This window comes from Alnus glutinosa, chromosome 9 (assembly GCF_958979055.1).
Source record: "Alnus glutinosa chromosome 9, dhAlnGlut1.1, whole genome shotgun sequence".
Taxonomy (NCBI): domain Eukaryota; kingdom Viridiplantae; phylum Streptophyta; class Magnoliopsida; order Fagales; family Betulaceae; genus Alnus; species Alnus glutinosa.
This window is the reverse complement of record NC_084894.1, coordinates 8,162,238-8,306,416: the sequence shown is the minus strand read 5'-3', so window position 1 is coordinate 8,306,416 and position 144,179 is coordinate 8,162,238. Positions and strand designations below refer to the sequence as shown.

At 37.0% G+C, this 144,179-nt stretch overlaps 9 protein-coding genes, 1 long non-coding RNA gene and 2 pseudogenes across 12 annotated transcripts; 9 read left to right on the top strand and 3 right to left on the bottom strand.

Annotated features, from left to right (window-relative positions):
- Positions 1-8,612: 8,612 nt before the first annotated feature.
- On the top strand, positions 8,613-13,008 carry LOC133877148 (uncharacterized; annotated as a pseudogene).
- A 4,835-nt stretch (positions 13,009-17,843) lies between these two features.
- LOC133876726 (uncharacterized) lies at positions 17,844-18,977 on the top strand. Its single transcript, XM_062314978.1, has one exon. The coding sequence runs from the start codon at positions 17,844-17,846 to the stop codon at positions 18,975-18,977; it is 1,134 nt and encodes a 377-aa protein (XP_062170962.1).
- A 5,778-nt stretch (positions 18,978-24,755) lies between these two features.
- Positions 24,756-29,640, bottom strand: LOC133876725 (proline-rich receptor-like protein kinase PERK1). Its single transcript, XM_062314977.1, has 2 exons — positions 29,576-29,640; positions 24,756-25,242 (listed from the first exon to the last, which is right to left on the bottom strand). The coding sequence occupies exons 1-2, from the start codon at positions 29,638-29,640 to the stop codon at positions 24,756-24,758; spliced, it is 552 nt and encodes a 183-aa protein (XP_062170961.1).
- LOC133878351 (AT-hook motif nuclear-localized protein 1-like) lies at positions 25,072-33,100 on the top strand. The gene is made up of 5 exons (XM_062316875.1): positions 25,072-25,306; positions 30,107-30,174; positions 30,292-30,417; positions 31,682-31,843; positions 32,513-33,100. Exons 1-5 carry the CDS (start codon positions 25,144-25,146, stop codon positions 32,816-32,818), a joined length of 825 nt encoding a protein of 274 aa, XP_062172859.1. The 5' UTR covers positions 25,072-25,143; the 3' UTR covers positions 32,819-33,100.
- LOC133878352 (DNA repair protein RAD5A-like) lies at positions 32,816-39,134 on the top strand. The gene is made up of 10 exons (XM_062316876.1): positions 32,816-32,826; positions 34,955-35,022; positions 35,667-35,789; positions 35,855-35,954; positions 36,245-36,357; positions 36,802-37,079; positions 37,225-37,425; positions 38,007-38,100; positions 38,200-38,271; positions 38,773-39,134. Exons 3-6 carry the CDS (start codon positions 35,749-35,751, stop codon positions 36,995-36,997), a joined length of 450 nt encoding a protein of 149 aa, XP_062172860.1. The 5' UTR covers positions 32,816-32,826; positions 34,955-35,022; positions 35,667-35,748; the 3' UTR covers positions 36,998-37,079; positions 37,225-37,425; positions 38,007-38,100; positions 38,200-38,271; positions 38,773-39,134.
- Positions 39,135-41,746: 2,612 nt separating this feature from the next.
- On the bottom strand, positions 41,747-43,478 carry LOC133876724 (uncharacterized). Its single transcript, XM_062314976.1, has 4 exons — positions 43,216-43,478; positions 43,060-43,142; positions 42,793-42,957; positions 41,747-42,405 (listed from the first exon to the last, which is right to left on the bottom strand). Exons 1-4 carry the CDS (start codon positions 43,476-43,478, stop codon positions 41,747-41,749), a joined length of 1,170 nt encoding a protein of 389 aa, XP_062170960.1.
- A 31,946-nt stretch (positions 43,479-75,424) lies between these two features.
- On the top strand, positions 75,425-79,643 carry LOC133877139 (uncharacterized protein C227.17c-like; annotated as a pseudogene).
- Positions 79,644-87,229: 7,586 nt separating this feature from the next.
- Positions 87,230-95,367, top strand: LOC133878535 (AT-hook motif nuclear-localized protein 9-like). The gene is made up of 5 exons (XM_062317095.1): positions 87,230-87,760; positions 92,281-92,348; positions 92,466-92,594; positions 93,890-94,051; positions 94,721-95,367. The coding sequence occupies exons 1-5, from the start codon at positions 87,409-87,411 to the stop codon at positions 95,024-95,026; spliced, it is 1,017 nt and encodes a 338-aa protein (XP_062173079.1). The 5' UTR covers positions 87,230-87,408; the 3' UTR covers positions 95,027-95,367.
- A 1,761-nt stretch (positions 95,368-97,128) lies between these two features.
- On the top strand, positions 97,129-100,724 carry LOC133877900 (uncharacterized). The gene is made up of 8 exons (XR_009901799.1): positions 97,129-97,242; positions 97,889-98,011; positions 98,077-98,176; positions 98,467-98,579; positions 99,025-99,304; positions 99,448-99,648; positions 100,228-100,321; positions 100,435-100,724. It is a non-coding gene; the product is annotated as an uncharacterized LOC133877900 (long non-coding RNA).
- A 7,521-nt stretch (positions 100,725-108,245) lies between these two features.
- On the top strand, positions 108,246-109,199 carry LOC133876723 (protein FAR-RED IMPAIRED RESPONSE 1-like). The gene has a single exon (XM_062314975.1). It carries the CDS (start codon positions 108,246-108,248, stop codon positions 109,197-109,199), a length of 954 nt encoding a protein of 317 aa, XP_062170959.1.
- Positions 109,200-111,716: 2,517 nt separating this feature from the next.
- LOC133876722 (uncharacterized) lies at positions 111,717-112,239 on the bottom strand. Its single transcript, XM_062314973.1, has 2 exons — positions 112,117-112,239; positions 111,717-112,043 (listed from the first exon to the last, which is right to left on the bottom strand). Exons 1-2 carry the CDS (start codon positions 112,237-112,239, stop codon positions 111,717-111,719), a joined length of 450 nt encoding a protein of 149 aa, XP_062170957.1.
- Positions 112,240-126,863: 14,624 nt separating this feature from the next.
- Positions 126,864-134,083, top strand: LOC133877852 (uncharacterized). Of its 3 annotated transcripts, none has more exons than XM_062316290.1 (4): positions 126,864-127,081; positions 129,264-129,353; positions 130,975-131,093; positions 133,955-134,083. In XM_062316290.1, exons 2-4 carry the CDS (start codon positions 129,266-129,268, stop codon positions 134,048-134,050), a joined length of 303 nt encoding a protein of 100 aa, XP_062172274.1. In that variant the 5' UTR covers positions 126,864-127,081; positions 129,264-129,265; the 3' UTR covers positions 134,051-134,083. The 3 variants fall into 3 exon arrangements, with proteins under 3 accessions (XP_062172274.1, XP_062172272.1, XP_062172273.1); XM_062316288.1 differs by lacking the exon at positions 133,955-134,083 and adding an exon at positions 133,351-133,734; XM_062316289.1 differs by lacking the exons at positions 126,864-127,081; positions 133,955-134,083 and adding exons at positions 127,120-129,080; positions 133,351-133,734.
- Positions 134,084-144,179: the final 10,096 nt, after the last annotated feature.

The following is a 144,179-nucleotide window of genomic DNA, read 5'->3' as shown; positions in this document are numbered from 1 at the left end:
GATGCGGATGTCACTATCCACAAGTGCGGATAGCAGTTTTAGGGTATGCGGTTGCGGTAAAATTCATGTTTTTTATATTCTGAATTTGTAATATTATTTATTTATTTATTTTTATGTTGGAAATTTAATTTATGTTTTTTGATGTTTGTTGGCTTGATTGTTATGCTCATTGAATCATGGATAAAAAAACATAAGGGTGTTTCTTTTGAGCATTAATTACCATGAATATTTTGAGGTCGTATCCATCATCCTCTTTTTTTTCTTGGTTCTACATATTTTTCGTGTTGCATTATATTTTCAAAACAAGCCCAAAAGACTAAAAATCCGTCAAAATTATTTTTAAATGCGTTTAAAATAGGCCCATTATCTATTTACTGATAGCGGATACTAACTACACACAATAACCACAATAATCGCACAGATGCAGTTAGTAAAAAAATGATGCGAATATCTTTTAGATATTGGCATTTTGGGGATGCGGGTACGAATATTGCAAATAACCGCATGGAAATTCACATGTACATGCCTACTTGTGTCTGATCTTTCGAGTTCTAAAATGTTTGTCATCTCAATATCATATTAATGTTGATGTTTCTTGGAATGCTTCATGCCATCTTGCAAGGGCCCAAGAGAGCATGATAAAATGGTTAGAACTTAGAAGTTAGGTTTTGAGAGAGAGAAACAAAGATGGCCCGCAGAATTTAAATAAGCAAAGATTTAACATACGGCATTGAAACTTCTGTCTTGTTGGCTTCTCTGGCCAATGCACTAATAAAAGCTAAAACCCAATGCTAAAAAAAAAAAAAAAAACTATGAAAGATGGAGAAGAGAAGATAACGGAAAGGGAAAGTTACAGGGAAATAAATTAGTAGTCGAGTGGTTACCCAATATTTATAGACTTTGAGTAATAACTTGTAATACTTAAATGACAATTGTCTCTTCATAATTCCAAATACTACTTTGCAATTCATGATAACTATCTTGTTATGTTAAAGCTAATCTTTTGAATAAATTATAATTTACTTGACTATTAGGTTGTCTTTCAGAGTTGTAAACTATTAAATGTATTACATAGTCCTTATGTACTGGAGAGCCCAGATACTGGCTAGCCCTAAAAAAACATGCTAATGAGCCCAAAGCAATCATTTCAAATCCCATGTTTTGATTAACACACCAATCAACCAAGGAAATTGGAGGGGCTACTATAGGGCTTGGATACCGACAGGCCTTGGATCGGAACGCCCATCTAACGTCTAGCAGTATAAAGGTTCACAGGCCATTGAGGGTCCCACCTGACCTTAGTGTATGTCGGCGATACCCGTGGGTGGAAGAAATACTTCTTTCAAGCTTTTGACGTTGCCGAAGCAGTAGTCTAAAAGTCCGACGACCCATAGGCCTAGCTGGCTACCAGGATCCGAGTGCACATTCACCAAAGGGATGCCATCAATGAGGTGATTCACCCCCAACTAGCTCAACTAATCGACGCCCATGCCATGCTACCCATCCTAACATATTGAAGGAGGGAATCTCTACACCAAGTAAACGAAATTATGGCGGGAGTCCCTCAAACCCTAGGAGGGCGTCAGCCTAGATAAAGAGTCTAGGTGAACCTAGCTCGTAGGTATGCCTAATTAACACAACTTACTTTGCCAAATTTCCCTCTTATTTCATTAGATTGAAATAACGTCCTCCTTGTTTTATAAATCCTCCAGGCCTCCTCGTGAGTGGTGTGTGGTCACTGTATTAATACATACAAAAAATAAAATCCATTTCATAGTAATCTTGTCTTTCAGCTTCACTTCTCTTTTGTTCTCCACATAAAAGTGTTCTTTGATTCGATCACTTAAATGTGATTACTTGATGATATCTTATCTCTAATTCATGATTGAGGCCAAATTCTTCCCCATTATTGGTTCCCTTTGAAAACCAAATATGACTTAATTAAGCTAAAGCCGCTTGATTTGGTCAAAAGTCACCAACAATATTTGCATAAAGACATTTAGCCAAAAGTTTACATTGGTTATCGTTTAAATCAAGGTTACCACGTACTTCTTTCTCTTTGCTAACCTTTGTTCTCTTCCTCCAAACCGATCTTGTCGTCCCTGCCCATGACTATTTAAGCACTATGAATTTCACTAGTAATGACCCTTATGAAGCAAACTTGAACGAGCTAATGAATTATCTTACCTATGAAACCCCTCCCTCAGGTTTTGGTTTGAGTTCCAGAGGTCATGGCCTACACAGAACATATGGGCTAGCTTAATGTCTTGGGGATGAGCTGTGCATCCAACGCAACAAACAAAATTCACACACTGTGCCCATTCATAGTAAAGGTGCAATCATGATATGACACGTGTTTTGCATGTTGAAATTAATACTTTGACGAGGATTTCTTTGGCATAATTGACACTCATCTTCGCTACATGCTTACGAACTCCCAAAATGCAAGTGAGACTGTAGTTAACTCGCTGAGATGGCCTATACATGTAACCCCAAAGATGTTTGCGAAGAGCACAATAAGGCTTGGAGAGTCAGAGACAATGCAATTAAAGGCTCAGTGTACTAGAGACCTTTCTAGCACCGATTGCAAAAAATGTCTTACATACCGATTCTATTGCGGAGCTTCAAAACCGTTATGCTGGAAAAAATGAGCAATAGTTTATAGTGCAAGTTGTGCCGTGGGATATCTCCCAACCTTATAGCATGTTGATGTTAAAAGTTTGTAATTTTACTATGCTTGCATATATCGTAAAAACTCATAATATATAGTTACATGCATATTTTTTGGCCATACTTGTCTGTTACTGATTAATAAAATTACTTTTTATTCCTCAATTAATGGATTATTGAAGAAACACAACCATTAGTTTAAAGTTTAAACTATTGGTGAAGTATCATGCATTCTTGACCAGCATAGCATATTTGATACACGCTTATATATATATATTGGATTAGTTGTTGTTCATATAACAACAAGAATAAAGATTGTTAGAAAAAATAAAACAACTAAAGAAAATAAATTCGGTACTTCTCATGCACCAAACTTGGATTTGAGTCAAGTTGTTCCAAGTGCTTTCGAATTTTCAAGGTCTTCTTCTCCTGGTAGACTAGGCTACCAGAGCAATACCCATTATCTTCGTAATTTAAGTGCCTCTCCATTTAAGAAAACCAGAGGGAGAGAGAGAGAGATATTTGATGTCTTTGTTCAAACGTATTTTGATAGACTTAGGCGGCCCACTAATGGGCGCCAACATGGAATAGTTACATCTTCGCCTCCCACATAGTGGGCATGAATCAACATTAATGCATCTCTTTATATGTTTTTAATTATGTTCATATGGGAAAATAGACTGTACAATCATCGAGAACACCTGGAAAAAAAAATGGAGCAATTCTATACCAAATTATCACCAAAAAGATCACCATACCAACATCTCGAAAGTGTCTTATTATTTCCTGACTCATTTGGTCACATTAGATTTTAAGCATCTCTAATCCCTGTCAAGTCCAATATCTCATAGCAATTAACTTCTACAAAACATGATGTATCCACATTTATGTTGTAGCATCTAAGTAGCTACACAACCTGCTAACAGTGAGTACAAATACAATACATATGTGTTACCAAATAATCTTCATTTTACCCTCATGTCAGTCATTTTGGGTCTGGTCGCTTTCCCAACATGCCCCTTTAGAGTTTATACTGCATCATATATGGTTGTATGCAACATGCTAAAATAGTAGATACTAAAACCTTAATCTTGTGACATAAATAAGGTCATTAATAATGACCTATGAGACTCACACTATGAGGAAGCATGGGTGATTCACTCACCTTCATTGTCGATCAAATAAGCATATATAATATAAAATACAAGCTTCAGTGGGGTTTTATTTCTAAAAGAGTGTTTGCCTAAACTCAATACATTGTACAAATCTTAGTCTAGACGCTACCTAAGGGTTTAAGAGTACTAGTAGCAAGTTTTCAAAATCTCATTCTGTTCCCTAAAATGTTGGAAAAACTCTTAGAAAACCCATTGAATTAGATTCCTTTATTGTTTTCTAAACTAAGGAAACACCAAGAAAATCAAAAGTTGTATCCTAAATTTATGAAAGTAAAAATAGTTTCCTTAACTTTATTTTAATATTAAAAAACTATATCTTTCCTCTCTTATCTCTTTAGCACAAGAGAGAGAGCCACTTGGGGTTGACGGAAAGTCTCTGATGATTAAGTTAGTAAATGATTCGAGTGAGGAATGAATAATAGTGAATTGGTGATGAAAAGAGTTCTAAATGCCATACCTTTTTTTTTTTTTTTTTTTTTTTTTTTTTTTTTTAACATGAATTAAAAAAAAAACTGAATTAATTCTTTAGTCGGCCATGCATAACAGAATCTCGGGGGTGGGCACACCACCCCTAGAGCTCCTTGTGGTAGGCCCCTGAGAGTGCTCCAAGGGCGGTGTGACCACCCTCGATGAGCATCGGCCAATCCCAAAGGTTTTGGTTATGGGTGGCCGATCACCCCTTGCAAAATTCATTCCTTTTTTTTTTTTTTTATTAAAAAAACAATGTTTATTTCATATACCAAAAGCGCCTAAAAGTTTTTCTTATAAACAAAAATAAATTTCAGAATGAGAATTTATTATATATATATATATATATATATATTTGTTGTATGCACAAGATTTTAAACGGAAGGTTTAGAACATATGTAATGAACTCTTTAAAAAATTTTCAAATTTAGGTCTAAAAAATTATTTTTATTGATTTAGTTAGTCACTTTTTAAATATATTAAATAACAAACTCTCTAAATGTTTCTATACTTTAAGTAAATACTATTTTTTAGTGATAAAAGTTAACTGCCAAAAGCATTTATTAAATTCAATTCAAGCCAAATGCTTGAAGCAATCAATGCAAAAAAATAATATCAAAAATTATAACATTCACTTTTTTGGTTCTTTGAATATAAAGAGGGTCACTTACAAATGTTAAAATTAACATTTGATAAAGAACTTGTTAAATGATAGTTTTCGTGAATTTTGTTGCAAATTTGTGCTCCGTTTGTTTTGGCGTAAAATGATTTTGACATTTTTCGGTATTTGGTAGAGGCGAAAATAATAGTCAACCGTAAATTGATTTCAGTTTGACCAAAATTAGTTAACAAATTTTGAAAAATGATTTACGCTTTTCATTTCTGTAAATCATTTTCCCCAGCTCATTCGACCCTTCTTTCGTTGGATCTAGATCCTCTTCAGTTGAAGAGGACTGGATACAAGCCGGTTAACGGTTATGATCTTTTAAAAGAAATCCAAGGCCTCAAAGTTGCCACGTATTAAATTGTTACTTAACGCATTAGAAAAAGAGGAAACATTAATTTTAACGGAGTCTTACTGTCTTCCATCCCAGAGGAGAGAGACAAGTGAGAAAGAAAAGAAAATGACGAGTTAACAATGGCGGCGAACACAAAGGAGGAGACCGCCGATAGACTTGATTTACATATTTGAAAATACAACAATCGAAATACCTACACATTTGACAAAGTCAAAACTTCATATTATCAGCTCACTAGGTGATTTTGATTCCCGTCCTTATCTCCCTGGTTTTCTTTGGCTTCTTGTACAACATTATCCTCTCTTTCAAATGTGCTCTGTTTTGTTGTTTATGGGCAATTATCTGAATTGTAGCTTGAGTTGTGTTTTATTCAAAGTGTTGCCTGAACAAGTGACTTCAAAGTGTTGTCCCCCTCCCCCTTTTCCATCCCCATGTTTGCAAGAAGAGAAACTTCAAAGTGTTTTTGAGGGGAGACATTTTTGAGTGAGCAAGGTAGGAATGCCCGCACTGGGAGACATTTTGGAAGTTTTGAGGAAGAAGATAACACTGTCAATGAGGGACAAAGAGACATTTTTGAGGTTTTTTCTAGGCTTGGCAATTTTGACACGACCCGCGAATCCGACATGAACACGACACGAATATATAGGGTTTGGGTTTAGGTTATAACCCGTTTATGACTCGTCATCCCGTTTATGACACGTTTATGACCAACCAACCTGTTTATGACCCGTCAACTCATTTATAACATATTTATGACGCGATAATTACACATTTTTTTTTATCAAATTAGTTAAATAAGTTGACACGCTAACCCGATGGGTTGACACGCCAACCAAATGGGTTGACACGGCAACCCGAATTGCCAAGCCTAGTTTTTTCTTTTTCCTTTTTACCCATTAACTTTTTTTCATATGACGTGGCTAATTGTTAACCTTCGATTGTTTCAAAAAAATCCTAGCCGTGAACTGGCTTGTATCCGGTTGATGCCAAATGGAGAGGATCCTTTTCCCTCCTGTAAACCCGACACTCAGCTCTTTTTTATGAGAGTTTCATCTTCTCCTCAAATACAGACGCGCGACACCTTCTCTCATCTTCTCCTTCACGCTCAACCGCACAACTCCTCTCTCTCTTTGTTGCATTTGGTTTCATTTTCGTTTTGGGTTTTTAGCGTTCACTTCCGTTTGGTTTTTGAGAAAACTCAAGGGAAGAACTCGATTGTGCATTTTCTCTCGCTTTCTCTCCCTTGTCTGAATTTATATGGTTTACATGGGATATTTGGGTTTTGGTTGATTTGGATCTGATATGTGGTGACTGTTGGCATGGGGGGTGGGGATATTTGCTATTGGGTGGTCTGATTTCTTTGTATCTTTTCCCCGATGTGATGCTATTGTGCTCTATGTGATATTTGCTGTGTTTACCCTCACTGGTTTTGTACTTCTCCTGCTTGCATTTCTTCGTTGTCATGGGTCACAATTGACAGAGGTTGGGGACCTGTGTGTTTGGCTGTTATATGTACTCAAAGTGTTTGTCAAAATGTCTCTATACAGGTTGCAATTTTTGTAGGGCTATTATGTTTTAAGTGCTACAGATTTTTGTTGGGCTTTGACTAGATTTTCCCTTCCACACTAATTAGTCTTTAGCGACACCATTATCATTGACAACCCAAAATTGATTGTTGGGCTTTGACTAATATCCTTGGGGGCGGGGGGGAGTGGAAAGGTAGCTTAGTGGTCTTTCAATTGAGTTCATTTTGCCGAAAGCTTGCTTTTGGTTTACTGCAACAGAACAGAACCCATTTTTCCATATCAGGAGAATTCATACGTACAAAAAAAAACAGATGTTCTATTTTCACTAGAGCACCACCTGATAAGGTTGCCAGCATCCTATTTAAGCCTCTTCCCAGTGTTGCTCCTTTTTGTTAGCCCCATATATGTCATAAGTTTTCTATTGTAAATTAGTTTTTCTCAAAGTAATTAAATAAATTCATCAATCAAAATTCTTGTAAACAAATTTCAAGCTTACCAACAGAAAACTCGAGGACAAGCTATCATAACAACCCATATTGCATTGTCACCAAAATCATGAGAGAGTGGTCTGACGTAGTTGACTAAGGAAACCAAGCTTGTTTTTTGCCTACTACAGCAGAACATAACCCTTTTTCCATGCTAGGAGAATTCATACGTACAAGTTCACATCCATATTAGTTTTAGATTGAAATATTATTATGTTTAGATGGAATATCATACCTTAATAATTTTTTGTGTTGTTTGTAGATGGATGAAAAAAATTCTTGCAACAGTTATGGCCGCAGTTGCATCTATCCTTGCTATTGGGGCTGAAATCTTAAAAGATATTAGATCTAAGAGATTATTACGTAGAGAACCTCATGTTAATCGAGAGTATGAAAGAGGGATTTATATGGATAGTATTCTTTGTGGAGGCAAGCAAGATTGTATTGATCAAATAAGAATGAGTCCTATAGCTTTCTTTGAATTCTGTAAAATTCTTGTTGACAACAACCTCATACATGAAACCATTAACATGTCTATTAAGGAACAAGTGGTAATATTTATGATTCAACTTTTGTCAGTAATTTAAATTTATTGTTGGATGTTATTTATGACTCTCCCAATTTGAAAATATATGATTATTGTTAGTCAATGTGTATATTTTAGTTAAACATAATTTTTTATTTTATTTTATTTTTTATTTTTATATTATTTTACATTAATTTTTTATGTTGTGGATACAAATTGATTTTTATAAGTTAATATGATTGAATGAAAATATAAAAAATATTTGTGATTTTTCGTATGCGCCAAACACCGAAAAATGCTTTCGACGGAAAACATTTTCCTGAAAAAAGATTTCCCTGAAATCATTTTACAACGGAAACCATTTTACGTCGAAACAAATAGAGCATTAGAGAAAAACCAAATATAAAGAAGAAATTATACAAATCCAGGGTCATTGTGTGTGCTGGTTTTATATAGGAGGTCCAAGAAAAAAATAAAAAGAGAACTTTAAGGGCCAATTAGACTTGTAAACTAGTATTCTCATTGTGAGAGCTTCAATGGCTTGAATCCAATTCTACCAGGTATATAACCTTTATTTGCTTTTATTTCATTTCATTTTTTCTTTTGTCAATGATTCATTTTAGACTGTTTGGTTGCTGGGAATTCTTGGGAAAATAGATTTGAAGGCTTGGAGAAAGTTTAGTTTGCGATGAGATTTTTGATTTTTTCTTGTTGAAACCCTAACCCTAAACCCTGTAACAGACATGTCTTTGGAGATCGAAGCCCCATCGAGTCCTCGGAACCAGCGCTTCTCCTGCACCACCTGCTTCGATGCCCTCTGGTTTTGCTACTGTACGCTCTTTCTATTTGCATTTTCGATTTCAATGTCTCATTCCTATTTTGCATCACGATCCAAATTGCGTGGTCCAAAGAAAACCATACATATCAAACAATATATTAAATCAACCAACTTCGTTTAACCCTGATTCTACCTTGTGCTAGTAATGTAGCAACTCAACTGGTCATTGTTGCCATTGAAGCCCATTATCTTGTTCATATTCCAATAAAAAATTAAATTTCCATGAATCGGCAATTTTGATATCGCTATGATTTGTGATTTTTTGGAATTTGTTGTTATTTTATTTTGGTTATGAGGATGCGCTTTTGTAAGTCTTGAAACTATAAGTATTTGGCTCAAGTGGTAAGGGCTTTGGTTTTTGTGGTAGTCTCATGAGGTCTAAGGTTCGAATTCCCTTAGGTACAAACAATTTTTCCCTTAGGTACAAACAATTCTTTGGGGCCAACCCGCCGGCGAAGCCAGAGTATTACCCGATCCGTGTGGAGGGGGCGTTTTACATGAGTCTGAGGTTTACCTAACAGGGGTGGGTACACGAAGTGGCCCTGCCTTGGAGGAGTTCCTCGTCATAAAAAAGAAAAAAAGTATTGATTAAAAAAGCTATCTATTAAGAGTCTTAATTCTAGAAGAAAGAGAATTGCTGCACCGTGAGCGTGTTATTATGAATTATCCTTTAATTTTTCTTTAAATTTGAAATTGAATTTCCTTGAAACTTTCTATAACGTATGATTCTTCTAGCATTTGTGATTTGCTTGTTATTCAGAGAAAAAACCTTTTGGTTTTCTCTCGTGTACTAGAGGTGTTCATTGTCTTTTGGCACAACTTCTCTGTGTCCTTGCGTACTTAACTTATATATAAAGGTTGTTGTATGCATAACGTTTAGCTCCACTCACCATTTTCTTAAATCTTCTTTGCTGGAGGCTTTTGCTCATGTTTATGGTTCATACTTCACCTTATTCACGGTCATTTCCCTAGCTTTGCGATGGATTTGCTTCTGGATAGCCTTCTGCATGGATTATGGCCCTCTATTTTATTTTTTCCAAGAAACCTTGCCCTACTAAGAAAATTGACCATCTAACATTACTATCTTTAGTTTCTTTAGGATTTTCTTCATGGTACATCTTCAGCATTCTTGTTTCCTCAATGAGTGCTTTTCATTTTATTAAATCACCACTTATCCTAATTAACACATTTTAACAAATTCCACTAAATTTAAGTTTTTCTACACTCCTGATTCCCTTCTTTTGCTATATATAATTTGTTTGTAATTTGCTCATATTAAGAGTTAGTGCCACTAACCTATGCTGTGGGGTTTGGCTCTTTTCTTGGGTAAGGTTCTAGTTCTTGCATGATCTACATGCTGCTTGAATCCAACCTATTTTATTGTTATTTTCTCTTGTGAAGCATGAGTTTACTGTTTCAGAAACATATGTTGTCGTCAATCTTTGTGACCTGCTCTCCAACCTTGTTTCAGTTATTCCCAGCTATTTTATATCCTTTACTGCCATTTTATTGGGCCATCACACAACACATACCAAAATTTTTTCAAATCCTTTATTTTCCTTTTCTCCCTACTGGTTTGGTTGCTCCGTTTGCTTATAGCAATGTATTGTCAATGTGATGGGCATTTATGTTATGGCAGCACCAGTTCATTAGATGCAGCAGTACTATAGGCTTGGTGCTCTTGATAACTGTTCTGAGAAATGGACTGCTCTTGTTGATTGTTTGAGTCTAAAGACAAAACGGTCTACTGAGGTTCAGGTTTGTTTTTCGAACTTTATTCACTTGTGGATTATATTTTTATTTTTTTTATTTTTTATGTGCGTCACTTTTCCTTGTTAAGGCAACATATAACTTCAATATCAGGGTGCTAAATCAAATGCTTCATGGATTAATCTTTACCACTATGTTATTGGTTGCATGTGTTTCGATACATAATGTTTCCCGCTAGTTGTCTTCTATTTTCTTCTTAAATATTTCATTGATTTTTAGTTAGTGTTTATACATTTCCTTTCTTGTTCTATGTGTGAGTACTAACTCTCTACTCTAAGCTATGGCTGAAAGTGGCAGCACAGAGTGCCCGCCAGGAAATGCATCACGGGTGAAGAAGATTGGCACCTCCCTATCACCCCTTACCCCCCCGGCTTCTTCCCCTTTGCCCCTCCTAAATTAGATACATTTTTCTTAGCATTAGTCTATGATGTTTAAGTGTCATTCTAATGTGGTGATAAATTTAAAATTTTGTAATATGCGTGGATGGGAATAATTGGGAGGTTATAGTATAGTTGTACGATTTGCAGAAAGATTAGCAGTAGTAGAGGGGAAAACAATTAGATTTCTTGTCACAATTTTTATAGAATTTGATATGAATTATGAGAAAATTTGGTTATGGTATAGGAGGTAAGAAGCAGTCCATGCATGGAAATGGAAAAATGGGATGGTATTCTAGTATGTGTATATTTTGTATGTTCTAAAGATCCTTCAGAAAAAAGAAAGGTAATAAACATTGCTTCTCCTATGTGGAAGGTCAAACAATTTCATACTCCTCTCACATTGATTGAAAACTTATAAGTTACAGAGATCAATTTCCAAGTTTGTGTGGGAGGCGGGGAGCATCTAAATGTTTATTTGGGATAGGACTTTTTTGTTGATGTGGTTTGAATTGGTGGGTAGGTGAATAGAAGTACCGTGCATCACACTTTAGGGTGGCAATTCGTGTTCGTGTTTCGAGTTCGGGTCGTTTCAAGATATGAGTGTAAGACTATATAGGTCAAACCTAACCGAACCTATTAAGTGGGTCAGACTTCTCCGCTAATTTTGTGTTGGGTTTGTTTCGAGTTTGCGGCTTGTGTAAAAATTGTTAGCCCTGAATGTCACGTGTTGGGTTCAGATTGTGTCGAGATGTGGATATAAGACTTTATAGGATTGACCCATTTAATTAAACATGTTAGACTCCTCAACCCTAACCTGCTAATTTAGTGTAGGGTTCGTGTCAGGTTCACAAGTTATGTTGCAAGCCCTAATCACATCCATATCCCATTCTCGTTTTATTTGGCAAAAGCAAGTAACGCATAGTCCATTGTTGAAAGGCTTTCTTACATGCACACCTTACACATTTTGACCAACCTTTTCTGCAGCTTTCAAAGTCAGCTTTGGTTTGCAGAACATGGGCAGCGGTGGAGCAAGTGCAGATAGCATCTATTGTGTTGTACAGTATAATACATGCACTTAGCTGACTTAGTGGTCATTTACGCACTATTAGCTGACTTGCCAAACCGACTTTGTGAGCCACTCTGTACTTGGCTTTGGATTTCTTTCTTCTATTCAAAATGGCCTTAGAAAAAAAAAAAAAATGAGGAAGGCTTTGGTTTTTTTGGGAACTTAGGTTTTGAGCATTTTGCACTATCAATGCACTCAATCTTTTGTTATTGGAATTTCTCACTGACCATCTTTGCCTATAGATGTAGGTCTTTGTCCCAAACTACGTATATATTGCATCTTCTGCATATGATTGATTTATTTTCTTTTTATCTTTTCTACTTGTTTGCCATTTAAATCCTTAATTTATCATAAAGACTTTAATTTATGTTTGGAGGTATATATTTAGAGACGTGATTAAGTAGCTTATCGCAAGGTGTTTATGCATGGACAAGTATTCTCAAGTATCTTGAAGGAAAAAAGCATGGAATGAAAGATTCTTCATATGCGGCAGTGTTAATTGGCCAATGGATTCTGAGTGACTAACGTAATTGACAGAAGACTGATCAACTGACTTTGAAAATGGCTTGAGAGAGATGGATTGAGGTTCTATTATCAATACAGTAATTTAATTGAACGAATGTGTACAATACATGCTAAGTATAAAGATTTTGTGATGCCTGAAGACTTTTCATTCACAATTTGTTTTCCTCTTCTATTTGTCACTTGAGGTGGTGATTATGAATTTAGTTTGGCCTATAAATATCCTTGTATACATAGGATAACAGGCTAAACACTCTGGATGCAGGAAATTCTAGAAATTCGTGATAAAGCCAAGCCTCTCATCTGGACTTATCGGACCCCAGAAGAAGCTTCATCTCACTGGAAAGAACTATTTGGACATTTAGATGAAATGGACTGACAGAAATGCAACTCCACGAGCACAAAACTTCATTGCTTTTTTTTTTTTTTTTTTTTCCTTCGACTATACACTGAACATCTGGCGATTCGAGAACAAAAGAATTTAGACAAAGAATGTGGAGTAAACTCAATTGATTGAATGTGCCAAGAAAGGGAGACTCATTCATTTTTGTAGTTCCTTTTTTTTTTTTCACTCGTTTCTTTAGAAATGAATTTTGAATTAACAAACAGAAATGATGAATGGAATAAATAATTTCATGCTTGATGTGCTGTTGTTAGATTTATACTTCATATTCTTACTATTTGTCTTTGTTTTCTTCCCCTTTCAAATCATGTAAAGGAAATATTCACTTTTCTCAAAAAAAAAAAAAAAAAAAAAAACAGTTTTATGGTGGATGGTGATATGACGGCTTTAGAGAACTTGCTTATGGAAAAGCTATTTTTCGGAGAGAAATCTATTGCATGAACTGATCTTTTCCTAATCTTCTGCTATTTGCCATGCAGGTACCTAATGAAATTGCTTGCAAGAATTTTTTGTTTTTGGTTCTTTGCTTCCTGTTGGTTATTGAACCAAATTGAAAGTATCAAGAAATGGGCATGTTTGGAAACCCACAAATTCTAACTCATTTCTATATATATATATATATATATATATATATATATATATATATATTTTCTGAAGCAGTTTTTTTTATTTGTCGAATGAGAGACCTGAGATCAAATTTTCCTTATAAACCAAATGAGACTCCAGGAATACAAAGAAAAAAGAAAAAAAAATAAAGAAGAGGTATAAACTACCCATATCAGTCAATGATGCTTCACTGGACGATAAAAACAAACAAATTAAAAAAATAAATTAATAGTCTAAAAGTAGATAAACTGCCCATATTATAAAAATTGTTAAAGATCCATAATGGAGTCAAGTTTTTCTCTCGAGGGGGAGCCGGATTAATAAAATAATACTAATAGAAATAAAAATTCAAAATCCCCAAAATGCGAGAGAAAAGCGTGATATTTAAAATTAAGAAATTTTACAATATGACCGGAGGTTTGAATTTTCTGGTATGATATACATAAATATGTGATTGATGCTAGGATATTAAATGCTTACAACTTTGAGCTTCAATCACATATATGTTGACCCATATCAAAAGTTGTAAAATAATTGTATATGTAGCATTACTCTAATCACCCACACAAGTGAGTTCTCTTACAAATTTTGATGCTAATAACGACACTCAAACTAACTAGACCATTCTTAACCAAAAAAACTCATTTGGTTTTTCCTCTCTTGTTCTTTCTTTTTTATTTTTCAAAACATTATAGGCCCACTTGAGCGGAGGTCGAGTGGCCCTCTTTGTTGTAGGGTCACTAAAGTGGCCGCTGAGTGTCACATTGGTTGGCCTCTCCTATTTAATCACCACATCGACCTTACTTGAATACTAAGTGCACAAGGAGTGAAATATGCTTCAACTAAAACTCACTTCTTAAACATGGCATACAATCTTTTCTCACAAGACTCAAGAGTACTCACAAGAACATCTATAAGTGACCATCGTATTCCTCACGACTCTTAGAGTACACCAAAATACCACCACAAACTAGTCGAGGTACTCCTGAAACACCCGGTTCATCAAGTCCATAAAGCCCGCTGGGGCATTAGCTAACCTAAATGACATGACTAAAAACTCATAGTGGCCATAACGAGTGGTAGATGTCATCTTCTGAACATTCTCACTCCTGATCTTCAGCTAATGTTCTCCCTTGTTTTACTTCTCTCACAAGACTTGCTACCTTCCATTTGCTTCTTTGTTGTGACATCATCGTATCATTCTATATTATTCCCATAAAATATCTTCGGTGATTGAGCCTGAAGCCACACTTTGTACTGCTTGGTTTTCTCCTCACCATGTAGTGCAGTGATTCACAATTAGTAGTCGGGCATGTATCGAGAGAGTATAAGACAAGGAGGAAAGAATGAAGAGATTCAAAATTGAGAAGTATCAGGAGAGTAGAATCGTCGGGCAGATCAGTTAGTCCGACTAGCCACAACACTAAATGCCGACGTGGACAAAGCTGAAAAGGTGTACCTATTGAGTACCTCGACAAGCCCGCAATAGCTTAATTGGAAAATATAATTGTTTTTGGATTAAATGGTTGAGATTTTGCCATATTAACATTTGTAACTTTTAAAATACAAAAAATATGATAAATAGTAAGGTAATAATTGTTGAGTTGTTAGAAGTGATAAATGTTGATATGGTAAAATTCTAACTATTTGATTTGAAAATAATGATGGTATTTTAGAAAATCTACATGATAGATTACCTAAATAATTCTAAAAGATCCCAATTCACCTAAATTATTTCTTGTTCACACAATACTGTATGTCCTAGCTAGTAAAACTTGGCATATATGTATGATAGTAAGTTGAATGTATGGAACAAATGATGAAAATAATTTTTGAATGAAATTGAATATGTTTCAGTTTAGAGTCCTAGTTGATATTGGTACAATATATTCTGTTGCCTGATAAAGTAGTAGTAGCACCACGTGGATATTGTAAATAATATGATTATCCAAATATGGCGTTACGGAGGGTGTAGAGTTTCACCGACTGCCCTTTGCGATGGTGGACAGAATAAAGATCCCCCCCTATAGAGAGTGAGAGGGATGTAGTCCCATACCTCACCATCACCCTCTGCGGAGGTAGACACCAAAGATAGGGAGGGGAGATCCACCTCTAGAAAGGTAGCTTCCACCTTTTTTTTTTCTTAAAAAAAAAAAAAAAAAATTACAAGTAACAAGACTAGTCTCCACATCTGGAAAAGTGAGCACGTCTTTTTAGAACATTCTCATACGAAGATGAGAGATATTTTTTGAAAAACATTTGTGTTTTATTTTTTATTTTTTAAAAGGGGTTAATGGTGAAAGTCACGTTTGAAAACTCATTTGGATTACGATAGAAATTTCCGACAAACTGGTTTGTAAAAAATTTCTTACAACCCACATATAAGATTGATATGTGTCCCTTGACATATGAGAAACACATGTTATTTAAATAGCATGTGCTTCTTACACACTTTTTTAATACCATTAATAAAAAAATATGTGCTTCTCACATGTTTAAATGACACATGTCCTTCTTCTCTCTAGCGCTCTATTCTCAGACCTAGAGTTGAAGCCTTTTCATCTGGCCCCCACTGGGTCTAGAGTTCGTGTCTTCTTTCCAGTAAAGAGTGTCAGGAGTTTTTGACTGCTGTTTCTTCTCTTTCTTTCTTTTCAGGTGAATTCTTTGTGAGTTATGGAGGACTTATCATCTATGTGGGGGAATTTTACCTTATCAGAACGGGAAGATACATAAGTAAAGATTGGGGATGATCGTATTGAGCCCATCTCTGGTAGGGGCCAGTCCTGCCTTGTGGGAAAACTCTTAGCTGACAGAGTGTCCCGAGAGATTACATTAGGGTCCACATGATGCGGGCATGGAAGACTCTCGGGGGGATTGCGTTTAAGATGTTGGGAGATAACTTATTTTTGATGGAGTTTGAAAACTCTTGGGAAAAAATAGATATCCTTGAAAGGCGACCATGGCTCTTTGATGGAAATCTTTTTGCTGTGATGCCTTTTGATGGTTTCACTCCTCCTTCTCAATTAGTTTTTGAAAAAGCAGCTTTTTGGGTAAGGATGTATAACCTTCCCTTGGCATGCATGGGTCTGGATATTGGGGAACAGATTGGGGCAACTGTGGGAGAAGTTGTAGAAGTTGATTAGAACGATGGGGAGGCTGAATGGGGGGAGTATCTACGCGTTTGAATTATCATTGATCTTACAAAACCATTAGACAGGGGTCGGAAAATCAATATTAGGAACAAGTCTACTTGGGTGAAGTTTAAATATGAGAAGCTACCTAATTTCTGTTATAACTGTGGTGTGGTGCGCCATAGTAGGTGGGGCTGTGCTGCAAAAAGCTTGAAGGGTGAGGGAAGCTTATCTGGAGACACCCGTTTTGGCCCTTGGCTCAGAGTTCCTCCCGTTTTTCGCAGATGGAAGGGAGGCTTTGCTTCTTGGGGAAAGGAGAGTTCAAATCTCAGTTCCAAGGCCAAGTTTTCGGATTCAGACGGTGGGCTCATGGCGGCGGAGATGTCCTCTGGCGGTAACGGAGATTCGCAGAATTCAAACCCTTCTCCAGGACAGCATGATCGGCGGGAGACATTGGAGAAACGCCCGGGATCTTCGGGTTCGAGCGTTATGAAGCTTGATCTCCGGGAGATTAATTCCCATTAGAGTTTAATTGACCCAGTAATGGATGGAGCGTTACAGAATAGGAAAGAATTCATGGTGGATTCTGAGGGAGTTGATAAGGAAAAAACGGAGTATAAGGGATGCGGAAGAGAAGAAATTGAGGCTTTAAATGGTCATCTAATGAGGGGAACGGTTATGGAAAATAACCTACCCTCTGACGATATTTCATTTAAAATTCAAGAGAAGGGTCAAGAATTATTAAAAGACCATGGGGGTGGGCCTCCTTCTAGTATGTGGGAAATTGGGATTCAGAATTGGGCCGGATGAAGTGGCAGGCTATAGGTGATGGGCTGCATGAAGTCCAGGTTGAATGGGACCCGAAGGCATCTTCGTATTTTCCTTCCGTTGTCCCTAAAAACTTAAAACAGGATGCCACGCGTAAGCCTTTTAATTCATTATCCAGAACAGGAAAAGTGGAAGGTTTAGGATCTGTTTTCAAGGGCCAGAAAGGAAGTATTCGGAAATCTCTTGGGGGCTTTCCTCATGGGTCAAGCAGAAACAGGCAGCAGAAATGGAAGCAGCGGAATGGAAAGGTGCTGAAGGAGGGTTATCCAGTGGGGACGTCTGATGTGGTGGGAGAAGTTCAGGATGGAAAGCGGAAGTTTGTTGTGGCTAATGAATGTGGAAATTCAAACAAACAAAGAAGTTATGAAAGGTGTAGCAATCTAGGCAGGAGCACTTCGGCGGAGGATGTGGAACAGCCCCGCTGTGAGCAATGATCGTCTACAGCTGGAACTGCCGGGGGCTTGGCAACCCCCAGACAGTTCAATCCTTTTGCCGGATGGTGAAGGACAAGAGGCCCTCTTTGGTTTTTCTAATGAAAACCAAAGTGACTAGTAAGAAGGTACGTTGTCTCCCTTTGAAGCTTAGAATGGAAAACATGTTCGTTGTGGATTGCCGTGGAAAGAGTGGAGGCTTAATTCTCCTATGGAAATCCTCGGCTCTGGTTGAAATTCAGAATTTCAGCTGTGGTCATATCAATGCTGTTGTTAAAGAGCCAAATGGTGGTATTGCATGGAAGCTGTCTTGTTTTTATGGACATCCAGAAGTCCAAATGAGGCCGCAGTCATGGAGTTTGCTTAGGCACTTGGCTACTCTAACCCCGAAACCGTGGCTTTGTTTAGGCGATTTCAATGAGATCGTCTCCTCATCTGAAAAGTCTAGTCACACAGTTCGCCCTCGGGGGCAAATGGCCTCTTTTCAAAAGGTGCTGGATGATTGTTGTTTGCTAGATTTGGGTTTCACAGGCCCAAAATATACTTGGTGTAATGGGAGGCTGGGTAATGGAATTACAAGGGAAAGGCTAGACAGAGCAGTGGCTAACAAAGAATGGAGTGGGTCTTTTGATGTCGTCTCTGTGGAAGTTTTGCCCCGAACTAAGTCTGACCATAATCCCCTCCTAGTGTTTTTTTCTAAAAATAATGAAATGTCTTGGAGAGAAAGGAGGCAATTTAGATATGAGGCAAGCTGGGAGAAACACCAGGAATATTCCCAACTGGTAAAGCAAGTCTGGAGGACCCGAAATAATTGTGAACTGGCTTGGAGAAAAGTTCAAAATAATCTGGAGTATTGTCAACGTGCTTTCCAGAAATGGGTGAGAAAGGAAGGGGGAAAAGTGGAGGATCAAATTGTGAAAAAGGAGAGGGAACTTCAACTCCTTCAAATGCAGGAAGATAATTTTGATATTGACAAGGAGAACCAGATTAAAGATGAGCTGCAAAATCTCCTTCAACAGGAAGATTTAAAATGGAGACAAAGAGCTAAGGAAAACTGGCTACAATCGAGTGATAAGAACACAAAATATTTTCATGCCAGTGCAAGTCAAAAGCACAGGAGAAATGTGGTGTAGAGGATTATGGATCAACATGGGAGACACTGCTCCACTCAGGGGTCAGTTGAAGAGGCTTTTGTGGATTATTTTCAATCTCTATTTACGGCTGGAAGAAACATGGATGTGGAGGCTAGCACCAGATTTGTTGAGTGCAAAGTGACGGGAGCTATGAACAGCAAGCTTTTAGCAGATTTTACAGTTGATGATATTTCTACTGCCCTAAACCAGATGGCTGCCCTAAAAGCCCCGGGTCCTGATGGCTTCTCAGCTGGTTTCTTTCAATAGAATTGGGCAACAATTCATGGGGAGGTTTGCAATGCTATTCTTTATTTCTTTCAAACTGGTGTCTTAGATCCCAAGATTAATGCCACAAATATTGTTTTGATTCCTAAAGTCGATTCTCCTTGTAGTGTCACTGACTTTAGACCAATTAGTTTATGTAATGTTATTTATAAACTAATTTCTAAAGTTTTGGCCAATAGATTAAAAGAGATTTTACCAGAAATTATTTCCCTTTCCCAGAGTGCTTTTATTCCTGGGCGGTTAATCACTGACAATATTATTGTAGCATTTGAGATTATGCATTCGATGCAGACCCATATGTGGAGTAAGGTCAGATTTATTGGGATGAAGCTGGATATGAGCAAGGCTTATGACCGGGTGGAATGGCCTTTTTTGGAAGCTGTGATGTCTAAGCTTGGCTTTGATGATCGGTGGATTCATCTAGTTATGACTTGTGTTCGGTCGGTCTCCTATTCTGTGGTGGTTAATGGCCAATCGGTGGGCAATATAGTTCCTTCGAGGGGAATTTGACAGGGAGATCCAATTTCACCCTATCTTTTTCTCCTTTGTACTGAAGCTTTGAGTTCTTTGTTAAGCCAAGCAGTGGAAGTGAGTGTCATTACAGGGGTCCCTTCTTCGCCTAGAAGTCCCCATATTAGCCATTTGTTATTTGCTGATGATAGCTTGCTCTTCTGCAAAGCTAATTCGGTTGAATGGAGACGCATAATGAGGATTCTAGAAATCTATGAAAATGGGTCCGGGCAGAAACTAAATCTCCAAAAGACTGCGATTCTCTTTAGCCGGAATACTTGTGAATCCAAAAGACAGGAGATCCTTAGTTCCTCGGGCTTTTCTGAGGTTGAACGGATCGATAAATATCTGGGCCTGCCCTATTTTATTGGGAAGTCTAAGATTCAGTCTTTCAATAGTATTAAAGACCGGGTGCAGCAACGACTCAATAATTGGAAGATCAAGTTCCTTTCTCAGGCGGGAAAAGAAATCCTTCTAAAAGCGGTGGTGCAGGCAATCCCTACATACAGTATGAGTGTTTTTCTTATTCCTATCTCTCTTTGCAGGGATCTTGAGGGGATGATGCAGAGGTTTTGGTGGGGGCATATGGCAAATGACGATAGGGTGCATTGGATGAGTTAGGAGAGGATGGGAAGAGCAAAAACTATGGGGGGTCTTGGATTCAGGGACTTGATTATGTTTAACAAGGCACTTCTTGCTAAATAAGGTTGACGCATTTTGAAGTTTCCACGTTCCCTTGTTAGTCAGGTGCTACGGGGCAAATATTTCCCTCATGATTCTTTTTTATCGGCTGAATTAGGAAATAGACCCTCCTATGTGTGGAAAAGTTTGTTATCTTCAAGGGAATTGCTCAAAGATGGTTTGGTGTGGAGAATTGGTGATGGGAGTAATGTGAAAATTTGGAAGGATAGGTGGTTACCAACACCGATTACTCATGCTGTTCAGTCTCCTCCCACGGTCATTCCTGAAGATTCTCTTGTAGCAACCCTTATTGATCAAGAGGCTCACACATGGAACTTGGGGCTTATCAATTCCATTTTCTTACTAGATGAGGCAAAGGTAATTGCTTCTATGCCTTTGTGCCCTTCTCTTCCTCCGGATAAACTTGTTTGGCTGGGCACCACAGATAGGGTTTTCTCAGTAAGGAGTGCATACCATATAGGCATGGAAAATATTTTTAGGGGGAGGGGAAGTGCATCCAGTGATTCCTTTGTTAACAGAATTTGGAAGGTTATTTGGAATTTGGAGGTTCCAAATTCTGTTAAAATGTTCATGTGGCGTGCCTGTAATGATCTTCTCCCTACAAAGTGCAACCTTTTAAAGAGAAAAATGGTGAAAGAGAAAAATGGTGAAAGAGAGTATGTGTCCTTGCTGCTGCAGAGAAGAGGAAACGGTGGTACATGTATTGTGGTCTTGTCCGGCTGCCCAAGATGTGTGGGGAAGTGGATCTACGATTTTTCAAAAATGTGCTTTTAATGGAGACAAGATTATGCAATTTATGGAATTTTGCTTGGACCGGCTGAAGTTGGAAGATCTAAACTTAATGGCGGTTATTGCAAGGCGAATCTGGCTAAGGCGAAATAAGTTCAGTTTTTAGTCATCGTTCTCCCATCCACGAATTATATACTCAGAGGCAGTGGCTCACCTTGAGGAGTATCAAAGATGCAATAAAAAGGGGGGTGATCTCGCTTCTTTGGAAACTTTGCAGACCATTCCTAGTCCCCAAATAGGTTGGTGCCCCCCTCCTAATGGTCTTATTAAAGTCAATTGGAATGCTTCTATTAACATTCCAAAGGAGTGGATTGGCATTGGTGTTGTGGCAAGAGATCATTCTGGAAACGTCCTTGGAGCAAAGTCCCTCACTAAAAAGGTTGTAGCTGCACTAAAGTTAGCAGAGGCTATGACAGCTTACGAGGCAGTGATATTTTGTAAAGATGTGGGATTTTATGAGATTATTTGGGAAGGGGATGCAAAACAAGTTGTAGATGACGTGAACTCAAGATTCCCAAAACATGACGTTTCTGGTCTTTTTGTGGAAGGTATAAACATGGAAATGCAAGGACTAAGAGAAGTTTCTATCTCTCATGTCAGTAGAGAGGCTAACAATGTTGTTCACCTATTAGCAAAAGAGGCCTCTACTAAAGAGATGGACGGTGTTTGGCTTGAAGAATGTCCCACTTTTATTTTGAATGATGTACTTAGGGAGACTTTGTCTCCCTAGATCCCCATTTTTTTGGGATCAATTTGTTTACTTTAATGAAGATTGGCTACTTTGTTCAAAAAAAAAAAAAAAAAAAAATGACACATGTCATTTTTATATATGGTTTGTTGAAAATCTGATTTGTAAGAAATTTGTATCTTTTGAATTATGCTTGATTGGCCATTTAAATGATGTTTTTGCTAAAAAAAAAAAAAATAAAAAAAAAATCCACTTTTCAGATATGATCCCAAATAAAACAATTTTCAGTATTGGTTTTTGAAAACACTTTTCTAAACAAAAAGCGCAAATTAAAAAAAAAAATAAAATCTTTCCACTTCCATAGAAGAATGTTTTCAAAACAAATGCTCAATTTTTTATTTTTATTTATTTATTTTTTTTGATATATATAGATAAATACTCAATTTTTTTAAAACAAAAGAAAAATGCTTTTGAAAACACAATTATTATTATTATAAAATTGATTAGAGTAATAAAAAAAATTAAAAAAAAAAAGAGAGAGAAAAAGAAAAGGGTTGTAGTTGTTGCATGCCCAATGGTTAGGCATGATCCATCTGCGACCATGGCTGGGTTGCCAAGCCGTTGTGGCTGGGTTGCACATCCGTTGCGATTGGGTTATACCTAGCCACTGCAATGGCTAGATTCTCTAGTTTTGGCCATGGCGACGTAAGAGTGTACAAGCGGTTACGATTAACTGTTATTGGCTAAATTCGCTAACATCCTAAGGCGGTTATTTAATTTTAATAATCGCAATCGCAACTGCCTCCGTCTAAGCAATTAGTGGTTATTATGTTTATAACCGGCGGTTTGAAAACTGCTTTTTAATTTGGACTTTGAGCCAATTTTTAGGTAGGTTTTAATTTTTTCAAAAAAATAAAAAATAAAAATTGGACCTTTGGTACAAAATTAACAAATCTAAATATAAATTCAAACAACCAAATACAAACAAATTTTTAATATATTTAATTTTTTCAATATATATATATATATATAAAGGTTGGCGGTTAGTGGTTACTAACTGCCTTCACCTACTCCTAAAACCGCTAACCGCCTAAGCGGTTTACAGTTATAAGCAGTTAGTAACTGTGGAGCAGTTATAACCACTCCGTTTATACAGTCTAGTGCGACCTAGCCACCACCATTGGTAGGTATGACTTAGTCGTTGTGATCGTCAAGTGTAAAATGAAGCTATTACTCGAAACTAAATTTAATGTCATTTATCAAATTCAAACTTAGTAAACTTAACTTAGAAATGTTTGGTTTTATTGTCTTGTTTATCTCTTGTTGATATCTGTACAAGAAATACATAAATTCATCATTAAATCTATGAGACCACATGTGAATTTCACAGATTCAACGGTGAATTTGTAAAAAAGATAGACAAGAGAATGACCCTAAACACATTTCTAAATTTAATTTCATCCATAAGAGAAATGCTTATTTGATTCTGGCGTTTAATTAAAAAAAAAAAAAAAAAACTATAGTGGATGAAACATGCCAACTCAACAAAAATGTACGCAAAATGAGTGCCAAAATTTAATTTTTTATTTTTTATTTATTTTTATACATAATGATTAAAAGTAACACCTTTAACACATAAGTCGAGTAACTATTAAAACTTACCCATAATAGTATGACACACTCAAGCACACCATTGCACTTTATGATAATGCATTTCAAAAGAGTGAATATAGATAAGTTATTATAGTTGATAACAACAAAGATATACTCAGTAAATGACTTAGGAAAATGATACATATATATTTTCTACATATTTTTTATGACAGAAATTTCTTACAAATTATTTTGTAGGAAATTTTATACAATTTATATATAAGATTGACATGTGCCTATTAGCATGTGAGAAACACATGTTGTTTTAATAGTATGTATTTCTTACATACTTTTTAATAGTATTAATAAAAAAATATGTGTTTCTCACATGTTTAAAGGACACATGTCACTCTTATATGTGGGTTGTAGGAAATTTCCTACAAACCGATTTGTAGGAAATTTCTGTCCTATTTTTTATATATCTGGATGCAATCAAGTTTTAAATCTATTATTGAATTTGTGTGACTTAATGTGAGTTCATCAATTCAATAATAGATTTAAAAATGAGATGCATAAAAAATATATTTATATAATTTCTTAGTGGCTTAACAACTATAAAAGAATCATATAATTTAAAAATTCAAAATCAAATCTCAAAATAAGCACTAATTTGTATTAAAAAATACATATATTCCAATATTAAGGTTAATATATTTGGAAATAAAATCCCTTAAATATTAAACCAAATTAAGTCAGTGTTTATTGCCACAATTATATATTTATTAAAATATTACTAAATAAGATCAAATTACGCCTAACACCATAAATCCACCAAAACTAGCAATCAAGAATTATATCGGAAATTTCCGAATTAATAATAAAAAAGAAGTATACTGATTTTATTTCGTCTTTTTTCTTTCTTTTTTCCCCCCCCTCAAATCCCAAGTTAAATTTTAAGAAATTGTCAAAAGGTATTATTATTCTTGGGATTCGAGAAAACAACAGTCCCTGTATAAATACGTGCTGACCGACCAATTGTTTTCTCACCATTGAATCAACAAAAAAAAAAGATTTTTCTCTTCTGGCGCCTTTTTACACTGGGACGTTAGACGTACTTCTTCAAACTCTTTCTTCGTCTTTCTCAGAGCTAAACACGTCACTCTCTCTCTCTCTCTCTCTCTCTCTCTCTGTTAACTTGTTTCTCTTTTTCTTTAAGAATTCTCTTGGTTTTCTTGGTCCATGGAGGACATGACCGACGCGGTGGTGCCTGAGGGAATTGTGGCAGGAGGGCCGGGCTTGGGCGCAGAGAGCGCTGGCCCCGTCGCGGTGGTGGGCTCAGAAGAAGGGTCTTCGGGCCCAATGGGGTTGGAAGGACGGCCTAGGAAGGATGAGGTCGATGGGGACAGAGGGCCGGGCTTGGGCGCAGAGAGCGCTGGGCCCGTCGTGGTGGTGGGCTCAGGAGAAGGGTCTTCGGACCCAATGGGGTTGGAAGGACGGCCTAGGAAGGACGAGGTCGATGGGGACAGAGGGCCGGGCCTGGGCGCAGAGAGCGCTGGGCCCGTCGTGGTAGTGGGCTCGGGAGAAGAGTCTTCGGGCCCAATGGGGTTGGAAGGCGCGGTGAAGAAGAGGAAGGGACGGCCTAGGAAGTTCGAGTTCGATGGGGACAGAGTGGGCCTTTCGTCTTCAATGCCTGAGAGCCTGCCCAAGCGGGGCCCAGGAAGGCCTCGAGGTTCTGGTAGACGGCAGTTCTTGGCTTCTATGGGTGAGTTTCTTGCGCTTCGAGCAATTTTTTTATTTATTTATTTTAACAACAAGTCTTGATATCTAATTTTGCGTTATATTCAATATTTTGTTGCATGGTATTTATCCGTTTTGAGTCTCTTTCTTGAGTTTCTTGACTCTCCTATTTGGGTTATTTTGAGTTTTTTGTATGGTGGGTATGGAAGTTTGATGTTATGGACTTAAGTTTCTAGTTAACGAATAATGTTATATACCACATTTTGAAATAAAACCGAGTGACCCACATAATAAACTGATCCAATACAAAGAAATAACAAACCAAGTGCGGAAGATATCACTGATCAATCATCCATAATCTTTTAAGTTAGAAGTTTGATGATGGACGATTGATTGAGCTACAAGGATGATAATTCAAAGGAAGAAAGAGTGAGACCAGAATTTTGAATTTACTTTCGTAGCTTGGATCAGGTGGCTACATAACCTGGTGCATTATTATGGAAAAAAAAGGCTCAATCTTTTCCATTTAGTCTTTGCCTTTATAGGTCTTTGATGAGGCTGTCTTCTCTCATTATATTTTTAATGAATGGTCGACATGACAACACTCCAACAAATTGCACTAGTGACCCGAATTTTGCAAGATTTTTCCTCGTTCTTGTGTAACAGGGGGTGAAAGTTCAGTTATAACCCAGACCTGCCTTTTCTTGGACCAGTGATTACCCTCCATTTTAGTCAACGTGAACTTTATTAGTTTAATGTCTTCTATGGTTTTTCATTGCTTCACTTAGTAATTGTTGAATCAAGTGAATGGAACAAATTTTGGTTCGTTTGATTTAAGTCTCAAATATTTTATTGATTTTGTTAACTAATATATTGCTTTTCAAGATCTTTTTTGCCTTGTAATTTATTTTTCAATTTCAATAGCATTTGTATGGAATAATGAAAATTTTTTAAACCACTAGCATATGATGGCAATAAGCAATTTAATGCCATTATAATATTTGATATCCATTAAAGGCATTGGAACTCAAAAATCTCCTAAAGAAGGACGTACGGACTGATCATGGCACTGCACTGTATGTGGGAAATCTGGGTTCAAAATTTGGACACAATTGAGTTTCATGAAGTTTTCCACCAAAAAGTATAAATAAAAAGGAAAAAGAGGAAAGCTCACATCTCCAAAGTTTGTGCCTTGCAATTTAAATATACCTTTGGCTTGTAATTATTCCAAAAAAAAAACGAAACTAGACATGCCTTAACTGATGCCACTGTGAGCCTGTGACCAAGATTTAGATGTCTCTTTCTTTAGGGATCACCACTGCTGAATCGGCTGTTGAAATCACATGAACTGCCTGAACCATTGACTGATCCTTTGTTGTCCTGTTAATCGAAAAGGAGAGAAAAAGGTAGCAGTAATTCTGGCTACAACTTCGATTCAAAATATGAAAATTTCAATAAACTGAGTTCCTGGGAACCTTACTAGTGGCTAGAAAAAGATCTGTTGATTGATATTTTGGTGAGCAACAGTGCTTTTGTGTCTAGTTCAAATACAATAATGAAGTAGTTGTTCAATCATGAATAACTGGAGCAATGTTTTATCTTTCCACAAGAAGAGTTCCCTAGTGACGGTTGCCTTTTTACAATTGCCATCACTTTACAACCATAGGATATTGCTTTGAATACATGGGAGTCACTGCATTATTAGAGATATCCTAATGTAAACAATATGATAGAGTTATTCACTGGTTAGCTCAGGAATTCAGAGTCATGCTTTTCATGCAGTGAAGCCTATCTTGGCCTTTATGGCTTTATTTCAAAACTAACATAAAATCTAAGGTCACGTTTGGTAGAGAGGGATAGGTCCAGGAATGGAATTACCATTCACATAGGGACAGAATTAGAATTTTAGGTTTGGGGGGACAAAACTGAAAAAGGAGGGTGGGGGGGTAAAATTTTTATGGGGACCAATTGGAGCTTGTGGGGGAAGTCGTGGTTCTGCCCTTGATTCCACAAGAATGACTCTTATTCATTTTGAGGAATAGCCTTTCCTCGCAAAAAGGATTTTTGGGAGGAATGGCTATTCATGGGGAATAGAATATCCCTAATTTATTAATATTTTTTCCCCATCCAAAAAACCTTCTATCACCACCCCCAGTGCCAACCTCTTATTGGTTATTCTTCATTTTGAGGAAGAGCCATTCCTTGCAAAAATGATTTTTGGGAGGAATGGCTATTCATGGAGAATAGAATTAGCCCTAATTGTTTTTTCCCCTAAACAAACCTTATGTACCAACCCCGATGCAAGTAAGAGGTGGAGCAACCACCCTTGGTGAGCATCGGAGGTGGCCATGACCACCTCCCATGGCGCATTGGGGGTGGCCGCGACCACTCCCCATGATACTGGCGTTGGTCGCACCACCCCCAAAGCTTTTGTTGGGGTAGCCGACCACCAATTTGAACTTTCTTCTTCTTCTTCTTCTTCTTCTTTTTTTTTTTTTTTTTTTTTTTTTTTTTGGCGTAAAAAATAAATAAATACTTTTGTTGGGAATTTTTTTTTTAAAGCTAGGGTATTTTAGGAAATTTAAGCGAAATATGATTCAATTCCAGTTAAAAAATTTGGTCATTCCTATGTTGTCACCAAATAAAAGAATAGGAATGGTTATTCCATTCCAACTTCTTATTCTTAGTAACTTGTTCCTATTCTTAAGGAATCATCATTTCAGTGTACCAAACTTAGTCTAAAGGTTTTTCAGTTTACTAGATCAATGAAACTCAAGTAATCACTTATTAAATCCTTTTAAGACTCTTAATCCTGGGGAACTTTTCCAAGTTGATCAAGGAGATGATACTAATGAAAATTCCCCTCACCATAAGGAGATGGAGTTAGTGTTTAATTAAAGTTTTGAGTTCCATGCCCCCTTGATTCACTGCCTCCTTCAATCAAATTGTCTCAATCCACTGATCTGCTGTGGTCTTCTCAACAAGGTTTCCTTCCGTCAAATTAACTTTTTGCTTTCATTTTTTTTATTCATTGAGTTTTAGGCATCAGCTCTTCAAACCTTGGGGTTAGGTGGGGTTAGCCCTGGTGAGGCACATTCTCAAAACTTGGTATTAGCAGAAGAAATAGAAAAACTTCATTCTGATCTTGAATTGAAAATTAGCTTTGAAAGTCGAGTCAAGTTTCTCATGTGCCATCTCTCCTTCAATTGATGAGATTGAGGTTGCCGAGGTTGTATTCAAAGAAAAACTTCAGCTTAATTTCTCGGATCTGCTAGACCCTCATCACATGCTTTAAATGTTGTCTCCAAATTGACATCCTCAGCTGATTCTCCATCCAGTCAACTTGCTTCTCTTCGTAAGGTCTAAATTTTTGCAGACCCTCTTTAGCTTTTGAAGCATCTAAGCAGCAACTCAAAGAGGCCAAAGTGCCTTTGTTTGAAAGAAATCTGTTCTAATTGAGTTTCTGAGACAGAATAAGGCTGAATATGATTGATCCAAAGCAGGAATTGTGAAAAATGATTCTGAGATTGCTCATCTCCAGCAAGAGGTGAAAAAAAAATTGGTTAAATTACTCTGCTCAAAGGGATTGCTAGTCTTGAAGAGAAATAGCACGTTTGGAGGAAACAATTAAATAGAAATCTTGCAGGAAAACTAATGTCATGACTTTTCCAGTGACGCATGCATATTCCAGTTAAAGAGCAAAGGAAAATTTGAATCTCAACTGAATGAGACTTCATGAGAGCAAAAAAAAAAAAAAAGTGGTGGAACAGTGGTTGCTGAGACTGAATCAAGAGTGGATAAATCTTAAGAAACTTTTTGATTTCTAAAGTGAGTTTCTCAGAAAGAATATGGTTGATCCAGATCAGAAATTGAGATAAATGATTCTGGTGGGAAACTAATATCATAGCTTTTCAAGGGAAGTATGCAATTCCGGTTAATAGAGAGAAGGAAAATGTGCAGCTTATCTGGATGAAACACCCTCATGAGAGTGAAAAAAGAAAGTGATGGAACAACAATCGGCAAGACTGGACCAAGAGTAGATAAAGCTTATGAGCATTTTTCTTAAACAATAACTAAAGGCTTATAACATAAGGTGTTGCAAAATGGCTTTTAGCTTTCTCATTAGTGTTCAATTTTAGAGGCTAGACTCGTAGGATCTGGGACATTATGACTCAATTGAAATTTTTTATGCTTTTGTATCATTGTTTTGTTTATGATGAGCAGGCAATAAATGATTGTCCAATCTAGAAAAGAAGCATATTGATTTTCAGATGGATCTTGGCAATCATCTGACTCTGGGCAAAGTTTGTCCCTTGAATCTTTATCAATTATTGCAGTAATGGCTACTTCTTTTGCCATTTCTACTAGTGGGTCACAGTTTTGGCGTGAATTGTAGATGTACACAAATTTAGAGATCAAGTGAGTGCTTGTCAGAGTCTTGTTGATTTTAGACAAACATTCTATCTGACCATATCTTGCATCTATCTGATCAGAAAACTTTAATCTAATAACACATTGATTATTTAATCGCCCATAAATTCTTAGAAACTGGTTCAGCAGAATTGGGTTTATCCCAGTAAACTATCTTTTAGATAGTTTAAAACAGAACCTACTTAAACCACTTAACAGTTTACGAGTTTAACAAAACAAAGTAAAATTTTTATTTCACAGTAACCAGTTATTTTGCATCTAAAAATAACTTGTAGACAGAGATGAGTTTGATTTTATCTTGATGTTTACTTATCAATTTAGGTATAATTGCTTTGGTAATATACATTTTTATCAAATAGGTTTATTTGTTTATTTCATATGGATTTTTATGCAGGTGACTTTGCTGCAGAAACAGCAGGAGGAGATTTCACCCCTCATCTATTCACTGTACACACTGGCGAGGTAATATTAGATGGATTTGAGAGAATTTACTTGGTCATTTCCTATTATAGTTTCTTACTTGGCATATTGTCTATTCTATTAATGGTACATTAAGACGTTATGTGTTGTAATTTGCAGGATATCGTTAGTAAGATATCGTCATTTTTTCAGGGTCCTCGGCTAGTTTGTATTCTTGCTGCTACTGGTGTGCTCTCCAGTGTTATAATTCACCGTCCTGCTTACGGAGGTCCTACGAAATATGATGTACTTTCGAATCTTCTTTTATCATTCCTTTTTCCTCATTTTTTTCTTTTTCCTGGACTTGTTGGATGGCTAGTTATTTTGGAATTCATGCATTTCATAAAGATGTCTTACCTTTTTTCGTTTTACTAGTTTTATAGACAATATCCTATATCGTAGTCTATTTCTCATGTCGGTAATTTGTTGGTGATGTTGGATAGAAATGGTAAAGTCTGCCCTCACTCTACCCCTTCTTTCTTAAAGAAGGAAAGAAAAGGAAAAAGAAAAAGAACAAGATAATGTTTTGTCTATAAGACCCTGAAATTAACTTTTGCAGAATTTTATAAGCTTTTAAATAGCAGTTAAGGAGTTTGTACACGTGTACGTTTATAAATATGCACACAACCAGCACACATGCAGATACATACATCTCTCCCTCTCTCTCTCTCTCTCTCTCTCTCTCTCTATATATATATATATATACACCCACACACACACACACATTTTGTATGTAGTTATTTCTCTCTCCCTTTCTTTTGGAAGAGTACTTCCGAGATGATACCACCTGCATCTTTGGGTAAACCAGTCTCTGTGGGACATGTTCCTGATAAAAGCCATGATTGGTAAAGTGGGATACCATCAGGACAAAAAGATTGTTAAATAGAATTTGTTACGAACAATATTTTGAATACAGTTAGCACAATTCATTCAACCCCCCGCCCAAGGAAAAAAAGAAAAGGAACAAGTATACAGTCGACAACATGATTACTGCATTCTGCTATCTGATATTTCAGGTTAGACATTTTACCAACATGCTGTGAGAGAACTGTGATATTGGTATGTCTTTGTCAAGTCTTTTGTACATGTTGTCTGAGTTTATTGTTTGTCAGTTGCCGTCTACATTTGTCAAGAACATGGTTACTATAAATTATCAAGACTCCCTAGTCCAATGAAGTTTCAACTTATGGGTTTATCACATTAGTGCTGCTGTTACCTTCAATCATTTTAGTTGTAATAATATTGTGTCACTGTTACCATCTGGATGAAAAGGTCCTTTGTGTTGGTGAAAATGCTCCAACAGGTACGGCTTTGAAGGATGCATGTTATGATTGAAAAACTAAAAATCTGGAAAAGGGAATTGATATTTCATATGTTTAACAACTATCATTTTTGAATATTTGAATCCTTTAGGTCCCACTTTGGTGCCATGCGGAAAATGAATTTGCAGGTTCCAATTCATATATAAGACATTAGAAATTTAAAGGTTTTTGTTTGTTCTTTCTTGCAGGGTCCCTTTGAGATTTTGAGCTTGTCTGGATCATATACATTTTCTGAAACGGGCGGTGTACATGGGAGAAATGGCAGTTTAAGTATCTTAATGTCTAGACCTAATGGCCAGGTTTGTGGTGGTGGTGTCGCAAGTGCACTGATTGCGGGCGGACCCATTGAAGTAATGCCTTGCTTTTCTAATATTTTTAAGATTGGAATTACTGAATATTAATGTTTCCACTTTTAATTACGTATACTGATCTTAATGGTTCACTATTAGTCATTCCTTCAAGTGATTCTTTTAAGTGACCAAAAGGCTACAAAAGTGGATCAGTTAGGTTCACTTTATTAGAGTCAAATGAAAGATCAAAATCCCTTATTGAGTTACCACCAAAATAGATTCCAACAATTTATTTCATTTTTACAGTTGGAACTAAAAGTTTTTACCAAGATAAAAATGGTGCTTGTGGTAATTTCAAGCCCTTATAGTGCCAAGAGGATCTTGCTTCTGTTCTTAAGACTAAAAGAAGTAGAGAGGTTAAGAACTTAGAATGTTCGATTAAATTTAACGTTAGGGGTGTTCGTTCTAGTCGGGGTAAAGGCAAAAGGACTATTGATGTAATGTAGTCTAGAGTGTTTTTGGCGGGTTTAACGATTGGGCTTTAGGTCTTGGTTTCTCGGCCATTTGTGGGTTTTCTCTTTTGTTTTTTTTTGCTTGCTCGTATTTGGTTTCTTTTGTATACTTCTTGTATGCTTAGGGGCACTTTACGCTTTTTTAATATATTTATTTGCTTACCTATCAAAAAAATAATTACTGTCAGACTTATTTTGGGTTCTCTTGATTTATCAGCTCGTTGTTGCTAGTTTTAAGCAATACATCAGTAAGGAACTCAAAAGGAGGCACTCAGCTAAGTCCACCGCGGCTGCCAGTATTCCTAGTGCTTCGGATTTGGTAAGAGCTCCCAGTCATATTTCTAAAATGACTGATGGTGATGATAGTGGCGCTACACCGACATCTACATTCTCGGAACCAGTCCGTGGAGGAGCAGTTGGTTTCTTTGATTTGAATCAAAACATGGACCCACCTCCTCCACGTCCATTGCATCAAATACCAGTCAAAAGACCATTCCCTGACATCAACGCCAGTCTCCCTTAGATACTAAGGTCTCTCTTTCTATCTGTGCGCACGGGGGGCTTGTGCGTGTGCGTGTGGACCAGTGTTAACACGCACACACAAGCATCACATGACGATGACAATTTGTTTGATCTGTTAGGGTCTTAGATTAGTGGTTTACAGAGGCTGACTGGAGAAATTGAAAGCAGCTTACTTACTTTGCATTAGTGGCAGATGAAGATGCACAACTATATTTTCCAATGAGTTACTATATCTGGGATTTACTAATTTTTGTTGTTCATATCAAAGCAGATCCTATTACTTCCTGGCTTAAAGATCTCCAATGGGGGCAATTACCCCACTCAATTTTTTAGAAAATTTTGAAAATTTGGCTATTCGTTTGACGAAATTCCTATGAGAATTAAGATTCCTATGAAAATTTCAATTTTCATTTCTATTTCTATTTTAGGTGGGAACTGTCAATCCTACCATATCTTATCTTCATGAGAATTACAAATATGATGTTTAAATTTGACTTTTTACTAAAAAATAACTTAACAGTTAATTTTAGATGTAAAAATGTTTATATTTCAGCAAAAACTGTTGGGGAAAATTACATTTACACCGAAATTGTAATGTTCCCTTCAAATTTTAAAAGGTTGCACCCCTATCCAGGTCAATTGTTTTATGGAAATTATCATAAACTGAAAAGGGCTCTTCATCTTTGTTGTGAATGAATGTTACTTTTTGTTGGGTGTCCTCTCTCTCTCTAACGTCCCCTAATTATTATGCAATGTATATTAACCTTAGGGCCCTACTATAGGTCTAAGATTCGAATCACCTTGGGTGCAAACAATTCCTTGGTGCCAGCCTACCAGCGAAGTCGGAGTATTATCCGATCCGTGTGGAGGGAGTACTTTGCATGGGTCCGAGGTTTATCCGATGCGGGTGGGTACATGAAGTAGTCTTGCTTTGAAGGGGTTCCTCGTTGTAAAAAAAAAAAATGCAACGGAATTTGCAATAATATTTTTTTGAACTGTCCCTCTACATGACATCACCATAGCACTAAGACATAAATATAATTACATATCTTAAAGTCACATGTTTACAACTTAAATTACACACCAAGTCTTAACCATAATTACAAGTCAAATGCATACACAACCCAATATATATATATACACACCCTCCGACTATACTGGTAGACTAGTTCAAGTTGCAATATTTAGTCAGACAAAAAATTTGCACACCACAAAATGCCCTTACGAAGTGCTTCTACGCTTTACTCTGGCTGCTTGTCCCTAAGTCAGCATCTTCTGTAAAATATTATTTTATAGGTGGAAAGTGAATTCTCGACTCAGTAAGCAAACATCAATTCGTAAGATGCATATGAAATGAGTCGGCATTAAAACATGAAGACAATGTTTTGTTATTTTTTTTTTTTTATAAACATGGTTATCGTTTTACTTAAACACTAAAAGACACTTCGGTGTAAATCACACTTTTGTAATCGCACTTTTCATAAACATAACTTTCATAAACACAACTTTGTAAAATTATCATTTGTCGTAAATGTCCTTTTCATGAAACTATCGTTCGTAAACTTGTCTTTCGCAAAACTATATATATATATATATATCATAAACATACCTTCGTAACCATAAAACATCATATCAAGGGAACATAAATCATAAGAACTCATAACATGAACTATCATCACCCTGTCTCACTCTAACGGAATAATATCCATGTTAGATAAAGTAATGAATTTCTTCTTAATTTTGTATTAGATATTTGAGGCCTATTGCATATTTATATGTTAACTGCTAAATTTTTCACTTCTGATGTCATGCTATTTTATATTTCTCTTGCATGCGCAAGCAATTTATTTGCTGAAGGTATGCCACGGACGTTTATTAACTTTGTTAAGCCTTTTATTTTAGTTACCACTTAGTAAAATCTTCTTTAATATATAATAAGTAATCTAGAGGACATTATATATAAAGCCTGTTGGTGAGTCCATTATTTGTTTTCTGGAGGACATTAATTTCCATGTCTTTTGAAGCTATACCTATGCTGGCTGGATGCTTTTATCTTGCAGATAGTAAACTTTTGTTATTGTGAGGTGGTGTTTTACTTTGTGTTTTGCTTTCTGACATTTAACTTTTTCCATCACAGAACAATCTGGAGGACATTTACAGTCTTCTTAGGTTTTTGAAGGTGGAACCATGGGGAACTTGGGCATGGTAAGTTTTACCTCCATTTTTAGTGTTGAATGAACATATGTGATCTTAGGGTTCCCAAAATTGGTTATACCCGTTTTTAATTTTGTATAATTTCTGTTCCAAGCCTCCATGTGGGATGAATTTTCGGTTTAGAGATTTAGGCACCAGTGCCTGAGGTTCTATATTCAGTTTAAGTGGTTCCATTATGCCTATGATTTTTTTTTTTTTCCTTATTTTTGTTCAAATACTATTTTTATGCAAAGGCAATATTTGGCTATACCAAACTATTATAATGTGCTTTTTTTTTTCTTCATGATTGTGAGATATAAAATAGAAACTAAGCTTTGTAATGAAAAATTTGCAAACATTAAAGGAGGCCTCCGTTGAGTTCTGCTTAACAATTGCACCTTTTGCTGGTTTTATAGTTTATGATACTTCTAGTCATATACAGAAATATGTTCCTGGGTTTTTTTTTTTTTAAAAAAAAATAATTAATTAATTTTTTTTTAATTTTATTTTATTTTATAAGTGCTTGTTCCAGGGATATTATAGTGTGTGTGTATTATATGTTTAAGCAGCTACTCTTTGTAATTTCCTGTTGTCTTTTCTTAGTGAGTTGATGTAGAATAACCATTGTGTGATTTGTTTGATCTTCTGTATTCTAGGTGGAACAAACTCATTCGAAAACCATTTGAGGAGGGTGATGAGAGAGGGTTAAAGTTGGTTCAGTCCATTTTAAAGTGGATCATGTTAAGGAGAACAAAATTTAGCACTGATCGAGAAGGCAGGTGAGTAATATAATTGTATATCCACTTTTTGGATGTGTTGCTCTAAAATTCTTGTTTGTTTGCAGGCCAATTCTCGTTCTTCCTCCAGCTGATATTCAGGTTATCTATTGTGAACTCACAGAAAGTGAAAAAGACTTCTATGAGGCCTTGTTTAAAAGATCCAAGGTATTTTTCATTCGTGGTACTGCTTATAAAGGGTCATTACTGATCGATGTCCCACTTAAGTGGGATCTTGGGGGGGCTGGCTTGACTATGGTTCTATTCTTCAGTATTTTTGCATGGTTGGCTGCTCTCAAGAGTAGAACTTGTGTACTTGGACTTGCACATTTTTGTTTCATTGCTTATATGCTTTGTTAGTGATTTAAGGTTATCTTCGATGATGTGTTTTGAATAAATGTCAATGGCCGAGAGGGGAAAAATCTAAGAGTAATATGTAGATGCTGAAATCTCTTCAGGTGAAATTTGATCAATTTGTTGAGCAAGGGCGGGTTCTTCATAATTATGCTTCCATATTGGAGTTACTTTTACGTCTTCGCCAATGTTGTGATCATCCATTTCTTGTGATGAGGTATGTTAGTTACCTTCCTTCCCTCCCCCTGCTAATGGATCAGTATAATTTAGTGATTAGTTTTAATGATTTTCTTGTACTTTTTTCTTTTTCTATTTAGGCGTTCTTTTGTATACTTTTTGTGTACTAGGGTTGTGCCCCTATGTGCTTTTTGAAATACAGTACAATACTTCTAAAAAAAAAAAAAGAAGCCAAAATATTTAGGTAGAACTCATTTATTACTAGTTTCCTTAAAACTTGTGCATTATGAAGTGGGACTATAATTTAGAGACAGAGGGGCTTGACCAAAAATACAAGAGCTGAGACCAATACATGTAGAAGTATAAGTTCATTCTGATTGTTAACTATTGTACTGTAGATTATAATTGTATATAGGTTTATATACCTTTATTTAAAGAATTTCCCAATAAGTAGGATTTCTTATGTGCGGCTTGATTTTTTCAGTCGAGGTGATACACAAGAATTTTCTGATTTGAATAAGCTAGCTAAACGTTTCCTCAAGGGCAGCCACAAACCCAAGAAGGGGAAGCTAAAGATGAGCCTTCATGAGCTTATATTCAAGAGGTCACGGAAGACCTGCATAAAGGGGAAAAAGGAGAGTGTCCGATATGTCTTGAAGCATTCGAAGATGCAGTATTGACACCTTGTGCTCTCCGCTTAAGCCGGGAATGCTTATTGGCAAGCTGGCGAAATCCTACCTCTGGTTCATGTCCTGTTTGTAGGTAACTTCAAGTTGTTGTCACAATGATTTGATTTTGGATTTCTTTTATTTTATTTTTTCTAGTAATGATGTGGTTTTTCTTCTCTTTGAAGCTTTTGTTATGAAATTACCAGCAATACAATTTCAAAATATTATTCCTTTTACAGGAAAAACATCAGTAGGCAAGATCTTATTACTGCCCCAACTGAGAGTCGCTTCCAGATTGATGTTGAGAAAAATTGGGTGGAGTCATCCAAAGTTGTTGTTCTCTTGCATGAACTTGAAAATCTTCGCATGTCAGGCTCTAAGAGCATTGTCTTCAGCCAGTGGACTGCCTTTCTTGACCTCCTGCAGATTCCTCTTTCCCGGTAGAAATTCCTAACTGCATGGAAGTTGAAGTAACTCATTTGGTTGTGTGAGAGCAGTTGAGCACCATGCTGGTTCACCTATTAGACTCTTAGTATATCTCTGATCGGAAATATGAGTTAGTATACACTCCTTGCAATAGCAGACTAACATGGAGTACTTGCAGGCTTTGAAAGGACTGGGTTTTACCACTAAAAGAATTATCTAGCTATCCATTTGTTAGAATTTAGGAAGCTACAGAGTCTTGGTGTAATGAATTGTCATGTGTGTTTTTTGCATACAATAAGTTGTTAAATTTCCATGCAAGTTGATGGGGTTATGAAGATGTTTTTTTAGGCTACAACCTTACTATTATTTTGTCTTCTATTTTTTTTTTCTTTTCTTTTTTTTAATCTAAAGCAACATGCTTTGTATCTTATCCTTTGTGCTTTCTTCTGTGATGTCCTGGATGAGTGTCTTCGCCTTGCTATTCTTTATCATATGACGTCATTAATTCAAAAAATTATTTTGCTTTTCCACCAGAATCAGTTCTTTGTAATTTGTCACACATCGTCAATATTTTGATAGTTTCCATTTTGTCCAGGAGTAACATTCCCTCTGTTCGTCTGGATGGAACACTAAGTCTGCAGCAGCGGGAAAAAGTATTAAAGCAGTTTTCAGAAGATAGCAACATCCTGGTCTGTGACTAATTTATTCATTAATATAGCTTCTTTTGTTCAGGGGGGTGGAGTTTAGTAGTCTTAACAAATGATCTGGGTTTGATTCTTGTTGCTTAGGTGTTGCTGATGTCTTTGAAGGCCGGTGGAGTTGGAATAAATCTAACGGCAGCTTCCAATGCCTTTGTCTTGGTAATCGTAGAAGATTAAACTTCCTGCTTTTTAATTGTGAAATGGTCTCTCTTGTATGAAATAGCAGAAAGTAGTGACATTAGTATATCTCATTTTATGACCAGTAGCTTGTAGTTTTGGGTTGTGTCAGCAATTTGTTACTGAATTATATAAGATCACCGGGGATTCTGCACCTTCATAATGTACGACTTTGGTGCAAATTTAGCCAGATAATTACTTAGGAGGACCAGCCTTTTTATTCTGAAAAAACTGGCGGTGCTTATGAAATTTTGTAATTAGGCATCTATCATTTTTTGAACCCTTCCTCTGCTTTGACATGTTCATAATTATAGGCAAGGGTAGGAGGACATCGTGCTTCAAATTTTACATGCTTAAAAGCTAGGAGATGGATATGTCGTGACCACTTTGTTTTGGACTCTACAATCCAATTTGTCATTTTTCCCTGCTCTGACTTTGTCTGATCTAACTCTGCCCCTCCATTTAAATGCTCTTGGATGGCAGGGAACTGTTGAGGAAAGAATGGAAGCAGTGCAAGCGCGTAAGCAGCGGATGATTTCTGGTGCTTTGACTGATCAAGAAGTTCGAACTGCACGAATTGAGGAATTGAAGATACTGTTTACTTAGGCCAGTCCAGAAATTAGAGCTCTTCCCTCACTTGTTATCTTTCTATGAGAATTCTCTTTAGCTCTAAGAGCTCTAGAGATCAAGGGGTTTATGACCGCAGCACTGGAACTTGAAGGAAGTTGACTTGAGGCTATTTACAACATATACTTAATTCAGTTCTTGGAGAGGATAATCGGAGGCTGGTTAGAGTTTGTGGCTATGCAATTATCTTGCATGCTCATGTAACACAACTGTGGTTGTTGAAGTGGGGGGGCTAATTTGGGTATTTGCATGTGTACATAATGAGATTTGGCTTCGGTGCTGTAATGTGCTGTGGTTAAAAACTAACGTTCCAGATTTAATTATAAGTTTTTCATAAGAAATAGAGAGAAAGTAAAATTAACTTTAGGCCGGTATGACAGTCATATAACAGTCTACTAAATAACATTACTCTTTAATTATATATTGTCACTAATTCATGGTTGAGGCCAATTTCATCCCCACTATTGGTTCCCTTAGAAAGCCAAATATAACTTAGTCAAAAGTTTACATTGGTTATCGTTTATATCAAGGTTCTTTGATTAAATTAAAAAGGGGGAGGGGAGAATAAACCATCTCAATCTATATAAATGTATGAATAGTCACACTTATGATCACCCACATATTCAACAATGCCTTTCTCAAAATTTACCACCTTTCTCTTTTTGGTAGCCTTTGTTCTCTTCATCCAAAATGTTCTTGTGGTCTCTGACTATGATTGTTTAAGCGCTATAAATTTCACTAGCAATGACTATTATGAAACAAGCCTCAATGATGTGATGGATTACCTTACCTATGAAACTCCTGGATTGAGTTCCAGGGGTCATGGCCTAGGCAGAACATACGGGCGAGCTATATGCGCCGGCGATGCCTTACTCTTAGATTGCACGAGCTGTTTATCCAACGCAACAAACAAAATTCCCACACTTTGGCCATATCGTAAAGCTACAGTCTTATGGCACGACCTTTAATTTACATGTCGAAATACTTTGACGAGGATTTTTTTGGGCCAAGTTGACCCCCAACTCCTTTACTTTCTCATGGACTCCCAAAATGCAAGTGATTCCATTTCGTTTAGCCAAAAGATGAACGATTTGATGAGTAAACTCGCTGAGATTACTTACGTAATCCCAAAGACGTATGCGACGAGCACGGTAATTAAGGCTTGGAGCGTCGGAGATACTACAATTAACGGCTCAGTGTAGTACAAACCTTTCTAGCTCCGATTGCAAAAAATGTCTTGTCAATTCTGTTACGGAGCTTCAAAATTGTTGCGCTAGAAAAAAAGGAGCGACAATTTATAGTGCGAGTTGCGTCGCTGCATACATAACTAGTATCATTGTACGTATAATAGTTACGTGCATGTTTTGGTCGTACGTACTCATCCTTTACTGATTAATAAAATTACGTACTATTTATATATTCCTCAATTGGATTGTTGAAGGAACTCAACCGTTAGCTTAAACTATTGGTGATCAAGTATATATCAAATATTCCCTAGCCAGCATATTTGTTACATGCTTAATTATAGGGTTAAATACAATTCACCCCCCTTCGAAGTTGTCAGCCATTTTCAATTTGGCTACTAAAGTTTAAAAATTTGCAATGGTACCCTTAAAGTTTTAAATTTTTTTAATTCAGGCATTTTGTCTGGATTAATCGTCAAACCAGATGAAATTTTGACCACTTCAAAACGACGTCGTTTTGCCCTTTTGGAGACACCAATTAGGAAGCCGACACTTGTCCATTAAAAATAAAAAATATATAAAATCTAATAAAAATAAATAAAACAAATATATATATATATATATATATATATATATATATATATATAATTAAAAAAAAGGAAAGAAAATACTAAGGGGTGGCTATCGGTTGGGCAGCCACCGCTTTGGGGGTGGCCTCCCCAGCACCTGGGGGTGGGTACGCGCCACCCCTGGCAACTTCTGGGGGTGGCGGTGGCTGCCCAACAAAGGGTTTGTTTGTTTGTTTTTTTTTTTTTTTGTTTTTTTTTTTTTAATTTATATATATAAAAAAAAAAAACAAATATTTTTAAAAATTTGTAATTTACCCCCACAAAGTTTCTAAAATTTTCAATTCACCCCCTAAAGGATAAAATGGCGTCGTTTTGGAGTGAGGGTAAAATAGACAAATTTGCCTAAAAAAAGTCATGTGACACACAGTGGTCAAAATTCCGTCTGGTTTGACGGTCAAACCAGATGGAATGCCTGAATTGAATTTTTTTGAAACTTTGGGGGGGGGGGGGGGGGGGTACATTGCAAATTTTTAAATTTTGGTTACCAAATTAAAAATGGCTGACAACTTCGGGGGGGTGAATTGTATTTAACCCTTAATTATATATATTGGACTAGTTGTTGTCCATATAACAACAAGCAATAACAAATACAAGAACTTGACATATTATAATTGGTTGGTTTTTCTCTCACCACGTCAGCATCCCCTGTCGATGAACTTTGCGCGGGAAAAGATTTTTTTACTCTTATCAGCACATGATGACGCGCAGGAGCGGAACCAGGATTTTTGGTAAGGGGGAACGAACTTATATAAATACGTAACTACGTACATAAGTATATAGATACATGTAGTTTTTCGCTATGTGTGTGTTTGTACTTGTTTATGTAAAATAAAAAATATAAAAGCCTTAAATTTAATTCCATATTGAATTGTAAGTCATGCAAAAGTTACATGTCTATTTCAAAATCATCTAAGAAAACATCAAGGGAACTTTCCTTTGGAATACACAAGTTTCCTATTTCTCTATAGACATGTACAAAAAAAAGATCCCAAAAAAGAATATAACTTCTCCTTCAAATTATGCTCGACGATGATCGCTGATAGAATAAAATTCATCCATTACCATCTCTGAAATGAAATTCTTAGCAATTTCTTTCTCAATATAAACTACCATATGGTATGCAAGAAATTCATCTTCCATTCTACTACGCAATCTAGTTTTTATAAGTTTCATCGCAGAAAAAGCTCGTTCTGTAGTCGCAGTAGAAACAGGGAGAGTCAACACTAGATGAATCAACCTGTCAATCAAAGGATAGATCTTTGACTTTTCCGAATTCGCCAATCCTATGCATAACTCAGATAATGTAGACATATTTTGAAAATTTGAATGTTTTGGCACATCAAGCTTATAATGTTCCAATTGAAACTTCAAACAGAATCTTTCTTGCACGTTGAAATCTTTAGGATAAAACTTCTCAGCTAATTTGCATATATCATCAATCTCAAATGATTTGTATGCATCTTTAGGTCTTAAAGCAACGCTAAGAGTGAGGAGTTCTACAGCTTGCTCACCAAATCTACTTTTCAATTCTTGTAATTGAAAGTCTATTGCAGCAGTAAATATATTAACTCTAAAATGATGCTTGACTGTCGTTAGAGACCCTTCATCTTGACGATGAGATTGACCTGGAGCTCTACTGTAATGAGCATTTCTATCAGGAATATCAATATCATTTTCTTCACAAAATGATTTAACAGTAGCAAGCAAAGGCTCCCACCCATCTTATCTCCTCTCTTGAATGAGTGATTGTGTAGTTGAAACTTGAGTCATGGCATTTAAAATGTTTAGAGATTTTTGTTGCAAAGTTTGACACGACATATTAGTGAGTCCCATAAGATCTTTCATCAAATGCAATATCAAAATAAATTCAAATGATGTTAATATCATGTAAGCCGCTTTAGCATCACCACGTTGAGAATAATTAGCTCTCTCCTTGGAGATATTGTTGAGAACTGAACAAGTTGAACCAAACATTTTTATCAAGCTACAAATAGATCGATAATGAGATGACCATCGAGTATCTCCAGGTCGTTGCAAAGTACCAATTTGGTTTGGCCCCTTACCAGTCTCAATTTTATTAGAAACAATCAAACTTTCAATTTCAGCAACTTGAGCAGCTTGTAATTCATCATGGCGTTTTGAAGAACCACCAACAATATTGATAATAGAAGCCAACTGAATAAAGAACTGATGAATATGCTTGGCTTCTCTAGATGCTGCAACTAAAGCTAATTGTAGTTAATGAGCCATGCAATGCACATAATATGCATAGGGACAATCCCTCAAAAATAAAGCTTGTAACCCATTCTATTCACCACACATATTACTACCTCCATCATATCCTTGATCTCGAATATTCTCAATTTGAAGGTTGTAACGAGAAAGAACAGCACATATATTCTTTTTCAAAGTGCTGTAGTAGTATCATTGACATGCACACAACATGAAAGAATCGCTCTCTTATAAAACCATATTTATCAACAAACCTCAGAATAATAGCCATTTGCTCCCTTTTTGACTCATCCCGAGCTTCATCAACGAGAATGCAAAATTTGGCATCCCCAATTTCTTTTCGAATCATATCCCGCACTTTATTTGCAATGATATGTAGAATTTCCTTTTGAATTTTTGGTGATGTATATTTCGCATTTTCCAAGACAAGTCCAGAAACATCATCATTATAAGTTGCTAGGAGCTTTATCAATTCAATGAAGTTACCTTGATTTTTTTGAGTCAGGCCTTTCATCATGGCCTCTAAAGGCACATGCTTGGAATGCTAGCCATTGAACACTATCTACTGAGGCTTTCAGCCACAACCGATTATTCTTTGTTTCTTGTGATGTTTGTTTTTCAACTAACTTGTCAATATGCCGTGACTGATTCATCAGATCCTCACAACATTTCACAACATTTTTATGTGGTGAATTTGAATCTTTCCCCATGTGTCCCATTAAAGAACTATTCATTTTGTCGCTTGCCTTTTTCCAATTGTTAAAGCCTTTCACAACAAATGCATCTAATCTTGGACGGCTTGTTGATTTCTTAGCAAAAACATAGCATTGAAGAGAAAATATAGCATTCTTTGATTCCGAGTACTCCAACCAAGTTGAGTATGTGTTGAACCAAGAAGCTTGAAATTGGCGACAATTATTACCCTCTCCTGAAAATGGATATTCTGAAAGAATGGGTTGACATGGTCCGGCGTTAATATATGCCCATATTTTTCTTAACTTTAAGAAAAATTTATGGATCAAGAATTAACCTGAAAAATTTCTAGACGTTAAGATTTTTATTAGAATTTTATTACAGTTCTTATTACTACTAACAAGAGATATTTATTATAGTTTTTTATTACCACTAACAATAAAAAAACACACAAACACACAATAGTATAAACTACTAGTAAAATAAACTAAGCACAATTTATAGGGTTCAAGAAAAATTGTACCTTTGAACGTAGACTCTTTCTCTTTACAAGATCTCCCAAAACCCCCCAACAACAACAATGATGAGAGTCAAGTCATAACAATATTGCAGCGTTCAAAGCCTAAAAGAGAAACCTATTTAAAAGTCAAAACATATTTGACCAAATATATAAAAGAGATTTATTTGGACCATTGCTTAATGTGTAATGTCTACAGAGACTTAAAAGAAGCAAAGTAACAAATGGACGAATTGAGCATCAAACAATACACGCTACCAAGTCCCACCATCCCACATTGCACAACAGTGAGATCAGTAATTCAGTATATAAAAATACAAAGGTGAAAGGCCCACATGGCCACACAAATCATAATCACATTCTACATACAGAAAACTCAAAAGAGTAAAGAGCCCTAAAATTATAACTCAGTACATACAGTATATACAGATAATTTTAATTTTTAATTGAAAGCCAGTACCATCCATGATTCATCGACTTAAGAAAGATAAAAACTAAAAAGGAAAAAAAAAAAAAAAAAAAGAAAAGAAAGAAAGAAAAGCTTCTCTCTATTTTTTTCTCTTTTCTGGGTGATTGGGTTCAAACTTCAAACCAAGAAAATAAAAAGGAAAAACAAAATCTGTATTGAAAAAAATGAAGAAAAATGAAAAAGAAGAAGGATTCTTACAGGGTTACAGGTGTGGAACTCGGAAGTGCGGAACGTGTTTTGCTTGCTACTGTTAGTCCATTAGTTTACCATTAGTGATTAGTCCAATAAACAACAAACAGAGTCATAGAGAGACTAAGAGTCACATTGTCACAGGGAGCCAAAGAGAGAGAGAGGGATGAAGGCGCCATGAAGGAATTTGGAAGAGTGACCTTTCACCTTTGAATTAAATGCAGATGTGCTGCACTGCTATAGCCTAGCTAGCTTGTGATATGACTTGGTTTAAGTATCAAGTAAAAAAAAAAAGCTAATTTTGGGTATCTGGTTAAAAAATAATAGTAGAATCAAGAATATTTTTGGTCTTTCAAAATGAATGAGGGGTTAAAAAAAAATTAAGGGAGACAAAAATTATTTTTGGGGGTTAAAATATATAAAAAAAAATTAGGGGGGACAAATTTATAAATTTCCATATTTTTAAGCAAATTTCAAAACTTTTGGGGGGACATTCATCCCCCCAGTGATGAACGTCCTTCCGCCCCTAACGACGCGTGCTGGCTGGAGAGTTGATTGGACAAGTGGTCAGAGTTCGGGAAGGACATCTGCACAGGTTTTTCTTATCCAACGTTCTTCTTTGTTTGAATTTGGATGATTTGTTTTTGTTGGGTAGGGGTTGGTTGTAGGTATGGAGGAAAACTAACCGGGAAGAGGTAGATGGAAGGGTAATTTGGTTGTGACTATTGGTAAAGGGAGTCATCATGGGAGCCTAGTGCCGAAAAGTTCTTTGAATCATGATGTGTTTTCTGATGAAACTTGTGATCAAGAATTTGTCCTGGCAGTGAATGGTAGTGCAGAAATTCCTCATCCTGTTCCTAATTTACAATTGGAGGAAGATTTTCCAGCAATTGTTGATGAAATTGTTGATGAGGAACCTATTGGGAAATTGGGGATTCAAGAAGAGGGTTTTGATTGTCAGAGTGAGTATTCTGAGATTGGAAGTCTAATCCCAGAAGGCCCTGATGTGGAGTTTAACCCAAAGGAAGAATGTTAGGAGGGAAAGGTAGAATGGGGAGGATTGTTTTAGATTGCTAATTCTCTAGGGAAATTGGAATATTTTGCCCCAAGGAAGTTGGGTGAACAAGTCCTTGTTTGATCACCCCTTGAAGAGGCCATTATCGAAGGCATAGATAAATGGAAATCTAGTATTGTTGGGCAATTCCTAGATAAGCCTCTTCCTTTTTACTTGGTGAAAAGATATGTGGCTAATATGTGGAAGCAATATGAGGATATAGAAGTGTTTTCACTGGAAAATGGAATGTTCATTTTTTGTTTTCGAATGGGTTGACTTGTGCTAAGGTGTTGAAAGCCAAAATTTGGCATGTGGCTAACAAGCCTTTGATTCTGCGTAAATGGCTTCCTAGAATGCAAGTTCTTAAACTTACTGAAAAATGGAATTGACTTCTAAAATAAACAACAAGTGCGTGCACAAAGCGTTAACAAAAATAAACAATGCAGAAAATAAACAACACAAGAATTTTTGTTAATGAAGTAGAAACTCAAGATGAGAAAAACCACTCCGGGGCAGCCAAACCCAGGATATCCACTATTCAGAAGACAAGACTAGATACAAGATAGTAGCACTCACATACCCTTGATGCAGTGGCCGTACATTGCTCTCTAACGTGTAACCCAACACGAACGCCTCCCAACCAGGTCTCCTACCTGAATGGGTCTTCAGTGGAATCCTTTACCTTAGGGCCGACTCCTAAGATAGACTTCAGTTATAGCACAGCAACAACACACTTGCAATGGCTTGAGAGAGAACAAATCAGCTCCAAGAATCTCACAAAAATAACTATCTAAGCTCTAGTGGAATTCATTACCGAATTCTTGCAGTTCTCAAGCCCAGGGACCTCTATTTATAGGCTGAGGGTTGAAATGGGCAACTGCTTTGATAAGTACGGACGCCGTCCGGACAGTGGTCATGGGCCGTCCAGACAGACAACTGTACGACAGAAAATTCTGAGATTTTTGTTGAAAATCTTTCCTGTTTCAGAGCCGCGTCCGGACAGTGAGGCACTGACGTCCGGACGGTCGCACGTCCGCTGCAAGTAATTTCCAAATAAGGTTTCGCGCGTCCGGACCATGGGGGATAGTCGTCTAGACGGTTAATCTTCAACACCCAATTTCCATATCTGTTGAGCGCGCGTCCGGACCATGATAGGTAGGCGTCCAGACGGTTGAAGTTGAATACACAATTTCCATATCTGTTGAACGCGCGTCTGGACCATGCTGACAGACGTTCGGACAGTTGTATTTGAATTGCGATTCTTGCCTTATGAATGAGCGAGTCCGGACAGGAATCCACGTCGTCCGGACGGTTGAATCAATCTTCCCTTATTTGAACTTGGAAAGAAAATTTGAAGCTAATCGATCACTAGAAGTCGTCCGGACGGGCTGTTGAGTCGTCCAAACGGATCCAAGCTGGAACAGAAGCTTCTCGATACAATGAAGGGTCCGGACGGAAATCCACGTCGTCCGGACGGATGATGCTTGGTCTGTCAGGCGTCTGGACAGTATGGCACGTCGTCCGGACGGGATGACACGTCGTCCGGACGGTTGGCAGGGAACCGACTTTTCTGACTTGTAGAATCTTCTGAAACACTTATGAATAGCGGAATCCTTGTTAAAAAGCATCTTTACATACAAGTGATTTTGTCCAAACAGAATGTTGCCAATCACTGCCTAATAAACTCCCCCTTTGGTCATTCTGGGATAAAAATCACTTGACCGGTTTGGAAATACATTCCCGGTCCAAAAATAAAAATTACTCCTCATTTTTGTCACAAAGGGACAAAGGGTAAAACATAGTAATAAAAACCAACTGCAAATAAAAATTACTCCCCCTAACAGTCTCAGAAGAACCAGGGTAAACAGAGTAATATTAATCAAAGAGTTTAACAAAAACATATTAGAATACAAACCAAAAGTGTCAAACAATAAAAAGACAACAAAACAAAGGAAAACTCAAGCATCCTCTGCCATAAGTGCAGTCCTAGGCACATCATCATCATCATCATCATCACTGCTGTCAGGATGATGGTACTTGAGGCACTCCTTGGGATCTAGCTGGTTCTACTCCACACGCTTATTGATGGAGTGCACCTCCTGCTGCATAGAAGTGATGGACTACTGCATGGAGGTCATGGAGAGTTGCATGGTGCTCATTCCTCCCTGAATGGCAGCTAAGGCCTCCATTATATGAGAATAATTGACTTTCGGCTCAGAAGGTGGGTCGATCTGAGAGGAGGAAGCCATGTCAGGAAAACCAACAGGCATGGCAGCAGGGATGGGCACCTCATCATTGGAGTCATCTCTCCGTAGCTGCGCATTAGACTTCATTAAAGTCTGCTTGCTGATGGGTTGCTGAATTTTCATCTTAGGTTCTCCAGTAATGTTGATTCCCGACTAAAGAATGATTTAAGTGAGTAGGAAGCCAAAAGGGAGACCGGTATTACCATCATCATGGGCCTCCAAAATAACCCCCAAAATATGCTTGCACAAACAGAAAGGCAAGCGCAAATGGATGGCATAAACGAATTGGGCCTTCTTCAGAATCAGGTCACTGCGCCTAACAACTGGCCATAGGTTGTACTGAACAATCTTGGCTAACATGCAGTGTGCGGGGGATAAAGCGCCAATCTTGATGGTGGTGGCGCGCTCCTCACCCTGTGGAACATCATTGTACGGGCTGCCAGATATCTGGAGGACAGGAACTCCGATGAAGTGACTGATGATCTGGGGATCAACAGTGATGATATGGCCGTCAACAATGGACTGAAGCACCAATCCGTGGTCACCGTCTTGCACCACCTCTAGGTTGGCATAGAAGAGTCTGACCAGCCTGGTGTAGACAACACAGGCGCAGCTGTGAAGATATACCCAGTGATATGTCTGGATGATGTCATGAATACTATCCAGGGGAGGCACCATGACGTCAAAACGGACCACATTTCGCTCGGCAATGACTGAGCGGTCCATAATTTTGGCTTGAAGTGCGGCCTTATCTTCTTCAGTCCTCTGGCAGACCCTGCGCTATGGACTGCCCGAAGACATGATTCTGCAAAAAGAAACCAACAAGATTTGCCAAGATCAATCCAAAAATATTCTTGTTAGGTCACACAAAATTTGGCAGAATAACGGCAGTAAAAATGACTTTTTCAATTATCACATTGAAGTCCCTAAAAATATCACCACAGATAATCTTAACACAACAGATATATGCATCTTATATTCTCAAAAACATTCCTAATATTCTAACAGTTAAAAATAAATTGAAGAGAATAAGGCAAAAGAAATACTTGGAATGTCAGAAAATGCACAAAAAGACAAGAAGCAGGGGAAATAAAGCCAAAAATTCGCACTAAAATACTCACAAGATGCCAAAAAGGAAGATTTTGGTGGGGTAGGGAGGAGATGCGGCGACCAGGGGTATTTTTAAGGCCTGTGGGGTCCTCGTCCAGACGGTGTATTAATGTCGTCCGGACACGCACTGCATTGGAAACTAGCGGACAGGTCTCACACGTCTAGACGAGTAATCCTTACCGTCTGGCCGTTTGGTGCCACGCGCATCCGGACGAAAGCTGAACCGTCCGGTCGACTAAACTCCACTCCCGTCCGGACGCCAAGAGAGACTGTCCAGACGCTTCACACTGAAAAATAGAAAACTGAAGAAAAATTTATAGGATTTTAATTTTTCTTAAGTCAGTTTCAGAACACACATGTATAATCCACTGATAACACAATCAGACAACATCTCAAAATTAAACAGAGATATAAAGGAGAGTTGAGATTTCAATCAACACAAATATTTTCCTAGGCATAGAAAATTCAAATAGACAGCTCAACTCATGCAATACGTGTGTGTGTGTGAAGACTTAACCCACAAGGTATGACTATCACAGATATGACAAAGAGCAACCAGATTTTCTAGATAAGAGAGAAAATCAGTGTAAGAAAAGTCAAAAGTCAAACCTTATAACTTGTTAGGGCCTAGTCACCCTCATCTGATACACTCCCCCTAAGTTGCAGCACACAATTGTTTTACTTGTACCATGAAGGACAAAGTAAAATTTTTTACTTGCACGTATAGGGCAAGGCATATAGTAAAATTAGCACATAAGTAGTGAATCATACAATTACAGCACAGAATTTATAAGTTGTACTGCTTGATTCTTATGGTGTTGCAACCTAGAGAAAATGTCAGAGTTTTTAGGTTCTAGGTTCAACTAGCATATGGTCAATTTGGCCATCTTATCAAAGACCTCTTCTCTTATCCAAAAATTCTAGACACACAAAGTCAGAGAAGGAAATATGTACCTTTAAAGGAGTCGTGGATAGTGGACTTTTTCCATCGCATGAGAAAAGAAGCTATCCAACTTTTGCATGTACAGGAAAACACTTGGCAAATTATAGTCAAAAACTCTCAATTATATCTAAGCAAAGTAAATTAATACCTAAAGAATTGAGATATCAGGTGAAAATACATGCAATTATCTGATATGCCAAAAGAAAAGAAATATCCTGCAAATTTCTCCCCAATTTTTTTTTATTTATTATTAAAAAAAATGCAATATGAAAATGACATCATATGCAATGCAAGATCAAACCTGATGATGCCAACACAGAAAAACAGTCGCTCGACCTGCTTTTTTTGTCTTCCTCAACAAGTACTTGCACAGTTCTCTTAAGAGAAATAGGGGGTAAAACCACAACTGTTTCCTAGATTGAATACAAAATATAGCAAGAAGATAAGCAATCAAACCTGATGCCATAGGATTAGGAACCAAATCCTAGGCATGAACACCCGAACCTGCTAGGTGCGTTTGTTCCCCCTCATGGGGTGACTGTCCTTCTTAACCCAAGCCTGCCTTCCTGGGAGTGGTTGCTGACAGGACATCATCCACTCCATCATGCTCTGCATCCAGATAGGTGGCTCACTGTGATATTGATCTTCTTTCACCTTCTGAGGCCTTCTAAACTGCTTGGATTTGTTCTTGGAGTTGCCACTGTGATTGGCTGGTACAATCGCTGCTGAGGCCGCTGATGCTGAGATGCCTGGTATCGTGGTGCTTGAGACCAAGGAGCTTGATATCTTGGTGTTTAATGATAAGGATCCTGATACCATGGAGTCTGAAACTGGGCCGCAGGTCTAGTGCCATGATTAGCATGTCGGGGCACTTCTTTCTTGGCCTTGACTTTCTGAGCTTTTAGGAGGGAGTACTGAGGACGAACATGCCCACTTAGACCGCAGTGATGGCATATGGGAGGTCTTCTTATGGAATGAGGCTTCTGAGTGCCTGGAACATCATCATTGACCTTGACCTTCCCTTTATCTTCAACAGTGGGAGGAGGCTTTGGGGCTGTTGGTTTCACAAATACAGTCTTTGAAGTAGAGGGAGCTACATACCCGAGACCGGTCTTGTCAGTAGGACTCTTCTGGATAGACAGCATATGAGTCAACTTCTCATCAATGACTCTTTCTAACTAAAGCTGTGTCTCTAGTAGCTTTTCCTCGAGCTCTTGTATTCTGAGCAGCAATGAACTCTTCTCAGTTTGCAAACTGTTCAGATCATAAAGGTGTTGCTTACGACCTTCCCTCAGCTTCTCATACTCTATGTAGAGTGTCTTGTAAGCCTCCTTGAGCTCTTCCCCATTATCACTATGCTCCGAATAATAAGAGTCTTCCTCCTCAACGTGTGGGGCTACAAAGGCCAAAAATTTCTCAGACTCTGGAGCTTCTTCTTCTGACTCATCACTGAGAGTCACATTGTACGCCTTCCCCTTGCCTTTCTTAAGGTTTCCGCAATCGGCTCTCATATGCCCAAAACCTGAGCATTCAAAACATTTGGGCCCTGGGATCCTTCTTTTCTTCTTCCTCAGGTTCAGCTTCTCTGGGAGCTTTCTTAACTTTTTCATAAAACTTCTTTTGAATCAATCATCTCTCATAAGTCTTCTGAAATTCTTGGCTAACATAGCCGCAACTTTTTCTTCCTCCTCAGAGTCATCTTCAGATGAAGCTTCTACCTTCTTCTTGGAAGCCTTTAGTGCAATGGTCTTCAGCTTCTTGACCGGGGGCAGAGACAACTCATACGTTTGAAGAGATCCCACCAACTCTTCTATCTTCATCTCTTCTAGATCTTTGCTTTCTTCAATTGTCGTCACCTTGATCCTGAAACGCTCATGCAAAGATCTTAAAATCTTTCGGATGAGTTTTACATCCGAAATAGGCTTCCCAAGACTCACCATGGAGTTTCTCAGGTCACCATCTTAGAGTAAAACTCTCCAAATGTCTCATCGTCTAACATCTTAATCTCTTCAAATTTTGAAATCAACATTTGAAGTTTGGCAGATTTCACAAGTTCAGTGCCTTTATATGTTGTTTCCAAAATTCTCCATGCTTCTTAGGTTGATTCGCAATTTGAAATTTTTGCGAATTCAGATGGTGAAAGTGCTTGGCATAGAGCATGGAGGGCTTTATCATTTGAAAGACGAGCAGTTTTCTGAGGACTAGTTCGAGTGATGCATCTGCTGGTTTAGTCCAACTAGTTTCAACAATACTCTAACAGTCAATAGATTTTAAAAAGAACTGCATACGTGCCTTCCAATAGTCGTAGTTCGTACCATCAAAGGTAGGAACAATATTAAGAGTTTGAGACATTGTAACAAATAAAAGTCAAAATAAATAAACACTTAAGAAATTAATTTTCTCATAGTGTACCAAGCTCTGATACCAATTGAAAAATGGAATTGACTTCTAAAATAAACAGCAAATGTGTGCACAAAGTGTTAACAAAAATAAACAATGTAGAAAATAAACAACACAAGAATTTTTGTTAACGAAGTAGAAACTCAAGATGAGAAAAACCACTCCGGGGCAGCCAAACCCAGGATATCCACTATTCAGAAGATAAGACTAGATACAAGATAGTAGCACTCACATATCCTTGATGGAGTGGTCATACCTTGCTCTATAACGTGTAACCCAACACGAATGCCTCCCAACCAGGTCTCCTACCTGAAGGGGTCTTCAATGGAATCCTTTACCTTAGGGCCGACCCTTAAGATAGACTTAAGTTATAGCACAGTAACAGCATACTTGCAATGGCTTGAGAGAGAACAAATTAGCTCCAATAATCTCGCAAAAATAACTCTTTAAGCTTTAGTGGAATTCAATACCGAATTCTTGCAGTTCTCAAGCCTAAGGACCTCTATTTATAGGCTGAAGGTTGAAATGGGCGCCTGCTTTGATAAGTACGGACGTCGTTCGGATGGTGGTCATGGGCCGTCCAGACAGACAACTGTGCGAAAGAAAATTTTGAGATTTTCGCTGAAAATCTTTCCTGTTTCAAAGCCGCATCCGGGCGGTGAGGCATTGTCGTCCGGACGGTCGCACGTCTGTTGCAAGTAATTTTCATATAAGGCTTCGCGCGTCCGGACCATGGGGGATGGCCGTCCGGACGGTTAATCTTCAACACACAATTTCCATATCTGTTGAGCGCGTGTTCGGACCATGATAGGCAGGCGTCTGGACGGTTGAAGTTGAATACGTAATTTCCATATCTTTTGAACGCGCGTCCAGACCATGCTGACAGACGTCGGGACGGTTGTATTTGAATTGCGATTCCTACCTTATGAATGAGTGCGTCTGGACGGGAATCCACGTCGTCCAGACGGTTGAATCAATCTTCCCTTATTTGAACTTGGAAAGAAAATCTGAAGCTGATCGATCACTGGAAGTCGTCTGGATGGGCTGCTGAGTCGTCCAGACGGATGCAAGCTGGAACAGAAGCTTCTCGATACAGTGAAGGGTCCGAACAGAAATCCACGTCGTCCAGACAGATGATGCTTGGTCTGTCGGGCGTCTGGATGGTATGGCACGTCGTCTGGACAGCTGGAACTATGGACAGATGAGCGTTCGGACGGGATGACACGTCGTCCGGATGGCTGGCAGGGAACCGACTTTTTTGACTTGCAGAATCTTCTGAAACACTTCTGAATAGCGGAATCCCTGTTAAAAAGCATCTTTACATACAAGTGATTTTGTCCAAACAGAATGTAACCAATCACTGCCTAACACTGACATTAACCTTTATTCTGGTATGGATTAAATTGCTCCATCTTCCTCTGGAATTTTGGCCTTCTACTTGCCTCAGCCATATTGCAAGTGGGGTGGGTAAGCCACTTTATGCTGATAAAGTTACAGAGGAGCAGCAAAGACTGGGTTATGCCTGGTTTTTGGGGGAGATTGATACAACTTCGGAGTGCCCCAAAGAGGTGTTCATTTGCAGGGAAAGTGAGAGTTCGGTTACCATTGGTGTTGAGTATCCCTGGCTTCCTCCTAAGTGCTCGGTTTGTGGGGGATTTGGACATGCAGGGTATGCTTGTTCCAAGAAAGAAATTAAGGTTTGGGTTCCTAAATAGCCTACTCAATATGTTGTAAGGGAGACAACTACTGAAGTGAAGCAGCAAACTGAGAAGTTTGATAAAACTATTAAGAAGCCTCTGAGTGCTGCTAAGCCTAAAGACAAGAATGGAAGGATCCGTATCTCTAATTCCTTTGATACTATTGGTCTGGAGGATACATTGGAGGAGGAGTTTACTCTCAGAACCCCTACCACATTCCTGGATGTGTTTGAGAATACTTTGTCTAATTGGGGTAAGGGGAATGAGAAAATGGGAGAATATGAGAAGAACATTACCCAGGAGAAAGGATTCTCTCCTACAATCCTAGCATAAAGATACTCATTTAGAGTATAAGGGGTTTGAATAAACCCTTTAGACAAAAGGAGGTAAAAAGGATTGTTAGCAGGCTTAAAATTTATATTATTTGTCTAGTTGAGGCCCATATTAGGGAAGAGAATGCTCCGAAGATAAAAGATGCTATTTTTTCTGAATGGAAGTTCATTCACAATTATAATGCACACTAGCTGGGGCATATTTGGATCTGTTGGGATTCGGGAATCATTTCTATTAATCCAGTCTCTATCCATGAATAGGTGGTTACTTGTAGAGTGGAGGCTGCAAATGGTAATAGGCCTTGGATTCTTTCTATTGTTTATGGTGCAAATCTGAGGCTTGGTAGGAGAAAAATGTTGTTGGAGTTGGTAAATGTTAAAGGATTACTTGATGCTCTTCCTTGGTTGATAGCAAAGGATTTCAATGTAATATGTTTCCAATAAGAGAAATTGGGAAACCGCATTATCTTGCTATGATAAGGAATTTGTAGAATGCATTAAAAGGCTGGAAATTGATTATTTAGCTTATACAAGTTGCTTAATACCTAGACTAATAAGCAAGCAGGAGCCGATTTTGTTTCTAAGAAGCTGGACATGGTTTTATCCAATTTGAAGTGGATGCAAGCTTTTGCTAATATTGCTATGGAGTTTCTAGAGGGTGGTATTTCAAACCACTCTCTTGCTTTGGTTTCTGTGGGGAAGTATAAGAGTTTTGGGCCTAAGTGTAACGACCCGCCTTTTACAAAAAGGCGTAAGTGAAAATTCCGATTTTCACATGACGTTACGACATCATCAGAGTTATAAATTGGCAACAGAATATATAATTATAATACAGACTTGAAAATTTTAACAACACTTCAGAGCTTCTACTAAAATACCTCAAAATAGATATAATAAGAAAGTTAGCATAATTATACAAAAGTAGTAATAGTCATTCCTCACAGGACATATAAAATTATACAAGCCAAAACATCTAAAACTTAGTGATTTCATAATAGCATAAATATAAATATTGTCTCTGAAAACTAAGTCAGTGAACTACAACATAGTAGTTCGCAAAAAGGAGGTAGTCTAGCCTCAAATACTAGTATCAGGATCCATTTAAGGGTCTGGATAGTCCTGATATTCTTCTTCTTCATAACCTGTATTATTACATAATACAGAGAGAAGACAACAACACAAGATACTAAAGTGAGTCTGTCGTTTCCCATAATATAATGAGTGCTGATTTATTTAATAAATCTAACATTATGCAATATGGCTTTATAATTATATATATACACAATATATAATCTATGGTCGCGAGTCATAGACATAGATTGAATATAAACACGATCATAAGGCAATGATATGACAGTTTTAAATGCAGAGTTTTAGGTATTTCTCTTTTTCCACTTTTCTGTTGGCCTAGGCACAGTTAACGTTTTATTTGAAGCCTGGGCTTCCTCCCCTTTAAATTTTAATTATTTTCTTTGGGAACCTGGGTTCCTGAAAACCTGGGTCTTCCCTGGTGACATGTGTACACCAGTTTTTGTATTTATTATTCTCTTTTTCGGTACTTCTACATTCACTGTACCTGGGCCACCAGTGAATCGTCATGTACCACTGTGGATCTGGATCCACAGCTTGTTATTAAACCGGTTATTAAAAATAATAAATATGCAAAGCCACATGCGCAAACAAGTAAATAAAGCAGTAAACATAATATTATAGGAAAAGTCAACCAGCTTCGTCCTCAGTAAGTATAAAGATACTTACAGTTTTTGCTTCAAAAGTTGTCCACATAAATATTGACTGCATAATTATATCCATGCAATAATAATAAATTAGCAAGAGATGCTAAGAGAATATTTATTATTATTACTACACTTAGTTTTAAGAAATCATTTTCTATTTAGGCATCATAACGGCTACAGATTTAGATATAAGAATTACGTAAATATTAGCGTGTCCTTAAATCCGTTTATTTTATATAAATAGATAAAATAATTCATTTGATGTTAATCACATTTTTAAGTGAACATAGATGGCATAACAGCATAAAATATCGATACCTTGTATTTTTAATCAGACAGAATAACAACATTATAATACCAAATGTCTTATAATATAATATTTGGGCAGCGTAACGATGCTACAAATTATTTCTCTTTTTCACTAAATATATTTTCCTCTAAAACAAAATACCTTTATATATATATATGGTCTTCACGTAGGTCCCATGCATATTAATGTATAAAACATATAACTAAAACAAAACACCTTTATATATATATATGGTCTTCACGTAGGTCCCATACATATTAATGTATAAAAGACAATCACACACAGACCTAACACAAACAGGTCATGATTCTCTTTTTATTTTATTTTTTTTACTATTAAACACACATACACGTTTAACAAAGCACACACATACAAGTTAATTTACACCTTTATCAAACATACACAGTTTGACACCACACACACGCGTCTTTGTCCCTTACAGTGCACTCGTTTTGTTTTTTATTTTGTAAACCAGTCTATTTAAAACAAATGAGTATATATATATATATATATATATATATATATATATATATATATATATATAGGAACTGAACAAGAAGAAAGAAGAGAGAAGCAGGGAGAACCCACTTACTGCTTCTTTGTTTTAAGAGACCCAAGAGCTCCTGATCAGAATTTTGAGGAATGTCAGAGAGTCACCAAGAGCTGGAAATATGTTTTTCTTCTACAACTCTACTAGTTTGGTTCAAACAGAGAAGCTACAGAGGAAGTTCTTCCTCTGTTTTCTGGTTTTTACGAAAAAGAAGAGAAGAGAAGTATTTTTTCTTGTTTTTCGGTTCTAATAAAGAAACAAGTAGAAGAGAGTCTCTCCTATATACCGAAAGAGAAAGAAGAAAGGCTTCAGAAGCTTTGAAAGAAGAGGAGTTGCAGAAAGTTTGAGAGTTTCAGTTATGGTTTTCCAAATGTGAGACGAACACCCTTTTTATAGATCTATTGATGGTCAGATTCAACCCAGGTGCTTCATAATCGACGGATGGGGATTAAAGCATGTGGGTGATGCGCTGTCCAGGTGAAAATCTTGGTAATATTCAGTGAATCCGCCTAAATATCATAATTCTTCCTTATCTCTAAATAATTACTCTTTAACCTTCGTTGGGCTATCATAAGGGGAAATATTTGGTTCCTAACTAATTTATCTTTTAATTAGTTAAGTTTGGTTCGTTAGGAAATGGTTTACCGATTACCCATCAATTGGGTTCGAATATGGAAGGATTTTGGGTAAATAAAAGACAGGTGTACGTGTCAGTTTAATTCCTATAACTATTGCGTCGACAGCTCCATATATATATATGGAATACTTATTTCAAACGTTTAATTATTCCATAAGTTAATTACATACATGATGTAAATTATCATTTTTATGCATTAAAGCGTGTTATTTACCCGGGTGTTACACTAAGCCTTTCAAATGCTTCAATTTTTGGGTTGAGCATAGAGAGTTCTTGGAGGGGTATGCAATGTTCTAGCTCTATGCTCATTTAAAAGCTATTAAGGGTATCCTTAAAGCTAAAAATTCTGAAGTCTTTGGAGGTTTGGGGTAGAGAGTGTAGAATGCTAGGCAAGAACTAGCTAATGCACAGGTTGGTTTCCTTTCTTCTCATGGTAATGTGGAGTGGGAAAGGAAGGATGGGGAGTGTATGCATGCATTTGTTTCCCTTGTATCTACAGAAGAGAATTTCTTGAAGCATAAATCTAGAAACAAGTGGTTGAATTTGGGAGATGGAAACACTGCATTTTTTCTTAAAACTGTGAAGATTTGTAATTGAAAAATTGAATTGACTTCTAAAAATAAAGTGTGTGAATAAGTGTCAACAAAATTAAAGTACAGCGGAAAGTAAATGACACAAAGATTTTTTTTGACGAAGTGGAAACTCAGTTAAGAGAAAAACCACTTTGGGGCAGCCAAACCCAGGAATTCCTCTATTTAGAAGACATAGCTAGATACAAGACAGTAACACTCACATGTACTGATGTAGTGGTCATACCTTGATCTCTGACGTGTAACCCAACACGAACGCTTCCCAACCAGGTTCACCTACCTGAAGAAGTCTTCAATGGAACTCCTTACCTTAGAGCCGACCTCTAAGATAGACTTCGGTTTACAGCACAACACACTTGAAAAAACGGCTTCAGAGGAAATATCACTTCTCTGAGCTCTAATGGAATTCACACCGAATTCATTTAGCTCTAAGTGCCCAGGGGCCCCTATTTATTGGCTGGGGGTCAAAATGGGCATCAGGCAAAATATGCCTAGGAGCCGTCCAGACGGACAACTGTGCGACAGGATTTTCTAAAATTTCCGTGGAGAAATCTTTCCTGTATAAGAACATCGTCCGGACGGGATGGCACGATCGTCCGGACGGACGCATGTCCGCTGCAAGTAATTTCCATAACAGGCTTCGCGCGTCCGGACCATGGGACAAGAGCGTCCGGATGGCTAAACTTCAACACGCAATTTCCATATCTGATGCGCGTGCGTCCAGACCATGAGGGGGAGACGTCCGAACGGTTGAAGTCGAATCGGCAGTTACCATATACGATGCACCAGTGTCTGGACCACAGCTGTCAGACGTCCGGACGGTCAATTTTGAATTGCGATTCTTGCCTTGCGGAGACACGCTTCTGGACGGGATACCACATTGTCCAGACGGTTGATTGATCTTCCCTTTCTTGAAACTTGGAAAGGATTAATGAACCGTTGGAGAATTGATAGGTGTCCGAACGTGCTGCTGAAATGTCCGGACGAAGCAAGCTGGCACAGAAGCTTCTCGATAAGATGTAGGTGTCCGGACGAAAGAAGCACGTCATCGGACAGATGATGCTTGTCTGTCTGAAGTCTAGATGGAATGACACATCGTCCGAACGGATGGAACAATAGACAGATGGGTGTTCGAACGGGAAGACACATCGTCCGGATGGCTGACAGGGAACTTGAAATTCTTCTGACTCGCAGGCAGAATCTTCTGACATCACTCTGAAAGTGGAATCCTTGTTTACCGCATCATTACACATAAGTGATTTTGTCCAAACACAGAATGAGGCCAAAATTCTAACAGTAATGCTACTAATCTAGTGAAAAGTTTAAAAGATGAGCATGGGAATACAGTGCAGGATTTCAAGCAGATAAAGCAAATTGCAATTAATTTTTATCAGAGTCTACTTGGTTCCACTTTTCATTTTTTTTCCCTGTGAGAAGCAGACAAAATCTCCCTTTTTATTCAGAAGAAGTTCTCTCTTGTTTGTATTGCTAGGATGCAAGCTGCTGTTTCTAGAGAAGAGATTAGGAAAACTATCTTTTCTATGAATAAAAATAAGGCCTTAGGCCCATATGGGTTTTCTGTACGGTTCTTTCATAAGGCATGGCCGGTTATTGAGGATGGTGTTGTGAAGGCTGTTATGGAATTCTTTGAGTCTGGTAAGCTTTTGAAGGAGGTGAATGCCACGATTATTACTCTTGTTCCTAAGAAGAAGAATCCGACTTCTATGAGTGAATACATGCCTATTTCTTGCTGCAATTTGATTTATAAAAGCATTATTAAGATTCTGGCTAATCGACTGCTCCCGGGGTTGGATGAAGTCATTAGTCTGAATCAAGGTGCTTTCATTCCTAAGAGAAGTATTGTTGAAAACATCCTCCTTGCTCAGGAGATGGTGTGTGATTACTATAAGGAAAAAGGCAATCCTCGTTGTACTCTTAAAGTTGACCTTATGAAGGCCTATGACTCGGTGAGTTGGGACTTTATTCTCTATTGCCTTATTTGCTTTGGGGCTCCTTCAAAGTTTGTTGGTTGGATCAAAGAGTGTATCTCTAGCCCTAGTTATTCCAGTGCACTTAATGGAACTTTGGTTGGTTTTTTTTTTTGAAGAAGGAAAGGGTTACGACAAGGGGACCCTATTTCTCCTTACTTATTTGTTCTAGCCATGGAAGTGCTCTCTCGATTACTAGCTGAAGTAACTCTAGATCATTCTAATTTTGTCTTTCATCCTAAATGTCAGGCTTTGTTGATTAACCATTTATGTTTTGCGGATGACTTATCTTTTCTACTGCTGAGATGAACTCTCTTAGTATTATCAAGTTTGTTCTTGCTGAATTTGAGGACCTTTCGGGGTTAAAGACCAATCCTGCTAAAAGCTCATTCTTTTGTGCGGCAGTCAATGCAAAAGATAAGAAGAAGATGGTGGATTTGTTGCAGATGGCTGAGGGTTTCTTCCTATTCGGTATTTGGGAGTTCCCCTTATCACTAAAAGGCTATTGGCAGTTGACTGTGATGTTCTCATTACTAAAATCACAGCTTGAATTGATTCTTGGTTAGTTAGACATTTGTCTTTTGTTGGTCGGCTTCAACTCATTTCCTCTATGCTAGTCAGTCTTCAAGTTTTTTGGGCTAGGGTCTTTATTCTTCCCAATAAGGTCGTCCAACTGATTGAGCAGAAGCTTAACAGGTTTTTATGGTGTGGAAATGACACAAAGGCTAAGGCAAAAGTCTCTTGGGATAATGTTTGTGTTCCTTAGAAGGAAGGTGAATTCGGGATCAAAAGGTTGGAGGTTTGGAATCAGGCAGCCATGTGAATTCATATCTGGAATTTGTTTGCCCAAGCAGGGTCTCTTTGGGTTGCTTGGGTGGAAACAAACTGGTTAAAGGGGAGAAATTTTTGGCAAATCCCCGTTCTTAACTCTTGTTCTTGGAGTTGGAAGAAGTTACTTAACTTGAGAGAGATAGATAAGAACTTTGTTTGGTTCAATGTGGGTGATGGAAGTTGGATCTTCTTGTGGTATGATCAGTGGCATCCGGATGGTTGTTTGTTGGATAAGTTTGGTTTCAGGGCAATTTACGATGCAATCAGTCATGTTGGGGCTCGTGTTTCTTCCATTATTTGTGATGGTGATTGGTATTGGCCGTTTGCTAGGTCAGATAGCATAGTCCAAATTCAAAACAGACTTCCAGAGATTCAACTTGGAGGTGTAGACTTGCCTATATGGAATTCTAAGAAGGGAGTTTACTCATATGTCGATACTTGGGAAATTTTAAGGGCTAAAAAACTAGTTGTTTCTTTGTTTAAAGCTGTTTGGTTCTCAATGGCGATTCTTCGTCATTCCTTCTTACTTTGGTTGGTGTTTAGGGATGCCTTTGTTACTAAAGCTAAAATGTGTAGTTGGGGCTATGGTAGAGATACCTTGTGTCGGTTTTGTTTTGGGAGACAAGATTGTATTGAGCACTTGTTCTTTTTGTGCAGTTTTAGCAGGAGAATTTGGAAGACTTGAATGGTTGATTGTTTGATTTTTAATCCAATTGTAAAGTGGGAAGATGTTGCTCATTGGAGTATAGAAGTCCTCAAAGGGAGAAGTTTACAAGTGAGTTTGTGTCGACTCTGTTTAGTAGCTTTTATCTACCATATATGGAAGCAACATGATGATCTGTCCCATAGGAAATCTCCTAGGTTTAAAGGAGTTTTGGTGACTCAGATTAGATGGGAGGTTTGGTCGAGAATTATGGCTAAAGAAGCTCTCAAGAAGGCTGCTTACAATTCTAAACAAGTGCAGATTTGGAACTTACATTCATTGATTTTGCAGTAGGAGTTTTTGTATCCCTTCTAGGAAAGGTTGCTTCCAGTTGTTGTACTCTGATTGTGTTTGTTCTATAAAGCTTTTATTCATAAAAATAAAATGCAATAACAAATTAAAGATACAATTCTTAACTGTATATAGGATGCAACTTAGTTTGGGTTGGTTTGGTTCTAAGAAAATCAAGAACTAATTAAATTGACAACAAATTTTGTTCTACAAAACTCAACTTAGAGTTGCACTGTACGTGTTAATTACATAAATTTAGTTCCATTGATGCAATTAAGCCTCGTCGATCTCTAATAATAATAATAAAAAAAAAAAACCTAATTAGTTACCCCCACCACAATTAAGTAACATCCAGTACATATTGTCTAACATTCCCTTATTTATATTATTATCTTATAACCATTCTGTAACCCTCACAGATTCACATCAGTGCTCAAGAAGTACGTAATTCCCATAATCATGGATATCATTGTAGTGGTTGTGCTTCCAACTAAGTGATTTCAAAAAATGTGACTTGTACTGGATAATGGAATGCTCCTCCAAACCACTCAACCAGATCGGTGTTCAGCTTTCATCAGAGTTGAATAGGTGCTCACAATAATCACATAGGCAACCCTTAAAATCATATCATCATGTGATTTACCTAAAATTGTAAAGCTATTTCCTTTCTAAGCTATATATATATATAAAACTTACGACTTGCCTCTCTCTTCGATTTCTGAACAAGACATGCACCATATTTCTTTATGCAAAACCTTTTGATCTTGTCTGTTCACAATCCTTAAGAGTGGAAATCCTTAATAGTTCTGCATGCATGATACATAGACATCCTTGTGTCTAGGGGTGTATATGCGGGCAGATACTAACCGCCCGCATCCGATATTTGCACCTAACCGCTATTTGCACATACGGATGCGGATGTTACTATCCACAAGTGCAGATAGCGATTTTAGGGTATGCGGTTGCGGAAAAATTTATGTTTTTTATATTCTGAATTTGTAATATTATTTATTTATTTATTTTTATGTTGGAAATTTAATTTATGTTTTTTGATGTTTGTTGGCTTGATTGTTATGCTCATTGAATCATGGATAAAAAAACATAAGGGTGTTTCTTTTGAGCATTAATTACCATGAATATTTTGAGGTCGTATCCATCATCCTTTTTTTTTTTTTTTCTTGGTTCTACATATTTTTCGTGTTGCATTATATTTTCAAAACAAGCCCAAAAGACTAAAAATCGGTCAAAATTATTTTTAAAAGCGTTTAAAATAGGCCCATTATCTATTTACTGATAGCGGATACTAACTACACTTAATAACCACAGTAATCGCACAAATGCAGATAGTAAAAAAATGATGTGGATATCTTTTAGATATTGGCATTTTAGGGATGTGGGTACGAATATTGCAAATAACCGCATGGATATTCACATGTACACGCCTACTTGTGTCTGATCTTTTAAGTTCTAAAATGTTTGTCATCTCAATATCATATTAATGTTGATGTTTCTTGGAATGCTTCATGCTTTCATGCAAGGGCCCAAGAAAGCATGATAAAATGGTTAGAACTTAGAAGTTAGGTTTTGAGAGAGAGAAACAAAGATGGCCCACAAACTTTAAATAAGCAAAGATTTAACATACGACATTGAAACTTCTGTCTTGTTGGCTTCTCTGGCCAATGCACTAATAAAAGCTAAAACCCAATGCTAAAAAAAAAAAAAAAAAACCTATGAAAGATGGAGAAGAGAGGATAACGGAAAGGGAAAGTTTTCAAGGAAATAAATTAGTAGTCGAGTGGTTACCCAATATTTATAGACTTTGAGCAATAACTTGTAAGACTTAAATGACAATTGTCTCTTCATAATTCCAAATACTACTTTGCAATTCATGATAACTATCTTGTTATGTTAAAGCTAATCTTTTGAATAAATTATAATTTACTTGACTATTAGGTTGTCTTTTCAGAGTTGTAAACTATTAATTTTATTACATAGTCCTTATGTACTGGAGAGCCCAGATACTGGCTAGCCCTAAAAAAACATGCTAATGAGCCCAAAGCACTCATTTCAAATCCCATGGTTTGATTAACACACCAATCAACCAAGGAAATTGGAGGGGCTACTATAGGGCTTGGATACCGACAGGCCTTGGATCGGAACGCCCATCTAACGTCTAGCAGTATAAAGGTTCACAGGCCATTGAGGGTCCCACCTGACCTTAGCGTACGTCGGCGATACCTGTGGGTGGAAGAAATACTTCTTTCAAGCTTTTGATGTTGCCGAAGTAGTAGTCTAAAAGTCTGACGACCCATAGGCCTAGCTGGCTACCAGGATCCGAGTGCACATTCACCAAAAGGATGCCATCAATGAGGTAATTCCCCCCCAGCCAACTCAACTAATCGACGCACATGCCATGCTACCCATCCTAACATATTGAAGGAGGGAATCTATACACCAAGTAAACAAAATTATGGAGGGAGTCCCTCAAACCCTAGGAGGGCGTCAGCCTAGATAAAGAGTCCAGGTGAACCTAGCTCGTAGGTATGCCTAATTAACACAACTTACTTTGCCAAACTTCCCTCTTATTTCATTAGATTGAAATAACGTCCTCCTTGTTTTAAAGATCCTCCAGGCCTCGTCGTGAGTGGTGTGTGATCACTGTATTAATACATACAAAAAATAAAATCCACTTCATAGTAATCTTGTCTTTCAGCTTCACTTCTCTTTTGTTCTCCACATAAAAGTGTTCTTTGATTCGATTCTCTTAAATGTGATTACTTGATGATATCTTATCTCTAATTCATGATTGAGGCCAATTTCTTCCCCATTGTTGGTTCCCTTTGAAAACCAAATATGACTTAATTAAGCTAAAGCCGCTTGATTTGGCCAAAAGTCACCAACAATATTTGCATAAAGACATTTAGCCAAAAGTTTACATTGGTTATCGTTTAAATCAAGGTTACCACGTACTTCTCTCTTTTTGCTAACCTTGTTCTCTTCCTCCAAACCGATCTTGTCGTCCCTGCCCATGACTATTTAAGCACTATGAATTTCCCTAGTAATGACCCTTATGAAGCAAACTTGAACGAGCTGATGAATTATCTTACCTATGAAACCCCTCCCTCAGGTTTTGGTTTGAGTTCCAGAGCTCATTGCCTACACAGAACATATGGGCTCGCTTAAAGTCTTGAGGATGAGCTGTGCATCCAACGCAACAAACAAAATTCACACACTGTGCCCATTCATAGTAAAGGTGCAATCATGATATGGCACGTGTTTGGCATGTTGAAATTAATACTTTGACGAGGATTTCTTTAGCATAATTGACACTCATCTTCGCTATATGCTTACGGACTCCCAAAATGCAAGTGACACTGTAGTTAACTCGCTGAGATTGCCTATACATGTAACCCCAAAGATGTATGCGAAGAGCACAATAAGGCTTGGAGAGTCAGAGACACTACAGTTAAAGGCTCAGTGTACTAGAGACCTTTCTAGCACCGATTGCAAAAAATGTCGTACATACCGATTCTATTGCGGAGCTTCAAAATTGTTGTGCTGGAAAAAATGAGCAATAGTTTATAGTGCAAGTTGTGCCGTGGGATATCTCCCAACCTTATAGCATGTTGATGTTAAAAGTTTGTAATTTTCCTATGCTTGCATATATCGTAAAAACTCATAATATATAGTTACGTGTATATTTTTTGGCCGTACTTGTCTGTTACTGATTAATAAAACTAATGGATTGTTGAAGAAACACAACCATTAGTTTAAAGTTTAAACTATTGGTGAAGTATCATGCATTCTTGACCAGCATAGCATATTTGTTACATGCTTATATATATTGGATTAGTTGTTGATCATATCACAAGAATAAAGATTGTTAGAAAAAATAAAACAACTAAAGAAAATAAATCCGGTACTTCTCATGCACCAAACTTGGATTTGAGTCAAGTTATTCAAAGTGTTTGGCTTTCGAATTTTCAAGGTCTTTTTCTCCTGGTAGACTAGGCTACCAGAGCAATACCCATTATCTTCGTAATCTAAGTGCCTCTCCATTTAAGAAAACCAGAGGGAGAGAGAGAGAGAGAGATATTTGACGTCTTTGTTCAAACGTATGTTGATAGACTTAGGCGGCCCATTAATGGGCGCCAACATGGAATAGTTACATCTTCGCCTCCCACACAGTGGGCATGAATCAACATTAATGCATCTCTTTATATGTTTGTAATTATGTTCATATGGGAAAATAGACTGTGCAATCATCGAGAACACCTGGAAAAAAAAATGGAGCAGTTCTATACCAAATTATCACCAAAAAGATCACCATACCAACATCTCGAAAGTGTCTTATTATTTCCTGACTCATTTGGTCACATTAAATTTTAAGCATCTCTAATCCATGTCAAGTCCAATATCTCGTAGCAATGCTTAACTTCTACAAAACATGATGTACCCACATTTATGTTGCAGCATCTAAGAAGCTACACAACCTGCTAACAGTGAGTACAAATACAATACATATGTGTTACCAAATAATCTTCATTTTACCCTCATGTCAGTCATTTTGGGTCTAGTCGCTCTCCCAACAATGCCCCTTTAGAGTTTATACTGCATCATATATGGCTGTATGCAACATGCTAAAATAGTAGATACTAAAACCTTAACCTTGTGACATAAATAAGGTCATTAATAATGACCTATAAGACTCACACTATGAGGAAGCATGGATGATTCACTCACGTTCATTGTCTATCAAATAAGCATATGTAATATAAAATACAAGCTTCGGTGGGATTCTATTTCTAAAAAAGTGTATGTCTAAACTCAATGCATTGTACAAATCTTAGTCTAGACGCTACCTAAGGGTTTAAGAGTACTAGTAGAAACTTTTCAAAATCTCATTCTATTCCCTAAAATGTAGGAAAAACTGTTAGAAAACCCATTGAATCAGATTCCTTTATTGTTTTCTAAACTAAGGAAACACCAAGAAAATTAAAAGTTGTACCCTAAATTTATGAAAGTAAAAATAGTTTCCTTAACTTTATTTTAATATTAAAAAACTATATTTTTCCTCTCTTATCTCTTTAGCATTTATTTGAAAAAATATTTAAATGATTTTTTTTCCTCTCTCATTTAAAAATTAATAAAATAATTTAATTATTTTAAGACAATAAAATATACTTCAAATAAATTATATAAATATGTTGATGCATATTTTTTCATTGTCGAACTGGGCTGACAAGAGAGATAGCCACTTGTGGTTGATGGAAAGTCTTTGATGATTAAGTTAGTAAATGATTCGAGTGAGGAATGAATAATAGTGAATTGGTGATGAAAAGAGTTCTAAACTGCATACTCTTTTTCTTTTTCTTTTTTTAACATGAATTAAAAAAAATAACTGAATTAATTCTTTAGTTGGCCACGCATAACAGAATCTCGGGGGTGGGCACACCACCCCTAAAGCTCCTTGTGGTAGGCCCCCGAGGGTGCTCCAAGGGCGGTGTGACCACCCTCAATGAGCATCAGCCAATCCCAAAGGTTTTGGTTATGGGTGGCCGACCACCCCTTGCAAAATTGATTCGTTTTTTTTTTTTATTAAAAAAACAATGTTTATTTCATATACCAAAAGCGACTAAAATTTTTTCTTATAAACAAAAATAAATTTCAGAATGAGAATTTATTATATATATATATATATATATTTTTTGTTGTATGTGCAAGATTTTAAACGGAAGGTTTAGAACATATATAATGAACTCTTTAAATTTTTTCCAAATTTAGGTCTAAAAATTTATTTTTATTGATTTAGTTAGTCACTTTTTAAAAATATTAAATAATAAACTCTTTAAATGTTTCTATACTTTAAATAAATACTATTTTTTAGTGTAAAAGTTAACTACCAAAAGCATTTATTAAATTCAATTCAAGCCAAATGCTTGAAGCAATCAATGCAAAAAAATAATATGAAAAATTATAACATTCACTTTTTTGGTTCTTTGAATATAAAGAGGGTCACTTACAAATGTTAAAATTATCATTTGATAAAGAACTTGTTAAATGATAGTTTTCGTGAATTTTGTTCCATATTTATGCTCCGTTTGTTTCGGCGTAAAATGATTTCGACATTTTTCGGTGTTTGGTAGGAGCGAAAATAATAGTCAACCGTAAATTGATTTCAATTTGACCAAAATTAGTTAACAAATTTTGGAAAATGATTTACGCTTTTCATTTCCGTAAATCATTTTCCCTAGCTCATTCGACCCTTCTTTCGCTGGATCCGGATCCTCTCCAGTTGAAGAGGACTGGATACAAGTCGGTTAACGGTTATGATCTTTTAAAAGAAATTCAAGGCCTCAAAGTTGCCACGTATTAAACTGTTACTTAACGCATTAGAAAAAGAGGAAACATTAATTTTAACAGAGTCTTACTGTCTTCCATCCCAGAGGAGAGAGACAAGTGAGAAAGAAAAGAAAATAGCGAGTTAACAATGGTGGCGAACACAAAGGAGGAGACCACCGATAGACTTGATTTACATATTTGAAAATACAACAATCGAAATACCTACACATTTGACAAAGTCAAAACTTCATATTATCAGCTCACTAGGTGATTTTGATTCCCGTCCTTATGTCCCTGGTTTTCTTCAGCTTCTTGTACATCATTATCCTCTCTTTCAAATGTGCTCTGTTTTGTTGTTTATGGGCTATTATTTGAATTGTAGCTTGAGTTGTGTTTTATTCAAAGTGTTGCTTGAACAAGTGACTTCAAAGTGTTGTCCCCCTCCCCCTCTTCCATCCCCATGTCTGGAAGAAGAGAAACTTGACTCTGATCCGACAATGTGTTAGAGATAATATGTTGGTTGTCCCACATTGCCTAAGTGAGGAGAAGCTTTGGCCATTGGCTTATATAAAAGCTTCATCCTCTTGTCCCACATTGTTAAGATAGAAGGCTCATTTCTATTCTAATCTCTATAAATAAGAGAGCACTCATTGTATTCAACTCATTCAATAAAAGCATAATGTAGCCCTTTGGGCTTTATCTTGTGGATGTAGGTCATAGATCGAACCATGTAAATCTCTTGTCTCTTTTATTATTCCTCATTTTATTTTATTATTCCGCATTTTATTTCTTTTAGAGTTAGATTTCTTTCATGGTATCAGAGCTAATAGGCTAACGCCAATTATTAGATTCTGGGTTAAGTCTTTTTCTTCCTTTATATTTTTTTTTTTGTAATTTATTTACTTTTCTTTAGTTCTTTTATTTTTATTTTTCTTTTGTTTTGGTTCAGATTGTTTTACAATCATAAAACCCTCATTTTCTTTTATTCTCTTTTATTTTCTTTTCTTTTTCTTTTTCTTTTGTTTTGGTTCAGATTGTTTTACAATCATGAAACCCTCATTTTCTTTTATTTTTCTGTAATTTCTTTTATTTATTTCTTTTTTGGATTTTTTTTTTAGTACTGTATTGCCCATGTCTCTTTGAGTCATGGCTTCTTCCTCTCTCTTTCTTATGGTTCACCATATCATTCATCGATCAATGCCCTCTGTTTCTTTTATTTTCATTCTCTGTTTTTCTTCTGTTCTTTCTTTTGTTTTGTCAAATAGTGGTGTGCATGAGTTGGAGATAAACTTTCATCCAACCCATGCTACTAGTGTCTTTTATGCTGCTGTTCAATCAGGAACCCAACAACAAAAAAAGAAAAAAAAAAAAAAAATTCTGTCCGTTCAGCCACGCACCACCACAGTCCTCCAACCACATCGAAAGTCACTCCATCAGACAGATCTTCCTCCGTTCGTCCCAAATATGCCCAGAAAACTTCCTTCCGACCATCCACGCGCTTTCACGCGCCTCCAGAAGTTCCTGCATGTTTCTCACGCGCTCCACGCGCCTCCACCGGCCACCATGCACCGCTTCTATCAGTCTTCTTCCACCTTGAAGACCAGATCCGGGATCATAGTCGGCCGATCTACCCGTCGATGGAAACTACGTGCCCAAAAACCAACTCACGCGCTTCTACGCGCCTCCCCAGATGACAACTTGCTCCACGCTTCACCTCACGCCGCCACGAGCCACCTTTTTCAGACACGACCACCGGATCCTTGTTCGAAGGCTACCGATCTACTTGACGTAGCCATGAACGCGCCGCCAACTTCAGCCAAGCGCTTCCACGCGCCACTATCCACTTTGTTGTTCAGTTGGGCTCATCTGTCCAACCTGTACCTGCGCCACACCGGAACCCAGCCCGAGGTTCCACCTGAATTGCAGCACACCGAATCACAGCCGTGAGGGCTCACAGGTTTAAGGTGCTCCTGCATGCACCAGATCTCAACCCATCCAGTGGGTTTCAAAAAAAAAAAAAAAAATCAAAAGAGGCCAAGTTGCCCATGTTTGCTTTCAAAAAAAAAAAAAAATCAAAAGAGGCCAAGTTGCCCATGTTTGCTTTCAAAAAAAAAAAAAAAAAAAAAAAATCAAAATCAAAAGAGGCCAAGTTGCCCATATTATTCTTGCCCATAGTTGGCTCATTCTCTTTTGGCCCATAGTTGGCCCCATCTCTCTTTTCTTTTGGCATTTGAGGTACTCTTTAAAACCCATGTCCTTTTTCAGCCCATAGTTGGCTCACTTTCTTTTGGCCCATAGTTGGTCCCATCTTTCTTTTCTTTCTTTGGCCCATAGTTGGCCCATTCTATTTTGGCATTTGAAAAGTGTTATCATGCCTTATTTAGCCCATAGTTGGCTCACTTCTTTTTGGCCCATAGTTGGCCCCATCTTTCTTCTCCTTTCACTTTCTTTGGCCCATAGTTGGCCCCTTCTATTTTGGCATTTGAAAAGTGTTATCATGCCTTATTTAGCCCACAGTTGGCTTCCATGTAAGGTCATAGTTGGCCCGTTCTAGCCCAAAAGTTGCTGCTGTTCAAGAGCTGCCGATGCTTCCAAATCTGACGTCATCAAGAAGCAAACTCAAGTTTTCACAAGTTTCCACCTTGAGTTTGAGGGGGAATGTTAGAGATAATATGTTGGTTTTCCCACATTGCCTAAGTGAGGAGAAGCTTTGGCCATTGGCTTATATAAAAGCTTCATCCTCTTGTCCCACATTGTTAAGATAGAAGGCTCATTTCTATTCTAATCTCTATAAATAAGAGAGCACTCATTGTATTCAACTCATTCAATAAAAGCATAATGTAGCCCTTTGGGCTTTATCTTGTGGATGTAGGTCATAGATCGAACCACGTAAATCTCTTGTCTCTTTTATTATTCCGCATTTTATTTTATTATTCCGCATTTTATTTCTTTTAGATTTAGATTTCTTTAAGAAATAAAATGCGGAATAATAAAATAAAATGCGGAATAATAAAAGAGACAAGAGATTTACGTGGTTCGATCTATGACCTACATCCACAAGATAAAGCCCAAAGGGCTACATTATGCTTTTATTGAATGAGTTGAATACAATGAGTGCTCTCTTATTTATAGAGATTAGAATAGAAATGAGCCTTCTATCTTAACAATGTGGGACAAGAGGATGAAGCTTTTATATAAGCCAATGGCCAAAGCTTCTCCTCACTTAGGCAATGTGGGACAACCAACATATTATCTCTAACACAATGATGGCGAAGGCGATGGAAGTGAAAAAAGAGTTGCAGGGACTAGGGAGGGAGTTCTCATCTTTTTATTTTGTAAGCCGACAAAAAAAATAAATTTATGGGTTCTTCATTTTTTTTTTTTTACTTTCATAGTTTTTGGGTCGTTCTAATTATCTTCATTGTCTTGATTTTGTTTATTTTCTCCTTTACTTGATGGAGGATTTTTCATTTTTTTTTTAAGCCAACAATAATTTTGTTATTGGCCTGGATATTTGGTGGTGGGATTGCTAGTGAAATGAAAATAAAAGATAACAAAAGTAACAATTTGACACTTCAAGGGGTCAAGTTCTCCTCCAGCACACGGTTATAACCTCACGGGTTTTTGATCCAAATACTTTGATAATCTCTATTAAGCTGAAATGCAGAATTTAAATACAATATTGAATAACCGAATGAAACTACCCACTAACTTCTATTGGCCAACATGGCCCAACTAAGCCTATAAAATAGGAAATAACTACTGCCCATAACACACGACCACTACTCATGTCTTCTACGGAACTAAACACTCGTAATAAGCAACTAAAACCAACTAAAACCAACTAAACCTTTTACATCTGACCCATTACTAAACTAACTTCCCATAACCCATTATCTGTAGCTTACTAACCCACTAACACATTATCTAAAAGACTAGAGACACGAACACACCATCTGCCAAGTGGGACATGTGGTTGCCTTTAAACCACACCTATCACTTCAACCACGTTCACTTCTTCACGAACATTCTTCTTCAGACAATACTGTCCAACACAAACCTTTCAGACAACCCATTACTTTCACTCACACGCTGCACATAACAAATTTTTTTTCTAGGTTTTTCATTTTTTTTTTTTTGAACTTTCGTAGTTCATGGGTCGTTCTAATTTTCTTCATTTCAAAATTTTTTGAACTTTCACCAACTGAAAGGAACATGGTGAGGGAGGGAGGAGCAAAGATTTTGAGGGGAGACGTTTTTGAGTGAGCAAGGTAGGAATGCCCACACTGGGAGATGCTTTGGAAGTTTTGAGGAAGAAGATAACACTGTCAACGAGGGACAAGGAGACATTTTGGAGGTTTTTTCTTTTTTCCTTTTTACCCATTAACTTTCTTTCATATGACGTGGCTAATTGTTAGCCTTCAATTGTTTCAAAAAAATCCTAGCCGTGAACTGGCTTGTATCTGGTTGATGCCAAATGGAGAGGATCATTTTCCCTCCCGTAAACCCGACACTCAGCTCTTTTTTACGAGAGTTTTGTCTTCTCCTCAAATACGGACGCGCGACACTTTCTCTCATCTTCTCCTTCACGCTCAACCGCACAACTCCTCTCTATCTCTGCTAGCATCTCAAGTAATCTCACAACTCTCTCTCTCTTTGTTGCGTTTGGTTTCATTTTCGTTTTGGGTTTTTAGCGTTCACTTCCATTTGGTTTCTGAGAAAACTCAAGGGAAGAACTCGATTGTGCATTTTCTCTCGCTTTCTCTCCCTTGTCTGAATTTATATGGTTTACATGGGATATTTGGGTTTTGGTTGATTTGAATCTGATATGTGGTGACTGTTGGCATGGGGGGTGGGGATATTTGCTATTGGGTGGTCTGATTTCTTTGTATCTTTTCCCCGATGTGATGCTATTGTGCTCTATGTGATATTTGCTGTGTTTACCCTCACTGGTTTTGTACTTCTCCTGCTTGCATTTCTTCATTGTCATGGGTCACAATTGACAGAGGTTGGGGACCTGTGTGTTTGGCTGTTCTATGTACTCAAAGTGTTTGTCAAAATGTCTTTATACAAGTTGCAATTTTTGTAGGGCTATTATGTTTTAAGTGCTACAGATTTTTGTTGGGCTTTGACTAGATTTTCCCTTCCACACTAATTAGTCTTTAGCGACACCATTATCAGTGACAACCCAAAATTGATTGTTGGGCTTTGACTAATATCCTTGTGGGGGGGGGGGAGGGGAGTGGAAAGGTAGCTTAGTGGTCTTTCAATTGAGTTCATTTTGCCGAAAGCTTGCTTTTGGTTTACTACAATAGAACAGAACCCATTTTTCCATATAAGGAGAATTCGTATGTACACAAAAAACAGATGTTCTATTTTCACTAGAGCACCACCTGATAAGGTTGTCAGCATCCTGTTTAAGCCTCTTCCCAGTGTTGCTCCTTTAAAAGATGGCAAAGGAAATGCCAAAATCAGAATTTTTAGCCCCATATATGTCATAAGTTTTCTATTGTAAATTAGTTTTTCTCAAATTAATTAAATAAATTCATCAATCAGAATTCTTGTAAACAAATTTCAAGCTTACCAACAGAAAACTCGAGGACAAGAGTGACTGTCATAACAGCCCATATTGCATTGTCACCAAAATCATGAGAGAGTGGTCTGATGTAGTTGACTAAGGAAACCAAGCTTGTTTTTTGCCTACTACAGCAGAACAAAACCCTTTTTCCATGCCAGGAGAATTCATACGTATAAGTTCACATCTATATTAGTTTTAGATTGAAATATTATTATGTTTAGATGGAATATCATACCTTAATAATTTTTTGTGTTGTTTGTTGATGGATAAAAAAAATCCTTGCAACAGTTATGGCCGCAGTTGCATCTATCCTTGCTATTGGGGCTGTAATCTTAAAAGATATTAGATCTAAGAGATTATTACATAGAGAACCTCATGTTAATCGAGAGTATGAAAGAGGGATTTATATGGATAGTATTCTTTGTGGAGGCAAGCAAGATTGTATTGATCAAATAAGAATGAGTCCTATAGCTTTCTTTGAATTTGTAAAATTCTTGCTGACAACAACCTCATACGTGAAACCATTAACATGTCTATTAAGGAACAAGTGGTAATATTTATGATTGAACTTTTGTCAGTAATTTAAATTTATTGTTGGATGTTATTTATGACTCTCCAAATTTGAAAATATATGATTATTGTTAGTCAATGTGTATATTTTAGTTAAACATAATTTTTTATTTTTTATTTTTATATTATTTTACATTAATATTTTTATGTTGTGGATAAAAATTGATTTTTATAAGTTAATATGATTGAATGAAAATATAAAAAATATTTGTGATTTTCCGTATGCGCCAAACACCGAAAAATGCTTTCGACCGAAAATATTTTCCTGAAAAATGACTTCCCTGAAATCATTTTACAACGGAAACCATTTTACGTCGAAACAAACGGAGCATTAGAGAAATACCAAATATAAAGAAGAAATTATACAAATCCAGGGTCATTGTGTGTGCTGGTTTTATATAGGAGGTCCAAGAAAAAAATAAAAAGAGAAAACTTTAAGGGTCAATTGGACTTGTAAACAAGTATTCTCAGTGAGAAAGCTTCAATGGCTTGAATCCAATTCTACCAGGTATATAACCTTTATCAGCTTTTATTTCATTTCATTTTTTCTTCTGTCAATGATTCATTTTAGACTGTTTGGCTGCTGGGAATTCTTGGGAAAATAGATTTGAAGGCTTGGAGAAAGTTTAGTTTGCGATGAGATTTTTGAATTTTTTTGAAACCCTAATCCTAAACCTTGTAACAGACATGTCTTCGGAGACGGAATCCCCATCGAGTCCTCGGAACCAGCGCTTCTCCTGCACCACCTGCTTCGATGCCCTCTGGTTTTGCTAGTGTACGCTCTTTCTATTTGCATCTTCGATTTCAATGTCTCATTCCTATTTTGCATCACGATCCAAATTGCGTGGTCCAAAGAAAACCATACATATCAAACAATATATTAAATCAATCAGCTTCTTTTAACCCTGATTCTACCTTGTGCTAGTAATGTAGTAACTCAACTGGTCATTGTTACCATCAAAACCCATTATCTTGTTCATATTCCAATAAAAAATTAAATTTCCATGAATCGGCAATTTTGATACCGCTATGATTTGTGATTTTTTGGAATTTGTTGTTATTTTATTTTGGTTATGAGGATGCGCTTTTGTAAGTCTTAAAACCATAAGTATTTGGCTCAAGTGGTAAGGGCTTTGGTTTTTGTGGTAGTCTCATGAGGTCTAAGGTTCGAATTCCCTTAGGTACAAACAATTCCCTTAGGTATAATTTGGGGCCAGCCAGCTGGCGAAGCCAGAGTATTACCCGATCCGTGTGGAGGGGCCGTTTTACATAAGTCTGAGGTTTGCGTGACAGGGGTGGGTACACGAAGTGGCCCTGCCTTGGAGGAGTTCCTTGTCATAAAAAAGAAAGAAAGTATTGATTAAAAAAACTGTCTATTAAGAGTCTTAATTCAGGAAGAAAGAGAATTGTTGCACCGTGAGCGTGTTATTATGAATTATCCTTTAATTTTTCTTTGAAATTGAAACTGAATTTCCTTGAAACTTTCTATAACGTATGATTCTTCTAGCATTTGTGATTTGCTTGTTATTCAGAGAAAAAACCTTTTGGTTTTCTCTCGTGAACTAGAGGTGTTCATTGTCTTTTGTCATAACTTCTCTGTGTCCTTGCGTACTTAACTTATATATAAAGGTTGTTGTATGCATAACGTTTAGCTCCACTCACCATTTTCTTAAATCTTCTTTGCTGGAGGCTTTTGCTCATGTTTATGGTTCATACTTCACCTTATTCATGGTCATTTCCCTAGTTTTGTGATGGGTTTGGTTCTGGATAGCCTTCTGTATGGATTATGGCCCTATATTTTATTTTTTCCAAGAAACCTTACCTTACTAAGAAAGTTGACCATCTAACATTACTATCTTTAGTTTCTTTAGGATTTTCTTCATGGTACATCTTCAGCATTCTTGTTTCCTCAATGAGTGTTTTTCATTTTATTAAATTACCACTTATCCTAATTAACACATTTTAACAAATTCCACTAAATTTAAGTTTTTCTGCACTCCTGATTCCCTTCTTTTGCTATATATAGTTTGTTTGTAATTCGCTCATATTAAGAGTTCGTGCCACTAACCTATGCTATGGGGTTTGGCTCTTTTCTTAGGTAAGGTTCTAGTTCTTGCATGATTTACATGCTGCTTGATTTCAATCTTTGTGACCTGCTCTCCAACCTTGTTTCAGTTATTCCCAGCTATTTTATATCCTTTACTGCCACTTTATTGGGCCATCACACAACACAGACCAAATTTTTTTCAAATCCTTTATTTTCCTTTTCTCCCTACTGGTTTGGTTGCTCCGTTTGCTTATAGCAATGTATGGTCAATGTGATGGACATTTATGTTATGGCAGCACCAGTTCATCAGATGCAGCAGTACTATAGGCTTGGTGCTCTTGATAACTGTTCTGAGAAATGGACCGCTTTTGTTGATTGTTTGAGTTTAAAGACAAAAGGGTCTACTGAGGTTCAGGTTTGTTTTTCGAACTTTATTCACTTGTGGATTATATATATATATATTTTTATGTGCATCACTTTTCCTTGTTAAGGCAACATATAACTTCAATATCAGGGTGCTAAATCAAATGCTTCATGGATTAATCTTCACCACTTTGTTATTGGTTGCATGTGTTTCGATATAGAATGTTTCCCACTAGATGTCTTCTATTTTCTTCTTAAATATTTCATTGATTTTTAGTTAGTGTTTATACATTTCCTTTCTTGTTCTATGTGTGAGTACTAACTCTCTACTCTAAGATGTGGCTGAAAGTGGCAGCACAGAGTGCCCGCCAGGAACTGCATCACGGGTGAAGGAGATTGGCACCTTCCTATCACCCCTTACAACCCCCCCCCCCCCCCCCCCCCCGGGCTTCTTCCCCTTTGCCCCTCCTAAATTAGATACATTTTTCCCAGCATTAGTCTATGATGTTTAAGTGTCATTCTAATGTGGTGACAAATTTAAAATTTTGTAGTATGCGTGGATGGGAATAATTGGGAGGTTATAGTATAGTTGTACGATTTGCAGAAAGATTAGCAGTAGTAGAGGGGAAAAAATTAGATTTCCTGTCACAATTTTTACAGAATTTGATATGAATTATGAGAAAATTTGGTTATGGTATAGGAGGTAAGAAGTAGTCCATGCATGGAAATGGAAAAATGGGATGGTATTCTAGTATGTGTATATTTTGTATGTTCTAAAGATCCTTCAGAAAAAAGAAAGGTAATAAACATTGCTTCTCCTATGTGGAAGGTCAAACAATTTCATACTCCTCTCACATTGATTGAAAGCTTATAAGTTACAGAGATCAATTTCCAAGTTTGTGTGGGAGGCGGGGAGCATCTACATGTTTATTTTGGATAGAACTTTTTTGTTGATGTGGTTTGAATTGGTGGGTAGGTGAATAGAAGTACCGTGCATCACACTTTAGGGTGGCAATTCGTGTTTGTGTTTCGGGTTCGGGTCGTTTCAAGGTATGAGTGTAAGACTATATAGGTCAAACCTAACCCAACCTATTTAATTAAGTGGGTCAGACTTCTCCGCTAATTTTGTGTAGGGTTTGTTTCGAGTTTGCGGGTTGTGAAAATTGTTAGCCCTAAATGTCACGTGTTGGGTTCAGATTGTGTCGAGATGTGGATATAAGACTTTATAGGATTGACCCATTTAATTAAACATGTTAGACCCCTCAACCCTAACTTGCTAATTTAGTGTTGGATTCGTGTCAGGTTCACAAGTTGTATTGCAAGCCCTAATCACATCCATATCCCATTCTCGTTTTATTTGGCAAAAGCAAGTAACGCATAATCCATTGTTGAAAGGCTTTCTTACCTGCACACCTTACACTTTTTGACCAACCTTTTCGGCAGCTTTCAAATTCGGCTTTGGTTTGTAGAACATGGGCAATGGTGGAGCAAGTGCAGACAACATCTATTGTGTTGTATAGTATAATACATGCACTTAGCTGACTTAGTGGTCATTTACGCACTATTAGCTGACTTGCCAAACCGACTTTGTGAGCCACTATGTACTTGGCTTTGGATTTCTTTCTTCTATTCAAAATGGCCTTAGAAAAAAAAAAAAAAAAATGAGGAAGGCTTTGGTTTTTTTGGGAACTTAGGTTTTGAGCGTTTTGCACTATCAATGCACTCAATCTTTTGTTGTTGGAATTTCTCACTGACCATATTTGCAAATAGATGTAGGTCTTTGTCCCAAACTTCGTATATATTGCATCTTCTGCATATGATTGATTTATTTTCTTTTTATCTTTTCTACTTGTTTGCCATTTAAATCCTTAATTTATCATAAAGACTTTAATTTAAGTTTGGAGGTATATATTTAGAGACGTGATTAAGTAGCTTACCGCAAGGTGTTTATGCATGGACAAGTATTCTCAAGTATCTTGAAGGAAAAAAGCATGGAATGAAAGATTCTTCATATGCGGCAGTGTTAATTGGCCAATGGATTCCGAGTGACTAACGTACTTGACAGAAGACTGATCAGCTGACTTTGAAAATGGCTTGAGAGAGATGGATAGAGGTTCTATTATAAATACAGTAATTTAATTGAAAGAATTTGTACAATACATGCTAAGTATAAAGATTTTGTGATGCCTGAAGACTTTTCATTCACAATTTGTTTTCCTCTTCTATTTGTCACTTGAGGTGGTGATTATGAATTTAGTTTGGCCTATAAATATCCTTGTATTCATAGGATAACAGGCTAAACACTCTGGATGCAGGAAATTCTAGAAATTCGTGAGAAAGCCAAGCCTCACATATGGACTTATCGGACCCCAGAAGAAGCTTCATCTCACTGGAAAGAACTATTTGGACATTCAGATGAAATGGACTGACAGAGATGCAACTCCACGAGCACAAAACTTCATTGCTTCGTTTTTTTTTTTCCTTAAACTATACACTGAACATCTGGCAATTCGGGAACTAAAGAATTTAGACAAAGAATGTTGAGTAAACTCAATTGACTGAATGTGCCAAGAAAGGGAGACTCATTCATTTTTGTAGTTCTTTTTTTCACTCGTTTCTTTAGAAATGAATTTTGAATTAACAAACAGAAAAGATGAATGGAATAAATAATTTCATGCTTGATGTGCTGTTGTTAGGTTTATACTTTATATTCTTACTATTTGTCTTTGTTTTCTTCCCCTTTCAAATCATGTAAAGGAAATATTCACTTTTCTAAAAAAATAAAAAAATAAAAAAAAAAAAGAACAGTTTTCTGGTGGATGGTTATATGACGGCTTTAGAGAACTTGCTTATGGAAAAGCTGTTTTTCAGAGAGAAATCTATTGCATAAACTGATCTTTTCCTAATCTTCTGCTATTTGCCATGCAGAAGAGATGCATATATGTTTGTAATTTACAGCTGTTGCACTGGTGGTTACAGGCAATGCCTGAGATTAGCCGACAGTTAAGATGGTGGCGAGGAGCAGGTACCTAATGAAATTGCCTGGAAGAATTTTTTGTTTTTGGTTCTTTGCTTCCTCTTGGTTATTGAACCAAATTGAAAGTATCAAACCCACAAATTCCAACTCATTTCTAAATATATATTTTTTTTTTTTCTGAAGCAGTTTTTTTTTATCTATCGAATGAGAGACCTGAGATCAAATTTTGCTTATAAACCAAATGAGACTCCAGGAATACAAAGAAAAAAGAAAAATAAATAAAGAAGAGGGATAAACTACCCATATCAGTCAATGATGCTTCACTGTACGATAAAAACAAACAAATTAAAAAATAAATTAATAGTCTAAAAGTAGATAAACTGCCCATATTATAAAATAGTTAAAGATCCATAATGGAGTCAAGATTTTTCTCTCGAGAGGGAGCCGGATTAATAAAATAATACTAATAGAAATAAAAATTCAAAATCCCCAAAATGCGAGAAAAGCGTGATATTTACAATTAAGAAATTTTACTATAACCGGAAGTTTGAATTTTCTGGTATGATATACATAAATATGTGATTGATGCTAGGATATTAAATGCTTACAACTTTGAGCTTCAATCACATATATGTTGACCCATGTCAAAAGTTGTAAAATAATTGTATGTGTAGCATTACTCTAATCACCCACACAAGTGAGTTCTCTTACAAATTTTGATGCTAATAACGACACTCACACTAACTAGACCATTCTTAACCAAAAAAACTCATTTGGTTTTTCCCCTATCGTTCTTTCTTTTTTATTTTTCAAAACATTATAAGCCCACTTGAGTGGAGGTCGAGTGGCCCTCTTTGTTGTAGGGTCACTAAAGTGGCCGCCGAGTGTCACATTGGTTGGCCTCTCCTATTTAATCACCACATCGACCTTACTTGGATACACTGATATTCACCTTACTTGAATACTAAGTGCACAAGAAGTGAAATATGCTTCAACTAAAGCTCACTTCTTAATCATGGAATACAATCTTTTCTCACAAGACTCAAGAGTACTCACAAGACCATCTATAGGTGACCATCGCATTCCTCACGACTCTTAGAGTACACCAAAATACCACCACAAACTAGTCGAGGTACTCCTGAAACACCCGGCTCATCAAGTCCATAAAGCCCGCTGGGGCATTAGCTAACCTAAATGACATGACTAAAAACTCATAGTGGCCATAACGAGTGGTAGATGTCATCTTCTGAACATTCTCACTCCTGATCTTCAACTAATGTTCTCCCTTGTTTTACTTCTCTCACAAGACTTGCTACCTTCCATTTGCTTCTTTGTTGTGACATCATCATATCGTTCTATATTATTCCCATAAAATATCTTCGGTGATTGAGCCTGAAGCTACACTTTGTACTGCTTGGTTTTCTCCTCACCATGTAGCGCAGTGATTCACAATTAGTAGTCGGGCATGTATCGAGAGAGTATAAGACAAGGAGGAAAGAATGAAGAGATTCAAAATTGAGAAGTATCAGGAGAGTGGAATCGTCGGGCAGATCAATTAGTCCGACTAGCCACAACACTAAAAGCCGACGTGGACAAAGCCGAAAAGGTGTACCTATTGAGTACCTCGACAAGCCCGCAATAGCTTAATTGGAAAATATAATTGTTTTTGGATTAAATGGTTGAGATTTTGCCATATTAACATTTGTAACTTTTAAATACAAAAAATATGATAAATAGTAAGGTAATAATTGTTGAGTTGTTAGAAGTGATAAATGTTGATATGGTAAAATTCTAACTATTTGATTTGAAAATAATGATGGTATTTTAGAAAATCTACATGATAGATTACCTAAATAATTCTTAAAGATCCCAATTCACCTAAATTATTTCTTGTTCACACAATATTGTATGTCCTAGCTAGTAAAACTTGGCATATATGTATGATAGTAAGTTGTATGTATGGAACAAATGATGAAAATAATTTTTGAATGAAATTGAATATGTTTCAGTTTAGAGTCCTAGTTGATATTGGTACAATATATTATGTTGCCTGATAAAGTAGTAGTAGCACCACGTGGATATTGTAAATAATATGATTATCCAAATATGGCGTTACGGAGGGAGTAGAGTTTCACCGACTGCCCTTTGCAATGGTGGACAAAATAAAGATCCCCCCCCACCCCCCTATAGAGAGTGAGAGGGATGTAGTCCCATACCTCACCACCACCCTCTGCGGAGGTAGACACCAAAGATAGGGAGGGGAGATCCACCTCTAGAAAGGTAGCTTCCACCTTTCTTTCTTTTTTTAAAAAAAATTAAAAAAATTAAAAAAAATTACAAGTAACAAGACTAGTCTCCACATCTGGAAAAGCGAGCATGTCGTTTTAAAACATTCTTATATGAAGATGAGAGATATTTTTTGAAAAACATTTGTGTTTTATTTTTTATTTTTTAAAAGGGGTTAATGGTGAAAGTCACGTTTGAAAACTCATTTGGATTACGATATAAATTTCCTACAAACTGGTTTGTAAAAAATTCCTTACAACCAACATATAAGATTGATATGTGTCTCTTGACATATAAGAAACACATGTTATTTAAATAGCATGTGCTTCTTACACACTTTTTTAATACCATTAATAAAAAAAAATGTGCTTCTCACATGTTTAAAGGACACATGTCCTTTTTATATATGGGTTTGTAGAAAATCTGATTTGTAAGAAATTTGTGTCTTTTGAATTATGCTTGATTGGCCATTTAAACGATGTTTTTGCCAAAAAAAAAAAAACCCACTTTTCAGATATGATCCCAAATAAAACAATTTTCAATATTGGTTTTTGAAAACACTTTTCTAAACAAAAAGCGCAAATTAAAATAAAAAAATCTTTCCACTTCCATAGAAGAATGTTTTCAAAACAAATGCTCAATTATTTATTTATTTATATAGATAAATACTCAATTTTTTTAAAACAAAAGAAAAATGCTTTTGAAAACACAATTATTATATTATAAAATTGATTAGAGTAATAAAAAAATAAAAAATAAAAAGAGAGAAAAAGAAAAGGGTTGTAGTTGTTGCGTGCCCAATGGTTAGGCATGATCCATCTGCGACCATGGCTGGGTTGCCAAGCTGTTGTGGCTGGGTTGCACATCCGTTGCGATTGGGTTATACCTAGCCACTGCGGTGGCTAGATTCTCTAGCTTTGGCCATGGCGACGTAAGAGTGTACAAGCGGTTACGATTAGCTGTTATTGGCTAAATTCGCTAACATCCTAAGGTGGTTATTTAATTTTAATAATCGCAATCGCAACTGCCTCCGTTTAAGCAATTAGTGGTTATTATGTTTATAATTGGCGGTTTGAAAACTGCTTTTTAATTTGGACTTTGAGCCAATTTTTAGGTAGGTTTTAATTTTTCAAAAAAATAAAAAATAAAAATTGGACCTTTTGGTACAAAATTAACAAATCTAAATATAAATCCAAACAACCAAATACAAACCAATGTTTAATATATATAATTTTTTCAATATATATATATATAAAGGTTGGCGATTACTGGTTACTAACCGCCTTCACCTACTCCTAAAACCGCTAACCACCTAAGCGGTTTACAGTTATAAGCAATTAGTAACTGTGGAGCAGTTATAACCGCTCCGTTTATACAGGCCTAATGCGACCTAGCCACCACCATTGGTAGGTATGACTTAGTCGTCGTGATCGTCAAGTGTAAAATGAAGTTATTACTCTAAACTAAATTTAATGTCATTTATCAAATTCAAACTTATTAAACTTAACTTAGAAATGTTTGGTTTTATTGTCTTGTTTATCTCTTGTTCATATCTGTACAAGAAATGCATAAATTCATCATTAAATTTATGAGACCACATGCGAATTTCACAGATTCAATGGTGAATTTATAAAAAAGATAGACAAGAGAATGACCCTAAACACATCTCTAAATTTAATTTCATCCATAAGAGAAATGCTTATTTGATTCTGGCGTTTATCTCGCGTGCATCTTTGCTGAGTTAGCATGCTCCATTCACCTTTAATTAAAATGAAAAAAAAAAAAAAAAAAAAAAAAAAAACACTATAGCGGATGAAACATGCAACTCAACAAAAATGTACGCAAAATGAGTGCCAAAATTTATTTATTTTTTTTATTATTATTATACATAATGATTAAAAGTAATGCCTTTAACACATAAGTCGAGTAACTATTAAAACTTACCCATAATATGACACACTCAAGCACACCATTGCACTTTATGATAATGCATTTCAAAAGAGTGAATATAGATAAGTTATTATAGTTGATAACAACAAAGATATACTCAGTAAATGACTTAGGAAAATGATACATATATATATCTTCTACATATTTTTTATGACAAAAATTTCTTACAAATTGCTTTGTAGGAAATTTTATACAATTTATATATAAGATTGACATGTGTCCATTAGCATGTGAGAAGCACATGTTGTTTTAATAATATGTATTTCTTACATGCTTTTTAATAGTATTAATAAAAAAATATGTGTTTCTCATATGTTTAAAGGACATATGTCACTCTTATATGTGGGTTAGGGTGGGCAATTCGGGTTCACGGGTCGGGTTCGTGTCAACCTGACCAACCCGATTACATAAACGGGTCCGACACGAACCCGACCCGATTATTAATCGGGTTGTGACACGCGACCCGAACACGACCCGATTAATAATCGGGTAACCCGAACACGACCCGACAAACACGACAAATAAACGTGTCACCCGTTTACCCGACACGACACCAATTTTATAATATGCATGTTTTTTCATGGAAAAAAAAAATATTTTTTGGGTTAATTATAAGTATATTACTTCAAATATAAAGTAACCGGTGCTTGATGTTGAGTCTAGTTGACATCAAAATCTTAACAATTTTTCTCGTACATCAAAACAGTAGACATCAAAAATTATTCAGTTATCAATTTTTTTTCATAATATGCTTGAAATTTTGGGAAAGAAGGGTCAGATTATTTACATAGTCAAAGAAGTGATACAAGGTTGAATTGTTGAGCAAATGGGAAAACTAGGTTCCATACTAAGCTAAGAGCATTATTTGAAGCTTGGGCTTCTCTTACTCTACATTCCTAGTTGTGGTAATACCTTTGAAATTTATTTTCACCTAAATGAGGTTTGAAGTTGGCAGCGTTTTTTCATCATTCCGTAATTTTATTTTATTATTCTTTTTTCTAATTGATAACAGAAATGGGTTCCAAAGGGGGGTCCTTCATTCCATAATTATATATTAGAACTGATACCTCTAAATACAGAAGCCACACCGCATGCAAAATAGAAGCTTCATCCCATGGAAGGTAGTTCCAAGCCCTAGTTTACACAGACTTCCCTAGTTTATCAAGCACATACGGCATACAGAAAACAAGCACATCAGAGACAACTGACAAAAAAAAAAACCACCAATGGCTTCATGTCTTCGATTGCCGGTTTTTTTTTTTTTTTTAATCGGGTTATAATCGTGTTGGCGGGTCAACCCGTTGGCGGGTCAACCCGCGGGTTGACCCGCCAAATACGATTATAATCGGGTCGACCCGATTATGACCCGAACCCGATTATAACAAACCCAAACCCGATTTTTTCGTGTCGTGTTCGCGGGTCGTGTCAAAAATTGCCAACCCTAATGTGGGTTGTATGAAATTTACTACAACCCGATTTGTAGGAAATTTCTGTCCTATTTTTTATATATCTGGATGCAATCAAGTTTTAAAACTATTATTGAATTTGTGTGACTTAATGTGAGTCCATCAATTCAATAATAGATTTGAAAATGAGATGCATAAAAAATATATTTAAATAATTTCTCAGTGGCTTAACAACTATAAAAGAATCATATAATTTAAAAATTCAAAATCAAATCTCAAAATAAGCACTAATTTGTAATTAAAAAAATACATATATTCCAATATTAAGGTTAATATATTTGGAAATAAAATCCCTTAAATATTAAACCAAATTAAGTCAGTGTTTATTGCCACAATTATATATTTATTAAATAAGATCAAAATACGCTTAACTAGGGTTGAGCATGGGGGGGGGGAGAGGGGGCGGGGATGCCCTTTTTTTGGCCCCGCACCCCGCTAAAATTTCCCTGCATCCGTGCAGGGCGGTTGGGGATGGGGAAGGGATGCACGGGGCTGGGGTTAGCGGGGATCCGCGGGGATTCCTCACCAAGTTCAATGCCTAATCTAGGTATCTAATTCTTCCACAGATAACACAAAAAACAGCTAAATATAATCACAAGCAACAACAAGCATACGAAGAAGAAAAAAGCCAATGAATCATCTAACAAGAAACCATCTTCTTTTCCCTCGTCTTCCTCTTTTTTCCCCTCATCTAGTCCTCTTCATCTTTTTCCAAGGTCGAAGAAGACTCGGAGGCCTCTTCCTTGCCATTCACAGGCACCGTAGTCCTATTTTCTTCAACAGAAACTTCCGTATTCAATTTTTCCTCCGCCATTGATCAAACCCTGTAAACATTCACCAAGCCTAATTTTTAACGCTGTAACGATCGATGTTGATGAAGAAGAAGAGGAGGAGGAGGAGGCCTACCTAGGTCTAGACCCACCAAAGGCCACCCTTGCCGTCGATCTCCGGATCAGAGACCGTGAACTCGGAGATGTCGCGGTTGTTCTTGCGAGCCGGATCGCCATGGTCAACGAACACTTGTGAAGCCTCCGAGCGGCGCTAGGGTTAGAAAAGATGAAAGTGAGGCATGTACCCGCATAAAAACCCTCCAAAACCGCTATATTTGGGGCGGGGCTGGGATTGCGGGTTTGCGGGTTTTGTCTCACCCCTACTTTCGGCCTAACACCATAAATCCACCAAAACTAGCAATCAAGAATTATATCGGAAATTTCCGAATTAATAATAAAAAAGAAGTATACTGATTTTATTTCGCCTTTTTTTTTTTGTTTTTCCCTTCAAATCCCAAGTCAAATTTTTAGGAATTGTCAAAAGGTGTTATTCTTGGGATTCGAGAAAACAACAGTCCCTGTATAAATACGTGCTGACCGACCAATTGTTTTCTCACCATTGCACTAGTTTCCGAGAATCCCAATTGAATCAACAACAAAAAAAGAAGATTTTTCTCTTCTGGCGCCTTTTTGCACCGGGACGTACTTCTTCAAACTCTTTCTTCGTCTTTCTCAGAGCCAAACACGTCTCTCTCTCTCTCCGTTAACTTGGTTCTCTTTTTGTTTGAGAATTCTCTTGGTTTTCTTGGTCCATGGAGGACATGACCGACGCGGTGGTGCCTGAGGGAGTGGTGGGCTCAGGAGAAGGGTCTTCGGGCCCAATGGGGTTGGAAGGACGGCCTAGGAATGACGGGGTCGATGGGGACAGAGGGCCGGGCTTGGGCGCAGAGAGCGCTGGGCCCGTCGTGGTAGTGGGCTCAGGAGAAGAGTCTTCGGGCCCAATGGGGTTTGAAGGCGCGGTGAAGAAGAGGAAGGGACGGCCTAGGCAGTACGAGTTCTATGGGGACAGAGTGGGCCTTTCGTCTTCAATGCCTGAGAGCCTGCCCAAGCGGGGCCCAGGAAGGCCTCCAGGTCCTGGTAGACGGCAGTTCTTGGCTTCTATGGGTGAGTTTCTTGCGCTTCGAGCAATTTTTTAAAAAAACAAGTCTTGATATCTAATTTTGCGTTACATTCAATATTTTGTTGCATGGTATTTATCCGTTTTGAGTCTCTTTCTTCAGTTTCTTGACTCTCCTATTTGAGTTATTTTGAGTTTTTTGTATGGTGGGTATGGAAGTTTGATGTTACAGACTCGGTGAATCTTTCTGGGTTTGTAAGCTAGGCTCTTCGAGGGGCCAACCTCCTTGTAAAAATTACTTTTGGACAATGAACTGATTACTTTTGGTCTCACTCTTTCTTCCGATAAGAGGGTAGAGCAACCACCCCTGGTGAGCATCGGAGGTAGCCGTGACCACCTCCCATGGCGCATTGGGGGTGGCCGCGACCACCCCCCATGGTACTGGGGTTTGTCGCAGCACCCCTAAAGGCTAAAGCTTTTGTTGAGGTAGCTGACCACCCATTTGAACATTCTTCTTCTTCTTCTTCTTCTTCTTTGATGGAAACGTGGAGGACTCTAGACGTGGGTGTTGGACAACTGCAGTTCATGGCCACGTGAAGGACTATCTAGACATGGGTAGTGGTGTGCTGCAGTTATTCATGGGTAGTTATTTAGTGCACGGGTAGTTTAATATGTGCATGGGTAGTTTAATATGTTAGTGGGTAGTTTAACATGTTAGTGGGTAGTTTTATTCTCAGTTACGTAGCTCTAGTATAAGATGAGTTCTAGAATGTGGAGAATAGATTATTGATTATTGTATTGGCATTTTGTCATTTGTGGTTTGTATCCAGCCCTAAGTGGATTCATTTGTGGTCTCTCCTACCCGAAAGGAGTTCATTATCTATCAAATATCTTTAATTCTGTTCAAATTATCGTGGGTTCCTATCAACTTGGTATCAGAGCCAGGTTCAAAATTCAAAGCATGGCTACCAACAAGGATCGCATTGAGAAATTGGAATTAGAAATTCAGGATTTGAAAGAAGTAATGCAGAAGATGAATGCAGAATCACAGTCCAGCTTTGCGGAGCTTAAGGAACTCTTCTTCAAGGGTTTTGAACATGGTGAATCATCTGCAGACAAAGGAAACGGAAATCATTCTTCCGGGCACTCGAATAGTTCTAAAGGATCGAGTAATTTCACTAAGTTGGAGTTTCCTCGGTACTCGGGAGACAATCCCAACGTGTGGCTGAACCGGGTAGTTCAGTACTTCAATTATAAGCAAATACCGGAGGAGCAAAAGGTATCCCTGGCAGCCTTTCATCTCGAAAGTGAAGCCAATCAATGGTGGCAATGGGTTCAAAAGTTGTACAAGGAAGAACAAGTACCCATCACATGGGACGCCTTCGAACGGGAGTTGCTGATTCGATTCGGTCCTACCGAAGTCGAAGATTATGACGAGGCACTTTCAAGAATCCAACAAGAAGGGACATTGCGGGATTATCAACAAGAATTTGAGCGTTTGGCAAACCGGGTGGATGGGTGGCCACAAAAGGCACTCGTGGGAACATTCCTTGGAGGGCTGCAACAGGATATTGTATCTGCTGTGCGAATGTTCAAACCGAAGACCCTCCGTGACGCCATTGAGCTAGCACGCATGAGAGATGATAATCTCTCTAGAGACCGGAAGATTGCAAGCGGTGAAGGGCCAACTATGTCGACAAATTCAGCCGGTTACTCAACACATACTACACGCCCATATTCATCGGGTGCTGCCAAGAAACTGTCATGGGAAGAGATGCAGAAAAGAAGGGAGAAGGGCCTGTGTTTCGGTTGCAATGAAAAATTCACACCGGGACATCGTTGCCAAACACCTCAAGCACTCTCTATTGAGGTTTCTGCAATGGAGGAAAGGTTTGAGGAGTTCGAAAATGGGGACACAAAAATTGTGGGTGGTAAGCGCGGAGCTGAAGAGGTTGAACCTCTCATCAATTTCTCCACATGAACCTTGAGGACAAGGTTCTTCTTCCAGGCGGGGCAATTGATGGAAACGTGGAGGACTCTAGACGTGGGTGTTGGACAACTGCAGTTCATGGCCACGTGAAGGACTATCTAGACATGGGTAGTGGTGTGCTGCAGTTATTCATGGGTAGTTATTTAGTGCACGGGTAGTTTAATATGTGCATGGGTAGTTTAATATGTTAGTGGGTAGTTTAACATGTTAGTGGGTAGTTTTATTCTCAGTTACGTAGCTCTAGTATAAGATGAGTTCTAGAATGTGGAGAATAGATTATTGATTATTGTATTGGCATTTTGTCATTTGTGGTTTGTATCCAGCCCTAAGTGGATTCATTTGTGGTCTCTCCTACCCGAAAGGAGTTCATTATCTATCAAATATCTTTAATTCTGTTCAAATTATCGTGGGTTCCTATCATTCTTCTTTTTTAAAGCTAGGGTATTTTAAGAAATTTAAGCAAAATATTATTCAATTCCAGTTAAAAAATTTGGTCATTCCTATCTTGCCACCAAACAAAAGAATAGGAATTGTTATTCCATTCCAACTTCTTATTCCCAGTAATACTCTCAATGAAACTCAAGTTGATCAAGGAGATGATACTAATGAAAATTCCCCTCACCGTAAGGAGATGGAGTTAGTTTTAATTAAAGTTTTGAGTTCCATGCCCCCTTGATTCACTGCCTCCTTCAATCAAATTGCTTCAATCCACTGATCTGCTGTGGTCTTCTCAACAAGGTTTCCTTCCGTCAAATTAACTTTTTGCTTTCATTTTTTTTATTCATTGAGTTTTAGGCATCAGCTCTTCAAACCTTGGGGTTAGGTGGGGTTAGCCCTGGTGAGGCACATTCTCAAAACTTGGTATTAGCAGAAGAAATAGAAAAACTTCATCCTGATCTTGAATTGAAAATTAGCTTTGAAAGTCGAGTCAAGTTTCTCATGTGCCATCTCTCCTTCAATTGATGAGATTGAGGTTGCCGAGGTTGTATTCAAAGAAAAACTTCAGCTTAATTTCTCGGATCTGCTAGACCCTCATCACATGCTTTAAATGTTGTCTCCAAATTGACATCCTCAGCTGATTCTCCATCCAGTCAACTTGCTTCTCTTCGTAAGGTCTAAATTTTTGCAGACCCTCTTTAGCGTTTGAAGCATCTAAGCAGCAACTCAAAGAGGCCAAAGTGCCTTTGTTAGAAAGAAATCTGTTCTAATTGAGTTTCTGAGACAGAATAAGGCTGAATATGATTGATCCAAACCAGGAATTGTGAAAAATGATTCTGAGATTGCTCATCTCCAGCAAGAGGTGAAAAAAAAAATTGGTTAAATTACTCTGCTCAAAGGGATTGCTAGTCTTGAAGAGAATCGCCACGTTTGGAGGAAACAATTAAAGATAAATCTTGCAGGAAAACTAATGTCACGACTTTTCCAGTGACGCATGCATATTCCAGTTAAAGAGCAAAGGAAAATTTGAATCTCAACTGATGAGAGCAAAAAAAAAAAAAAAAAAAAGTGATGGAACAGTGGTTGCTGAGACTGAATCAAGAGTGGATAAATCTTAAGAAACTTTTTGATTTCTAAGTGAGTTTCTCAGAAAGAATATGGTTGATCCAGATCAGAAATTGAGATAAATGATTCTGGTGGGAAACTAATATCATAGCTTTTCAAGGGAAGTATGCAATTCCAGTTAATAGAGAGAAGGAAAATGTGCAGCTTATCTGGATGAAACACCCTCATGAGAGTGAAAAAAGAAAGTGATGGAACAACAATCGGCAAGACTGGACCAAGAGTAGATAAAGCTTAAGAGCATTTTTCTTAAACAATAACTAAAGGCTTATAACATAAGGTGTTGCAAAATGGCTTTTAGCTTTCTCATTAGTGTTCAATTTCAGAGGCTAGACTCGTAGGATCTGGGACATTATGACTCAATTGAAATTTTTTATGCTTTTGTATCATTGTTTTGTTTATGATGAGCAGGCAATAAATGATTGTCCAATCTAGAAAAGAAGCATATTGATTTTCAGATGGATCTTGGCAATCATCTGGCTCTGGGCAAAGCTGAACTTGTCCCTTGAATCTTTATCAATTATTGCAGTAATGGCTACTTCTTTTGCCATTTCTACTAGTGGGTCACAGTTTTGGCTTGAATTGTTGATGTACACAAATTTAGAGATCAAGTGAGTGCTTGTCAGAGTCTTGTTGATTTTAGACAAACATTCTATCTGACCATATCTTGCATCTATCTGATCAGAAAACCTTAATCTAATAACACATTGATTATTTAATCACCCATAAATTCTTAGAAACTGGTTCAGCAGAATTGGGTTTGTCCCAGTAAACTATCTTTTAGATAGTTTAAAACAGAACCTACTTAAACCACTTAACAGTTTACGAGTTTAACAAAACAAAGTAAAATTTTTATTTCACAGTAACCAGTTATTTTGCGTCTAAAAATAACTTGTAGACAGAGATGAGTTTGATTTTATCTTGATGTTTACTTATCAATTTAGGTATAATTGCTTTGGTAATATACATTTTTATCAAATAGGTTTATTTGTTTATTTCATATGGATTTTTATGCAGGTGACTTTGCTGCAGAAACAGCAGGAGGAGATTTCACCCCTCATCTATTCACTGTACACACTGGTGAGGTAATATTAGATGGATGTGAGAGAATTTACTTGGTCATTTCCTATTATAGTTTCTTACTTGGCATATTGTCTATTCTATTAATGGTACATTAAGACATTATGTGTTGTCATTTGCAGGATATCGTTAGTAAGATATCGTCATTTTTTCAGGGTCCTCGGGTAGTTTGTATTCTTGCTGCTACTGGTGTGCTCTCCAGTGTTATAATTCACCATCCTCCTGCTTACGGTGGTCGTATGAAATATGATGTACTTTCGAATCTTCTTTTATCTTTCCTTTTTTCCTCATTTTTTTCTTTTTCCTGGACTTGTTGGATGGCTAGTTATTTTGGAATTCATGCATTTCATAAAGATGTCTTACCTTTTTTCGTTTTACTAGTTTTATAGACAATATCCTGTATCGTAGTCTATTTCTCATGTCGGTAATTTGTTGGTGATGTTGGATAGAAATGGTAAAGTCTGCCCTCACTCTACCCCTTCTTTCTTAAAGAAGGAAAGAAAAGGAAAAAGAAAAAGAACAAGATAATGTTTTGTCTATAAGACCCTGAAATTAACTTTTGCAGAATTTTATAAGCTTCTAAATAGCAGTTAAGGAGTTTGTACTATTTGTCAGTGTGTAGACACAAAAATACACGTGTACGTTTATAAATATGCACACAACCAGCACACATGCAGATACATACATCTCTCCCTCTCTCTCTCTCTCTCTCTCTCTCTCTCTCTATATATATATATATAGACCCACACACACACACACACATTTTGTATGTAGTTATTTCTCTCTCCCTTTCTTTTGGAAGAGTACTTCCGAGATGATACCACCTGCATCTTTGGGTAAATCGTCTCTGTGGGACATGTTCCTGATAAAAGCCATGATTGGTAAAGTGGGATGCCATCAGGACAAAAAGATTGTTATATAGAATTTGTTACGAACAATATTTTGAATACAGTTAGCACAATTCATTCAACCCCCCACCCAAGGAAAAAAAGAAAAGGAACAAGTATACAGTCGACAACATGATTACTGCATTCTGCTATCTGATATTTCAGGTTAGACATTTTACCAACATGCTGTGAGAAAACTGTGATATTGGTATGTCTTTGTCAAGTCTTTTGTACATGTTGTCTGAGTTTATTGTTTGTCAGTTGCTGTCTACATTTGTCAAGAACATGGTTACTATAAATTATCAAGACTCCCTAGTCCAATGAAGTTTCAACTTATGGGTTTATCACATTAGTGCTGCCGTTACCTTCAATCATTTTAGTTGTAATAATATTGTGTCACTGTTACCATCTGGATGAAAAGGTCCTTTGTGTTGGTGAAAATGCTCCAACAGGCACGGCTTTGAAGGATGCATGTTATGATTGAAAAACTAAAAATCTGGAAAAGGGAATTGATATTTCATATGTTTAACAACTATCATTTTTGAATATTTGAATCCTTTAGGTCCCACTTTGGTGCCATGCGGAAAATGAATTTGTAGGTTCCAATTCATATATAAGACATTAGAAATTTAAAGGTTTTTGTTTGTTCTTTCTTGCAGGGTCCCTTTGAGATTTTGAGCTTGTCTGGATCATATACATTTTCTGAAACGGGCGGTGTACGTGGGAGAAATGGCAGTTTAAGTATCTTAATGTCTAAACCTAATGGCCAGGTTTTTGGTGGTGGTGTCGCAAGTGCACTGATTGCGGGCGGACCCATTGAAGTAATGCCTTGCTTTTCTAATATTTTTAAGATTGGAATTACTGAATATTAATGTTTCCACTTTTAATTACGTATACTGATCTTAATGGTTCACTATTAGTCATTCCTTCAAGTGATTCTTTTAAGTGACCAAAAGGCTACAAAAGTGGATCAGTTAGGTTCACTTTATTAGAGTCAAATGAAAGATCAAAATCCCTTATTGAGTTACCACCAAAATAGATTCCAACAATTTATTTCATTTTTACAGTTGGAACTAAAAGTTTTTACCAAGATAAAAATGGTGCTTGTGGTAATTTCAAGCGCTTACAGTGCCAAGAGGATCCTGCTTCTGTTCTTAAGACTAAAAGAAGTAGAGAGGTTAAGAACTTAGAATGTTCGATTAAATTTAACGTTAGGGGTGTTCGTTCTAGTCGGAGTAAAGGCAAAAGGACTATTGATGTAATGTAGTCTAGAGTGTTTTTGGCGGGTTTAACGATTGGGCTTTAGGTCTTGGTTTCTCGGCCATTTGTGGGTTTTCTCTTTTGTTTTTTTTTGCTTGCTCGTATTTGGTTTCTTTTGTATACTTCTTGTATGCTTAGGGGCGCTTTACGCTTTTTTAATATATTTATTTGCTTACCTATCAAAAAAATAATTACTGTCAGACTTATTTTGGGTTCTCTTGATTTATCAGCTCACTGTTTCTAGTTTTAAGCAAAACATCAGTAAGGAACTCAAAAGGAGGCGCTCAGCTGAGTCCACCGCGGCTGCCAGTATTCCTAGTGCTTCGGATTTGGTAAGAGCTCCCAGTCATATTTCTAAAATGACTGATGGTGATGATAGTGGCGCTACACCGACATCTACATTCTCGGAACCAGTCCGTGGAGGAGCAGTTGGTTTCTTTGATTTGAATCAAAACATGGACCCACCTCCTCCATGTCCATTGCATCAAATACCAGTCAAAAGACCATTCCCTGACATCAATGCTAGTCTCCCTTAGATACTAAGGTCTCTCTTTCTATCTGTGCGCACGGGGGGCCTGTGCGTGTGCGTGTGGACCAGTGTTAACACGCACACACAAGCATCACATGACGATGACAATTTGTTTGATCTGTTAGGGTCTTAGATTAGTGGTTTACAGAGGCTGACTGGAGAAATTGAAAGCAGCTTACTTTGCATTAGTGGCAGATGAAGATGCACAACTATATTTTCCAATGAGTTACTATATCTGGGATTTACTAATTTTTGTTGTTCATATCAAAGCAGATCCTATTACTTCCTGGCTTAAAGATCTCCAATGGGGGCAATTACCCCACTCAATTTTTTAGAAAATTTTGAAAATTTGGCTATTCGTTTGATGAAATTCCTATGAGAATTAAGATTCCTATGAAAATTTCAATTTTCATTTCTATTTCTATTTTAGGTGGGAACTGTCAATCCTACCATATCTTATCTTCATGAGAATTACAAATATGATGTTTAAATTTGACTTTTTACTAAAAAATAACTTAACAGTTAATTTTAGATGTAAAAATGTTTATATTTCAGCAAAAACTGTTGGGGAAAATTACATTTACCACCGAAATTGTAATGTTCCCTTCAAATTTTAAAAGGTTGCACCCCTATCCAGGTCAATTGTTTTATGGAAATTATCATAAACTGAAAAGGGCTCTTCATCTTTGTTGTGAATGAATGTTACTTTTTGTTGGGTGTCCTCTCTCTCTCTAACGTCCCCTAATTATTATGCAATGTATATTAACCTTAGGGCCCTACTATAGGTCTAAGATTCGAATCACCTTGGGTGCAAACAATTCTTTGGTGCCAGCCTGCCAGCGAAGTCGGAGTATTATTCGATCCGTGTGAAGGGAGCACTTTGCATGGGTCCGAGGTTTATCCGATGCTGGTGGGTACATGAAGTAGTCTTGCTTTGAAGGGGTTCCTCGTTGTAAAAAAAAAAATGCAGCGGAATTCGCAATAATATTTTTTTGAACTGTCCCTCTACATGACATCACCATAGCACTAAGACATAAATATAATTACATATCTTAAAGTCACATGTTTACAACTTAAATTACACACCATGTCTTAACCATAATTACAAGTCAAATGCATACACAACCCAAAAGTGACAATATATATATATACACACCCTCCGACTACACTGGTAGACTAGTTCAAGTTGCAATATTTAGTCAGACAAAAAATTTGCACACCACAAAATACCCTTACAAAGTGCTTCTTCGCTTTACTCTGCCTGCTTGTCCCTAAGTCAGCATCTTCTGTAAAATATTATTTTATAGGTGGAAAGTGAATTCACGACTCAGTAAGCAAACATCAATTCATAAGATGCATATGAAATGAGCCGACATTAAAACATGAAGACAATGTTTTGTTATTTTTTATTTTTTATAAACATGGTTATCGTTTTACTTAAACACTAAAAGACACTTCGATGTAAATCACACTTTTGTAATCGCACTTTTCATAAACATAACTCACGTAAACATAACTTTCATAAACACAACTTTGTAAAATTATCATTTGTCGTAAATGTCCTTTTCGTGAAACTATCGTTCGTAAACTTGTCTTTCACAAAACTATATATATATCATAAACATACTTTCGTAACCATAAAACATCATATCAAGGGAACATAAATCATAAGAACTCATAACATGAACTATCATCACCCTGTCTCACTCTAACGGAATAATATCCATGTTAGATAAAGTAATGAATTTCTTCTTAATTTTGTATTAGATATTTGAGGCCTATTGCATATTTATATGTTAACTGCTAAATTTTTCACTTCTGATGTCATGCTATTTTATATTTCTCTTGCATGCGCAAGCAATTTATTTGCTGAAGGTATGCCACGGACGTTTATTAACTTTGTTAAGCCTTTTATTTTAGTTACCACTTAGTAAAATCTTCTTTAATATATAATAAGTAATCTAGAGGACATTATATATAAAGCCTGTTGGTGAGTCCATTATTTGTTTTCTGGAGGACATTAATTTCCATGTCTTTTGAAGCTATACCTATGCTGGCTGGATGCTTTTATCTTGCAGATAGTAAACTTTTGTTATTGTGAGGTGGTGTTTTACTTTGTGTTTTGCTTTCTGACATTTAACTTTTTCCATCACAGAACAATCTGGAGGACATTTACAGTCTTCTTAGGTTTTTGAAGGTGGAACCATGGGGAACTTGGGCATGGTAAGTTTTACCTCCATTTTTAGTGTTGAATGAACATATGTGATCTTAGGGTTCCCAAAATTGGTTATACCCGTTTTTAATTTTGTATAATTTCTGTTCCAAGCCTCCATGTGGGATGAATTTTCGGTTTAGAGATTTAGGCACCAGTGCCTGAGGTTCTATATTCAGTTTAAGTGGTTCCATTATGCCTATGATTTTTTTTTTTTTCCTTATTTTTGTTCAAATACTATTTTTATGCAAAGGCAATATTTGGCTATACCAAACTATTATAATGTGCTTTTTTTTTTTCTTCATGATTGTGAGATATAAAATAGAAACTAAGCTTTGTAATGAAAAATTTGCAAACATTAAAGGAGGCCTCCGTTGAGTTCTGCTTAACAATTGCACCTTTTGCTGGTTTTATAGTTTATGATACTTCTAGTCATATACAGAAATATGTTCCTGGGTTTTTTTTTTAAAAAAAAAAAAATTAATTAATTTTTTATTTTATTTTATTTTATTTTATAAGTGCTTGTTCCAGGGATATTATAGTGTGTGTGTGTATTATATGTTTAAGCAGCTACTCTTTGTAATTTCCTGTTGTCTTTTCTTAGTGAGTTGATGTAGAATAACCATTGTGTGATTTGTTTGATCTTCTGTATTCTAGGTGGAACAAACTCATTCGAAAACCATTTGAGGAGGGTGATGAGAGAGGGTTAATGTTGGTTCAGTCCATTTTAAAGCGGATCATGTTAAGGAGAACAAAATTTAGCACTGATCGAGAAGGCAGGTGAGTAATATAATTGTATATCCACTTTTTGGATGTGTTGCTCTAAAATTCTTGTTTGTTTGCAGGCCAATTCTCGTTCTTCCTCCAGCTGATATTCAGGTTATCTATTGTGAACTCACAGAAAGTGAAAAAGACTTCTATGAGGCCTTGTTTAAAAGATCCAAGGTATTTTTCATTCGTGGTACTGCTTATAAAGGGTCATTACTGATCGATGTCCCACTTAAGTGGGATCTTGGGAGGGCTGGCTTGACTATGGTTCTATTCTTCAGTATTTTTGCATGGTTGGCTGCTCTCAAGAGTAGAACTTGTGTACTTGGACTTGCACATTTTTGTTTCATTGCTTATATGCTTTGTTACTGATTTAAGGTTATCTTCGTTGATGTGTTTTGAATAAATGTCAATGGCCTAGAGGGGAAAAATCTAAGAGTAATATGTAGATGCTGAAATCTCTTCAGGTCAAATTTGATCAATTTGTTGAGCAATGACGGGTTCTTCATAATTATGCTTCCATATTGGAGTTACTTTTACGTCTTCGCCAATGTTGTGATCATCCATTTCTTGTGATGAGGTATGTTAGTTACCTTCCTTCCCTCCCCCTGCTAATGGATCAGTATAATTTAGTGATTAGTTTTAATGATTTTCTTGTACTTTTTTCTTTTTCTATTTAGGCCTTTTTTGGTATACTTTATGTGTATTAGAGTTGTGCCCCCATGTGCTTTTTGAAATACAGTACATTACTTCTAAAAAAAAAAAAAAAGAAGCTAAAATATTGAGGTAGAACTCATTTATTACTAGTTTCCTTAAAACTTGTGCATTATGAAGTGGGACTATAATTTAGAGACACAGGGGCTGACCAAAAATACAAGAGCTGAGACCAATACATGTAGAAGTATAAGTTCATTCTGATTGTTAACTATTGTACTGTAGATTATAATTGTATATAGGTTTATATACCTTTATTTAAAGAATTTCCCAATAAGTAGGATTTCTTATGTGTGGCTTGATTTTTTCAGTCGAGGTGATACACAAGAATTTTCTGATTTGAATAAGCTAGCTAAACGTTTCCTCAAGGGCAGCCACAAAGCCCAAGAAGGGGAAGCTAAAGATGAGCCATCACGAGCTTATATTCAAGAGGTCGTGGAAGAGCTGCGTAAAGGGGAAAAAGGAGAGTGTCCGATATGTCTTGAAGCATTCGAAGATGCAGTATTGACACCTTGTGCTCACCGCTTATGCCGGGAATGCTTATTGGCAAGCTGGGGAAATCCTACCTCTGGTTTATGTCCTGTTTTGTAGGTATCTGCAAGTTGTTGTCACAATGATTTGATTTTGGATTTCTTTTATTTTATTTTCTAGTAATGATGTGGTTTTTCTTCTCTTTGAAGCTTTTGTTATGAAATTACCAGCAATACAATTTCAAAATATTATTCCCTTTACAGGAAAAACATCAGTAAGCAAGATCTTATTACTGCCCCAACTGAGAGTCGCTTCCAGATTGATGTTGAGAAAAATTGGGTGGAGTCATCCAAAGTTGTTGTTCTCTTGCATGAACTTGAAAATCTTCGCATGTCAGGCTCTAAGAGCATTGTCTTCAGCCAGTGGACTGCCTTTCTGGACCTCCTGCAGATTCCTCTTTCCCGGTAGAAATTCCTAACACTATGGAAGTCGAAGTAACTCATTTGTTTGTGTGAGAGCAGTTGAGCACCATGCTGGTTCACCTATTAGACTATTAGTATATCTCTGATCGGAAATATGAGTTAGTATACACTCTTTGCAATAGCAGACTAACATGGAGTACTTGCAGGCTTTGAAAGGACTGGTTTTACCACTAAAAGAATTATCTAGCTATCCATTTGTTAGAATTTAGGAAGCTACAGAGTCTTGGTGTAATGAATTGTCATGTGTGTTTTTTGCATACAATAAGTTGTTAAATTTCCATGCAAGTTGATGGGGTTATGACGATGTTTTTTTAGGCTACAACCTTACTATTATTTTGTCTTCTATTTTTTTTTTCTTTTCTTTTTTAAATCTAAAGCAATATGCTTTGTATCTTATCCTTCGTGCTCTCTTCTGTGATGTCCTGGATGAGTGTCTTCGCCTTGCTATTCTTTATCATATGACGTCATTAATTCAAAAAATTATTTTGCTTTTCCACCAGAATCAGTTCTTTGTAATTTGTCACACATCGTCAATATTTTGATAGTTTCCATTTTGTCCAGGAGTAACATTCCCTCTGTTCGTCTGGATGGAACACTAAGTCTGCAGCAGCGGGAAAAAGTATTAAAGCAGTTTTCAGAAGATAGCAACATCCTGGTCTGTGACTAATTTATTCATTAATATACCTTCTTTTGTTCAGGGGGGTGGAGTTTAGTAGTCTTAACAAATGATCTGGGTTTGATTATTGAAGCTTCGTTCTTGTTCCTTAGGTGTTGCTGATGTCTTTGAAGGCCGGTGGAGTTGGAATAAATCTAACGGCAGCTTCCAATGCCTTTGTCTTGGTAATCGTAGAAGATTAAACTTCCTGCTTTTTAATTGTGAAATGGTCTCTCTTGTATGAAATAGCAGAAAGTAGTGACATTAGTATATCTCATTTTATGACCAGTAGCTTGTAGTTTTGGGTTGTGTCAGCAATTTGTTACTGAATTATATAAGATCACCGGGGATTCTGCACCTTCATAATGTACGACTTTGGTGCAAATTTAGCCAGATAATTACTTAGGAGGACCAGCTTTTTTATTCTGAAAAAACTGGCGGTGCTTATGAAATTTTGTAATTAGGCATCTATCATTTTTTGAACCCTTCCTCTGCTTTGACATGTTCATAATTATAGGCAAGGGTAGGAGGACATCGTGCTTCAAATTTTACATGCTTAAAAGCTAGGAGATGGATATGTCGTGACCACTTTGTTTTGGACTCTACAATCCAATTTGTCATTTTTCCCTGCTCTGACTTTGTCTGATCTAACTCTGATCTAAGAAATAGAAAGTAAAGCTTACGATCTTTTTTTTCTCCCGTACGCGTCTCTCTCCCTTCTCTCTAGAAAGTTTCTGTAGCGCCCTTCCTGTTGGTCTTTCCTCCATGGGAGGGAAGCTTCATGCTTCCCTCCCTACGGATTCAACTCCTCCCATCATCCCCTTTCCATCCACCTATCATCCCCCTCACAAAAACCTATCATACAACTTCCTTAACCATCTCCCAAAACTTTCTCTGGCTAGCATCAGAGCTTATCTCCACCTGCTGCATCAACGGTGAAGGCCTCTCCATCTTCAGATCGGTCTCCCCTTCCTTCTCCCGTTCTCCGCTATGGTTCCACCGGTATCTTGAAATTTTTAGATCTGATTTTTTTCAAATTAGATCTACTAATTTCAGGAGGCCTTTTCACTCTTTCCTCCACACCACTAGGTTTCATGGCCTCCCAGCTTCGATCCACTGCTTGCGGCTTCTCAAACGGACCTCTCCACGATGGAGCGTGTGCCCCACGCGCCGGACAGTTCGCCCCACGCGCCGGAGCGTCTCCTCCACGTGCTGCTGTCTATTGGTGAAGCAGCGGCTCTCCCCCAACTTCCTCCGCCTAGGCCTACTTCCGATGGTGGTTTGGCTGCCTTCTCTGATGTATTTTGAGGGTTTTATCATCTTTTACAAGTTTTTTTGTTATCTTTTACCTGTTTTCTGTCTTTATAATTTCTGTGGTTGGATTTTGGTCTCTCTTGCAGACCCTTTCTCTAGAGCTTTTGCTTTGATATTACTTGTGCCTGCTTTTCTCTGCCCCTTGCATAGGGGCTGTTACTCCCTTTACCGAATCAGTGCTCGCCCAATCCTTTCATTAGGATTGTTTTGGACTGGGTGGAAGGCCTTTAATCGGGTCATGCCCCTGTTCTTCATTGGTTTGGTCTTTAGTCCAACTTGTTTGGACAATTCCTTGGCTTTTTCCAAGGTTGATAGGGCCGGGATTTTTTTGGTTCTTTTAGAATTGGAAAACACCCATTCCCTCCTTTCTGTGATAGGCACAACTGTATCAGATTTGGGTTATTGTTGGGGTATCCCACCCCTCTGTTTTCATTGCTTGTAACCTGCTCTTGTTGAATGAAAGTGGTATTTACAAAAAAAAAAAAAAAAAAGAAATAGAAAGTAAAATTAACTTTAGGCCGGTAAAAAAACTTAGTACGCATACTGTAGCTTTTTATACGGCACAGTATATATGGGAATGTAATTTTTAACTTGTCAGGGATTACCATATTGTAGTTTACTGTAATACCAGTGTTTGTGAATAGTCAACAAAATAGGGGTTGTCTGATTTGATCATAAAACTTGTAGTAGACGCGTGTCTGTAGCAGCATCTTTTAACGTAATTTAAAGTGGGTTGTTTTGGGCTCCTTTTGAAATCCCCTTTCTCCTTTCCTTTCCTTTCCTTTGAATTTTTTTTTTAATGATTAAAAAATAAGATTGATGTGATATAAAGTTGAAATAATTTATATGAAAAAGTGAGAAAAATTTGTATTGTAATAAATTTTTTATTTAAAAAGTAACAAAAAAAAAAGTGTTGATGTGATATAAAAAGTGAAAAAAAAAAAAATTAATAATGTTTTGAAATTAATATTTTTTTGAAGAAGTGAAAAGAAGGGGAGGGGAGAAGGGATTTCAAACGGGGCCTTGTTTTTCATTCGGTAACATTTTAGTTTGTTTGATAAGGGAGAAGGGTAAAAAATAAGAGGAAAAAAACGAAAAATGAGACATGAAGCGGTGACGATTCCTTCATTGAATCATTTTATCCTATGGGCTATGGCTTTCAAATTGTAAGTCTTCGGATAACAATTGTCTCTTCATAATTCCAGTACTACTTTGCAATTGATATTAGGTTGTCTTTTCATAGTTGTAAACTAATAATTGTATTACTTGGTCCATATGTACCTCAAAAAAAAATAAAAAAATCCATTTCATGGTAGTCCTTCATTTTCACTTCTCTTTTGTTCTCCACATGGAAGTGTTCTTTCATTTGATCCACTAAAATGTGATTATCTGATGATGATTAATACTATTTAGAGACTACCATACAACTGCAATGATGTAACAATAAAAATTAGTCTTTGATTTTTTTTATTTTTTTATTTTTTTACAAATACTGATCGGATGATAGACATTTACTGCCACATTATTAAATATTAAATAGTATGATAGCCATATAACAGTCTACTAAATAACATTATTCTTTAATGATATATTGTCACTAATTCATGGTTGACGCCAATTTCTTCCCCACTATTGGTTCCCTTACAAAGCCAAATATGACTTTAGTTAAAGCCGGTTGACTTGGCAAAAAAAATACCCACCAACAATATTTGGCTAAAGACATTTTAGTCAAAAGTTTACATTGGCAATTGTTTAAATCAAGGTTCTTTGTTTAAATTATAAAAAATAAAAAATAAAAAAGGAGAAAGAAAGAATAAACCATCTCAATCTATATAAATGTATGTATTGTCGCACTTATGATCACCCACATATTCAACAATGCCTTTCTCAAAATTTACCACCTCTCTTTTTGGTAGCGATTGTTCTCTTCATTCAAAACATTCTTGTGGCCTCTGACTATGATTGTTTAAGCGCTATAAATTTCACTAGCAATGACTATTATGAAACAAGCCTCAATGATGTGATGGATTATCTTATCTATGAAACCCCTCCCACGGGTTTTGGATTGGGTTCCCGAGGTCATGGCTTAGGCAGAACATACGGGCGAGCTATATGCGTCGGCGATGCCTCGCCCTCAGATTGCATGAGCTGTTTATCCAACACAACAAGCAAAATTTGCACACTTTGGCCATATAGTAAAGTTGCAGGCTTATGGCACGGCCTTTAATTTGCATGTCGAAATACTTTGACGAGGATTTCTTTAGCCAAGTTGACCCGCAACTCCGCTACTTTCTCATGGACTCCCAAAATGCAAGCGATCCCATTTCGTTTAGCCAAAAGACAAACGATTTGATGAGTCAACTCGTTGAGATTACCTATTTAATCCCCAAGGATGTATGCGACGAGCATGGTAATTAAGGCTTGGAGCGTTGAAGATACTGCAATTAACAACTCAGCGTAGTATAGACCTTTCTAGCTCTGATTGCAAAAAATTTCTTACCAATTCTGTTGTGGAGCTTCAAAATTGTTGCGTTGGAAAAAAAGGAGCAACAGTTTATACTGCGAGTTGTGTCGTTGCATACATAACTAGTATCTTTGTATAATAATTACGTGCATGTTTTGGTCGTACGTACTCATCATTTACTGATTAATAAAATTACGTACTGTTTATATATTCCTCAATTGGATTGTTGAAGGAACTCAACCATTAGTTTAAACTATTGGTGATAAAGTGTATATCAAATATTCCCTAGCTTGCATATTTGTTACATGTTTAATTATATATATTAGATTAGTTGTTGTCCATATAACAACATGCAATAACAAATACAAGAACTTGACGTATTATAATTGGTTGGTTTTTCTCTCGCCACGTCAGCATCCCCTGTTGATGAACTTTGCCCGAGAAGAGATTTTTTGACGAGAAATGATCTACACACTTCTCTTCCACAACATTTTCACAACACGCCAACGTGGCAGTAATATTTTATTGTTTTTTTTCTATTTTCGTTCATGCTGCTAGAAAACCGAGAGAGGGAGTTTCAAATTTCATTTCGCACGAAGACCCCTCTCTCTCTCTGAAATCTCAGTCCGTACAGATCTGAAATTTCTCCGTCGTGTGTCGTCCGTCGTCCGGTGCTTCCGCTCGCTCTCTCTCTCCCTCTCTCCGGCATATTTCCGCTCTCCGGCGCTTCCCGCTCGATTCCATCACTGCCCAGTCCCTCCGGTCAGTGACGTCGCCGGCTTCTATCTCGGCGGTCGTCCATCGTCCGTCATCCGTCGTCAGGTGCTTTCGCTCGCTCTCTCTCTCCCTCTCTCCGGCATATTTCCGCTCTCCGGCGCTTTCCGCTCGATTCCAACGCTGCCCAGTCCCTCCGGTTAGTGACGTCGCCGGCTTCTCTCTCGGCGGTCGTCCGTCGTCCGGTGCTTCCGCTCGCTCTCTCTCTCTCTCCATCCTTCACCGGTGTTCCGTCTCCGGCCGGTTTTGTCTCCGGTGACGCTAAAGAAAAAGGTTCTCTCTCTCTCTCTCTCTCTCTCTCTCTCTCTCTCTCTCTCTCTCTCTCTCTCTCTCTCTCTCTCTCTCTCTCTCTCTCTCTCTCTCTCTGTGGCTGGATCTGTTGGTACAAACATGGGTTTGGTTTATGAACTGAATTCGCTTAAATTTCCTCATATTTCAACGTTCTTGCTTTGATTTATGAACTGAATGTCCTATACACTGTTTCAATTCCTAGATTTTGTGCATATTAGCTTTTGCTTGATGTGTGTTTCTTCACAGCTTTGAAATGTGTTTATTGTGATTTTGATAATGTACGAGTGGCTAAGAAATAGGTAGTGAAAACTCATTATTTGTTGCTTGAAGCTCACTGGGACAAAAATTGAGTTATGTGCATAAGTGGGTTTGCTTGGTCGCTGGAGATACTTAATGTTATGTACTTGGTGACTGTTGGATACTCTGACTATATGATTCTAGAATTAAAATGTATAGTTAAGTCTGCTACATGGGAATGAGGCAAATAGAACACTTGAGTGTTGTGTAACGTATGAAATAGGACTACATTGTTGGGTGAGGACAAGAAGTTAACTTTGCCAACCAAGTAATATTTCTTTAAAGCGAAAGCCAAGGCGCGATACGGGTAAAAATGTGGGCTATCCCATGCCAGATAAATATGAAAGAGTTTCTCTGAGATTTATTTGGCTAACGTATAGGGTAGTCCGCTTATCTATTCGAGCAGCAAATGATTGAACGTTTGGATCAGTTAGAACTATATATATATATAGCCTTCGTGAGGAGAAGATTGTTTTTGTGATGCAATTTGTTTATAGATAGATAGACATGAATGCAGCATATTATTGCAATTAGTCAAATTAATATGCATGCTATATACGGTCTCAAGGTATATAATATCATGAATTGGACTAAACATGGGCAGTTCCATGCCTTCTTTGAAGATGCATGTATATCTTTACATATATATATAGTCTATAGATGGAAAAGATCTAGCTTCCATGTAAAGTCAACCCCTTGATCATACCTTAAATAAGTAATTTTCTGAATCTCTTGGTTTTTTTGTTCAATGAACAAATTCATCTAATTACAAATCAATCAAATTAGTGTTGATGCTTTATTACACTATCTTTTTATAAGATCAATCATAGACCTTGTATATTAGAATCATATAGCATTAATATTCTTTTTCTCTCTTCCTCTCACAAATTGATAATATGGTATTAAAGATTAGAAAAGGTAATTGGTTTCCCTTTGTTTCTATAGCTTATTTTTTTTTATCAATTAACCATAGGAGGATGTTAATTATGCAAGTAGATTTCTATAATAAATTTGACTATAATTTTCTTCCACTTTGAATCCCTCATCTCTAATAAATTTGACTATAATTTTCTTCCACCTTGAATCCCTTATTTCTATAATTTTCTTTCACTATTCTTGTGTTATATATTCATGTCTAGTCTTACTTTTTCTACAATTCTCTAATGTGTAATAGAATTTTATTATTATTAACAAATTCTTACATTTTTCCATTCAATTAACTTGTAGTGCTTTTTAATATAGCATTTTCCAAAATGGACTCTTCAAGTTCACGATTGGATACCGAGGGTCAATTTGACGGTGCTTTAACCCATCAAGACGACCATCAAAATGGTTAGATTTTTGACTTTTTTTGTTTTTATTTCTTTATTACTATTCTAGGCTTTTTTTATAAATACACTTGGTATTCTTTTTTAGATAGATGTGGGTGACAAAGTTAAAGAACCGAAGGATTTAACGACGTTTATTTCAGATGAAGAGTTGAGTGATAAGGATGATGAGAAAGTTGAAGAACCAAAGGATTTAATGACTTTTAGTTCAGATGAAGAGTTGAGTGATAAGGAAGAAAATGTGGTCTTACCTGTGGTGTTAAAGGATGATGAGAAAATTGAAGAACCGAAGTCATCAATGACTTTTAGTTCAATAGAAGAAGTTTGCTCTTATTATAGGAGGTATGCTAAGCAAGCTGGGTTTGGTGTAGCTCATAGAACCTCGAGAAAAACGAAGGGTAGAAAAAGTTACGTAGTGCTTATATGTACTCTTGGAGGTGACGAGCGAGCTACAAATGATGTTGCGAAGCCAATTCCAACAACTAATAGAACAAGGTGTGGTGCTAGGATTTGTGCAAAATTATGTGGTGATGGAACGTGGTTTTTGAGTAAAGTTGAGTTGACGCATAATCATTTGTTAAGCCCGGGTAAAGCAAGATTTTTTAGAAGCAATAGGAAAATTAATGATGCTACAAAAAGAAGACTTGAGCTAAATGATAGAGTAGGAATACGTCTGAGTAAGAATTTCAATTCGTTAGTCGTTGAAAGTGGGGGGTTTGAGAGTCTTTCTTTTGGAGAGAGAGATTGTCGAAATTATATTAATAAGGCAAAAGAAGTCCGTCTTGGTAAAGGGGGTGCCCAAGCACTTTGTGATTACTTCAGAAGAATGCAAAAGCAAAATAGTGGCTTCTACTTTATGATAGATATGGATGATGATTGTAGGTTACGAAATGTTTTTTGGGCGGATGCACGGAGTAGGGCAGCATATGATTACTTTGGAGATGTTATTACGTTTGACACAACGTATTTGACCAATAGCTATGACATGCCATTTGCTCCTTTTGTAGGACTGAATCATCATGGTCAATTTATACTTTTGGGGGCAGGACTAATTTCAAGCGAGGATACAGACACATTTGTGTGGTTGTTTAAATGTTGGTTGGAGTGCATGAATGGCCAAGCCCCTAAAGCAATTATAACAGACCAGGATAGAGCTATGAAAAATGCAATTGCTATTGTTTTCCCTGAAAGTCGACATAGATATTGTATGTGGCACATTATGAAAAAATTCCCTGAAAAGTTTGGATCACATGCTAATTTTGATGGCATTAAGAATGCCATAAATAAATGTTTTAAATAAATGTTTGTATGACTCTCAAACATGTGAAGAATATGAGGAAAACTGGAAAGATCTACTGGAGAAGTATAACCTTCATGATAATGCATGGTTGAATGGGTTATATAGGGATAAGACATTTTGGGTGCCGGCATACATGAAGATACGTTTTGGGCGGGAATGAACACTACACAGCGAAGTGAAAGTATGAACGCATTTTTTGATGGTTTCGTGCACTCACGAACCACATTGAAAGAATTTGTTGATGAATATGATAATGCTTTAAGGAGAATGGTCGAGAGGGAGACACGTGCTGATTTTGATTCTTTTAATCGCACAATCTCATGTATAAGCGCCTTGCAGTTAGAGAAACAGTTTCAAGTTGTCTACACAAATGTGAAGTTCAAAGAAGTACATGAGCAGTTTGTGAAAATGATGTCCTGTAATAACTCTCATCTCAAAAGTGAAGGTGCAATTTCCACGTTTGAAGTTATTGAATATGTTGCCGTTGGAGACCACTTAATAGAAAAAACATTTCTTGTTTACTTCAATGAAGATGAATTGGAAGTGAAGTGCACATGTGCATTGTTTGAAGTAAGAGGCATCTTATGTAAGCATTCACTTTTCGTGTTACGGACAAAGAAAGTGACAACTTTGCCACAAAGATATGTTCTTGATAGATGGAGGAAGGATATTAAGCGAGAGTACTCGAAGGTTAAGAGTAGTTATGATGTCATTGGTGATAATCCACATGCCCAAATATATGACAAGGTGAGAAACAATTTTGAGGAATTACTGTCGCTCGCATCAGAAAACACGGAGGAACGTTGCATGGAACTAATGAAAAGAATTGATCAAATAAAGGAGTTGTGGCGTTGCGAAAATCAAGCTTCTGGCATTCCACCTACTGTCGCATCTTCTAGTTGCCAAAAGGTGCTTAGTCCTCATAAGGTTACTTGTAAAGGGAGGCCACGAACAAAGAGAAAGGTGGCTGTTATAGAAACAGTGGTAAAGAAATCCAATGTATCAAGCAAGCCACCAAGAGACAACAATGCTAAAACGAAGAGACGAAAAAATCAAGTTAGTGATTTCTTTATTTTTTTTATTATTTATGTCCACATTTTATTTGCTTAAAAACATGTGTGCTTTCCCACATTGCATAAACCATTTTTTAATTGTAGGCCTCGAAATCAACGGAAAATCAAGGCAACACTAGTCAATCTCCGTTGCCTTCTGTACCTTCTGCAACTCACGATCATAGTACTCAGGTGATTAGCCAATATCTCTTTATTTATTAGTTGATTTTTGATAATTATTTGATATTTCACGAGGATATTTGATGTTTGTTTTTGCAGGATTCCGTCGCTTCGTCATCGACAGTTGCTCACACCTTCAGTGGTCACCATCATTCTATTCTTTCTCAGGTATAATTTGTGTTTTTTAAAGTCATTGTTTCTCGATTGGAATTTATATGCGTACAATAAGAGAAACGAATCATGTGTGCATTCATTAGGTGAATTTGTCGATTGACCCCATAAATCTGTTGTCCACAATGATAAGACAACACAAATACCAAGAGGCTTTCACTACAGCCTTACAAATGCATGATGTGTCAATTGTGAATTGGATTTGCTCCCAAGTAAATCACTTGATAGTATTGTGTTATTAAAATGCATCCATTTTAGATTTTAGATGTCTGAATATTAAAGCTAATTTTCAGGTCTTGACTATGGATCCTCTCCCTTTGACTCAAGAAGTATTGCTTCAATTGTTGTGGTTTTGTATCAATACCAACCCAGCCGTAATAATTGCTTGGATGACACACGTTTTTAATTCCATAATCCCAACTGATCCGACAATTGAAATGCATGTGCGGCCCATCTTCAATCAAGTTTATGCCACACTTAACCATATAAGTGTCCTGCCCACAATTACTGATGCTGTGCGGTCAACTATACGTCTTCTGATGAATGGTTTACTTCCACCTTGAAATGGTTATTTGTGTGCGGTTCCAGATTTTATTTTTCTTTACTCGTATGTCGTTATGTAGTTTATTCGAAACCAGACAATAGTAGACAAATTTCACTTTTACTGGAACCGCACTATTTTTCAATGTATTGGTTGTTTGATAACATAAGGTATTTTTGTTGGCAGGTCAGTTGATTTGTGTACTAGTGGTTGAATGGTTTTGGTAGGAATTTTAAGTAAAAAGCCAATATATGGAATTTATGGTGAATTGTATGTGCTTGCTTGTCTCCCTGCTTGGTGTGTTATGCAAGGTTGTTGCGATTGTAAGACTGAGTTTTTGCGGTTTATTGTGGGATTGTTAGTTAGACTCAATTTTGTTTCTTGACCCTATTCCTTGTTGTTTTTTAGGCTTTTGTTTGTTTTTGGTTCATTGAGGTTGGCAGGATGCATATGTCTTCAAGTATATATATATATGAGTAATGATTCACTACCACCTAAATATACAACTTTTCACCACCTTGCCTATGTGGCAAGGTGGTCCCCCACTACTTTTTGAGTTTTTTTATTTTTTAAAAATAAATAAAGGTGAGGGACCACCTTGCCACATAGACAAGGTGGTGAGAAGTTGTATATTTAGGTGGTAGTGAATCATTACTCATATATATATATATATATATATATATATATATATATATATATATATATTTAGGCTTTTTATTGGTTTTGGTTCACTGAGGTTGGCAGGATGCATATTGATTTATTCATGAATATTGATGAGCACAGGTATTGTTTATAGCAGTAATAATACAGGGTAGTCATTACCATTTTTTAAAGCTGCAAATAATACAGGGTAGACATATGAGATTATATGTCTAAGTATAGTAGGACCCATTATTTCATGGGGTTCCTCTTGTACATCCAGAGAATATTATTAGTGTATAAACTGTAATATTATGACTAGATATTATACTGAAAAGTTAGGGGCTGGAGATCCCCTCTCTCATTCCCTGAAATTTGGACAAAAATTTTCCTAAGGCTCTTGCTTCTCTCAAATAGAATTATGGGATATAATACACAGTCTTGTAGTGGGCATCCTGAACGAGAGTCATAAAGGTGGTTGAGTCATAAAGGGTAAAAGAAAAAGGGACACCAACTTAGCATTATGAGCTCAACTGCAGAAACAATTAGTAAGGTGGCTGGGTTCAGCATGTGCATTCTGCCTTTCTGCGTGTGGTGTAAAGAGGTCTGTGTGGTCTGGTCCACAACTGCAACAAACAAATTTCCTTTCCTCAAATAGAAATATAGAATAATAGACCCATGTGCATGAGAAGCCAAAGTTACCTGAGTTGTCGACCATTATCTTCTCCTTTCAGCCATGTTTGTGACCATTTTGATCCTTTTCGATTCAAACCATTTGACCCAAAACAATCACTTGACTTTGCAAGTTGAAACAAATTCTGCTTTCTTTTATGAACATGCATGAATAAAGACCAAAACTTCCATCATTTAAATTGTAGTACTAGATACTACAATACTAGATACTACAATTCATGCAGTATTCAAAATTTAAATTCGGGTACTAATACTAATCATAAATGAAATTCAGAATTTCTATTGTTCCACTAATAAGAACGTAAAATATCTCACAATAACCATTTTTAACCTAATAATGTTTCCCTCCTTTCATTCTAACATCAAGTAGCTAACTTCAGAACCGCTATAACTACTGAAATAAATTACAATGCCCAAAATGATAACTACTGCTGACCAAAACATCTTTCTATTATTTTGACATAGACCCAACTCCAACCGAAGTCTCTCATATTGTTCCTTGTGTTGTGTTTCAATCAGCTTCTCAAGTCTGTCAATATTGGCCATTGTCTTCTTCTCAACTTCCTCAATATCGGCCCGTCTCCCTTCCTCCATGTCTCGCATATGTTCCTCCAATCTCTTCTCATAAGAAGTCATTTTGTTATCAGCCCACTTAAAAAAATCACAATCCCCAGCTTTCTGTGTGAAAACAAATAAATGTCATAAAGCACTAACAAAAAAATAAGTCAAAACTAATTAATTTTAAAATTACCTTATACTTTATACAGCCATACCACTTTCTTCCGGGGTTGTCACTAGTCCACGAGTACCTTAGACGTGCATGCACTCCACAGTAACATAAAGGGGGTATTGACGCATCACTATTTACCGACATTTTTTCGGGCCTACGCAAAAAAAAACAAAAAAACAAAAAAACAAAAAAAAAACAAAAAAACAAAACAAATTATTAAAAAAAATGTCCACATTCCTTTGCCCATATATTTTTATCAAATTAATCACCCAACCGATCATTTTTTTGCTTTTTTTTCCCCTAATATCATACTCCAAATAATACTACAATTAAAACAAACCAGAGTGAGAACTTAGCTATGAGTTTATATAATTGTCTCTTAAAATTGAATCAACAATAAAGGTTTAAAAGCTCATTACTGAATGTTGGCCTTAAAGCACAGGAATGAATCAAAACATGAAGGTGATCAGGGGAGCATCACCTACTTACAGGAGCATTGATGCTCACCCCTTATGCAAGCAAGAGTCAGCCTAACATTAACGCAATGCTTCACATGTACTCAGAAAATTTCAAGTTTCCATATGTACAAGTAAATGAAACTGGGTATCCAAGACAAGACATAATTACTCCAGAACAGAAACAGAAACAGAAACCTAACAAAGTGATTCCAATAAGCAACAAAACAATCAGTCATACATGAAGATTGAGTATCTAATAGAAACATTCAATGAGATAAAAACAACTCCCATAATATGAAACCAAAACTACAACCTCAACAAAACAGAGGCAAAACTGTTAAGCTATACACTCAAAACAACAAAGCAGATGAAGAACTAATAGTTCTCTGAAAATCAAGCAATGAAAAACTCTGAATTCATGTAAATAATAACTCTCTACATGTTTCCAAAAAAAAAAAATGAAGTGTATTTTCTTATTAGTTTGAGGTTTTATAATTGTATAAATATAATTTTGTTTTTACCCAGTGGGGTACAATCGAAGCCATGGTGGGTAGGCTCCGCACTGATCGATGGTGAATTATTAAGACAATTATTACCATTTGGACCAATAGCTCTTGTTTTTTCCTAGTATTGGAGAAAGATTATTAACATGTAGCGGATCTTCGCGGCTCCCCGCGGCTCCTGCCCTCTTAGTTGGCAAGATGCTTTTCATCGGGAGTGCGTGTTCCTTATTAGGAAATAGCACGATAAGGCTATATTGTGTTCTTATTCTAAATTATCGTTGCATTAAAAATGATTCATATATATATTTATAAAAGAATTTAAGTAAACGAAGATAATTATTGAAGATAAATATGATGAAGCGTAGAAGAAAAGATTCCCCTGAAGAAAAGATAATTTCGAAGAAACCAAACCCAAACCAAACCCTCCACTGTATGAAGCAACAAACCAAACCCATGTTTGTACCAACAAATCCAGCCACAGAGAGAGAGAGAGAGAGAGAGAGAGAGAGAGAGAGAGAGAGAAAACCTTTTTCTTTAGCGTCGCTGGAAACAAAACCAGTTGGAGACGGACGCCGGTGAAGGATGGCCGGTGGTGAGTGACTGATCGTCGAGAGAGAAGCCGCTAAGAGGGACCGGGACGACCGGCGGTGAGCTAGCTGGAGACAGGTTGAGAGAGGGCGGCAGTTTCGACGGAGGAGAACTCCAGTGAAACGGCGCCTGCAAGGGGATGACCGGGCGAGCGACGGAGGAGGCAGCACTTTACGGAGACAGATCTGGCAGCGGATGACCGGACGACGGAGCAGCGGACGACGGATCTGGCAACAAATCCGCCTGAGGCAAAACGCCGGTGAAGGACGGTGGAGGGTCGCCAACCGCCGAGAGAAAAGCCGCTAGGAGGGAAGGGGATGGGGACGACCAGTACCGGAGCAAGCGGGGGAGAGAGAGAGAGGGAGCGAGAAGGCAGATCTGGGAGAGAGATTTCAGAGAGAGAGAGGGACTGGGCAGCTGACGCCAACGTGCAAAATGAAAATTTGAAACTCCCTCTATTCGGTTTTCTAGCAGCATGAACGAAAATAGAAAAAAAACAATAAAATATTACTACCACGTTGGCGTGTTGTGAAAATGTTGTGGAAGAGAAGTGTATACATCATTTCTCTTTATTGGGACGTGACGACGTGTGCTGGCTAGAGAGTTGATCGGACAAGTGGCCAGAGTTCGGGAAGGACATATGCACTGGTTTTTCTTATCCAAATTTCTTCTTTGTTTGAATTTAGATGGTTTGTTTTCGTTGGTTTTGGAGTTGGTAGGGGTTGGTTGTGGGTATGGCGAGGAAAACTAATCGGGTAAGAGGTAGAGGGAAGGGTAATTTGATTGTAACTATCGGTAAAGGGAGTCATCATGGGAGCCTAGTGCCGAAAAGTTGTTTAAATCATGATGTGTTTTCATATGAAACTCGTGATCAAGAATCTATCCTGGCAGTGAATGGTAGTGCAGAAATTCTTCATCCTGTTCCTAATTTACAATTGGAGGAAGATTTTCCGACAATTGTTGATGAAATTATTGATGAGGAACCTATTGGGGAATTGGGGATTCAAGAAGAGGGTTTTGATTGTCAGAGTGAATATTCTGAGATTGGAAGTCTTGTCCTAGAAAGGCCCTAAGGAAGAATGTCAGGAGGGAAATGTAGAATGGAGAGGATTGTTTCAGACTGCTAATTCTCTAGGGAAATTGGAATATTTTGCCCCAAGGAAGTTGGCTGAACAAGTCCTTGTTTCACCCCATGAAGAGGCCATTATTGAAGGCATAGATGAATGGAAATCTAGTCTTGCTGGGCAATTCCTAGATAAGCCTCTTCCTTTTTACTTGGTGAAAAGATATATGGCTAATTTGTGGAAGCAATATAGGGATATAGTAGTGTTTTAACTAGAAATGGAATGTTCATTTTTCGTTTTTTCAGATAAGGTGACTTGTGTTGAGGTGTTGAAAGCCAAAATTTGGCATGTGGCTAACAAGCCTTCGATTCTGCGAAAATGGCTTCATGGAATGCAAATTTTAAACTTACATTAACCTCCATTCCGGTATGGATTGAATTGCTCCATCTTCCTCTAGAATTTTTGGTCTTCTACTTGCCTGGGTAAGCCACTTTATGCTGAAAAAGTTATAGAGGAGCAACAAAGATTGGGTTATGTTCGGGTTTTGGTGGAGATTGATACAACTTCGGAGTGCCCCAAAGAGGTGCTCATTTGCAGGGAAAATGGGAGTTCGATTACCATTGGTGTTGAGTATCCTTGGCTTCCTCCTAAGTGCTCGGTTTGTGGGGGATTTGGACATGCAGGGTATGCTTATTCCAAGAAAAAAAAAAAGGTTTGGGTTCCTAAAAAGCCTACTCAATATGTTGTAAGGAAGACAACTACTGAAGTGAAGTAGCAAATTAAGAAGTATGATAAGACTATCAAGAAGCCTCCAAGTGCTGCTAAGCCTAAAGACAAGAATGGAAGGGGTTTGAATAAACCCTTTAAACAAGAGGTAAAAAGGATTGTTAGGAGGCTTAAAATTTCTATTATTTGTCTAGTTGAGACCAGTATTAGGAAAGAGAATGCTCTGAAGATAAAATATGCTATTTTTTCTGAGTGGAAGTTCATTCACAATTATAATGCACACTGGCTGGGGCGTATTTGGATTTGTTGGGATCTGGGAATCATTTCTATTAAAGCAGTCTCTATCCATGAATAGGTGGTTACTTGTAGAGTGGAGGCTACAAATGGTAATGGGACTTGGATTTTTTTTTTTTTTTTTTTTTTCTATTGTTTATGGTGCAAATCAAGGGCTTGATAGGAGGAAAATGTTGTTGGAGTTGGTAAATGTTAAAGGGTTACTTGATGCTCTTCCTTGGTTGATAGCAAATGATTTCAATGTAATCCATTTCCAACAAGAGAAATGGAGGAATCATGCATTATCCTGCTATGTTAAGGAATTTGTAGAATGCATTAAAAGGCTGGAAATTGATGATTTAGCTTATACAGGTTGCTTTCATACCTGGACTAATAAGCAAGCATGATTCGATTTTGTTTCTAAGAAGCTGGATAGGTTCTATCCAATCTGAAGTGGATGCAGGCTTTTGCTGATACTCCTATGGAGTTTCTAGAGGGTGGTATTTTTGACCACTCTCCTGCTCTGGTCTCTGTGGGGAAGTATAAGAGTTTTGGGCCTAGGCCTTCCAAATTCTTCAATTTTTGGGCTGAGCATAAACAGTTCTTGGATTGGATTGCTGAATGTTGGAGGATTGAGGTGGAGGGGTATGCCATGCTCTAGCTCTATGCTCGTTTAAAAGCTGTTAAGGGTATCTTTAAAGCTAAAAATTCTGAAGTCTTTAGAGGTTTGGGGTAGAGAGTGCAGAATGCTAGGCAGGAACTAGCTAATACACAGGTTGGTTTCCTTACTTTTCATGGTAGTGTGGAGTGGCAAAGGGAGGAGAGGGAGTGTATGCATGCATTTGTTTCCCTTGTATCTACAGAAGAGAATTTCTTGAAGCAGAAATCTAGAAACAAGTGGTTGAATTTGGGAGATGGAAACACTGCATTTTTTTCTTAAAACTGTGAAGATTTGTAATGCTACTAATCTAGTGAAAAGTTTAAAAGATGAACATGGGAATATAGTGTAGGATTTCAAGCAAATAAAGCAATTAATTTTTATCAAACTCTACTTGGTTCCACTTCTAATTTTTTTTCCCCGTGAGAAAGCAGACAGAATCTCCCTTTTTATTCAGAAGAAGTTCTCTCCTACTTGTGTTGCTGGGATGCAGGTTGCTGTTTCTAGAGAAGAGATTAGGAAAACTATCTTTTCTATGAATAAAAATAAGGCTCCAGGCCCGGATGGGTTTTCTGCAAGGTTCTTTCATAAGGCATGGCCAGTTATTGGGGATGGTGTTGTGAAGGCTGTTATGGAATTCTTTAAGTCTGGTAAACTCCTGAAGGAGGTGAATGCCACGATTATTAGTTTATTACTCTTGTTCCTAAGAAGAGGAATCCGACTTCTATGAGTGAGTACATGCCTATTTCTTGTTGCAATTTGATTTATAAAAGAATTACTAAGATTCTAGCTAATCGGTTGCTCCCGGGGTTGGATGAAGTCATTAGTCTGAATCAAGGTGCTTTCATTCCCAAGAGAATTATTGTTGAAAACATCCTCCTTGCTCAAAAGATGGTGTGTGATTACCATAAGGAAAAAGGCAATCCTCGTTGTACTCTTAAAGTCGACCTTATGAAGGCCTATGACTCGATGAGTTGGGACTTTATCCTCCATTGCCTTATTTGCTTTGGGGCTCCTTCAAAGTTTGTTGGTTGGATCAAAGAGTGTATCTCTAGCCCTAGTTATTCCATTTCACTTAATGGAACTTTGGTTTTTTTTTTTTTTTTTTTTTTTTTTTTTTTTTTTTTTTTTAAGGAAGGAAAGGGTTATGGCAAAGGGACCCTATCTCTCCTTACTTATTTGTTCTAGCCATGGAAGTTCTCTCTCAGTTACTAGCTGAAGTAACTCTAGATCTTTCTAATTTTGGCTTTGATCCTAAATGTCGGGCTTTGTTGATTAACCATTTATGTTTTGCGGATGACTTACTTATCTTTTCTTCTACTAAGATGAACTCCCTTAGTATTATCAAGTTTGTTCTTGCTAAGTTTGAGGACCTTTCGGAGTTAAAGGCCAATTTTGCTAAAAGCTTATTCTTTTGTGTGGGAGTCAATGCAGAAGATAAGAATAAGATGGTGGATTTGTTGCAGATGGCTGAGGGGTCTCTTCCTGTCCAGTATTTGAGAGTTCCCCTTATCACTAAAAGGCTATTGGCAGCTGATTGTGATGTTTGCATTGCTAAAATCACGACTCGAATTGATTCTTGGTTAGTTAGACATTTGTCTTTTGCTGGTTGGCTTCAACTCATTTCCTTTGTGCTAGTCAGTCTTTAAGTTTTTTGGACTAGGATCTTTATTCTTCCCATGAAGGTCATCCAGCTGATTGAGCAGAAGCTTAACAGGTTTTTATGGTGTGGAAATGACACAAAGGCTAAGGCAAAAGTCTCTTGGGATAATGTTTGTGTTCCTAAGAAAGAAGGTGGTTTGGGGATCAAAAGGTTGGAGGTTTGGAATCAGGTAGCCATATTAATTCACATCTGGAATTTGTTTGCCCGAGCAAGGTCTCTTTGGGTTGCTTTCGTGGAAACAAACTGGTTAAAGGGGAGAAGTTTTTGGCAAATCCCCATTCTTAACTCTTGTTCTTGGAGTTGGAAGAAGTTACTTAAGTTGAAAGAGATAGCTAAGAACTTTATTCGGTTCAATGTGGGTGATGGAAGCCGGATCTTCTTGTGGTATGATCAGTGGCATCCACATGGTTGTTTGTTGGATAAGTTTGGTTTCAGGGCAATTTACGATGTAGGCAGTCATGTTGGGGCTCGTGTTTTTTCCATTATTCGTGATGATGATTGGTATTGGCCGTTTGCTCGGTCGGATAGTATAGTCCAACTTTAGAGTAGACTTCCAGAGATTCAACTTGGAGGTGCAAGCTTACCTATATGGAATTCTAAGAAGGGAGTTTACTCATGTGCCAATACTTTGGGATATTTTAAGGGCCAGTTGTTTCCTGGTTTAAAGCTTTCTAGTTCTCAATGGCGATTCATCATCATTCCTTCTTACTTTGGTTGGTGTTTAGGGATGCCCTTGTTACTAAAGCTAAAATGTGTAGTTGGGGCTATGGGAGAGACAATAATATATTAAGTACTTGTTCTTTTAGTTCAATTTTAGCAAGAGAATTTGGAAGACTTTAATGGCTGATTGTTTGATTTTTAATCTAATTGTAGAGTGGGAAGATGTGGCTCATTGGAGTATAGAAGTCCTCAAAGGGAGAAGTTTACAAGTGAGTTTGTGTCGGCTTTGTTTAGCAGCTTCTGCCTACCATATATGGAAGCTAGGGGTGTACAAGCGGGCGGTTTTTAACCGAGAATAACGGGTAACCGCTAATAACTGCCAACAACCGCTAACCGGAAAAATCGAAAAAACGAAAAACAATCGCAACCGAATAACCGAGTACCTGGTTGCAGTTACCGGTTATTGCATTCTAAAAAACCGGTAACCAGTTTTTATTATATATATATATATATATATATATATATATATATATTGTGCTTAAGGTATGACTAGCCTTTTGGGGCATTTAGATAATTGATTAGAAATCATTAGGTCCCTCAAAGTGACTCTGACGGGTGACAAAAAGAACAACACAAAAAGAAGGATAATAGAAGGAAATAAAATCGGTATAAATACATATTCATGTATTTGGTGAGAATCCTTATCCATCTCTGCCAATGGAGTAAAAAGTTTATATATCAATTTCATAAAATATATTTTAATGCAAGGGAATAATAATTGTGGTTCAATTTAATTATTGTGCAATGCAATAAGAGCAGCTATAATAGTGTTTGGATTTTATGGTGCGATATGGGGGCAAGCCCAAGAAAAGAAGTTGGCCGATTGAAGATTGTCCAACTACTAGTAGCAATGAGTCGTCCTCTCCTATAGTCCCTCTTTTGCATAACAGAAGCACTGAAGTGTAGAATTCTTGGAGGAGTGTAAAACTCTATTTTTAAAGCTTGCCTTGTTGTATTTTGTAAGCAGAAACTTGACCCTTACTTGGGTCCCTTGTCCTCTAGTACACTGATTAGGATATTATATTTAAATAAAACATGGAAAGACAAAATAACCGGAACTGAAATTCAGATATTGGATTTTAAAAAAAATTAAAAATATTCAACAATATATGAAAATTGGTTATCTGGTTAATAACTGGTTTAAAGTAACCGGATAACCGGAGGTTAGTAAAAACCACGACTGGTAGATCGGTTGCGGTTGTGGTTATTGAAATAGGAATAACCGGGGACCCCGATTGCGATTGTAGTTATGAGCAAATAACAACAACCGTAACCAGTTGTACACCCCCTAATGGAAGCAACATAATGATTTGTGCCATGGGAACTCTCCTAGGTTTGAAGGAGTTTTGGTGACTCGGATTAGATGGGATGTTTGGTCGAGAATTATGGCTAAAGAAGGCTCTTGAGAAGGCTGCCTACAATTCTAAACTAGTGCATATTTGGAACTTACATTCATTGATGTACGTAATTTGTCTATAGGTCTATTTGTTCTAGTTGATTTTGTATTAGGAGTTTTTGTATCCCTTCTAAGAAAGGTTACTTCCAGTTTTCTTTGGAGTGTTGTACTCTGATTGTGTTTGTTCTATAAAGATTTTATTCATTAAAAAAAAAAAAAATGCAATATCAAATTAAAGATACAATTCTTAACTGTATATAGGGTGCAACTTAGTTTGGGTTGGTTTGGTTCTAAGAAAATCAAGAACTAATTAAATTGACAACAAATTTTATTCCATAAAACTCAACTCAGAATTGCACTATACGTATTAATCACATAAATTTAGTTCCATTGATGCAATTAAGCCTTGTCGGTCTTTAATAAAATTAAAAAAAAAAAAAAGAAAAAAAAAAGAAAAAAAAAAAAAAACCTAATTAGTTCATTACCCCCACCACAATTAAGTAACATCCAATATATATTGTCTAACCTTCCATTATTTATATTATTATCTGGTAGCAATTCTATAACCCTCATAGATTCACAGCAGTGCTCAAGTAGTACGCAATTTCCATAATCATGGATATCATCGCAATGGTTGTGCTTCCAATTAAGTGATTTCGGAAATGTTACTTGTCCTAAATAATGGAATGCTCGTCCAAACCACTCAACTAGATCGGTGTTCGGCTTTCATCACAGTCGAATAGGTGCCCACAACAATCACATAGGCAACCCTCAAAATCATATCATCATGTGATTTACATAAAATTGTAAAGCTATTTCCTTTCTAAGCTACATTATATATATATATATATATATATATATAAAACTTACAACTTGCGTCTCTCTTCGATTTCTGAACAAGACATGCACCATATTTCTTTATGAAAAACCTTTTGATCATGTGTGTTCACAATCTGTAAGAGTAGAAATCCTTAGTAGTTCCGCATGCATGATACATAGACATCCTTGTGTCTAGAGGTGTATATACGGGCGGATACTAACCGCTCGCATCCGATATCTGAACCTAACCGTTATCCGCACATGAGGATGTGGATGCCACTATCCACAAGTGCAGATGCAGATAGCGGTTTTAGGGTATGCGGATGCAGTAAAATTTATGTTTTTTATATTATGAATTTGTAATATTATTTATTTTTTTATTTTTTTAATGTTGGATATTTAATTTATGTTTTTTGATGTTTGTTGGCTTGATTGTTATGCTCATTGAATCATGGATAAAAAAAAACATAATGGTTTTTCTTGTGAGCATTAATTACCATGAATATTTTAAGGTCATATGCGGATAGCGAATAATCACCATACTTAATAACCACAATAAGTACGGGGATGCAGATAGTAAAAAAATGATGCAGATGCGGATATCTTTTAGATATTCGCATTTTGGGGATGGGGTACGAATATTGCAAATAACCGCATGGATATTCACATGTACACCCCTACTTGTGTCTGATCTTTTGAGTTCTAAAATGTTTGTCCTCTCAATATCATATCAATGTTGACGTTTCTTGGAATGCTTCATACAAGGGCCCAAGAGAGCATGATGGTAAGGGTTAAAATGGTTATAACTTAGAAGTTAGGTTTTAAGAGATGGTTTGCAAACTTTAAATAAGCAAAGATTTAAAAAAAAAAAAAAAAAAAAAAAAAAAAAAAAAAAAAAAAAAAAAAAAACTATGAAAGATGGAGAAGAGAGGATAACAGAAAGGGAAAGTTTTCGAGGATATAAATTAGTAGTCGAGTGGTTACCCAATATTTATAGACTTTGAGTATTAACTTGTAAGACTTAAATAACACTACTTTGCAATTCATGATAACTATCTTGTTATGTTAAAGCTAATCTTTTGAATAATTTATAATTTACTTGACTATTAGGTTGTCTTTTCAAGGTTGTAAACTATTAATTGTATTACATAGTCCTTATGTACTAGAGAGCTCGGATGCTGGCTAGCCCTAAAAAAACATGCTATTGAGCCCAAAGCACTCATTTCAAATCCCATGGTTTGATTAACACACCAATCAACCAAGGAAATTGGAGGGGCTACTATAGGGCCTGGATACTGATAGGCCTTGGATCAGAAAGCCCATCTAACCTCTAACAGTATAAAGGATCACAGGCCATTGAGGGTCCCACCCGACCTTAGCGTATGACGGCGATACCCGTGAGTGGAAAAAAGACTTCTTTCGAGCTTTTGAAGTTGCAGAAGCAGTAGCCTAACAGTCCAACGGCCCATAGGCCTAGTTGGCTACCAGGATATGAGTGCACATTCACCAAAGGGATGTCATCAATGAGGCGATTCCCCCCTCAGCCAACTCAACTAACCGATGCCCACACCATGCTACCCATCCTAACATATTGAAGGAGGGAATCTCCACGCCAGGTAAACAAAATTATGGCGGGAGTCCCTCAAACCCTAGGAGGGTGTCAGCCTAGATAAAAAGTCTAGGTGAATCTAGCTCGTAGGTATGCCTAATTAACACAACTTACTTTGCCAAATTTCCCTCTTATTTCATTAGATTGACTTGAGCGTCAGAGTGGTCTCGTAGAATCTACCCCCGACGACCTTTTAACCTCTTTCTTGTTTTATAGATCCTCCTGGCCTCCTCGTGAGTGGTGTACGGTCACTGTATTAATACATACAAAAAATGAAATCCATTTCATAGTAATATTGTCTTTCAGCTTCACTTCTCTTTTGTTCTCCATATAGAAGTGTTCTATGATTCGATCCACTTAAATGTGATTATTTGATGATATCTTATCTCTAATTCATGATTGAGGCCAATTTCTTCCCCATTGTTGGTTCCCTTTGAAAACCAAATATGACTTAATTAAAGCTAAAGCCGCTTGATTTGGCCAAAAGCCACCAACAATATTTGCGTAAAGACATTTAGCCAAAAGATTACATTGGTTATCGTTTAAATCAAGGTTGCCACGTACATCTCTCTCTTTGCTAACCTTTGTTCTCTTCCTCCAACCCGATCTTGTTGTCCCTGCCCATGACCATTTAAGCGATATGAATTTCACTAGTATTGACCCTTATGAAGCAAACTTGAACGAACGAGCTGATGAATTATCTTACCTATGAAACCCCTCCCTCAGGTTTTGGTTTGGGTTCTAGAGGTCATGGCCTAGATAGAACATACGGGCAAGCTTAATGTCTTGGGAATACCTCAACAATCGATTGCATGAGCTGTGTATCCAACGCAACAAACAAAATTCGCACACTGTGCCCATTCAAAGTAAAGGTACAATCATGATATGTCACGTGTTTTGCATGTTGAAATTAATACTTTGACGGGATTTCTTTGGCATAATTGACACCCATCTTCTCTATTTGCTTATGGACTACCAAAATGCAAGTGACACTGCAGTTAACTCACTGAGATTGCCTATGTAAGTAACCCCAAAGATGTATGCGAAAAGCATGATAAGGCTTGGAGAGTCAAAGGCATTGCAGTTAAAGGCTCAGGGTACTAGAGACCTTTCTAGCACTGATTGCAAAATATGTCTTACATACCGATTCTATTGCAGAGCTTCAAAATTGTTGTGATGGAAAAAAATGAGCAATAGTTTATTGTGCAAGTTGTGCCGTGGGATATCTCCCAACCTTATAGCATGTTGATGTTAAAAATTTGTAATTTTATTATGCTTGCATATATTGTAAAAACTCATAATATATAGTTACATGCATGTTTTGGCCGTACTTGTTTGTTACTAATTAATAAAATTACTTTTTATTCCTCAATTAATGGATTGTTGAAGAAACACAACCATTAGTTTAAAGTTTAAACAATTGGTGAAGTATCATGCATTCTTGACCAGCATATTTGTTACATGTTTATATATATATATATATATATATATATATATATTGGATTAGTTGTTGTTCATATAACAACAATAATAAAGATTGTTAGAAAAAATAGCACAACCAAAGGAAATAAATTTGATACTTCTCATGCACCAAACTTGGATATGAGTGTTCCAAGTGTTTGGCTTTTGAATTTTCAGGGTCTTATTCTCCTGGTAGACCACACTACTAGAGCAATACCCGTTATCTTTGTAATCTAAGTGCCTCTCTACTTAAGAAAACCAGAGAGAGAGAGAGAGAGAGAGAGAGAGAGAGAGAGAGAGAGAGAGAGAGAGAGAGAGATTTGATGTATTTGTTCGAGCATATGTTGATAGACAGCATTACTGACACACACACGCCTCATCAAGACATGGCTAATTGGGCGGCCCAATAATGGGTGCCAACATAGAATAGTTACATCTTCAACTCCTACATAGTGGGCATAAATCAACATTAATGCATCTCTTTATATGTTTTTAACTATGTTTATAGGGGAAAATAGATTGTGCAATCACCGAGAACACTTGAAAAAAAAATGGAGCAGTTCTATACCAAATTATCACCAAAAAGATCACCATACCAACATCTCGAAAGTGTCTTATTATTTCTTGACTTATTTAGTCACATTAGATTTTAAGTATCTCTAATCCCTCTCGAGTCCAATATCTCATAGCAATGCTTAACTTCTGTAAAACATGATGTACCCACATTTATGTTGCAACATCTAAGAAGCTACACAACCTGCTAACAGTGAGTATAAACACAATACATATGTGTTACCAAATAATCTTCATTTTACCCTCATGTCAATCATTTTGGGTCTGGTCGCTTTCCCAACAATACCTCTATAGACTGCATCATACATGGTTGTATGCAACATACTAAAATAGTAGATACTAAAACTTCAACCTCGTGACATAAATAAGGTCATTAACAATGACCTATGAGACTCAAACTATGAGGAAGTATGGGCTATTCACTCACCTCCATTGTCGATCAAATAAGTACATGTAATATAAAATACAAGTTAAGGTGGAGTTCTATTTCTAAAAGAGCGTATGTCTAAACTCAATACATTGTACAAATCTTAGTCTAGATGTTGCCTAAGCGCCTAAGATTACTAGCAGCGACTTTCCTAAATGTAGGAAAAACTCTTAAATAACCCATTAAATCAGATTTTTTTGTTGTTTTCTAAACTAAGGAAACACTAAGGGAATCAAAAGTTGTACCCTAAATTTAGAAAAGCAAAAATAGTTTCTTTAAATTTATTTTAATATAAAAAACTATATCTTTCATCTCTCACCCCTTTAACATTTATTTAAAACAATATTTCAATAATTTCTCTTTCCTCCCTTGTTTAAAAATTAAAAAATAATTTAATCATTTTAAGACAATAAAATATACTTCAAATGAATTATATAAATATGTTGATGCATATATTTTATTGTCGAACTGGGCTGACAAGAGAGAAAGCCACTCATGGTTGACGGAAAGTCTTTGATGATTAAGTTAGTAAAGGATCCGAGTGAGAAATGAATAATAGTGATGAAAAGAGTTCTGAATGCCATGCCTATTATTTATTTATTTATATTTTATTTTTAAACATGAATTAAAAAAAAAAAAAAGAAGAAGAATTGAATTAATTCTTTGGATCGGCCACGCATAACAAAATCTCGAGGGTGATCGCACCACCCCTGGAACTCCTTGTGGTAGACCCCAAAGGGTGCTCTAAGGGTGGTGTGATCACCCTCGATGAGCATTGGCCAATCCCAAGGGTTTTGTTTATGGGTGGCCGACCACCCCTTGCAAAATTCATTCAATTTTTTTTTAATTAAAAAAAATAATGTCTATTTCATATACCAAAAGAGCCTAAAAGTTTTTCTTATAAACAAAAATAAATTTCGGAACGAGAATTTTGTAGGAGCAAGATTTTAAACAGAAGGTTTAGAACATGTATAATGAACACTTCAAAATTTCTTTAAATTTAGCTCTAAAAATTTATTTTATTGGTTTAGTTAGTTACTATTTAAAAATATTAAACAATAAACTTTATAAATGTTTATCTATTTTAAATAAATACTATCAATCAAAGCATTTATTATATTCAATTAAAGCCAAACGCTAGAAGCATTTAGTGCAAGAAAATAATATGAAAATTTACAACATTCACTTTTTTGGCTCTTTGAATATAAAGATGGCCACTCACAAATGTTAAAATTATCATTTGATAAAAAACTTGTAAAACAATAGTTTTCGTGAATTTTGTTGCAAATTTAGAAAAAAACCAAATATAAAGAAGAAATGATACAAGAGAAATGCTACACAGGAGTCCTTTGTCCGTCTTTCATTGGCCACTTTCCCACGTGGCGGTCCCATTTTATTAAAAAAAAAAGAAAGGGATTTGATTCCTACACAACACTCCCTCACATGGGAGTGGGTCCCCACACACTGGGCCCCACCCCATGTGAGGGAGTGTTGTGCAGTTGTTGTGGTGATGTTGTAAATCTATCATTTTTCAAAAAGAAAAGAGAAATGGCATTACGTTTAAAACAAAATGAGGAATTCTACATATCATCTCTTTGTCCTCCTTTTGTCCTCCCAAAATTGATGTGGCTCTTAAAATCACCATTGAATTTATGATAGATCATTGTTAGATTTTGATCTAATGGTGATTTTAAGAGCCACATCAATTTTGAGAGGAAAAAGGAGGATAAGGGGATGATATATAGCATTCCTCAAACAAAATTATGGCCTCTATGTTTTCATTTTCCCCCATTTCCCCATTTCGTCTTTCCCCCCCCCCCCCCCCCCCCCCCCCAAATTTTTCGCCTACCACCGTTTTCGCCTCCCCCATTGTACGGCCTTCCCCTTTCTGTCGACGGAGCTCCGGCCACCAAGACCCGAGCGACCGCCACCCATCAGAGCACCGGCTTGAACCCATTTCCCTTTTCGGTCGACGGAGCGCCGGCCACCAAGACCCACCGACCGCCACCCATCGGAGCAACCCCCCTCTCTCTCGCCGTTTTCCTGTTGTAAGTGTTTTGCTTCTCTCTTTTCATGATTTTCACCACCCATCGGAGCACCATATATATTTGTTTGGTGCTAAAGTTCAGTCTTTTCTTAGATTTTTTGAGTGTTGGGTTTTAGTTTAGCCTTTGGATTTTCTAAAGTTTCAAGCTTTAGTTTATGGGTCATTTTCGGATCTGCCGTAAGGCAGATTTAGAACATGGATCTGCCGTAATTTTCATAAAGTTTGCTTCATTTCTCTCTCATTTGAAAGTTTGCTTCATTTCTGTCTCATTTGAAAGTTTGCATGATAAAATGGTAACATGGAAAATATTCTAGAAACCAAATCTAGCTGGGTCAGCTTGGAGAAATGCAACTTCACTTGGTTTCTATGGAAGTTTAAACGTTGTAAATTTGTGGGTAAAAAAAAGGGTATTGAATTCTTTTTTCAAGGATCAAGACTCTGTTCAATGTTGCTGGCATTTTTGTCATTTCCTTGGATAAACCGTGAAGGGGGGTTAGCCAAAATCTATTGTGTATTCTGTTTAGTTCTGGTATATGTTTGCTTTCTTGACATTGAATTGATGTAACTTACAAAGAAAACTTGGTCTTCTTGGTTCATTTTTAGCTTGTCTTGACGTAATTAAAGTTTGAATCTTTGGTTCTGGTTCTTTGTCTCTTTACCCTTTATGGGCTTTGCATGTGAGATGTGCCTGAGCGGTTCTATCCTCAATTGGGTTTCTGGGCTTTTATTGGCTTTCTTTTCAGTTTATTATGTATTAGCTTTCTTGACATTGGATTAAAGTATCAAGTGAAGTCTTTTTGGTTCATTTTCAGCTTGTCGTGGTGGTTCATTTTGGGTTTGCGGTTGCTTGTGTTGTTTTTGGTATATTTTGAATCTAAAATTTGATGGCTTGGTTGTGTTGGACAAGATGATGATGGTAATTTACTTATTAATTCATATATATGTTTAAAGGGGTCATCTGTTATTTGATCATCCAAATTGTGGCATCTGTTAATGAAATGGTGGGACTTTGATGTAAAAATTATTTTCTGTATCTTAGTTTAGTTTTTTCTGAAGTTCACTCAATCAGTTTTTTATTGTCTTCTTTTACCCATTAGGCTAATTATCTATTGATTCCTTTAAACATGAACCATAATAGCTTTTTTGGGACCCATAACCTAACCCAAAAAAATTATCAACCACTAACTATAAAATCCTACATTTGACACAATCAAAACAAGAGCTTTTTCCCATAACAACCAGATCTCTCCCCGTTCTGGATCAAGATAACCACAAGGTCTATAACCCAGAAACCAAACAACACTTACAAAAGAAAATTTCAGTCTCAGAGTGGCACAGAGATAGCTACATTAGTGACCAAAGAATTTAACAAAAAGAAAGAGTTGAGAGTTGAGTAGAGAAAAAAATGCTTACCCAAGACCGTCCTTGGAGCTTGGGCTTTTGGGGTTTGTGGTTTCAGATCTAAGGGGCCTTTGCTCAGTGTTTGTGAGAGACGGAGTCACCAAAGGAGAGAGAGAGAGAGAGAGAGAGAGAGAGTGGTCAGCTTTGGCGCTCCTCGTCGGACCTGGTCGGACATCCGCGGTGCTCGTGGCGATGCTCAGGTCTGTTGGGTTCCAGAGAGAGGTGCTCGGTCTGCTGGGTTCCAGAGAGAGAGAGAGAGAGATGGCAGAGGGAGAGTGTCGGTCAGTGGGTGCCGGTCGGTGGGCGCCGTCGGTCGGTGGAGAGGGGGAGATTTGGGAAATGGGGGGAAATTTTGGAAATGAATGTGAAATGACGGCCACCCGCGTTTTAAACCTTTTAAAAAAAAAGGAAAAAAAATGCCACGTGGGTAAATAGACGCATGAGGGACGGAGGAAGGGCGCATGTATAGCATTTCTCGTGCTGGTTTTATATAGGAGGTCCAAGAAAAAAATAAAAGAAAAAACTTTAAGGGCCAATTGGACTTCTAAACAAGTATTCTCAGTGTGAGAGCTTCAATGGCTTGAATCCAATTCTACCAGGTATATAACCTTTATCAGCTTTTATTTAATTTCATATTTTCTTCTGTCAATGATTCATTTTAGACTCTGTTTGGTTGCTGGGAATTCTTGGGAAAATAGATTTGAAGGCTTGAAGAAAGCTTAGTTTGCGATGAGATTTTTGAATTTTTCTTGTTGCAACCCTAACCCTAAACCCTGTAACAGACATGTCTTCGGAGACTGAAGCCCCATCGGGTCCTCGGAACCGGCGCTTCTCCTGCACCACCTGCTTCGATGCCCTCTGGTTTTGCTACTGTACGCTCTTTCTATTTGCATCTTCGATTTCAATGTCTCATTCCTATTCTGCATCACGATCCAAATTGCATGGTCCAAAGAAAACCATACATATCAAACAATATATTAAAGTAATTAGCTTCTTTTAACCCTGATTCTACCTTGTGCTAGTAATGTAGTAACTCAACTAGTCATTGTTGCCATCAAAGCCCATTATCTTGTTCATATTCCAATAAAAAAATAAATTTCCATGAATCGGCAATTTCGATACCGCTATGATTTGTGATTTTTTGGAATTTGTTGTTATTTTATTTTGGTTATGAGGATGCACTTTTGTAAGTCTTGAAACTATAAGTATTTGGCTCAAGTGGTAAGGGCTTTGGTTTTTGTGGTAGTCTTATGAGGTCTGAGTTTCGAATCCCCTTAGGTATAAACAATTCTTTGGGGCCAGCCCACCGGTGAAGTCAGAGTATTACCCGATCCGTGTGGAGATGGCGTTTTACATGAGTCCGAGATTTACCTGATAAGGGTGGGTACACAAAATAGCCCTGCCTTGGAGGAGTTTCTCGTCATAAAAAAAAAATGTATTGATTAAAAAAGCTGTCTATTAAGAGTCTTAATTCCAGAAGAAAGAGAATTGCTGCACCGTGAGCGTGTTATTATGAAGTATCCTTAAATTTTTCTTTGAATTTGAAACTGAATTTCCTTGAAACTTTCTATAACTAATGATTCTTCTAGCATTTGTGATTTGCTTGTTATTCAGAGAAAAAACCTTTTGGTTTTCTCTCGTGTACTAGAGGTGTTCATTGTCTTTTGGTACAACTTCTTTGTGTCCTTGCGTAATTAACTTATATATAATGGTTGTTGTATGCATAACGTTTAGCTCCACTCACCATTTTCTTAAATCTTCTTTGCTGGAGGCTTTTGCTCATGTTTATGGTTCATACTTCACCTTATTCACGGTCATTTCCCTAGCTTTGTGATGGGTTTGCTTCTGGATAGCCTTCTGTAAGGATTATGACCCTATATTTTATTTTTTTCAAGAAACCTTACCCCACTAAGAAAATTGACCATCTAACATTACTATCTTTAGTTTCTTTAGGATTTTCTTCATGGTACAGCTTCAGCATTCTTGTTTCCTCAATGAGTGCTTTTCATTTTATTAAATCACCACTTATCCTAATTAACACATTTTAACAAATTCCACTAAATTTAAGTTTTCCTGCACTCCTGATTCCCTTCTTTTTCTATATATAATTTGTTTGTAATTCGCTCATATTAAGAGTTCGTGCCACTAGCCTATGCTGTGGGGTTTGGCTCTTTTCTTGGGTAAGGATCTAGTTCTTGCACGATCTATATGCTGCTTGAATCCAACCTGTTTTATTGTTATTTTCTCTTGTGAAGCATGAGTTTACTGTTTCAGAAATATATGTTGTCGTCAATCTTTGTGACCTACTCTCCAACCTTGTTTCAGTTATTCCCAGCTATTTTATATCCTTTACTACCACTTTATTGGGCCATCACACAACACAGACCAAATTTTTTTCAAATCCTTTATTTTCCTTTTCTCCCTACTGGTTTGGTTGTTCCGTTTGCTTATAGCAATGTATTGTCAATGTGACGGGCATTTATATTATGGCAGCACCAGTTCATCAAATGCAGCAGTACTATAGGCTCGGGGCTCTTGATAACTGTTCTGAGAAATGGACTGCTCTTGTTGATTGTTTGAGTCTAAAGACAAAACGGTCTACTGAGGTTCAGGTTTGTTTTTCGAATTTTATTCACTTGTGGATTTTTTTTATTTTTTATTTTATTTTATTGTGCATCACTTTTCCTAGTTAATGCAACATATAACTTCAATATCAAGGTGCTAAATCAAATGCTTCATGGATTAATCTTCACCACTATGTTATTGGTTGCATGTGTTTCGATACACAATGTTTCCCGCTAGATGTCTTCTATTTTCTTCTTAAATATTTCATTGATTTTTAGTTAGTGTTTATACATTTCCTTTCTTGTTCTATGTGTGAGTACTAACTCTCTCCTCTAAGATATGGCTGAAAGTGGCAGCACAGAGAGCCCACCAGGAATTGCATCACGGGTGAAGGAGATTGGCACCTCCCTATCACCCTTACCACAACCCCCGGCTACTTCCCCTCTGCCCCTCCTAAATTAGACACATTTTTCCCAGCATTAGTCTATGATGTTTAAGTGTCATTCTAATGTGGTGACAAATTTAAAATTTTGTAATATGCGTGGATGGCAATAATTGGGGGGTTATAGTATAGTTGTATGATTTGCAGAAAGATTAGCAGTAGTAGAGGGGAAAAACTTAGTTTCCCTTTCACAAATTTTACAGAATTTGATATGAATTTTGAGGAAATTTGGTTATGGTATAGGAGGTAAGAAGTAGTCCATGCATGAAAATGGAAAAATGGGATGGTATTCTAGTATGTGTATATTTTGTATGTTCTACAGATCCTTCAGAAAAAAGAAAGGTAATAAACATTTCTTCTCCTATGTGGAAGGTCAAACAATTTCATACTCCTCTCACATTGATTGAAAGCTTATAAGTTACAGAGATCAATTTTCAAGTTTGTGTGAGAGGCAGGGAGCATTTACACGTTTATTTTGGATAGAACTTTTTTGTTGATGTGGTTTGAATTGGTGGTTAGGTGAATAGAAGTACCGTGTATCACACTTTAGGGTGGCAATTCGTGTTCGTGTTTCGGGTTCAGGTCGTTTCAAGGTATGAGTGTAAGAGTATATAGGTCAAACATAACCCAACCTATTTAATTAAATGGGTCAGACCTCTCCGCTAATTTTGTGTTGGGTTTGTTTCGAGTTTGCGGGTAGTGTAAAAATTGTTAGCCCTAAATGTCACGTGTTGGGTTCAGATTGTGTCGACACGTGGGTATAAAATTATATATGATTGACCCATTTAATTAAACATGTCAGACCCTTCAATCCTAACATGCTAATTTAGTGTTGGGTTCGTGTTAGATTCACAAGTTGTGTTGCAAGCCCTAATTACATCCATATCTCATTCTTGTTTTATTTGGCAAAAGCAAGTAACGCATAGTCCATTGTTGAAAGGGTTTCTTACCTGCACACCTTCCACTTTTTGACCACCCTTTTTGGCAGCTTTCAAAGTCTGCTTTGGTTTGCAGAACATGGGCAACAGTGGAGCAAGTGCCGATAGCATCTATTGTGTTGTACAGTATAATACATGCACTTAGCTAACTTAGTGGTCATTTACGCACTATTAGCCGACTTGCCAAACCGACTTTGTCAGCCACTATGTACTTGGCTTTGGATTTCTTTCTTCTATTCAAAATGGCCTTAGAAAAAAAAAAGAAAAATGAGGAAGGCTTTGGGTTTTTTGGGAACTTAGGTTTTGAGCGTTTTGCATTATCAATGCACTCAATCTTTTTGTTGGTGGAATTTCTCACTGACCATCTTTTGCCTATAGACGTAGGTCTTTGTCCCAAACTATGTATATATTGCATTTTCTGCATATGATTGATTTATTTTCTTTTTATCTTTTCTACTTGTTTGCCACTTAAATCCTTAATTTATCATAAAGACTTCAATTTAAGTTTGGAGGTTTATATTTAGAGACGTGATTAAGTAGCTTACCGCTAGGTGTTTTTGCATGGACAAGTATTCTCAAGTGTCTTGAAGGAAAAAAAGCATGGAATGAAAGATTCTTCATGTGCGGCAGTGTTAATTGGCCAATGGATTCCGAGTGACTAATATACTTGACAGAAGACTGATCAGCTGACTTTGAAAATGGCTTGAGAGAGATTGATAGAGGTTCTATTATAAATATAGTAATTTAATTGAAAGAATGTATATAATACATGGCAAGTATAAAGATTTTGTGATGCCTAAAGACTTTTCATTCCCAATTTGTTTTCCTCTTCTATTTGTCACTTGAGGTGGTGATTATGAATTTAGTTTGGCCTATAAATATCCTTGTATTCATAGGATAACAGGCTAAACACTTTGGATGCAGGAAATTCTAGAAATTCGTGAGAAAGCCAAGCCTCACATCTGGACTTATCGGACCCCAGAAGAAGCTTCATCTCACTGGAAAGAACTATTTGGACATTTAGATGAAATGGACTGACAGAGATGCAACTCCACGAGCACAAAACTTCATTGCTTCTTTTTTTTTTTTTTTTTTTTTTCCTTCAACTATACATTGAACATCTGGTGATTTGGGAACAAAAGAATTTAGACAAAGAATGTGGAGTAAACTCAATTGATTGAATGTGCCAAGAAAGGGAGACTCATTCATTTTTGTAGTTCTTTTTTTTTTTTTTCACTTGTTTCTTTAGAAATGAATTTTGAATTAACAAACAGAAAAGATGAATGGAATAAATAATTTTATGCTTGATGTGCTGTTGTTAGGTTTATACTTCATATACTTACTATTTGTCTTTGTTTTCTTCCCTTTTCAAATCATGTTAAAGAAAATATTCACTTTTCTCAAGAAAAAGAACAGTTTTCTGGTGGATTGTGATATTAGAGAACTTGCTTATGGAAAAGCTGTTTTTCAGAGAGAAACCTATTACATGAAGTGATCTTTTCCTAATCTTCTGCCATTTGACATGCAGAAGAGATGCATATATGTTTGTAATTTACAGCTGTTGCATCGGTGGTTACAGGCAATGCTTGGGATTAGCCGACAGGCAATGCTTGGGATTAGCTGACAGTTAGATGGTGGCGATCATGATCAGGAGCAGGTACTTAATGAAGAGTTTTTTGTTTTTGTTTTTGGTTCTTTGCTTCCTCTCGGTTATGGAACCAAATTGAAAGTATCACATCAAGAAATGGGCATGTTTGGAAACTCACAAATTCAAACTCATTTCTATATTTTTTTTCCTGAAGCAGTTTTTTTTTTTATTTGTTGTATGAGAGACTTGAGATCAAATTTTGCTTATAAACCAAATGAGACTCCAGTAATTCAAAGGAAAAAAAAAAGAAAAAAGAAAAAGAAATAAAAAGTAGGATAAACTACCTATATCAGTCAATGATGCTTCACTGGACGATAAATACAAACAAATTAAAAAATAAATTAATAGTCTAAAAGTAGATAAACTGCCCATATTATAAAAATTGTTAAAGATCCATAATGGTTGACATAACAATTATGATGAATTTTTTCTCTCTCTCAGAAAAATCTCTCTCTTAGAAAAAACCCTTAGGTCTCCCTCCCAGTGAAAACCGTCTTGAGTGAGGGAGGGAGGACCTCCCTCCCTCCTCCTCTTCTGGTCCCTTCCTCCTAGTGCTTTTCTTTTTTTAGTCTTTTAGCTTGGGGTTTCTCTTCTTCTTGGGTGTAGTTTGACGGTGGTTGGGTTTTTCCGGTGCTCTCGCGTCCCGCCAGAGGACTGCCGGCCTGCTCCAGTCTTATACGTTGTTTTGTAGATGGCCGTTGCGCCGTTGTGTATGGTTGATGGGTTCTTTTGCTCCTTGGGTAGTAGATCTACAGTGCTTGGGTCCTCACCCACGTGCATGTGCTTCTCTGGAGGGTTCTCCGTCGTGGTCCGGCTTTTCCCCGCCGCCGTAGCAGTTGCGGGTGACTACCACGCGCCGGTGCCGGAGTGCGTGGCCATGGGCGTTTTCTGAAGCTTGGGTGTTAGATCTGCGGAGTTTGGGTCTTCTTCACCGTGCACGCGCACCTCCGGCGGCTTCAACGGCGCTTTCTGCGACTTCTGTGGGTTTCCCGACAGATTTCTCATCGGCGCCGGCGCGCGTTGCTCCACACGCCACCGTGTCTGCGGGTGTTTTTTTTGTTTTTTTCCTAGGTTCTATGTTGTTTTTTGGGCCTGTTTTTCAGCTGCAGTTGGCTCGGGTTTGGGTGTCTCTCAAGGGTGTTGGGAAGGGTTTTTCGGGGTTTTTTTTTTTTTTTTTTTTTGTGGGTTGGGTTTTTTTGGGGGCTTTTTCTGTAGCTTGGTTTTGGGTTTCATTAGGGTTTTGTTGTTATTTGGGTGTTTAATGGGGGCTTTTACTGTTTTGGGTTTTGGGGCTCTTGAGGGTTTTGGGTGTTGTTGGGTTTTGGGGTTTATGAGGGTCTTGTTGTTGGGTTCTGCTGTATGGGCTAGCTGGGTTCTTCCTTTGTATTCTCCCTGTGTACTAAGGAGCGCATTATGCTTTTTTAATGAAATTTCTATTACTTATCAAAAAAAAAAAAAAAAAAAAAACAATTATGATGAGACTGTCTTCTCTCATTATATTTTTAATGAATGGTCGACATGACAACACTTCAACAATCTGGAACCCTAACTGTCTTTTAAATCAAGAGACCCGAATTTTGCAAGATTTTTCCTTATTCTTGTGTAACATGGGGTGAATGTTCAGTTATAACCCAGACCTGCCTTTTCTTGGACCAGTGATTACCCTCCATTTTAGTCAAGGTGAACTTTATTAGTTTAATGTCTTCTAGGGTTTTTCATTGCTTCACTTAGTAATTGTTGAATCAAGTGAATGGAACAAATTTTGGCCCGTTTGATTTAAGTCTCAAATATTTTATTGATTTTGTTAACTTATATATTGCTTTTCAAGATCTTTTTTGCCTTGTTTTTTATTTTTCAATTTCAATAGCATTTGTATGGAATAATGAAAAATTTATAAACCACTAGCATATGATGGCAATAAGCAATTTAATGCCATTATAATATTTGATATCCATTAAAGGCACTGGAACTCAAAAATCTCCTAAAGAAGGACGTTCGGACTGATCATGCCACTGCCCTGTATGTGGGAAATCTGGGTTCAAAACTTGGACACAATTGAGTTTCATGAGTTTCATGAAGTTTGTGCCTTTATACCTTTGGCTTGTAATTATTCCAAAAAAAACGAAACTAGACATGCCTTATAATGCCACTGTGAGCCTGTGACCAAGATTTAGATGTCTCTTTCTTTAGGGATCACCACTGCTGAATTGGCTGTTGAAATCACATGAACTGCCTGAACCATTGACTGATCCTTTGTCGTCCTGTTAATCGAAAAGGAGAGAAAAAGGTAGCAGTAATTCTAGCTATAACTTCGATTCAAAATATGAAAATTTCAATAAACTGAGTTCCTTGGAACCTTACTAGTGGCTAGAAAAAGATCTGTTGATTGATATTTTGGTGAGCAACAGTGCTTTTGTGTCTAGTTCAAATACAATAATGTAGTTGATCAATCATGAATAACTGGAGCAATGTTTTATCATTCCACAAGAAGAGTTCCCCAGTGACGGTTGCCTCTTTACAATTGCCATGGATATTGCTTTGAATACATGGGAGTCACTGCATTATTAGAGATATCCTAATGTAAACAATATAATAGAGTTATTCACTGGTTAGCTCAGGAATTCAGAGTCATGCTTTTCATGCAGTGAAGCCTATCTTGGCCTTTATGGCTTTATTTCAAAACTAATATAAAATCTAAGGTCATGTTTGGTAGACAGGGATAGGTCCAAGAATGGAATTACCATTCACATAGGGGCAAAATTAGAATTTTAGGTTTGGGGGAACAAAACTGAAAAAGGAGGGCGGGGGGGTAAAATTTTTATGGGGACCAGTTGGAACTTGTGGGGGTAGTTGTGGTTCTGCCCCTGATTCCACAAGAATGACTCTTCATCATTTTGAGGAATAGCCTTTCCTCGCAAAAAGGATTTTTGGGAGGAATGGCCATTCATGGGGAATAGAATATCCCTAATTTTATAATTTTTTTTTTCCCCTCAAAAAACCTTCTATCACCACCCCCGGTGCCAACCTCTTATTGGCTATTTTTCATTTTGAGGAATAGCCATTCCTTGCAAAAAGGATTTTTGGGAGGAATGGCTATTCATGGGGAATAGAATAGCCCTAATTGTTTTTTCCCCTAAACAAACCTTATGTCACCAACCCTGGTGCCAATAAGAGGTGGAGCAACCACCCCTCGTGAGCAACGGAGGTGGCCGTGTCCACCTTCCATGGCGCATTGGTGGTGGCCGCGACCATCCCCCATGGTACCGGGGTTGGTTGCACCACCCCCAAAGCTTTTGTTGCGGTAGCCGACCACCCTTTTGAACATTCTTCTTCTTCTTCTTCTTTTCTTTTTTTCTTTCTCTTTTTGCGTAAAAAAAAAATAATAAATACTTTTGTTGGAATTTATTTATTATTATTTTTTTTTTTTAAAAGCTAGGGTATTTGAGGAAATTTAAGCGAAATATTATTCAATTCCAGTTAAAAAATTTGGTCATTCCTATATTGTTGCCAAACAAAAGAATAAGAATGGTTATTCTATTCCAACTTCTTATTCTTAGTAATACTTGTTCCTATTCTAAAGGAATCATCATTCCAGTGTACCAAGCTTAGCCTAAAGGTTTTTCAGTTTACTAGATCAATGAAACTCAAGTAATCACTTATCAGATCCTTTTAAGACTCTTAACCCTGGGAAACTTTTCCAAGTTGATCAAGGAGATGAAACTAATGAAAATTCCCCTCACCATAAGGAGATGGAGTTGGTGTTTAATTAAAGTTTTGAGTTCCAGGCCCCCTTGATTCACTGCCTCCTTCAATCAAATTGCCTCAATCCACTGATCTGCTGTGTTCTTCTCAACAAGGTTTCCTTCCGTCAAATTAACTTTTTGCTTTCATTTTTTTTATTCATTGAGTTTTAGGCATCAGCTCTTCAAACCTTGGGGTTAGGTGGGGTTAGCCCTGGTGAGGCACATTCTCAAAACTTGGTATTAGCAGAAGAAATAGAAAAACTTCATCCTGATCTTGAATTGAAAATTAGCTTTGAAAGTCGAGTCAAGTTTCTCATGTGCCATCTCTCCTTCAATTGATGAGATTGAGGTTGCTGAGGTTGTATTCAAAGAAAAACTTCATCTTAATTTTTCGGATCTACTAGACCCTCATCACATGCTTTACATGTTGTCTCCAAATTGACATCCTCAGCTGATTCTCCATCCAGTCAACTTGCTTCTCTTCGTAAGGTCTAAATTTGTGCAGACCCTCTTTAGTGTTTGAAGCATCTAAGCAGCAACTCAAAGAGGTCAAAGTGCCTTTGTTAGAAAGAAATATGTTCTAACTGAGTTTCTGAGACAGAATAAGGCTGAATATGATTGATCCAAAGCAGGAATTGTGAAAAATGATTCTGAGATTTCTCATCTCCAGCAAGAGGTGAAAAAAAAATTGGGTAAATTACTCTGCTCAAAGGGAAGATTGCTAGTCTTGAAGAGAATCACCACGTTTGGAGGAAACAATTAAAGAGAAATCTTGCAGGCAAACTAATCAGTACTTTTCCGGTGACACATGCATATTCCAGTTAAAGAGCAAAGGAAAATTTGAATCTCATCTGAATGAGACTTCATGAGAGCAAAAAAAAAAAAAAGTTGTGGAACAGTGGTTGCTGAGACTGAATCAAGAATGGATAAATCTTAAGAAACTTTTTGATTTCTAAAGTGAGTTTCTCAGAAAGAATATGGTTGATCCAGATCAGAAATTGAGATAAATGATTCTGGTGGGAAACTAATATCATAGCTTTTCCAGGGGAAGTATACAATTCCAGTTAATAGAGAGAAGGAAAATGTGCAGCTTATCTGGATGAAACACCCTCATGAGAGCGAAAAAAGAAAGTGATGGAACTACAATCGGCAAGACTGGACCAAGAGTAGATAAAGCTTAAGAGCATTTTTCTAAAACAATAACTAAAGGCTTATAACATAAGGTGTTGCAAAATGGCTTTTAGCTTTCTCGTTAGTGTTCAATTTCAGAGGCTAGACTCGTAGGATCTCGGACATTATGACTATTGAAATTTTTTATGCTTTTGTATCATTGTTTTGTTTATGATGAGCAGGCAATAAATGATTGTCCAACCTAGAAAAGAAGCATATTCATTTTCAGATGGATCATGGCAATCATCTGGCTCTGGGCAAAGCTGAACTTGTCCCTTGAATCTTTATCAATTATTGCAGTAATGGCTACTTCTTATGCCATTTCTACTAGTGGGTCACAGTTTTGGCGTGAATTGTAGATGTACACAAATTTAGAGATCAAGTGAGTGCTTGTCAGAGTCTTGTTGATTTTAGACAAACATTCTATCTGACCATATCTTGCATCTATCTGATCAGGAAACCTTAATCTAATAACACATTGATTATTTAATCGCCCATAAATTCTTAGAACCTGGTTCAGCAGAATTGGGTTTATCCCAGTAAACTATCTTTTAGATAGTTTAAAACAGAACCTACTTAAACCACTTAACAGTTTACGAGTTTAACAAAACAAAGTAAAATTTTTATTTCAGTGTAACCAGTTATTTTGCGTCTAAAAATAACTTGTAGACAGAGATGAGTTTGATTTTATCTTGATGTTTACTTTATCAATTTAGGTGTAATTGCTTTGGTAATATACATTTTTATCAAATAGGTTTATTTGTTTCTTACATATGGACTTTTATGCAGGTGACTTTGCTGCAGAAACAGCAGGAGAAAATTTCACCCCTCATCTATTCACTGTACACACTGGTGAGGTAATATTAGATGGATGTGAGAGAATTTACTTGGTCATTTCCTATTATAGTTTCTTACTTGGCATATTGTCTATTCTATTAATGGTACCTATCAAAAAAATAATTACTGTCAGACTTATTTTGGGTTCTCTTGATCTATCAGCTTATTTTTGCCTGTTTTAAGCAAAACATCAGTAAGGAACTCAAAAGGAGGCACTTAGCTGAGTCCTCCGCGGTTGCCAGTATTCCTTGTGTTTCGGATTTGCCAAGAGTTCCCAGTCATACTTCTAAAATGACTGTTGGTGATGATAGTGGCGCTACACCGACATCTGCATTCTCAGAACCAGTCCGTGGAGGAGCAGTTGATTTCTTTGCTTTGAATCAAAACATGGGCCCTCCTTCTTCTCCACATCCATTGCATCAAATACCAGACAAAATACTATTCCCTGACATCAACGCCAATCTCCCTTAGATACTAAGTTCTCTCTCTCTATTTGCACGTACGGGGGCCTGCGTGTGTGAGTGTGGACCATTGTTAACATGCACACACTAGCATCACATGACGATGACAATTTTGATATGTTAGAGCATTTGTAATGAACTAGTCAAAATTTAAGCAAATTTTGGCTAAAAAATTCACTTTTGTTATTTTAGCTACCTACCTTTCAAAAGCCCTAAATACCAAACTCTCTAAATATTTTCTGTTTCAAATAAATAATATTTTTTTATTAGTTTTAAAATAACCACTTTTCAACCAACCAAAATTGAATTACCCAACCCGACTCTTCGGTGGCAGCCTCCACGGATCAGAGATGGGCAAGAGAAACCACATCCCTCTCACCCATTTCGTCAAACACTTTGCGCCCACAATCCAAAAGCCCACATTTCACATGCATATCAATCATAGTATTGCCATCATACAAATCAGAAGCAAACCCACCAATCAAAATCGTCTGCGCATGAATTTGGTATCAGCATAAACATAACGTACCAAGCAAACCCACCAAGGGCATCAACATAACGGACCAAATCAGACAATCTCCGGCGAGCAAGGGCAAGCAAGGGCGTCAAGCACTGCGAGTACGTAGTCATTTTCGACGTCGATTTCCGGCCTGAACCATACTATCTCCAGCGAGCCATCCCCTTCTTGGTCCACAACCCCCAAATTGCGTTGGTTTAAGGATTGATTTCCGACCTTCACCGAGACCTCCTCAACCTTCTCCTTTGTCAGACCCAAGATCCATCGGACCCAACCCGTTCTCCAGCTTTTCTTGGACGACCTCCGGCTCCGAACACAAAAGAGGAATAGGAAAGAGACGAATGAAGAACTTGGCTCCGTCGAACCCGCGAAAAATCAATAAAAAAATGAAAAATAATAAGAGACGAGAGAAATCGACTCAGCTGAACAGACGAGGATTTCTTAAGCTCGTCTGAATTAATGTAGCAGAGGCGAGCTTGATGCAGACGTGATTTTGAGGGTTTTCGGCTGAATTTGGTGAATTCGTCAAAGAGACGAGTTCACTACAAATGCTCTTAGGGTCTTAGATTAGCAATTTACAGAGGCTGACTAAAGAAATTGAAAGCATCTTACTTCGCATTGGTGGCTGATAAAGATGCACAACTATATTTTCCAATGAGTTACTAAATCTGGGATTTACTAATTTTTGTTGTTCATATCAAAGCAGATTCTATTACTTCCTCGCTTAAAGATCTCGAATGGGGGCAATTACCCCACTCAATTTTTCAGAAAATTTTGAAAATTTGGTTATTCGCATGACGAAAGTCTTGAGAATAAAGAATCCTATGAAGATTTCAATTTCTATTTCTACTTCTATTGTAGGTGGGAACTGTCAATCCTACCATATCTTGTCTTCATGAGAATTATAAATATGATGTTTAAATTTGACTTTTTACTAAAAAATAATTGAACAGTTAATTTTAGAAATTTTTAAAAAAGCATGGAATGAAAGATTCTTCATATGCGGCAGTGTTAATTGGCCAATGGATTCCGAGTGACTAATGTACTTGACAGAAGACTGATCAGCTAACTTTGAAAATGGCTTGAGAGAGATGATAGAGGTTCTATTATAAATACAGTAATTTAATTGAAAGAATGCATACAATACATGGCAAGTATAAATGTTTTGTGATGTCTGAAGACTTTTCATTCACAATTTGTTTTCCTCTTCTATTTGTCACTTAAGGTGGTGATTATGAATTTAGTTTGGCCTATAAATATCCTTGTATTCATAGGATAACAGGCTAAACACTTTGAATGCAGGAAATTCTAGAAATTCGTGAGAAAGCCAAGCCTCACATCTGGACTTATCGGACCCCAGAAGAAGCTTCACCTCACTGGAAAGAACTTCTTGGACATTTAGATGAAATAGACTGACAAAGATGCAACTCCACGAGCACAAAACTTCATTGCTTCTTTTTTTTTTTTTTCTTCAACTACACACTGAACATCTGGTGATTTGGGAACAAAAGAATTTAGACAAAGAATGTGGAGTAAACTCAATTAATTGAATGTGCCAAGAAAGGGAGACTCATTCATTTTTGTAGTTCTTTTTTTCACTTGTTTATTTAGAAATGAATTTTGAATTAACAAAAAGAAAAGATGAATGAAATAAATAATTTCATGCTTGATATGCTGTTGTTAGGTTTATACTTCATATTCTTACTATTTATCTTTGTTTTCTTCCCTTTTCAAATCATGTTAAAGAAAATATTTACGGCTTTAGAGAACTTGCTTAAGGAAAACCTGTTTTTCAAAGAGAAACCTATTGCATGAAGTGGTCTTTTCCTAATCTTCTGCTATTTGACATGCAGATGAGATGCGTATATGTTTGTAATTTAGAACTGTTGCACCGGTGGTTACAGGCAATGCTTGGGATTAGCCGACAGTTAGATGGTGGCAATCATGATCAGGAGCAGGTGCCTAATGAAATTGCCTGCAAAAGTTTTTTGTTTTTGTTTTTGGTTCTTTGCTTCCTCTTGGTTATGGAACCAAATTGAAAGTATCACATCAAGAAATGGGTGTGTTTGGAAACTCATTTCTATATTGTTTTCCCTAAAGCAGTTTTTTTTATTTGTTGTACGAGAGACTTGAGATCAAATTTTGCTTATAAACTAAATCAGACTCCAGTAATTCAAAGGAAAAAGAAAAGAAAAAGAAAAAAAAGTAGGATAAACTACCCATATCAGTCAATGATGCTTCACTGGACGATAAATACAAACAGATTGAAAAATGAATTAATAGTCTAAAAGTTGATAAACTGCCCAAATTATAAAAATTGTTAAAGATCCATAATGGAGTCAAGATTTTTTTTCTCGAGAGTGAGCTGGATTAATAAAATAATACTAATAGAAATAAAAATTCAAAATCCCCAAAATGCGAGAAAAGCGTGATATTTACAATTAAGAAATTTTACATTATAACCAGAAGTTTGAATTTTCTGGTATGATTGTTAAAGTATTGATTAAGTGATTAAATTTACATCTTCCTATCAGCTTAAGCTTTTAGGATAAGTGTGATTTAACATGGTATCAAAGCCAAAGGTCCTGAGTTTGAACATTGATTCCATCATTTACCTCCCGTTTCAATTAAATATTCTACGTGTTGGGCTTCATTTATCAAAAGGAAGTTTGAGCCCACACGTGAGGGAGAGTGTTAAAGTATTGATTAAGTGATTAAATTTACCTCTTCCTATTAGCTTAAGCTTTTAGGATAAGTGGTGATTTAACAATGATATACAAAAACATGCAATTGATGCTAGGATATTAAATGCTTACAACTTTGATCTTCAATCACATATATGTTGACACATGTTAAAAGTTGTAAAATAATTATATGTGTAGCATTACTCTAATCACCCACACATGTGAGTTCTCTTACAAATTTTGATGCTAGTAATGACACACACTAACTAGACCATTCTTAACCAAATAAACTCATTCGGCTTTTCCTCTCTCGTTCTTTCTTTTTTATTTTTCAAAACATTATAGCCCCGCTTGAGTGGAGGTCGAGCGGCCCTCTTTGTTGTAGGGTTGCTTGAGCGGCAGCCGAGTGTCACATTGGTTGGCCTCTCCTATTTAATCACCGCATCGACCTTACTTGGGTCCACTAATATTCACCTTAGTTGGATACTAAGTGCACAAGGAATGAAATATGCTTCAACTAAAACTCACACTTCTTAAACATGGCATACAATCTTTTCTCACAAGACTCAAGAGTACTCACAAGATCATCTATAGGTGACTCTCATATTCCTCACGACTCTTGGAGTACACCAAAATACTACCACAAACTGGTCGACGTACTCCTAAAACACCCTGTTCATCAAGTCCATAAAG

Coding starts and splice junctions, on each gene's coding strand:
- LOC133876726 (XM_062314978.1), top strand. CDS start 17,844: ATGATCGTCTACAGCTGGAACTGCCGGGGGCTTGGCAACCCCCAGACA.
- LOC133878351 (XM_062316875.1), top strand. CDS start 25,144: ATGGGGTTGGAAGGCGCGGTGAAGAAGAGGAAGGGACGGCCTAGGAAG. Junction 25,307..30,106: donor GCAGTTCTTGGCTTCTATGG/GTGAGTTTCTTG, acceptor ATTTTTATGCAG/GTGACTTTGCTGCAGAAACA. Junction 31,844..32,512: donor TTGCGGGCGGACCCATTGAA/GTAATGCCTTGC, acceptor TTGATTTATCAG/CTCGTTGTTGCTAGTTTTAA.
- LOC133876725 (XM_062314977.1), bottom strand. CDS start 29,640: ATGGCAAAAGAAGTAGCCATTACTGCAATAATTGATAAAGATTCAAGG. Junction 25,243..29,575: donor AGGGACAAACTTTGCCCAGA/GTCAGATGATTG, acceptor CCGCTTGGGCAG/GCTCTCAGGCATTGAAGACG.
- LOC133878352 (XM_062316876.1), top strand. CDS start 35,749: ATGTTAAGGAGAACAAAATTTAGCACTGATCGAGAAGGCAG. Junction 35,790..35,854: donor AGCACTGATCGAGAAGGCAG/GTGAGTAATATA, acceptor GTTTGTTTGCAG/GCCAATTCTCGTTCTTCCTC. Junction 35,955..36,244: donor CCTTGTTTAAAAGATCCAAG/GTATTTTTCATT, acceptor AAATCTCTTCAG/GTGAAATTTGATCAATTTGT.
- LOC133876724 (XM_062314976.1), bottom strand. CDS start 43,478: ATGATGAAAGGCCTGACTCAAAAAAATCAAGGTAACTTCATTGAATTG. Junction 43,143..43,215: donor CAAATGGCTATTATTCTGAG/GTTTGTTGATAA, acceptor ATACTACTACAG/CACTTTGAAAAAGAATATAT. Junction 42,406..42,792: donor TTCTAATAAAATTGAGACTG/GTAAGGGGCCAA, acceptor CATTTTGTGAAG/AAAATGATATTGATATTCCT.
- LOC133878535 (XM_062317095.1), top strand. CDS start 87,409: ATGGAGGACATGACCGACGCGGTGGTGCCTGAGGGAGTGGTGGGCTCA. Junction 87,761..92,280: donor GCAGTTCTTGGCTTCTATGG/GTGAGTTTCTTG, acceptor ATTTTTATGCAG/GTGACTTTGCTGCAGAAACA. Junction 92,349..92,465: donor TCACTGTACACACTGGTGAG/GTAATATTAGAT, acceptor TGTCATTTGCAG/GATATCGTTAGTAAGATATC.
- LOC133876723 (XM_062314975.1), top strand. CDS start 108,246: ATGAACACTACACAGCGAAGTGAAAGTATGAACGCATTTTTTGATGGT.
- LOC133876722 (XM_062314973.1), bottom strand. CDS start 112,239: ATGTCGGTAAATAGTGATGCGTCAATACCCCCTTTATGTTACTGTGGA. Junction 112,044..112,116: donor ATGGCTGTATAAAGTATAAG/GTAATTTTAAAA, acceptor GTTTTCACACAG/AAAGCTGGGGATTGTGATTT.
- LOC133877852 (XM_062316288.1), top strand. CDS start 129,266: ATGTCTTCGGAGACTGAAGCCCCATCGGGTCCTCGGAACCGGCGCTTC. Junction 129,354..130,974: donor TGCCCTCTGGTTTTGCTACT/GTACGCTCTTTC, acceptor ATATTATGGCAG/CACCAGTTCATCAAATGCAG. Junction 131,094..133,350: donor AACGGTCTACTGAGGTTCAG/GTTTGTTTTTCG, acceptor CTTTGGATGCAG/GAAATTCTAGAAATTCGTGA.